General features: G+C 44.4%; 2 protein-coding genes across 6 annotated transcripts; one reads left to right on the forward strand and one right to left on the reverse strand.

The window, feature by feature from the left end:
- Window positions 1-34,128: 34,128 nt before the first annotated feature.
- Window positions 34,129-109,192, forward strand: LOC147607254 (sphinganine C4-monooxygenase 1-like). Of its 5 annotated transcripts, none has more exons than XM_086790872.1 (4): window positions 34,158-34,278; window positions 34,444-34,917; window positions 108,205-108,556; window positions 108,646-109,192. In XM_086790872.1, exons 2-4 carry the CDS (start codon window positions 34,678-34,680, stop codon window positions 108,723-108,725), a joined length of 672 nt encoding a protein of 223 aa, XP_086646998.1. In that variant the 5' UTR covers window positions 34,158-34,278; window positions 34,444-34,677; the 3' UTR covers window positions 108,726-109,192. The 5 variants fall into 5 exon arrangements, with proteins under 5 accessions (XP_086646995.1, XP_086646996.1, XP_086646998.1 ...); XM_086790871.1 differs by having other exon boundaries at window positions 108,205-108,448; window positions 108,557-109,192; XM_086790873.1 differs by having other exon boundaries at window positions 108,205-108,448; window positions 108,582-109,192.
- Window positions 109,193-112,240: 3,048 nt separating this feature from the next.
- On the reverse strand, window positions 112,241-116,146 carry LOC147607255 (mitogen-activated protein kinase homolog NTF3-like). Its single transcript, XM_086790868.1, has 2 exons — window positions 115,390-116,146; window positions 112,241-113,337 (listed from the first exon to the last, which is right to left on the reverse strand). Exons 1-2 carry the CDS (start codon window positions 115,810-115,812, stop codon window positions 112,492-112,494), a joined length of 1,269 nt encoding a protein of 422 aa, XP_086646994.1. The 5' UTR covers window positions 115,813-116,146; the 3' UTR covers window positions 112,241-112,491.
- Between the last annotated feature and the right edge of the window lie 28,033 nt (window positions 116,147-144,179).

Here is a 144,179-nt window from a genome sequence, read left to right on the forward strand (position 1 = left end):
TAAAAGCCGAAATGTGGTACAAGACATTGACATGTGGCACATAAAAGGATTGGACATGTGAACATACAAAGGTTAAAGAACATGCAAGCAAGAGGCATTGTTTAGTGGGCTGCCTAGATTCAAGTATGATGGGAATATGCATTGTTAGTGGGCTGCTTAGATTCAAGTATGATGGGAATATGCATGCTTGTGATGCCTGTCAGTTTGGAAAGCAGGCGAGGTTGCCGTTTCCTAAAGAAGGCAACATGAGTAGCAGGCCACTTGAAATAGTTCATAGCGATGTATGGGGTCCTGCACAAAACCCATCCATTAAAAGCAGCTTATATTATGTGACATTCATTGATGATTTCAGCAGAATGACTTGGATTTACTTTCTCAGAGAGAAAAGTGAAGTGTTGGGAAAGTTTATGGACTTCAAAGCTTTTGCAGAGAAGTAATATGGCTCTTGGATAAAATGTTTGAGGACAGATTGAGGTGGTGAATACACCTCACATGCTTTTGAGCATTTCTTGAGAAAGCATGGCATAAGAAGGCAGTTAACTTGCAGGTATACACCTCAGCAAAATGGTGTTGCTTGCTGAGAGGAAGAATAGAGTCATTTGTGATGTGGCCAGGGCGATGCTCAATGAAAAGAGCATGCCAGATTATTATTGGGCAGAAGCGTGTGCCACCGCGGTGTATATACTTAATAAGACACCCACAGCAGCCATACATGGAAGTACGCCAGAGATGCGGCTTACAGGTTTTAGGCCATACATTGGACACCTCAAAGTGTTTGGTTGCATAGCTTATGTACATGTGCCTGACGAGAGGAGGAGGAAGTTGGATCCTAAGGCAGAAAAGTGTGTGTTTGTTGGTTATGCACAGGATCGCAAGGCATATAAATGTTACAATCCACAAACTAGGCAAGTGCTTATCTCACGAGATGTGGTGTTTGATGAACTTGCTAGTTGGTACAAAGCAAAGGATGAGGGTGTCATTGATTCCCTTGATGCTGATGTGCATGTGAACTTGCTAGTTGGTACAAAGCAAAGGATGAGGGTGTCATTGATTCCCTTGATGCTGATGTGCATGTGAACTTGCCACAAGCAAGTTCTATCTTTATGTCTGGGGGCCAGCAGAGTCTGAGAGTAGCACTATACGTCCATGGTTATGATGCTTGAGACATGAGAGTGTGAGTAGTAGTAGTGTTGTGGATAAAGGGAAAAAGAAGGTTGAAGGAATTGGCATTACAGGTTATGAGTCGTCAAGTTCAGAGAGTTTGGATGAGGAACTTGGCATACCAGTTTTACGCACACCTGGTGTAAGGCAGGATAGATATGTGCCTCCACATGCTAGAGTGACAGGTGTTCAGAGTGATCCGCATGCATTGCGGAGATCCCAAAGGGTCAGATATCCAGTTGTTGACAGGTTGACATATCGTGATTTTGCTATGCATTATGCATATACGACCTCTTTGGTGAAGCATGTGGAACCTACATGCTATACAGAAGCTATTGGGAAGCATGTATGGGAGAAGGCAATGGATGTTGAGATGGACGCATTGGTTCATAATGAAACATGGGATTTGGTTGCCTTACCACAAGGCAAAAATGTCATTGGTTGCAAATGGGTTTACAAAGTGAAATGCAAGTCAGATGGTTCCATTGAATGCCATAAAGCGAGATTGGTAGCTAAGAGTTATGCACAAACCCAAGGCTTGGACTATGATGAAACATTTAGTCCAATCAAAGATGGGAACAATGAGAGCAGTCACTGCTATGGCTGCAGCAAATGGTTGGGAAATGCATCAAATGGATGTGAAAAATGCATTTCTAAATGGTGATCTACAAGAGGAAGTTTATATGGCACAACCAGAAGGATATATACACCCGAGGTATCCCACTCATGTTGTATGCATATTAAAGAAAGCATTATATGGTTTGAAGTAAGCACCTCGTGCTTGGAGTGATAAGATGAGCCGATATCTTATCTCCCTTGGATTTTAGGTTTCTATAGCAGATTCTTCACTCTATACGAAGAAAAGAGATCATGGGATTGTCTTACTTGGTTGTCATCTATGTGGATGACTTGATTGTCACAGAAGATCATGTTACAGATGTTATGCATGTCACAGAAGATCATGCTACAGAAGGTATTGAGTGGGAAGTTTGACATGAAAGACTTGGGTGAATTGAGATATTTTATTGGGATTGAAGTGATCAAAGACCATGCAGGTACATGGTTAGTGCAACGCCAATATGTATTGGATATGTTGGCAAAATATGGGATAACAGGGTGTAAGCCAATGAGTACACCTTTGAGCAGAATGTGAAGTTGCGGGCTGATTTTGGTGAAGAGTTGGATGATCCATCTATGTATAGAAAGATGGTTGGAAGCCTTATTTACATGACTATCACACGCCCGAATCTCAGTTATGTTGTGGGGCTAGTAAGTCAATTTATGCAGAGCCCCAGAAAACCTCATTTGGATGCAGTGAGACGCATTATGCGATATGTAAAGACCACTACACATTATGGTCTTCTTTATGAGCATGGTAAAGGCTTGGATATACATGGCTACACAGATGCAAATTGGGCAGGTAGCTCGTATGACAGGAGGTCTGCTAGTGGTTATGCCTTTACATTTGGAAGTGCAGTGGTGAGTTGGAGTAGCAAGAAGTAACCTACTATTGCTTTATCTAGTAGAGAGGCTGAATACAGGGGTGCAGTCATTGCTACATGTGAAGGAGTATGGTTAAAGAGTCTCTTGGCTGATTTGGGTGAGCCTATTGTGATGGCAAGGTTGTCATTCATTGTGACAACATGAGCAGCATACAGTTGGCCAAGAATCTAGTTTTTCATGCGCGGACCAAACACATAGAGGTCCACTATCATTTTGTCAGAGAGAAAGTGTTGGATGGTAGAGTGGATCTGTAATATGTGAAGACTGAACAGCAAGTGGCCGACATCTTTACAAAGCCACTTAGCAGGAAGAAGTTTGAGTACTTCCGTACTATGTTGGGAGTACGTGGGATGAGCTTGAGGGGGAGTGTTGAGAGCTTTGATAGCCCAAGCTCATCTACATCTTCATCTATGGCAGTACATCATGAGCTTGAGAGGGACTGTTGAGATTCAAGCTCGATGTCAGCATGTGCCAGCTGTGCTATGTGCTGGCATGTTAGGTAGCAGCATGTGTGAGACATAAATGACCGCGTCCAGCTGGTCATAGTGTGTGTGGACATTAGCTAGGGTTAGCTGAGTGTGGACACTACACATAGTGTGTGTTGTGTATTATGTATTATGGCTTTATGCATTGTGTGAGAAGGTAGATGGCTTCCCTCTATGGTTAGGGTTTGCAATACACATTAGGGTTTGCTCCTGTGTGTGTGTCTCCTGTCCCTCTACCTGTTTTTCATCATTGTAGAGGCTACTACAACCATGGTTGCTATAGTTATGACCAAGGGCATGAAACTTATGGGCAATGTTGTGTGGTTCTTCACACAAGTGGTGCCATTACCAAATACATAGATTCTTGGAGTCATGTGCAACCTTGAGGAGCAAAAGCAGCAATTGGGGCTTGGTCCATCGTGCAACTAGGCATCACCACATAAGGGCTTACTGATGGTGTCTCCATCTCACTCAAGGTAGGGCCTCGCGCATTGCTTGTCCCAACCTATGCCACAAAAAGTTGCATGGGCATGGTGATTCCCTATCTAAGCCTCTCTTGCTCTATAATAGTCTGAATACATTCCATGTCCAAACAAAGTCACTCTTCCTTGTCTGTGGAGGTAGAGATGGCCTACTCAATTTCCTCTCAGCTAATATCATAAATAAGGCGCGTAGCCAAGTGTGTCAAGGTTTCCTATTATTGCAATCACTAATTTGGGTTCATGTCAACCTCCCATAACATTAATCATGGTACATATAAGCTTGATTATGTTCTCTCTTATCTTTCCCGAATCATGTGCTTGATGATGAAATCTTAACTTCTTCAACCCAAGGGCAGATGGAACTCCAACCTGAAGAAATCCTTGATGTTCAAGAAAAGGTTCTCAGGAATAGAATTCTGAGAGAATTATTGGTTAAATGGAAGTTCTATCCTTTTGAAGATGCCACCTGGGAGAAAGAAGCCGAACTTGCGAGATTACCCCCAGAGAATTATTGGTTGAATGGAAGTTCTATCCTTTTGAAGATGCCACCTAGGAGAAAGAAGCCGAACTATTGCGAGATTACCCCCAGTTTGCGAGATGAGGACATCTCGCATTTTTCAAGTGGGGGAGAATGTAAGATTCTTCCCCAGCCCCTCAAGATATCAAGTATCTTCCCTTGTAATCAATTCCCTCTTCAGAATAATAAAAGATCTTATTTCTACCTATGTTGGCTTAAAGAGAGAAAATGTTCTAGAGAGAGGTTATTTAGATTTTAGATATTTTTGGATGGAAAAATATATCTTCTTATTAAAATAAATTCCCCTGAAATAGAAGTTCAAAAAGATTTTCAGAAGGTGCATTAGAAATAAATTATAATCTGTTCAAAAGGCCTTACCCTAAGGATCCAAATTTTTTAAAAATTTTAAATTAAGGTTTTGAGGGGCCAATCAGATTCATCCAAATGTATGGAGGAGATAAATTGAAGAAATAAAGAAAATCCCCCCAAAAATGAGTAAATACTCACATAAGATGAAGAGTGGATCCACTAAGGACCAAAGGAAATACAAAAAAAATAAATTTTTGACACCTCAGAGTGGGGATTCCCCCTCATGAAGGAGGCGCCTATTTCACATTTGTGGTGGAGTTTTAAATTCTCAAATATTGAGATATTTCATCTCTCCTCTCTCCTAATCAAGTCTAGTTCCAAAAAGTAAGCTAAACTGACCCAAAAATGGTCAAGAATTGACCAAACTGATTTGGAAAATTCTAGAATCAGTTTGCTTGGTTAGAAGCTCACTTTTTCCTATAAATATAAGCCTCCCCCTTTGTAGAAGCTTAATAGTGTTTTATGCACTGTTACTCTCTACTCTACCCAAGAGCCAAAAATAATGAATTTATTGATAATTCATTAGTTTTTGACCTTTCCCTCTTCAAAAGAATTGGTGGCCACTCTTGTTGCAAACAAGAGTAGATCCCTCAAACCATCAAGCCAAAGGAAAGCTCATAGAAATTCAAGTAAGCTAGAAATCCTACTTTTTCGTTATTCCTTTTAATGGTTTTCTAATTCTTGTTTTCTTTAAAATGAAAAAAATGATGTTATGCCTTGTTGGAAAGGCTTTCCCCCTCTCTTCATTCTTAAATTCAGCCTTTCTTTATCCTAGATAAGTAATCAAATTGTTAGAATTAAACTTTTCATATTGTTTCTCTTTTAAAAGTGGAATTTGATTAGTTTAGAATGCTTTAAATCATATGGAATAATTTTTAACTAACTTGAGGATAGAAAATTTTGAAAAATGGTTAGCCATACAAAGGAGGTTATGGCAAAATTTTCTTAAATTTTGTGAAATAAGTTTTATCTTTTATTATTCAAAAAGAGTAATCCCCACCATTTGTGTATCCTAAAAGTGTTATTTTCATTCTAGGCATAGAAAAATGCATAGTAGAAATATTTTTATTATAAAAGTGTTATTTTCATTAAAATTTAAATTCTATGCATAGAAGAGTGATTTTCATTAGATTTAAATTCTATGCATAGAAAGATGCATATTGGTTTTTTTTAATTATAAAAGAGTGATTTCCATTAAAATTTAAATTCTATGCATAGAAAGATGCATATTGGTTATTTTTTCTAATTATAAAAGAGTGATTTTTATTAGATTTAAATTCTATGCATAGAAAGATGCATATTGGTTATTTTTATTATCATAAAAGAGTGATTTTCATTAAAATTTAAATTCTATGCATAAAAAGATGCATATTGGTTATTTTTTTATTATAAAAGAGTGATTTTCATTAGATTTAAATTCTATGCATAGAAAGATGCATATTGGTTATTTTTTTATTATAAAAGAGTGATTTTCATTAAAATTTAAATTCTATGCTTAGAAAGATAAATATTGGTTTTTTTTAGAGTGATTTTCATTAGATTTAAATTCTATGCTTAGAAAGATTCATATTAGAAATAAAATTTTATTATAAAAGTGTTACTTTCATCAATATTGATTTTTATGCATAAAAGAAATTTTTTATTTTATAAAAGTGTTACTTTCACCAATATTGATTTTATGCATAAAATGATGCATAAAAGAAATTTTTTTAATTATAAAAGTGTTACTTTCATCAAAATTGATTTTTTTACATAAGTAGATGCATAAAAGGATTTTCTTTTATATAAAAGTGTTATTTCCATAGAAGTTGGATTTTATGCATAAATAGATGCATACAGAATTTTTATATCAAAATAAGAGTTCTCTTTAATCCTATGTTTAAATCCCATGAATAAGTAAATACTCTATGAGAGAAAATTCTACCGTTTCATATTCTTTAGGATGGTAGTAGTGAGAAAATTCAAAAAAACTATCGAAGTCGGAATTTTAGATAAATGATTAATTTATTCCTCATAGGAATTCATGATTAGTTTTAAATTCAGTTAAGCAAAATACTCAATGATTGAAATTCAGTAAAGTAGTAATTGAAATATTACCCTTCGAGAGAAAGTTAGTTCAGGGAGAACCTTTCCAGACTCAAACCCTGAATCAGACTATGACCAAGACTTAATCTCCTTCCTCGTCAGTTTCAAGAAAAGACGATGTGACCAGTTCAGGAAAATTTCACTCAAATCACCCACCGAATCTGAAATCAAGTTAAGACCCTTGATTCTGATTAGAGGATCAAGGTTACAAAATTCAAAAAATTCTGTTGGAATTTTAGACCTGTGATCTAGAAGTATTGGGATACGGATTTAAGATATGCCCATTGTATTCAAAAGAAAATCAAAACTGAAAACTTACATAGAAACCTTGTTTTCTTAAAGGAATGTCTTACGCCAGAATGTTGGAGAGAGCATTTGGTATATGTGTTTTTCTAAGCGAAGTTCGGTTACAACAACAACTGGCGGGGAGTGTTCAAAGGGAAGTTCGGTTACAACAACTGGCGGGGAGTGTTCAAAGGACGGCTCACATGGCAAAAACCTTTTTGACCAACTTGGGTATGGTGAAAAATGGTGTGCTTCTGGTACGATGGGCGAGGGCCAACGAAGCGGTCCCTGAGTGAAGTGCCAAGACACCTAAGGAGGATCTTGGAGGGTTCTGACCAGGCAATGCACGGGCTCGCGATGCTTAGGACACCCATGCATATGTCGTGGAAGATATATATATGTATGATGACGAGAAAATTATCGTTGCTGACCTGCTGGTCTCAACGGAGAGTCCAGAGTGATACAGTTTTGTGAGAACCAAAGATTGAATGGAAATTTTGAGTTATGACATCGGTAACCAATAATTGTTTGTCAATGGATTGTTTTAAAAGTTAAAGTTTAAAGAGGAGTGTGTGCGTATCTGTATTCTAAAGCAAAAGTTAAGAAAGGCATTCAATTACAGGTGGGTGAGTACTTGTCTGGTTCTACCAATTCCAGTGGTTGGGCGGTGGCTAACCCATGGGCCGTTAGGTTGGAATCAGTAGAGTTTTAATAATAAAATTGATTAATAAGAGTACGTTTAGAACTCGAGTAATTAAATAAAAGCCTGAAGACTTCTCTAATGAATAGATCAATGGTTGTGCCTGATTCAATTAGGAAAAAAGCGTTGATCCCTTCAAGTTAAGTCTTTAATAGTTTCCCTTCTATCTGGTTTATTCAGATGAAGGTTAGTTCAGTATCTTGACCTCGTTAGAAAAATTTGTTAAGAAATTCAAAATGGTGGAATCGTCCTCGTTTTTCGAGCATGGGAAATTTTCCCGGTTTCGGTTTTCAAAATAACCACCAGCTTAGTCTTGTGCCCAGACATTCGAGGGCGAGGCCCCGAGTGGGAAACCCTGCCCCGCGCATGAGGGAGCTGATTCCGCTGCCAGCTATACTAGGAATCCGGTGTGCGGAGGGGGCAGTGGGATCCTACACATGAGCATACCTTTTGCCATCGCTCTCATGCACAACACTTGCAATTCTCACAGGGCTCTGTCCTATGTGCACACACCGCGCAAAGCTTCATCATCGATAGCCATCTAGGTACATCTTTGGATGGGGGGACCATGGTAGCCGCAAGCCTGGTCAATGGTATAACCCATCACCTGGATCTTCTTAATCACCCCCACTTCACCCAAATAAATGTGCTTCATGCCTAATCCATCATACCTATAACTTCTTCTTATGCTCAACATCAAAAGCCATCAACTTGCCAATTCTCCCCACACAAAGGTCTTCAATGTGATCACGAGGACGCAATCTGCATCAGGAAGGAGGAAATGTTAGCCCATTATTAGGGTTAACAAGAGCTACTACCATTATCTTATATTAAGGAGTCAAGGTGGATACACCAAAAGGTCATACATACAAGATATGAAGCAATGGTGTCCAAATCTACAACTTGGACGGATGCCCGTAATGGTCCTATGTAATACTTATGGCTATTCCCACTTCAAGAGCATGTGGTAGTAAGTTAGGATGAAGTCTCAAGTGATGTACTTCATGGATATATTATGAGAGTAGTCATTGTAATAGCATTAGGCCTCTTATGAGCCTAAAGTACCCGGTTAGCCATAGTTTAAGTGAGGGTGAACACTTATGGCCATGTATATAAGTGAATATCTCTCATAATACAAAGGACTCTCCCATTGTACAATAGAGTCTTTCTCTTGCTAATCTATCTCTCTAATGCATGCTAGTAAGTGTGTGTGAGTGATATGAGGTGAGAGGAGGGACGAGTACACGTAGTGTAACGTGGCGATGTGACAATGCTCGCGGGAGACTGTTAATCCCGTTTTGGATTAACAAACATGATCCTCTAATTGAGGACATTAATAAGTGTCATGAAACGTTGTACATTATGAGATATTGGTCACAAGAAGTAAGTTTTGGGCACCCAAGTGTAAATAAGGGCCAAATGTATATAAGGCATTTTCTCATAATGAAAAGACACGATCCCCTTTCTGCTGTAGAGAGCTCTTCCTTGTGTCTTGAGAGAGATTGAGAGAGAGAGAGAGAGAGAGCATTCTAGCATTGTTCCTCTTCTATGCTTGTGTGATTCATGCTTATATGTGGAAGAGTGAGAGAGAGAGTGATTGCCTTATGCGACGGTGCGAGCGACTCTATAGTGACAGCATGGAGGTGGAGCTTGGAGGTTGGAGCTTAACAATCGAGCTTGGAGGCCTCAAGGGACTCAAGTTTGAAGTATTGGTAAGTGCCCTACGACAGTTGTGATGTATTGCTCGTCCTTTAGGTGAATGTGTTGAGTTCCCTCTTGGAGGTGTGGTAGCCCATAACATTTTTGGCGCCGCTATATCGGGGAAACACCTTTGTTTCTTCCATCCTCTTGGAGTTTTAGCTCCCATTGCATAAGATTCAAGATTTCCCTTGCATTCTGGTAGTGATTTGTGTAGAAAATGAATGGATAAGATTTGTGTGATAGAAAGAAATCGTGAGAAATTGGTTTGTGATGTTGTGTATGTGTGTGGTGGAGTGCTCTTAGGACAGAGCTTCACTGTTTTTTCTTATTAATTTTGATATTTGCATCATTGGAAGCACCAACATGAATGAACAGGTTGGTGTTCTGTTTTTTTTCTTTTTCAAAAATTCACAAAAATAAAAAACATAAGGAGCCATTGACTGTGCCAAGAACTTGCTTTCCATTCCTTAGGCATGGCACAATCAATTTGGGAGCCATTGACTGTGCCAAGAACTTGCATTCCATTCCTTAGGCGTGGCATAATCAATTTGGGATCCATTGGATAAGTATTTTGCACCCAAAAACATAACTTTCAACACGGGAAGTTCCATGTGAAACTGCCAAAAAACCTTCACGCCATGAACTTTTTCTACAACTTCATGCTACGAAACACTCCCGACATCAGGGTTGCAATTAACGTCGCAAATCACGGGATTGCCTTGCCAAAAATAGGCAACCTTATCCTGACACCTCTTACACCACAAAGTTTGACAAAATTTTTGATCACGTGAAACTTCAAAAAAATCATCACGGCGGCATGAACCAATTAGAAAATCTTCACGGCGTGAACCCTTTAGAAAATCTTCACAACGTGAACCCTACTGTGTTCACGATGTGAACTTTTTCTGCAAACTCACGGTTTAGTCTAATCCAACGAATAGTCAGGCCAAGGCCACGAAATGTTTGATCACGTGAAAGTGCAAAAGAACGTTCACACCACCATGAACCTTTTTCTAACACTTCATGCCGTGAACTATTCTCTACAGTTTCACGGATTTAGAAATAGAGCAATAGAATTGGAGCAAAATCAAATTGGGTCGTTAAAGTAGCTTATCAAATTATACATACATGCACTTAAGATCTAGAAAACTTATCAGAGATGATCTTACACCTGACGATAGTGCATCGAATCACCCAGGATCTTTCTATCAAAGAAGTGTGGGATTAGGACATTATGCAAGCACACACCTAAGTGTCTTAAGGAACCTAACCACCATTGAAACTAGTAGCGAAGAATCCGTGGAAGATGGACTAAGATACGTTGGGTTTGGGGAAGAGGAGAAACCACCCTCCCCAACCAGGTCTAGTGGTATCATTGATATCACCCGGGGATTTTTTGGTCTCCAAACCAATCATGAGACAAAGAAGTGCAATCTGCGGGCATGGGTCCATCAACCAGCGCTGGACTTGGTCCACGATAAGAAGTGCCCATCCAAACATCGAATTCTAGGCTGTCAAATACCGGCACCCCCCGAATGAGATGGGACATGGAAAGTGCGGCTAGGATGAGTCAAATATTCTTCTCCACCTTCGAGGAAGTAGAGTTAGATCTTAGAAGGAGCGAGGTGGAATGACAGCTCTATGAGAATTGAGCTTAAGGAAATAAGAGCTCGATACTCGAAGGGCGAGAGCTGAGAAAAAGGAAATAGGAAGTTTAAACCCACTCCAATCACGAGGTAAGGAACCATAATTGGTTATGGAAAGAAGTGGGAGAAATTCCAAACTTAGAACCCATAAATAAGGAATCCATAACTAAGGAAGGTTTTACAACCATAGAAGAAGAGGATAACCTAGCAAGAGGGGCGGGCAAAGTAGAGGACCGTCTATACACCAAAAAGGATATTGAGCAGATGATCAATCACCCTACGTTCCTACAAGACATGGAACTTCTGATTCTGCAAAGATGTATGGAGGCGACTAATGATGATGAGCCACTCCAAGGTATAGCGGTAGGACCATCCCATGGACCAGAAATACCTAGAAGATCCAACACAGGAAGGAGGGGATGAGGACTAGGAAGGGGGGGGAGAGCAATTCCTCAAAGGCCAAGGATGGATCCAACCATGGACCTTAATGCAACCACAAGGACAAACCTTCTAAATATGGCAGCGGAGATGGGTCGAGGAATGGTCAGAGAACTAGGCACTGCTCTAAAATCCTGACCCTCTAGATGAAACCACATATCATTTCCAACCTCGTCCAAAAATTCTCTGGGGACAGAGATCCTATCTAACATATAGAGATTTTTAAATCCACATGTGAAACCTGCGGGCCTGTGAGTGATGTGACAATGATTCATGCCTTCTCAGAAGGAAAAGCTCATCAGTGGTTCCGAACCCTCAAGCCCGAGGATAAGGTTAACTTCACAAGACTCAAGAACGTTTTTGTGCCTAGTTTTGCCCAAAGTGGTGATAGATGAGCCCTGTGGCATAGTTACATAATATCAAACAAAAGGAAGTTGAGTTGATGAGAGACTATGTGTCTCATCTTAATCACTTAAATTCAAGGTGCAAACTATGGGAGAAGTTAACTGATGATCAATTATTGCCTTGTTTCTGGAGAGGGGTTAGAGACCACAAAATGCATGATTACCTGGTACTAGCCCGACCCGCTACTCTTGATGCATGTTGCAAACTGGCAATTGAATATAAAGATAATATGCTGGAATTGCCGCAACCGAAACGAAAGATGTTAAAACATCTTCAGCAACTACGACTTTGCGTGTCTTGAGTCACCAAGAAATTGAAACTCGAAGCAAGCAAGTCGAAAACATGACAGTGGATGAGCTCAGTAATGCCATATTAGAGAAATTTAACATAAAGGAGGAAAGAGAAACATCTGGGTATGGGCATAATCATCTTTACCCACGCAGGGAATTGGTGTGGTGCTCTATGTGCAAATTGAATCACACTACCATCGAGTGTAAGGTCATTACTCTATTGTGCCCACTATGTAAAATTAGGAAATCATGACACTTCAATGTGTAGATATCCAAGATTTCAAAATGTTGCACAACTACCAGCACTTAGAGCCCCATTGGCTTTACCTGTGCCACCTGTACAAATCACCGTTTTACTGCTCGACAACCCAATGCTTTACTTATCTAGGGAGATGTTCCGGGTACAAGACGCTTCACCTCTACCACCACCAATTCTACCACCACAACCACCGCCGCCGCCGCAGGCTAAAATCAATCAAGTATTGATTGAAGAGCCATTAGAAGATGTTGATATGGTGTGTGAAGTAGAACTTAGTGGAGAGTACTACGAGGAAATGATAGAGGTCAGGCCTGAATATTATGTCATATAGAATAACACGCCAATACTTGTGTTTCAAACTATGATACAATGGAAGGGCAAGGACATGAACTCGAACCTGAGAAGAGGACACTACAATGTTTTCTGGAGGGCCGTATCGAGTCGTCGAGTGCCCAAACAAAAATATGGCTCATACGCATTAACCCCAACAAGTGGACATGCCATTACTCACCTATACTAAATGTGGGATTGATCATTTGATCAAGGATTGTCCATACCGCACAAGTGGTTCGACTTCTACTACCAATCAGGCCACCATCTGAACCATTAGTGTACAACCTGGAAATATCACACCACTCAACGTTCTAACAAGAGCTCAAGCTCAATTAGGAGACAAGGGAAAGAACCGAGCGGATGCAACTGTTTCTAGAACTGGCCGCCGTAGGAGAGGAGTGAAAAAAGTGGGTAAGTGTGACACAAGGGTCACAATCCAAGATGGATCCGAAGAAGATACAATCGACATCGGATCCACCTAATCGAGGTAAGAGGGGGATCAAAGGATCAATCACAAGGGGTCGGACCAAGAAGAGAAAAGGGAGCAACCAACAACTCCTAAAGGGGTTAGTGAATACCCCAATGCCGATGAGGAGATAAGAAAGCTTGAAGACGCGAGAGCCTTAGTCGAAGAGTGCCAACAACTTCATGAAGCCAAGCTAAGGGCTAACCGGACAGGGATACAGTTTATCCATGAAATGAGCCAACCAAGGAGAGGAATTGGACGTCCCTACCCCAATTCGAGAAGAAACAAAAGAGGGGTCCCAAGCAAACACACTGTCCGAAATGTTTGAGGAAAATGTGTTGGGGGAGTCCATCCATTCCTTCCTTCTGGAGGAATACGAGGTCTATCTCCAAAGAACCTAGAGACATAGGAAGTCTCGTGGCTGTGCTATCCACATGTGTACAAATGCCATTAGGGTAACTGTTACGCAATTCACCAACCCTATGGACACACATAAAAGAATGGGTAGAAGGCAGACTAAAGCCATTCGGTCGATACTATAGATGAGGATCTGCCACCTCTGGCAGAAAGAACCTTGAGACACATAAGGAAAACCCAAGTCATTAAGATACCAGTTAATAAACTAGGATGTTACTATGAAAGCGACGACACAAATGCTAAAATCTCGATTCATTCATAATGGGTACCAGGCACACTGGCTATCCTGGATGGTGGGGCGGGGGTTAGCATCATCACAAAACGTTACTGGGAAAACTGGGGAAAACTTGATTTAAAAAAAGAAGATCTAATCGTTAAAATGGCTGACAAAACATCTTCGAGCCCATTGGACTCCTGGAGAATGTGAAATTCAAACCCTTTACATTTCACCTACCATCACACATTTGTGGTCATGGACTTCCTGCACCAACCTGATTCATATGACATAATATTGGGAAGACCCTTCATGAGGGAATCTAAATTGGTGCATGATTGGGCCTTAGATCACATGTATGTACATAGGGATTTGCTAATTTTAAAGATTTATCTAAGAACATGGAAAGCACACCCCATGGAAGGGAAATTGTTTGGTAATGATTTGGTCACAACAGAGCAGACCACCTCTATACAAATATGCCAGCCCTCATTGGGAGATCCCAAGGAAGAAGAGGAAATGGAAATGTATGCGTCACTTCCTCCTTCGGACTTTAGTGAAAACTGGATGCATATGTTGGCCACCATAGATGTGATACAACCCAAGGGGACCCAGTATGTGGAATTTGGAACCGTCCCCACCATGACTTCTATCTGTATGGTTAATTAGCTGACCATTGATGAAGCATCAGAAGAGGAGACATCGAGTACTAAAGGGACCATGGCACAAGGCCATACCAATGCTCAACGCCTCAGACGGTGGCGAAAACAAAAACGATATATAGCCCGACGAAATGCCCTATTATGAAGAAAACCCACGGATGCCCAGTGGCTAAGATACCTTGAGGCCACTAAGGTACACGATGAGTTCTCCAAGGATTGGGGTGAGGAGTTGAGTAAGATATCGCCGGAGGGAAGATACAAGGAGAAAGTCACCCTTTAAGAGCTAGAAACACCCAAGCTTACAAAGTCTGGGCGCCAAAAACGTAATAAAGCCTTGGCAGAAGCAAAACGTGAGGCTAGAAAGATCATGGCTAAAACCAAGAGTGAAAATGAGGACAAACCAGACTTGCTCTCAGTACTCGACAACTTTAAAACCTATACTGTCGTCAGCGGCGAACGAAAAGTGGTCCGACTAACGTGCAAGAAGGGTTGAGGATGGGTTGTCCACATCATACGATGGCCTGGCAGAAGTCAAGGAAGTGGATATTGCAGGACCAGGGGAGGAAGCTCGACCTGTATACATTGCTAAGGACTTGACTTCTATTGAAGAAGGTGAACTTGTCGCTCTCCTTAAGGAATTTAAGGACTATTTTGCCTGGAATTACAAAGAGATGAAGGGGGGTACCATACCTGAGGTAGTACAGCATACGATTCCAATCATGGAAGGGTCGAGACCAACCAGGCAGAAACCATACCAAATGAATCCTAAGTATGCGGCAATTGTAAAGGAGAAAATAGACAAGCTCATTTTACTGCTGGGGATTTCATCTATGAAATCGAACATACAGATTGGTTATCACCAATCGTGATAGTGCCAAAAAAGAATGGAAAACTTAGGGTATGTGTTGATCTTAAAAAGGTCAATGCAACCACTAGGAAAGACCATTATCCACTGCCCTATACGGAACATGTTTTGGAAAGAGTGGCTAGGGAAGAAGCTTACAGCTTCTTGGATGGATTCTCTGGTTACAATCAGGTGTCCATAGCACCAAAGGACTAGCACAAGACAGCTTTATATACAATGTGGGGAGGACATTTGCATACAAGATTATGCCCTTCGGCCTCACTAATGCCCTAGCAACCTTTCAACGGTTGATATGCACAGCCTTCAAGGACTACTTGCAAAAGTGGTTGGAGGTACACAACATGGTTTACATTCATGGTAAGAACAGGAACACAGCATGTGTTAGCCGATCATACGTCAAGAATTCCAAATGGGAAACTAGCAAATTGGTGTTGATGATGATCTCCCTGATGCTTGTTTGTTCAAGTTGGACATGGTACTTGAATAGAGTGAGGAAATGTCAGATTATCTAGCTTATGGTTTTTCTTAGGAAATACCTTTGAACAAAGATAAAATACGGCATCTTATCAAGCTTGCTGCACCTTATCAATTAATGCGGGAGAACTATATAAGCTAGGAAAAGATAATGTGCTAAGAATATGCATTAGAGAAGATGAGTTCATCACCATATTGGATGAAGCTCATTCAAGGATAGCAAGTGGGCATTTTGCTAGAGAGATCACAGCTCGAAAAGCACTTCAAGCAGGACTATGGTGGCCTACGTTATTCAGAGACACCATAGAATTTGTCAAAAGATGCAAAGAATGTCAACGTTTTGATATCCCACAACAAAAGGACAAGATGCCGCTCACCCCTATTAGTGTAAGACAACCATTCAAGAAATGGGGAGTAGATTTTGTTAGACCTATTAATCCAGCGACACATCCATCCCAAGCTCGATATATGTAATCGTGGCCACGGACTATTTCACAAAATGGGCATAAGCCAGAGCCTCAAAGAGAGCCGATGCATGAACAATAGGAAAAAATTTATACAAGCAATTTATCTCGAGATTCGACATTAGAATTAGTTAGTGATCGCAGCTCATATTTTACTAATGAGGTGATTGATCATTTACTTGCGGGATTCTTAGTGGTCCATCCAAAATCATCACCTTATTATCCACAGGCCAATGGTCAAGCAGAGAGTATAAACAAAATTTTATGTACTATCTTGACAAAAACCTTGGAAGCAAGTCAAACAGACTCGGAACATAAGTTGACAGCTGCCCTATGGGCATATCGAACATCATATAAGGTAGCGACGGGGTACACTCCCTTCCGTCTAGCTTATGGTGTTAAAGCAGTTATGCCCATGGAATACCTAGTCCCAAGCTTAAGGATTGCCGTACAAGAACGTCTAACGGAGAATGCATTAGCTGAAAGACTAATTGACTTAGAGAAGCTTGATGAGACCAGGCTGATAGCATCACATGGACTCATGGTCAAAAAACTATGCAGGAAACATTAGTTCGACAAAAATCTAAGGCAAAAAGAATTGGAAATAGGGAACCTTGTCCTCATGTATGGTGTCAGAAGCACCAGGAAAAAGAAACTCAAATACCGATGCTTGGGACCATTTCGAGTATCAGAGATCGCACCTCAGGGGTCTGTTCGAATTGAGATAATTGACGGCATACAGATGCAGGGTTACGTCAATGGAAGTAAATTTTAAAAAAATATTAGACCATTGACCTAAGAGATGCTCTTGCAAGAACATATCTTAAAACAATAGAAATAGCTTGCAAAGGGAAAAATCCAACAAGCTCAAGAAGAAGCTAAGGCTAGGGAGGCCAAAGCCAAACAATTACTACAGAATAGACTGATACATGTCAACATGGCTTCTGTCTCTTGGTGGACGAAGAGGAACTAAACATTGAGCCAGCACGACTCAAGGTAGGATTTACTACAGCTAAGGCCATGCAACAAGCATTGGATTAATAGATACGAGGTCAAATCATAACTTGATCTCGTATGAAACCTTAGTAGTAGCATTAGATAGACCACACCTCGAACCCACTGATGCGCAAGTACAGAGTGTTCACTTGATAACTACGAGAGCCGAGGGATTTTTAAATGTTAACATCTCCATCAGAAATAATTCCTTGGTCAGGAAGGTGTTTGTCATGCCTACAGGTTCCATGTAAGAGGAAATGATTCTAGGACGATCCTGGATCTGTGCAAGTAAATGCAATATCCAATGGGAAGAAAGGACGCGTTGTTAAGCACAGAAGACAAGGTCATGTCCATACCCTTATGGAGCTTGACACACAGAGGGAAACACATCATAACTTATGAACAAACAACACCGAGTGCAGTGGCAACACCTCATAAAACAGAACAAGCATTAGTCCCACGAGGCTTGCATACACAATACCCAACATTTAAGGGTACACAGAAGTGGGTGGTGCCCAAGATTCAACTTAAAAATCAACCCAACAAAAAGGACACCATGAATAATATGGGGACCATAAGAAGAATCTACAAAAAATTCAAAAGTCAAACCTTACTGACACAAACAGATTGGCAGGACTCCAAGCATCCCAATAAACCTCAAAGGTTCCATAAGAAATGGGTCCAAGAGGACTTACTGCGAGCATAAGGATACTACTAAGGCAATATGGCAATATGGGTATCCAAACCCCACTGAGTGGCCAACACCACAAGCAGTTCAAGTTATAAAAAAGAGAGTAGTAAGAGCATACAGCATCAAACTCCCAACTCAAGCAAGAACCTCGCTAACCCTTGTGTGAAGAAGGAAAAAGACAACTCAGCCAAATGGGTTGGGAATTGCCAAAGCAATGAAAGTACCCACTCCGATTACAGAATTGAAGAGGGAACCTAAAGGTAGAAACAAAGAAGTTCAACAAAGAGTCACAGATAGAAGCCCTCCACCACAAGGCACAGTGACAACATTGTTCAGTTGGGTGGAAGGAACAATTAAAAACTCCCACATAGAGCTAAAATGATTGCATCAACAAATGCCCAAAAGTGCCCAGGTGACCCCTTGGTTCTCGTGGGGCAATAAGACAGAAGGGTGTCCAATGGTTGCACATGGGTGTACGAGGTAAGCAAGGTATCATTCACTCATTATGTGCATGTTTGACTGCTTGAGCATGAAGGAAAAAATGAGAAGGTATCGATCTTATGTATTCAAAATTCACAAAGGTTCACGCCGTGAACAAATTCGAAAAGGTTCGCGCCATGAACAAATTCACAAAGTTTCATGCCGTGAACAAATTCACAAAGGTTCACGCCGTGAAAAATTTCAAAAACGTTCACATCGTGAAACGGTAATTTCTCACGGGCCAATCAAGCAGCGCCATGTGGTTTTCTTCATTAAGGCAATTGCCCCGTCCGACGGCTGCGTTATAAAATCAAATTTTTTTCTCTTTCATCATTTTGCAACGTGTGACCTACACTATCGATTCTCATCGCTTCCGCTCTTCATCGCTCTGCATCTCCCATCCCACCATCCCGGATATTGACTATCTCCTTTCGAGGTGGGAGCTTAATCCTTTTTCTTTTCGTTTTCTTTTTCTTCTTGTATTTTTGTTGATATTCATGATTGATCAAAATCTTGTCAACACTACTTTGTGTACATACGTCATAATTATTCTAAAATAATTTCTTCATGGTATCCTCGCATTCATCTCTACAATAAAAGCAAAAATGAAAACCCTCATAAACAAATAAACGATTCATGATATTAACATCCTATGGTTTCACAGGAACTCAGGTTCGTGAACCTACAGTTTCACGGAAACTAACTTTTTCACGGAACCTCAAAGGTTCGTGGAACCTAACTTTTTCATGGAACCTCACCTTTTCACACCTAACCTTTTCACGAAAAAACATTTTTTCATGGAACCTCACCTTTTCACATGTAACCTCAAAACCTAGGACAAGGGCACCAAAAGGGGAACCATCACCAAAGCTGACGGCACTTTCGAGCAACTCCTCATCACATAAGATCTCATAGGGATGCTCTGCAGTTTTCGCCCACAATCAAGGTCCACGCACACGCCATCGACAAATGCCTCTGGATGCAATGCTCAAGAAAAGTCCTTACAACTCAAATGGAGCCGAGTACGAAAACATCCAGGATGAGGCTATGAAAAAAGCTTGCAGTGCCATGTCCTTGATGATGCAGGTGAAGCCCATGGACAGATAAAAGAGGGTCATCTTGAACAGGATTGCAAAAGCACATGAGGAGAAAGAAGAAGACTGGGCCTACTATGTCCATAAAGAGATGGAGAACTACTTAAAGGCCCACCAATCCAAAATCTGTAACCCATACCTACTCACACAAGTTCTAAATCATATAGCAAAATGCCTCTTAAAGAGCCCAAACCAGAGGAGCACATGCAGTTGGCACTGCTACCAGAACAACCTAAATTAATAGCTGAAGATATGCAAGAGGGGTAGGCTATCTTGATGGAGACCCAAGAAATCATGAAGGAGATCAAGAAGGGGCGAAGGAAGAAGATAGATAAGAAGATGAGTGGAGTAATTCCAGATATAGTTGCTGAGTCACAAAGATTAGAGGCAAAAGTGGCACAGGAAATCCGAACATACCAAGAGGCATTGCAAGAGACCAAGCCACACAGGAGCCCCTGCAACAAGTTACTCCTCCGACAAGCCCGGCTCAACTAATATTTAAAGATCTATCTCCCCTCAAAGAATCAACTCTGGCAGACACGCCAATAGAGACAATGCCCGAACAAGAAGCACCAATACAGGCTGAGGAAAGATAAGGCGTTGAGGCAGCCATAGCTCAAGTACAAGAAACAGAGGCCCCAATTGACACAAGCAAAAGACAATGAAGTCTAGAGCCATCTAGTCCAAGCAAGAGAAGGAGGTTGGAAGATGAAGTAAGAATACCCCAGCTTGCCTCCCTGTAGAACATAGACTATCAACAACAATTCTTGCAAGAGACCATAGCAGGACTAGATGAGCTGCTCAACCAACCACAGACTAGGCTGGAAGAAGAAGCAAGCACAAGTGCAATTTGGGAGCAAGAACAAAAGGTCTAGCGGTGCCACCTACTCACAACGCACATGCTCCACGACCGTAATGTCGCCCTCTGGAAACAGGCTAACGATGCATGCACACAAGTGCAAAAATTAAAAGACAACTTGGCAGCATCTAAAGCTACCCATAAGGATGTCATCATGAAGAGCTTGAAGGCCTCGGCGGAGCAAGAGAAGAAGTATAAAGCCCTCGAAAGCAATAACATGGTCCTCAGCCAAACAATCATGCAAAGAATTAAGGAAAATGTGGACCTCAATGCAAAATTAGAACAAACTAAGGAGCAGCTTTAGAAAGAGGTCACCCACACAAATGAGCTCACTACACTTCATGCACACCAAATACAAGAGCTCCAAACCAGAATATTTGCATGTTTACAAAATCAAAGTTGATCATTATCAACTCTCTCATCTTCAAAAAGATCATTATCCCCAAAAAGATCTATTTCAAGGAAAATCCCTCCATCTTCAAATCGTGTGGGAATAGACAATGCATCCATGTCGGCCTCTAAATCTTCTAGCTCTAGCTCTGGTTCCTCATTTATTATTGGCTCTTTGTCAAGATCACCATCTACTATGTCTGAAACATCTCCTGTGTCTGATTATTCAATCTCTATACCTTCGTCTAGCCCTTGCTCTTGCTGTACTTTGACATGTAGTAGAACTTGATCTTGTTGGCCCACACCAATCTCTGCTTCATCTCCATCTATTACCATGTCTTCATATATTTGTTTACTACGTGGTGCCACTTGGATTACAAACCACCATCTTATATCTCTCCTTGGGTCCTTCTTAAAGATTATTTGCTCACAATGCTCTGGTAGTAAAAATGTGTTTTTTTGGTCTGTCCATATCTTTGTGGAGTCCACTTGAACTAGTTTGGATTTGTTTCTTCGTATGGTTGCATGTGCTCCTGTTGTGACTACCTTGAACCAGTTAACATCAAAGATAAACATATGAAACTTTCTAAAGCCAACCTTGATGATATCTTGGATGGTTCCAAAGTAATCGAGCATGTTCACATCTGTATTTGAATCACTTGCACTAGTCCTCCTTTCCTGCATGAAATTTGCTTTAACGCCAAAATCTAATGTTGTTCTCTTATCCGCTCCACTCGAAAATGGCGTCCATGTGACCACAGTGCTGCAAATTTTTGATACTAAAATAAAATAACACATTGTTAGATTATGGAGAAGTTGTGAACAATATTTGGAAAACATGTGAACATATCGAGGCTTAGAATGAATGAAATCACCTACACGGTAGTCACAACCGTATGCAAGCTCCTCTTCCTCATCCGTAATAACTTCATCACAAAGTTTTAGTTCTTTATAAGGTTTTTTGGAGCCATCTACTTGATGGAAAGTCTGGAAGTATAGCAAGCGATGAAGGGTATGGTTGGCAAGCCATAGTTCGACTCCTTCGAAAAGCTTGATGAGCTCGATTCCTTTCGTTCTTGGCCTCTCCATACCGCTCGATCCACTTTTGCATACTCTTTGAGTTTAAGATGCAAAATTTATAGATCTTATCTCGTAAGGCCACATCCATGCTTCTATAAATCCCTTGTCCTTGTTGTGGCTATTCTCCAACTACCCTATCATCCTCTTCCGTTGACCACAATTTAGGCATTTCAGGGTCTATGGTACTAAGAAACTCTGTGATGTACACGAGGGATTCTTGCATAAGCCATCCCATTTCCATACTTCCCTCTGGGCGAGCTCTTTGACGAACAAACCCTTTTAGACATCTTCATGAACCTCTCCAAAAAGAAAATCCAACGTGAATGAACGACCCCTGCCCCACAGCCACCTCATCCACATCATGAACTAGGAGATGCATTTGTATGGTTAAGACGTTGGTTTTGGGAGAAACTTCTCCACCAATGCAATTGCTTCTATGGCATTTAAGTGGGCTACTTCCAAAGTGTCTTTTCTTATCTCCTTCAATGAAATCCAATGGACCTCAGTGCCAATCTTGTATATTGTATCCCTTATGTTGTCGGTGAGGCAACCTTTTATGGCCACAGGCAAGACAAATTGCAAGAGCTTGTGCCAATCATGTGATTTTAAGCCAGAGAGCTCATTATCCTTTGTAAATGCCCCCTTTAGGTAGTGGATACATCTAGTCGGAGTATGAAACTCCGAAATGCATTTCTTAACTTGAGCTTTATCTTCTTTTGTCAATACCCAAGGAGCTTTAGGTAATAGCAACTTACCCCATCACCTCTGGTTTGTGGCCATAAGTGTCGCATACGATCACTTATTTGTAAATCCTCCCTTTGGCCCTTGCTCTCTGTGACCCCATTAATAGTCTTCCAAAGCACTACGACTATATTTTTAAAAATATGCATAGGGTCAAGCAAATGGTTAATTAGAAGACCTTCCCAATATGGAAGTCGGTAAAATATGGACAACTGCTTCATTCCAGGGGGTGGAGACCCTTTGTTGTGCTCCCATGCTCTCTTCCAATCGCTTGCCTTTAGTGTAGGAAGAGGCCGACCCAAATAGCCCTCACGTAGCTCATGGTCCTTTGGTAGATACTTCTTGTGACCCTCATACGCCATCTTTCTCAAGCCTCTTGAATGACGAGAATCTAGTCTAGGTCCACACAAAGGACATGCATTGTATCCAGAGATTGATAGTCTTGTATTAAAACAAATAATATTACACAACCATCCACATATATATCAATAGTTATTACATAATAACAAAATAGCTTACCACCACTGCATTCTCCATAGCCTGGCTAATCATGCATAGTCCACATTAGTATTCCTCGTAATGAGAACTCCCTTTGTCTAAACCTCTTTGACATGTCATGAACATCAATTCCTTCCCACAAACTTTATAGATCCTCTATTAACAGGGCTAAGTACACATCCATGTTGGATACCTTGTACTTCCGAGAGACTATTAATGAGAGAAAAAGATGTCCCTTCTTTATTGCTAACCACGATGGAAGATTGTAGTTCAAAAGACAAACTGGCTCCATGTTGAACTTTTAAGACCAAACGGGTTCACACCATCCATAGCTAGCCCGAGGCGAATATTACGAGGTTCCTCATTAAAGTCTGGCCACTTCTCTTCAATGTGTCTCCATGTAGGGCAATCAGCGGGCAATCAGCAGGCACACGCATAACATCGTCCGTGGATCTAGAGGTTCGATGCCAAGACATCATAGACACCATTTACACTTGAACATGGTTTGAATCCGTGGAATGATAGGGAAATGCCTGAGTACTTTTGCAAGAACCCTTTCTCCCTGGATATCTTTCCTATATTTGGATGCAATGCCTGCATGCTCGTGTGCCGATAAAGAACAAAATCATTTGGACAAACGTGGTAGGAATTGTAGTCCATACCAATGGATTGTAATATGGATTTTGCATGCATACGGTCCGCAGGCATCTCATTGCCTTCTGGCAATATTTGATCTCTCAAATGATCTGTTATATTGACAACGATGATTAAAAAAAGGTAAAAGAAAGAGGGTAAAAATGGAAAGGGTGATAAGTACTTACACAAAAAGTTTTGATACGCTAGTATTGGGACCATCCAATTATTAATTGCAAGTTTAGCATTGCGAGGCATGTACACAAAATAGATATACGTCACCATGATACAGAGGCGTACGAGCCAACCTATGCAACTTGAGGCCTTCATGATTTCTTACAAATTCAATGTTTTAATCTCTTTTTTTGGAGTTTTTTTTGCAGGTTGCATATCTTCAACCCCCCTTCCCCCTTGGTGACCTTTTGGTTGTCCTCTCTCTCTCTCTCTCTCTCTCTCTCTCTCTCTCTCTCTCTCTCTCTCTCTCTCTCTCTCTCTCCTGCATCTCTACACTCTCACCACTATCTTTCTTGCTTTCATGTTTTCTTACACCTACATATCTTTTTTTTTTTTTTTGTAGGTTGTATATCTCTATTATCTATCCCTAATCTCTCAGAGGTAAGCCCCTTTTTTCTCTCCCTAATCTCTCCATATTATTTTTATTTTGTGCTTTTAAAATGTAGTTGATTAGTGTGGGTTTTATGTTTTTGTGATGCAGGAACTCTGACAACTAATCTCAGAGGTAAGTCCTCTGGTCTTATTCTTTTAAAAATATATATATATTTGTTACATGTCACATATACTCCTCCACGAGAGTGTCCACCCATACAGAGTGTGGCCGACACCTCCATCTCATCGTGTCGATCTAGTCGACGTTTTGGTAGTAGCCCTCTCCTTAATGCAGATCAACATCTTTACACGGTGCGGGAAGGGAAGGTCGTTCTTGATGATGTTGGTCAGGAGATGAGGAGTCGTGTGAGGGAGCTATGTAAAATAGTATTTGCCCATGAAACTTTAACCAAATTCCTCTACCTTCCATCGGAGAAGAAAACAAGAATTTGTAATTAACTTGAGCGAGTTCAAGCCTGCCCCAAGTAGCGAGGAAGTACCTAACAAGTGGATCTATGATCTCATGAGAGATTGTATGAAACACAGGAGGTCCCGATGTCCAAGCGGTGAAAACGGGGGGAGAAAAGCCTTGGTTCATTGACCAAGAGAGATGGGATGAGGAGGTGAGGAAGCACGTTGAAAATCCTCGACGATACTCGCAGCAAGAGGGAGCAACGGCAAAGTGACTAGAGAGGGTGGGGAGCTCACACCTCGGGAGCAGTGGATGGGACTCATTTTATGAGTATTTTGTAAGTATCCATGCTTTCTGTAGCCTCTCGTTTGTATGTCAACTAGTGTATAGTTGTATGTTTTGTTTTCATGTATGCAGGAGAGGGTGGTTGGACGTTAGGTTGCCGAGTTGGAGGAGCATTATGCATTCAAGCATGGCACTTATGCCCTACTTGAGCGCATTGAGCACGACGGCAAAAATATAGATTGGACAACTATGGTTTCAGTAAGTAAGTCATACCATATGCCAATTTGAGGTTTTTGGTAAGTTTGTATATACTAATTCGTGGGTATTGCATTGTTTTTGCAGAGAGCAGTACATGAGCCTCCTCGTTGAGGCTAGCTCGCAGATTGGACACATACTTTAGCTGGAGTAGTTTTGGAATTGTACAAATCTTTATTGCATCCCTTTTGGGCATGTATAGGTTGCTCTTTGCATACGCGGTGACTTTTTTGTATAAACATTTATCGTATAAGTAATCATATCATACAATTTGGATCAATGTCTCATTGTGGTTTGACATCAAGCAATGAAACTTGATTTTGTACATCAATGTATCTTTGTTTGTGGTGATTCTTTAAATGTGTAAAATTTCACTTGAATGCAAGCAACAAAATCTTCAACTCGACGCGAGTATAGACGCTCGTTGATTTTACAATGCAATTGTTTTACGTCTGAAAAAACATCGGTATTTTATTGTCCTGTAAAAATAGTGATATGCTGAGGATTTCACACATGAGGGCATGTTGCTTATTTTGGATCGTGCTTATATACATATTGATGTAGTGGATCGTGCCTCAGATGATTCGAGCTATGCTATAGTGGATGGCGACATTGGTTCACATGAGTTCCTGCACGATGCCAACTTTGAGATGTGTTTCTTTGGCTTCCATATTGTCTACATGACCCTAGCTTCTTTGAAGCCGAGACATTCATCTTCGAGTGTATCATATGCCACTTGGGATGTATGATAGATGATTACATGGCATACCATTCAGATGCACTTGTGACATCTATTGGTCTTGATTTACATGGACCATTTGACATATCAGTTAGTTTTGCTTCCATTTGGTGGATACCCTAGATGTCACTTCCATGCTATGGTCGCGATCGATGGATAGGCTTATGAGCTATCCCTCAGACTTGAGCTTTCCTTTTGACCTGGGAGCTATTGTTATATGGGTCTGTGATACATACTACATTTATCCATTTGACCTAGGAGGACTCATACCTAGCCTCATCATTGACATTGGCTTCTTGCATTTCCATTCGACCCTAGGGGATATTTGGCTACTTTTATCATGGACAGTGGTCTCTTACACTTTCCCTTTGATCCAAGTGGGAGATTTCTTAGTTTCATCATCAACAGGAGCGCCTCATCCTTTCCATTTGACCCTGGGGGTCATATTACTCATGTTATGGTATTTTGGTCTTCCATGAAAGTGGCTTATGTCATGATTTTTGACTTCCATACATAGCCTTTTGTATATGATTGATTTTTGCTCGACCACCCTTTGATTTCAAGGATGAGACCATTGAAGGAAGGGATTGTTTGTAATAAAGCAATAACTTTAGATTAGGTCTAGGACCATGGTCATGGGCTCGAACATAAAAGGGGACTCATGGGCCACTATTGTATCTTTTGGACATCTTTTGATATTTGGTCACTTTGACTCTTGGAGTCTCTTGGCTTTCATACCTTGGCTTATGGAAGGCTATTTCCATCCTCTTAAAGTAAAAGGTTAACTCACTTAGGCATCATGGTTCTTTATATGATATTATCTCTTTAATCTTATATTAATCCATGATGATTATCCCATATCTCAACTTTATGATCACTCCATTTCAAGAAACATGTTATTCTCATTAAGAAGAGTTTACTTGATTTAGGCTCAAGAGAAGTCTACACTCTAGCTCTCATATGGAAGCAAACACCATAGCCAAGAAAGCTTGATTTAATTAGTAAAATTGATTATCCTCTTAGTTAGTGCCCATAGTTGGTATTTATATCTCCTACCTTTACATATTACTACGACTTATTATTGTCCCCCCATACTTGGGCGACCCCCCAAGCCCATGGCCTTGGCTCCATTATTACACCACTTTCTTACACCATCTTTGGGTGACACATTCCCTTGCAATAGTGGCACTGGAATCCTCTCGGCCTTCCTTGTCCTTGCAACAAAAGTGGTTATGTCCTAGTTTCGAACTCCCACACTGGTTAACCGAGACTGGAAGACTGCGACGCCGCCTTGCTGCACGAAACCTTGGAGTTATAATAAACATTTGTAGAATGTTTAGTTGTGCCACAGATAACACCAAACTTGGTGGGCTTGCAGTCCTCCCGAGCCTTAAAGGGCGATGATGCAGCACGTCGTCTCGTTTTATGATACCTAGCGCAAGACACGAAAAGCTGCACTGCTGCTAGAGCTCCGAAATGCGCTGCTGTTGAGCTTTAAACAGTGATGATATAGCACGTCGTCGTTCTCTGATAGCTAGCGTAAGACATGAAAAGCTGCGATGCTGCTAGAGCTCCAATATGCGCTGCTAGAGCTTCACACTCGTTGCTTCTTGCTATGCGAGTACGTGTGATGCGGCTGCCAGCCTAGGCTGCTGGAAATGTAAAATAAAAGAAACCAATGCTCTGCGCTACGCTGCAAAATTAATCTCAGAGGTCATTTAAAAATCTCTCTATGTGCTGCAGTAGATCTGCTGGAGCTGCCTATGCTCCTTCACTCTACGTCTCGCAAGCTAGCCGAATGAACGCCTCTGCTGCTGGGAGAATGCTTGCTTTGTCGGAGCTGTGGTGCTGAGCAATGCTGCAGTGCATGAGAGTAATTCTTGCTTTATTGTCGTCAGGAAAGCTGCTCTTGGTCCTACGGCCAGCTGGCCAGCCAAAGCAAGGACGTGGGGAAGCTAGAAATGCCTGTGTAGTCGCATCATGGATTGGCTCAAAGCCTACTTCAGCAGTGTAACCCACGCCAACTGTTAAAAGGTGATGATGCTGAGCCGAAATGAAGCTCTACGCTTGCTGCTCTTGTATGGTCGATGATGCTACAGTCCATGACTGGAAGCTTGCTTTACAATGAAAAGAGGCAAGGTAAGCTCTGCAGAGTCACTGAAACTCATCACTTCTTGGTTTCGTTACATCCTCAAGTTGATGGTTCAATATCTCGTTGGACTGAATGCTAGCACCATATATTTATATCATGTGTTTGTAGGTTAGGTAACCCTGTGGTGTATGGTGCACACTCGCTCACTCGCTCACTTCTCGATTCTCAGCAGGGCCATACTTATAAACACAGTTGTTAGCAAACTAACTTTTTGAATTTGTGCACTTGAAATTGTTAAGCTTGCACACTTTTGCATTAATTATTCATCAACATGCTCTCTGCATAAAACTGATGCCTAGATAATAGAACATCATACTATACATTTTCTTGATGAAAAATGTACTAAGATACTATAATCCACAATGTGTGCAAGTGTAAACAATGTTTTCTCAACACTTTTCTTGCTATCTTTACTTGGAGTACATCAAGATTTACACTAATTTGTGTAGATTTGTACTAATCCAATAGATTTATAATCTTTGTCCAACTTCTTTACAAGAAAGTGACAAGATTAGAAAGATTTTGATCAAGAATCACTTACTATTGTTGTTCTGCATCAAGATTTGATTTCAACATAATAAATTTTGCATAATTTGTAAACTGCTCTATTTTGCACTATAGATCTGCAAAATAGAACAATACTTTGCACTATAATCTTCAATTTTGCACTGATCTTTAAATAGATTTTCACTCTTCAACTTTGCACTTGAAATTGCACAGCAAACTGTATTTTGCACACTTTCTTAAAACTGTACCAAGATTCTGCACATCAATCTTCTTCTTTGCAATATTCCTTAAAGAACTCAAAGATTTGGCAATCTAGGGTTTCAATCTTGAAGAAATCAGGGCTCTAAGTGTTAATCTTTGAAAAAGTATGCTCCCTAAGCAAGATAATGCAAGGAATCACTCAAAACTGGTTGACTGAAATTTCTGTAAACCCTAATTTTGAAATTTTTTTCTTCAAGAAATCAAGATCCAGAAGATCAAGATATTCAAGAAATCAAGCAATAAAGTGGATTAGGGTTTCTAAAAAAAGTGATTAATACAAATTCACAAATAATTAACATAAATTTTATTGCTAATCTTCTCATATCAAGAAATTAGCATAAATTTTGAAAATGATTAACACTAATCATGAGATCAAGAAAATGCATTTTGAAAAAATTGGATTAACAGTAATCCAAAAATGATTATCACTAATCACGATCAAAAAAATTCATTCTAAAAATTAAATTAAGAATAATTAAAAAATAATTAATCTTTTAATCACTCTCTAAACAAGGATCTAAGCCAAGAGCTCCGATATCAATTGAAATGGAGTAATCATATAGCTGAAATATGGGATAATCATCATGGAATAATATAAGATTAAGGACATAATCTTATATAAAGAACCATGATGCCTAAGTGAGTTAACCTCCCACCAAGACAATGGAAATAGCCCTCCATAAGCCAAGGTATGAAAGCCAAGAGGCTCCAAGAGTCAAAGTGACCAAATATCAAAAGAAGTCTAAAAGATACAATAGTGGCCCATGAGCTCCCTTTTATACTTGAGCCCATGACCATGGTCCTAGACCTAATCTAAAGTTGTTGCTTCATTACACTTCTTTTCATTGGATTTGCTTCCTTTAATTGGTATCAAAGCTTTCTCTTTGGTCTTGGTCTAGATTTAGGGTTTGTGTGAATAGGTTCTTGATCTTGGCTAGGGTTAGGGTTAGCTGTTTTCTTCTGAGAGAGAATAGCTGCAATAGTTCTAACAATCACAACGATCTGTGATCCAAGATCGTTGACGATCTCAGGATCATAGGTGACTTCTTTCATTCTAATGCTCTGATCGCTTAGATTAGCTTTCATTCCAACACTCAAAACGCTTAGATTGGCTTTCATTCCAATCCTCAAATCGGTTGTACCTTCTTATTTCTCATTCCAATGCTTTGTGAATGCTCAAATCGGTTGTACCTTCTTGTTTCTCTTAGATTGAAAAAGCAGGAGTTGTACTACTCTAACAATCTGTCCAAGTTTTCAAATCACAGAAGCTGGTGCTGTACTACTCCAACAATCTGTCTAGGGTTTCAAATCATAGAAGCAGGTATTGTACCTTCTCATTTCTCTGATATCGTAGAAGCAAGTGATATACCTTCCCATTTTTCATAGATTATAGAAGCAAAAACAGGTGTTATACCTTCCCATTTCTGTCAAATCATAGAAGCAAGTGCTATACCTTTCCATTTCTCTCAAATTGTAGAAGCAAGTGCTCTACCTTTCGTTTCTCAGATCATAGAAGCAAGTGCTATACATTCCCGTTTCTCTCAGATTGCAGAAGCAAAACTAGGTGCTATACCTTTCCATTTTTCTCAGATCATAGTGATGATCTAGAGAAGTAGACAATTGTAAACAATCTAGAGAAGCAGACGATCACAGACAATCTAAAGAAGCAGATGATTTGATTCGGTCCTTTGATCATAGACAATCTAGCATCATGAGGATTTGACTCAGCTCTTTGATCGTAGATGATCCTACATTAGGACGCTTCGACTTCACTCTTCAATGATAGGCGATCTAGCGGAAGGCTTCAATGAGGGCTCTACCCTCGTGGGTAGATTGTCCACTTTATGAGCCACTCAAACTTTGGCTAATTTTGCATGCTAATCTTGGTGTCTTTAAGTGCTTTTAATTGTTTGAGAATCTCAATCTTCTCATGTTTTGTATGTCAAGTGACATGATTGCCTTGATGTGAAAGTTTGGAGATATGATTCCACTTTACCACATTGGCACATCTTCAACTACCAGATGATCTGAAAATTCTTCCTCCTCTCCATCCATATGCCATCCTTTAGGTGGACCAACACAAATTTAAAAGGCCTTCCATTGTCTTAGTTGCTTTTCCTTGACCATAGTTGTGGATTTTGATTTAAGGTGCTCTCACAAAATCTTCATGGATTCCCATCTTCATGTTACTTACCCTCTCTTGTAGTTCTTCCTTCATCTCTTCCTTTACTTTGGTGATGAATTCTTATTGTGTTTTGATTTTTGGTTGTTCTCCATGGTTGCGAGACTTTACTTTGGTGATGATTTCTTGTTGTGTTCCAATTTTTGGTTTTGAATTGTTCTCCGTGGTTACAAGACGATCCTCAAGTTCACACTCTCAGATCCTAAGTTCACACACCCATCCCTCAAGCTCGTAATGGCTTGTTAGTTGGACAATATTAGAGAGAGTCGAGCTGGCTGAGAGAGCCCTAGCTGGTAGCACTAGTGGGCTAAGCGTTCCCAATGCTATGTCCTAACACCCACCCCCCCAAAAGGATGGGCAGTGGGGCTATGCCTAGGGGAGGGAGGGTTGAGCTAGAATAGGGGAGAGTCAGGGGCTATGCCCAAGGGTAGACTTAGGGGAGGAGGGTTGAGCTAGAATAGGGGATGCACAAAAGGCCCGAGAGAGAGCTAGAAAGGGGCTATTTCTCCTTCTCTATTGCCAAAACACAACTTCCTCACCTCCATCATCACACCAAATAGACCATGTGAGATAGGATAAGTTTAATCCTCGAGCGTGAAATAGACAAATAAGCATAACTAGCTATCTCACCACCTAACCATAGGTTTGTTTATGGCAATTGAAGCTTGACTCTAGTACATGTATCACCACATGACAAATGCCTAAAATTTTGATAATTATCTAAGAGTATTTGTTTGAATTTCCAACTAGTTTTACTTTTTTTTTTTGTAAGGATAGAATTAAAATTAAAGGAAAAGAGAAATGAACAAGAAAATTGGTACAAAATGGCTTAGGCATGAGAGCCCCAATGTCCAGTCAAACTAACCACTTACATAAATGTCCTCACTACAAAAAGACACTCCAAAAGATTTGAGAAAGATTTATAGTGAGTAGGTTATCTTCATATCTTGAAAAAGCCCTGCATCCATCTACAAGTGCCACCAAAAGATTAGTTAGCTTCAAGAGCTAAGTGAGACACCTCTCCGATGCTTCCTCATTTGATACAAATAGCTTAACAATATTTAAGAAGTGATTACACCTTAATTCCATGGTTTTCCATGTAAAAGATTTCAACTTTGTTGAGTTAATAAACAAGATCAGGGCACTAAGAGCTTTAGCTTTGACACGGTCCAGCCTGCCACACATTGATCATTTTCCTTTGAAAGATTGATTCATTTCTTTTAGTCCAGATCTCACATAAAATATTTGACAAAGTTTGTAATGATTTCTTGCTCCTGTAGAGACGAATTAAATACCCCAAAAATCAAATGATTTTTTAATACTCTCCAAGCACAAGCCTATTTTAAAAGTCTTTCAGAACCTGTTAGTAAGAGGACATTCAATCTTGAGATGTTTAACTGATTATGTTTGCTGCTAGGCACCTCTTGCATAGGGGAGATGCCATGTTCTTGTCAACAAGTTTTCCACCACAAGGAAGAGCCCCCTATAACACTTTCCATAAAAAAAACTTTAAAGTTAGCAGGGCTCTATTGTTTCCATAAGCTTTGAAAAATTGTAACCCATTTGGATTCTGGCCAGCTTTTCCCCCATATTTTATTCAATGATCTCTATTGATTCTGCACACAAAGAGAGAGATACATGTTTGGTACTGGGAAAATGAAAATTTTTACTGGAAGGCCAAATCCAATCCATCTAGCAAAAATTAGTAGCAGCCCTCACCTGAGGAGTCCACCTAACATAAACCTGTAAGGCTTCTTCTAAGAGCTCTAATGAGTCATGTTTCAGAGCAAACATTACCTTTAATTGTTCCAGGTCTCTATAACCACAGAGAGGGCCATTCCATAAATGATCTAGTTTCATGATATCTTTATGAAATGGCCCTCTCTCCAACCAGAGAGAGGGCCATTCCATAAATGATCCAATTTCATGATACCTTTGTTTTCTCAAGATATCTAGCCATTTTAATCATCTTTAGGGCCAAACGAGAGGACCAAGGAGCCCACCAGATCGACTACTGAAGCAAGCTGTCCCCCATGTACTTGTGGGATCCTTTCCACTCAAGTGTTCCCAGTACAAACCTACATCTCGATAGCCACCCCTTGTAAAGGGGAAATGTGTATAAAGGTGATGACTCCAACTAGTTTAACTTATGTGCCATGTTCCTAATGTTAGCTCTTGCCTAACCCATTCACATGGTCACTAGACTCTATTACGACAAAGGCAAAAAAAAAAGCTCCTTTAGAGTGAGAGTGGATAAATATTGGAAGAGAAACAAAACAGAGTGTATTAAAAAATGGAAAAAGGAAAATTATAATAAATGAAATTCTTGCCATTCTTCAGAGTGTCCACCAATTTGGCATTTCAAAAATCATTATGTGAAAACTCAATTGTCCTTTCTCTTTATGAGAGTTATGTTGGATATAGTTCACCCCAATTCATATATTCTACCAGCATTTGTTAGTGCTATTTTTTGAACTTGGGAGAACTTATTTCTTTGCCAAATGTTAGTATGTACCCTTTGGCTTTGTTTTGATCTTTTCTTTCATCTCTTTATGAGAGTTATATTGGAATAGTTCACCCTCATTCATATATTTTAGAACATTTGTGAGTGCTATTTTTTGAAAGTGGGAGAACTTTCCAAGTTTTAGCATGTACAATTTTGCTTTGTTTTTCTCTTTTCACTCACCTATCTTTTTCTTCCCTACTCTTTCGATTATCTTTGTTACTCTTGCAACATAGCCCTCTTATCAAAGCTTAGGTCATTGTCCCTCTATGAGTGCACGATCCTTTAAAATCACAACAATCATGATGTAAAGACGAAAAAAGAAGGGGTCTCATAAAATAGTTATGGTTTATATTGGACCTTTCACCTCGCACATTTATAAGAAGAGATAGTGGAACTAGACACACATAGAGACAGAGGCACAAGACATTCAAACATTTTTGGTTTGCCTTTATAAAATGGACGTTTTTCTTTGTTGCTTGTAGCCCCAATTTAAAAAATACAAAGAAATGTTATTTTATGAGGCGCTTCCAGAGAACAATCGTAAAGTTATTAGTATTTAAATTAGTATAATAAATCATTTGAAAAATAGTATCACGAACCTTAGGCCTTTCTCTGTGAAACTAAGGGCACCATTGTTGCAGATCCACCTTCGAAGCTTTGGAAATTCACGAGCGGGGCGCGTTTCTACAGGTAACACTCGTTTGTCGTGTCTTCTTCTTTGCACCAGCTGTGCCCTAGAACAGGGATCGTGTTACGACCAACACATGCATCTGTACTATAATGTGCATGTATGATCATGTGAGAAGGCTCATGTGTGCTTCTTCTAGGGTTTCAACCGTGAAATTTTCTGCGCAGATATTCTGTCAAATGTTAAGAGAAGCAGGGTGATTGTGTTCACCTTTTGAACTTTTAAGATGGTGCAGATCAACGCCAACATGATTTGTAGATGTGAAGCTGCATCCCTTCTCCAATTCTACCTCATCAATTTTTGCTCCAATGGTCGACACTTGATCAATTGATGTAGCAGATCGGAAGGCGGTTTTACAAGGATTTTACCAGACTCATTTCTCCACACATTCCATACATTACATGCCTGCAGTAATGACGCTGTGGGACAGTTATGTTAGTGATGAAGTGATGGGAACACTGGCCCCCATTGTCGTGTACTGGTTATATGCTGGATTCTATCACTTGCTGCCTCCCCTGGACCGTTACAGGCTCCATGCACGTAAAGAGGAGATGAAGAACGTAGTCTCTCTCTCTACTGTTGTGAAGGGCGTTCTTTTACAACAGACTTTGCAAGCTGTGGTTGCTCTTTCCATGTTTCAGGTGCCATATTTGCTGGATTTTTTTTTTTGTCGAATAATAATTCATTGTAGTTTAGGCAACTTTTTTAATCTCTTTTGCCATGCATTACAATTCTCACTCGCAGGCACATTGTAGGTGAATATGAAAGAAACATGCTTCCTCTGGCAGCAACTAGCCCTTTTGCATCAGACATATACCTATTAATATAGTGTGTGTGATATATATAGGTATATCACACGTGTATATATATATATGTGTGTATGTATTAATCACTTGACCAAGTTCTGCATGTGTGCATGTGAATATATAGGTATATCGCACGTGTATATATATATATATTACTTGACCAAGTTCTGCAAATTGTAGTGTTGTTTCTAAGAACCTGGCTGAGCACTGTCCCTAGCTTGGTGCTCATAATAACACTAAGAATGAAACCTTCACTATTTAGCTGGCAAGACAATGCCATATGTAAACATGAGTTGCTGTTGTTGAATGATTAAAACAGTTCGAGGCATTAAGTATGCTTCTAAGGAGTTGTGAACACATATTTGACGTGCACTAATTCAATAAGGTGCTTTTGAATCTATGTACCTACAACAATTGTGTTGGCTAATGCATTCAAAAAACAAGGTGTTTCAGATCGAATCAATGGAGGGCATAACTGAATTGTTGACTGAGAACGTGTCCAAGCCTGCTATTAATTGTCATAGGGTTGAGTCCAGCTTCTTGATGCTGCCTTCGATTCGAACAAAGTTGAAACCTTGTGCCTTTAGGAAGATACCGAAGTGAAACTGCTGAAGTCTGCTATGTAGATGCCTTTTGCAACTACTAACTTGTTGAAATACAGAATCATCAGTGACATGCTCTACTAAAACTTGTAAACCTTGAATACTGCCGGAAAGAGGAAAGAGTGATGTGAGGCCAACGGATGCTAAGTGTCACAAGCATCAGCTACACTCTGATGCATGTATTGTGCCTAGGCTATTAGCTAGGATTAGGTTTTAGTAGAGAAATCAACCCATGTGAGCCCTAACACAGAAGGAGTGAGGCATGGCTTTTAGAACGTGTAGCAGTAAGCTGCCTACCAACTAACACAAGTGTGAATGCAACTCTTGCAACGAACACACATTACCTCAACTAACATAAACTAGTAGGTATACTTTATTTTGAGTTATAGAAGTAGAAGCTCTACACATTTACAACAAATTATAGAGTAGGCAGCCAACGGAAAGAAGAGCAACAGAAATAGCCCAAAAGAGTAATACAGATTTAGCTCTTAAAAGCAGCCCAGACAGCAGTGGTTAACATCATCAGTCCAATGCTTCTTACTGCAGCAGATTTCAATAGTTGGGAGAGGACTATAGAAGGTTCTTTTGCTTTGTTCACAGCCGTGCATATTTTAGAGCTCAAGAGATTAGCAAGCAATTGTTTTTGAGCTTCATGCAATTCAGCAATATAAATTAGATTAGTACAATGCGTTAGCAATTAATATCTCTTCCTCATCTTTGTCTGTTCACAGTTTTGTGCTCTCAATTTTGTCTCAATGGTATGTAACAACTTAGGTTACATGACTCATATGCATGGTTGTCACGGTACGAAAATATGATACCGTACGATACGATACCATACGGGAATTTTTGGTACGATATGAAATTTTCGGATACCGTACGATAAAATACGGTTTTTATTTTTTACACTTACAACCTATGGAGCTTCAAGCTTGAATGTAAGGGAAGGTTGGGAGGGGAGGAGTCTACAGTGCTTGAGGAACCAGAACATGGATATGTGTCTCTCCCTGTCGGATCTCCCGATTGTCTCCAAAAAAGAACCTGGATGGGTAATGCAATACCAAAGGTCTCCCAGTGTAGCGTTTATGACTAAGGGACCGTCCTTGCACAAATACGAGGAGTGCATCTAGGGTGATAATGTTAGGGACTCCTCTCTAGATCAAAATGGCCATGTCCAAATCTTCTCCCTCGTACATAACTTGAGAATCTAATTGTCTAGCCTACCTATACCAGGGATCCCCAAGTGATGTAAAATATGCAACCAAATCATGTCACGTGCATTGTGCACTTGGATGCCATGGACATGACTACAAGAAAAGTGCAAGCCTTGTGGTTGGACACCAGGTCCCTTCTCAGCCCCCGTCTGGGGACATTTCAGCCAGTGTGCCATCAGAGGAGAGTCAGGGTCATGTGTGCACGTCCCGTACTTGTCCACCGATGGAAACCTCTTGAATGATGTATGAGCAATTATTAGGCTTGTAGCTGGGTGTACGGGTATCGATGAAAGTCTAGATTTAGGTAGAGGATCTTGTATATGAGTGAACTCATCATTAGCATGGTAGCTAGCAGTATACATTATTATTTATGGTGGCTATTTGGGGCAATGGGCTGTGGACAGCCCATTGGCCAGGCTATTGGGCGGGTAGAAGGGCCAAGGCCATAGAGGGTGCCCACAGTGTTACACATGGCATAGCAGAAGTCTTCTTAATCGTGGCTAGGAGTACATTCGATGGGGTCCCAACCACCACGAACCTTTGGCATTCATCGCAGCGTTTGACAAACTCAAATGCGCCTACAAAGAGAGTTGGCCACCATAGTCCGGCTCGGAGAACCTTGCGGGCAGTCGTGTCGTCGGCAAAGTGTCCTCCACCTATGCCATAATGGGCTTGCTCAAGAATGGTGATAAAGTCATTTTTATAAATGCATTTCCTCATGATGCCATCATGACCCTTCTTGTAAAGCATTTCTACTATCAATTGATAGGGGACCGCCTTCCTAATGACTTTTTGATGGGACGGTCAATTGGAAATTCATTGGCCAAGAAATGGGTGATGTCTTCACTCCATTTCGGTACATGGGCAATGTGGACCAATGGAGCATCAGGAAGATCATCTTCCACTCCCAGAAGGGGTTCTCCATTTGGAATTCTTGAAAGGTGATCGGCGTGGACATACACTCATTCCTTTCGCACGGTGATGGAGCAACCATCCGGTGATGCATCCCGTGGTGCAAGGCTTATTCACTAAATAAAGCAGTGCTTGATGGGCGACAAAGGAAAAAAAACTAGTAGTCATAACATATACCATGGCTAACCCCTCTTTCTCAGTGGTGGTGTAGTTGTGTTAAACGTCATTGAGTTGACAGCTAGCAAAGATCAAAGGGAAGTCTATGAAGTGCTCTCTTGGCTGGGCTAACGCGCATCCAACTTCAAATGCTGAAGCATCGATATGCACATGGAAAATTAGATCCCAATTGGGGGATCTCAAGATGGGTGTACTTGCTAATGCCTTCTTCAGTTTTTCGTAGGCCCATACAAGAAGATGAATTTTCTATAATACGCTATGTGCCCCATGAATCTCTGTCTCCCCTTGTAGTTGATAGCTCTAAGATCACACGGACCCTGTTCTCATCTGTGGAGATGCCGTTCTTGGAGACGATGTGTCCAAGGATAACACTGTATTTAACCCTGAATTGAGATTTGAGTGGGTTTTCATCTGTGGAGGTGCCGTTCTTGAAGATGATGTGTTCAAGGATGACACCATGTTTAACCCTAAATTGACATTTAAGTAGTTTCAATGAGATGTGGTAGAGTCATTTCTCAAAGGCTAGCCAAAGATGAGCAAGATGCTCCTTCCACTTCGAGTGCACGGATAAGTCATTAATGAATATCTCGAGGATCTTTCAAAGGAGATGCTTGAAGACTGTACACATCAAGCATTGGAAGGTGGTGGGGGCATTGGTCAAGCCGAATGGCATGACACGATATGTGGAGGTTCTCCTTTTCATAGCAAATGCTATCTTGTAAGGATCGGCTTGGTCAATTGTCACTTGGTTGTAGCCTGAGAAGCCATCCAAGGAGCTGTAAGCTTCTGCTCGGATGGCTCTTTCCAACATGTGGTCGGTGTAAGGTAAGGGGGTAGTGATTGTGAACTATGGTGGTATTAACCTTTTTGAGGTTCACACACTCTAAGCTTTTTGTTATTTCTGGGAACGATTACTATCGAGACAATACCCACTCGGTGTGCTTGATTTCGTACACATATCCTACATCGATAAACTTGTCTAGCTCTTCTTTGACCACTTGTTTGTACCTGGGATTCATGTGATAGGCGCTCTATTTAGATGGTTTTGTGTCTTCATGGAGAGGAATGGTGTGTTTCTCTTCATGTTAGTGTTTTTCAACATCTTGAAATTCCTTCTTACTTAGGGGTGAGGACTGTAGCAATAAACATCGGCTTAGGTTTTCACTTGGGTCAATGAGATTTACTTCTTTGACGTCGGCGGGGCTATCATAGAAGCATGTGGCTCTCCGTGGGCTTCTTTGAGCCTTCTTGCTAAGTACTACTCTATCTCCGTTACTTGCCTTAGATCTTCCTCTTGAGGCTGGATGAGCTCTTTGAGTTTAGCTTATTTCTCCGCCTCAGCCTTGACCTTATTGAGCTTGCGTCTGGCGATTCGTTGGTAGAGCTTGGCTTGCTCAGACCCCTCGGTCTCCTAGTCACCTTTATAGACCACTGTCTTGGCGTGAATGGTGATCTTGTTTAGGTTAGCTTGCCTTTGTCGGGTGTAGGTCTCATGTGAATCCATGACCTCAACATAGTGAAAGCTAGTGAAGATCTGTCTCCATGGGGAGAAGATACTTCTTAGACTTTCTATGCGGTTTTCTCCTTCTTGGTTGGGTGTGATTGTGGGCAATGCAGAAGTTGATCTTTTTTTTGCGGAGTCGTCCTTGATATATGAATCACCAGCTACCCTTGGTTATGTGTCAATGTTGGCTCCCAAAAGGGATGTTGCACTAAGCATGAATAGGGAGGTTATTTTTGTCCCGTTGAGTTATGCAAATCTTGTTCCAAGCCTTTGTGGAAGAGTGTCCATGGTTGCCAAGACATAGACCCAATCCTCAAAGTCGTTAGGCTCTAGGAGAGGCTTGTAGTCCTAGTTCTCATCTTCACTATCGAGTGACTTATTGCAACATTTATACATGTTGACGGAAGTAGTTCAAACAATCATGTCAGACTCACTGGCGAGAATGCCTCGACCCATCTTCCTTGTCTTAAGGTTTATCTTCAAGGATTGGTTTTTGCGTTTATAAATGTGGTTGGTTTCCTAATCATGTACCAATGTTGCTTCTTTCATGTAAGGCCTTCTGAGGATCATCGTTGCTGTGTTAGCTTAGGAAATAACCCTTAGGGGTAGCTTAGGAATAGGATTCCAATAGCCACAAGTGTGTTCTAACTGTCAAGGCTGATAACTATATACCTGCTTACAAGCACTCATTGTAATCGTATATGGATTGATAATCAAGAAGAAGAAGAGCTTTGAGTCTACTTTTTGTTTTCCTGCTACGATTGATTCCCTGTCCATGCTGTGGTTTCATCATCTAATCATTATGTCTGTGCTGCATGGAGTTGGCATGGGTGGATTCTCTACCCTTGTCGGGTAAGTGGCGGCGGATCGTTCGCTATTTGTTAAGTCCTCCTTCTATTTGCCTTGTTCTCATTTAAAGTAGGATGGCGTTCGTTGCTCGTTCTGCATGTTGATGTGTTTTCTCTATGTGGAGAGGTTTCCTCTAGCCTGTACACCGTTGTTTTGCTCACCTATCTGTGGTGTCTGGTTGTGCATGGTCATGCATCATGGCTTGAGACTTCAATGACATACTATATTGCGGGTAGTAAAGCTATATAGCACAAGGTATATATATCACGAGTAGTGTGAGCTATATAGCATTCTTCAATGAGTAATCCATGACCTCTACACCATGATATGCAAGACATGAATAACAAACTACACTCTTATCCATAGTGGAGGTATGTACCTGAGATTCATCCAACAATTGTACTGGATGTTCGATTGATTGCTTGTAGCTAGTTCGAAGCTAACAAACATCTTTCTTATTTGGAGACACCCTTGTATGCTCCATCCAAAATTTCATTTACTGTTTCCTTAACCTCTTCAGTCAGCCTAGAATGGGACCTCTTTCTTTTACATGCTTCCAATGGCAATGGAGAAGCATGAGCATCACTACTAGCTTTACTTACCATAGCATAAAGGTCCGACTCTGCAGAATTCGGAATTTGGATGCATAATTTTCCTTGGCAAGCTCTTCTGTTTTAGACAGCGCAATTTCTCCAAGACCTATAAAGAGGTCTTATCCTTCCGGAACCGATGCAACAAGGCATCCTGCAAGGCCGCATAAGTTGGAAATGCATTGGGACCGTACTGCGCATCCTAATTTGTCGCTCATCCATCAAATGTGCCGCTGAATGTGTTGCGCTTTTGGACCGCAGTAACAATAAGTGGCATGCCATTGGCCAACCACGTGTTTTCAAAATTTGCCACGCGATGCAAAGTTGCATCCATACGTACGTACCTTATGATAAGGTACAATTTAGTGTACGGTATGGATCCGTACATGGCAAGTCCCCTCCCCCCCCCCTTCTCCTCGTGGCGCGACTGGCCTTTGGCCCAAGATCCTCCCGTAGTCACCAATTTCTCATTGCTCGTAGGCGCCCTCCTATAGCTGCTTATTGATCCACCCATAGGCGATGCAATGAAGTGGATTTGATCATTGAGCGCTCTGCAATGTGCAGTGATAGTGACACTAGTGATTAGAACTATTATTTTTTGGCTTCTCTAGATAGTAAATTGTCTTTTAACTTTTAAATTTTGATTGATTGCTTATAGTATGTAACCCATGGCATTTGAGTCATGGGTATTGAACATACTGCTCCCGGGCTTGAAGCAGATCTCCTCCCCAAACTGAGTCACTCCAACCGTGGAGTCGGACTCCATCAATCAATCCCCCTCTTGTGTAAAAGAGTCCATGATCCTTCGCATGCTGCTGCAGAAACCACAGGATACGCAATCCTGCCTCCCAAAGAGTCATCTGCAACCATGAGCTCAACTGCCTCATCAGGAAGCTCACGTCCAATGTGGTGTCTATCAACCAAATCAATGAACCATTCTGCTTCTGAGTCAAAGAAACATCACATTGCTCACAAGGATCAACACTTGTTACGGTGCAAAGCCTAGTCCTGGAAACCTGCTGAAGACCACGCAAGGCCTTCTGAAACCTGTCAACCACCCTCTCTGAGTCTGGAATCAACTGCCACCTGCCTGGCTTTCCGAGAGGTCCTTGTGGAAAGAACATCCTCATCTACAGGAGTTTCTCTGTCCCGAGTACTACGAGACATCAGAGCGTAAGTGACTTGTTCAGTTTCCTCTAATTGACGAACACAAGAACCACCACCATAAGTACTGGAGAGTTCCTGCCAATTGCTGCCATCAACTGGCAAGCTATCCACCATCTGGTCCTGGAAAGCCTGCACTTGCAGCGTATCCACACTTAAGTGGCCATTACCAGACTGCCACTCATCACAAACCTGAGGACCTAGGAGAGAGAGTGTTGAAAGCTTGTAAACTCCATTCTCCAATCCGCCTTCCCAAACCACCTGGCCTGTTGCTTTGTCTCGGAGAGCAACAAAATGCTCATCAAACTCCACCCGTACGCCAGTCTTGCAAACCTGATGCAGTGACAACAGATGAAAACCAAGTGACGGAACATACAACACCTGGGAGGAATGCTTGCCCCCTCTGCCATCGGGAACTATCTCCAACCTGCCCTCACTGTGAACTGGGATAGTGGATGTATCCCCAGTAAATGTGACCAGAATACCTGCAGAGATCTTGTAAATGTGAACGGGAAGGAGTCATGTGCCTGGAAGCACCACTGTCTAGAATCCACTCCCGAGTATCCGTTGCGGAGAATCATCCAACCTCTCCCTGCCTGAAGAAAATGAAACATCGGTGTCCATCACCTCCTGGTGGACAAAAACTAGAGTCTTCATGATTGCTGCTGAGGAATCTTCACCCTTCTCGGTCTTCCGCTTGGGACACTGCCTCCAATAGTGGCCTTTCTCGCCACAATCATTACAGGTCCTCTTTGCCTTTAGTTTCTCGCGATCAGCGTCGGACTTCTTTTCAGAAGACTTCTCTGATGAAGCCTTCCCTTTGCCCGAGTTACGGCCTTTCGACCGTTGGCCAGTTAAGGCCTCCGAACCTCCACCCTGAGGAGGGTTCGTGAATCGTTCATCCTGGTCCAAGACCATGGGCACAAGCTCCTCCCACGTGATGGTGCTGAGCCTGCCACTGGTAATATAATCAAAGACGAGTAAAATGCTGAGTACTGAGAGGGCAAATGCGACAACAACGTTATGGCCATGTCCTCTGACCCAACTTGAAGAACTTCTTGCTAAAGAGCCTGTAGCTTGTTAATATGCTCCCACATCGTCAACGACTTTGCAGGGCTCATAACCCGCATCTGTACTTCCAAGGAAATCCTCTTCATGGGCGATACCCTGTTGTAAAGAGAACCCAAAATGTGCCATATACCTCTGGCTAGCGTCATATGCTTTACATGATTGATTAACTGCGGTGTGCAGTTGAGGAAGATAAATGAACGGACCCTGGCGTTTGTTGGGGTAAAGGCACTATGCCCACCCTTATAGTGTGTACAAGCCCATGGGCCATAAGTTATAGTACATAGTACACTTAGTACTTTTAATGTACTAAGTGCACACTGTGTACTAGTGCAATATACATGTGTGATAGGGGAGTCACACACTCACTTGGTGAGTTGACTTATCCCCACAACTCTCTCTCTCTCTCCCTTGTTCTTCTCTGTGTGTGTCTCCCACAAGTGAAACCCTAACTGTTTCTCCCCATCAACTGGTATCAGAGCGTTGGTCACGAGGTTCTCCTCCCTCTTCTGCTCTGCTGGCCGCCCCCCCTGTTGATTCCTGGTCGCCCTGCTGATTCCTGGTCGCCCTGCTCCTTGCAGCACAAAAGGGGCTGGCCAACCAGCTGCCCACGTAGCCAGCCCACGTGGCTGCCCAGGCTGCTACTCGGTGAAGAGGCCAATCGCAATGCAGAAAAAACAGCACAAGAGAGGGAGAGAGATAGAGGCGTGTAACTCTGCTCTATATACACACAGAAGATCCCGAAGTGATACACAATGGCATGGGGGCTATGGGGCCATTTTATATGGCCGCAAGCATGCAGACGGCCTATAGAAAGGCAGCCGAGAGGACACCACAGGAGCCCACGACCTGCACACAGCAGTCGGCCTGCATAAAAAGGTCCACGACCTGTCTAGACCAGTCGTCGAGCTTCACAATGTGAACACAAGCATACTGATGCAGTCGGCTAGCAACTGGGTCCTCCTGCCATCACAGGGCAGCCTCTGATGCCAAGAAAAAATGGGGGAAAAATACGGGGAGTGAGGAAAAATGAGAACAACACCTACAAGGACGGGCACACCCACAACAAAGGCCCTGGTGTCTACAGAAAGACAGGAGATGACGTCTAACACAGCTGGACCATGTCCTTTCTGCATCTAGCCTCACGATGTCCATCCTGATCACCCTATTATGCTCAGAGCGACTAAGGTCCAAGAAGGGGCAGTCCAGGCTGTAATCAAATGGAGGGAGTGCATCAATCGTCATGCCATGTAATCTCAGCCAGGTACACATCTGGGTCTACCAACATCGTGTATCGCCGTGTGCTGCTAACTACCTGGAAGAGATAAGTGCTAGGTGTGGGTATCTCTGTCTGGGGAGTTCCCATATCCTTTGCAAAAATGTCACTGACTAGAACAGGGCTTCGGTAACCACTGGTGTGGCTCCTATCTCTGCTCTGACAACCTGATGAGGTACCGATGGTTTGCTCTAAATCATGCGTGCGATCATAGTCACCAGTGGTTTCTCTAGTACTTGCCATCCATCATAGAAATCTCTTTGTGGTCCGACGTGGTCTACAAGAGAGAGAGAGAGAGAGAGAGAGAGAGAGAGAGAGAGAGAGAGAGAGACTAGACCACACAATATTGGGTCCCAAATACCCACTTAAGGGCCCCCCTGCAAGCAGGAGTGTTTGCTTATATTATTTTTTTGGAGAACTGCTATACAATGCTTTAGAACAAGATCTAAGACTGCCCAACGCAAGGACGAGGAAGACCGTATGTTGGTTGAGAATCCACCAATCCAAGGGCACTGTAGAAGACTCTTCTGGGCCACTTATGCAAGTCCAGGATAGTTGTGGGACTGCACATATGCTGGCTGAATGCTGAAGAGGAGCTTCAGGGTTTTGCCTTGAGAGGTAGGATGCTGAATGCTGTCTTGATGACTGAAATCTGCTTGATGACCTGATTTATGCTTGAATGAATGATGCTGAATACAAGCGCTTGCTTATATATGCATACTGCTGCTGGTCGGCCGGTTCATGCTGTCGGCCAGTTCCTATTGGACAAAAAGAAGCGAAAATAAGCATTTTATGCTGTGCTTACTTCTGTTGCCCCAATGATGCTGTCGACTAGTCCTTTATGCCCACTAGGGGCTGCCGACCATAGTTGCAAACATTCTCGTTTGCATAGACTAGCAAACGTTTGCTACATTCTCACGTTTGCAACACGTTGCAAACTTGACTTTTTTTGCAACTTAAAAATTTGGGCGGCCGGATGTTTTAGGTTTTTCTTCGGTAGCGTGTAAATACTAAACATTGGGTGGCATGGCTCATCAAAGCATACTGAATTAAAACGTTGCCGAATGTTGGGAATCGCACTCAAGTAAACTGCAATGCAGGGAGTACAATCGCCATTCACCTTTCAACATTGTGAAGAAGCTTGAACATGTGTGATGTACCCCACAACCGTAGCCCACTATAGCCTAAAGCCTACAACCTTCAAGTAGAGTGTCTATTGGTGTTTTTGAAATTTGAAACTCTCCCAGAAAAGCCCCGAATTTGACATGTTAGTCTACCGAGATGGTTTTCTTTTGGAAATTGGCCATCTAGTAAATGTCACGAATGCATCTACGCCAAGGTTTGAAGCATTCTTTAGCAAACTTGGCAAACTCGAATGCGAATGCACGAATGCAACGAATGCTTGCAACTCTGCTGCTGACTGTGCCTTACAGCCATGGATAGGCTGTTGCATGGGCTGCCCAAGAGTGGAAGGCTGCAAGTACTCCTTGTACTCATACCCATAACTGCCTACATGCAAATGATGTTTCTAATGCAAACCTAATGCTAAGGCTGACTGCTACATGCACTTATCTGATGGGGTTCTCCGAGCGGGTTAATGTTGGATATCACTGCTCCACCCTCAGGTAACTACGCAGGCACCGGCTAACTCTACTTTGTGAGCCGCCCCCTATATGAGGAGAAGGCATTTATGAGTAGCACGGGTCGCCTAGTAGGTCCCGGTTTAAACATCGGATGGTGGCCGATTGTGGCCAGATAGCATGAGACGATTCTGGAGAAGGTTGGTGTCAGGCAAAAATCTGAAAGGTGTTTTGGGCTTGTGTACATATGGGATGCATGGTATGTAATAAGACTTGGCTTTGAATGCCTTGGCAGATGTACAGGGTGGATGGTTTTGCTGTAGGCTTGTATAGGTTTGTTCGGAGTGTGGTCCGCTGGAGATGCACTCGATAGCTCTGAATGTGTGCGTGTCCCCAAAGAAACTGGGCACTCGTAAGCTGTATTCGAAGGTGTGGAAGCATGGGGGCAACTAAATATTGAGGGGGCCAATGTTGCCTTGAATATGGTGTGAAATGTCAAGTTTGGGTGGCTACGTGTATGCATGGCAGGAAGGTGATGGTGCAAAAGCATTGGATGGAGGGAATATGCTGAATTGGATGGTGGCCATCTTTTAGGCCTTTTTAAAAAAATAATCACGTGGCCAGCAAAGAAAAAGCCCACATGGCCGCTTGTTCGACTGCCAGCACCTTCGCCAGCACAACACCTAGAAGGTTGGCGAAGAGAGAAAAGTGTGAAGGTTGCCGCCTTGTAAAGGAGGATGCTTCTCTTGTTAGGTGTGCAGGGGCTGACGAGCGGGAAGAGCTGCAGAGGACAGGGTTGGCGTTGGTGCAGCTCCAGGCGACGGGCTGGGGAAGTCGCCTAGGAGCAGCTGCTGCAGTAGCCGTCATAGTGGAGGACGGAGTGAAGGAAAGGTTGCCCTGGTTTTGATGGGCTAGCAGTGGCTAGCGATGTGGATGTGGCTGTGGTGCAGGTGATAACTGGAAGATGCCGACATGACTGGTGGACGGCGTGGCTGACAGCGCAAGAGTTGAGGGTTGCTGGTGGGGCGCCCTCTGAAGAGAGAGAGGCTGGCTGTGACGGCCTCTGGGTGTGCAAGCGAGGCGTGAAGGTGGCCTTGGTTTGCTTTACAGGCGAGAGAAGCTGGAAGCGCCGACGGGTGCTGAAGTCAAGTGGGTGACGTCGACAACAGAGGCGACGCACTGCAGAGGAAGTTGAGGGTTGCTGGTGGGGCGCCCTCTGAAGAGAGAGAAGTGGCCGGTTTTTGTGTGTGGTTGGCGCAGTTGCTGGCAAGGATACAGGTGGCTAGCGACTGGTGGAAGCCGCCTCTGGCAGTTCAGTGTGGAGGTGTAGCTGTGGTTTTGCTTAGCGAGCAGGTTTGTGGTTTTTTTTGGTGTCGCCGGTGGTTAGCGACCAGAGAGAGTGCCTTGGGTGTTGTGTGTTGGCTGCACTAGAGGTGCCGACTTGGGTTTTTGAAGACAGGGAGGTGGTCGCCTACGACACCTGGCTGAGCAGAGCTGGCGAGAGCAGAACAGGTTAAAGTGTTGATGTGTTCGTGGTTGAAGAGGCTTGGTTGTCAGACGCAAGGTTGTAATTCTAGAGGCAGTGAGGCCGTGGTCGAATTCCCTTGGCAGTAAATCCAAGCCTGAGTGTTTGTAAGGTGGTGTGAGTAAAAGCTTCTGTGTCGGAAGAAGCTTGTATGAAGTGCTGACTGGGAATTTAATTGCTGGGTGTTTACTTTGATTATGGTGCCCCTGTTTTGTGCTGTCTTTCTGGTGTGGGTGGTGTGGTGAACCGTGAGAGAAGTGTTCCAGCCGGTGGCTGGTGGTGCCCCCGTTGGTGTTAGTGTTTCCAAGGCTGTTGGAGTGGACAGCTATAGAGGCAGGTGATTCCGTGTCTGGAATTTCCGACAGTTGGCACACTGCCAATATGCGGTGAGTTATTATACACCTATTGCATATGGGCTATAAATTTTGGGTCCGTTGCGGCGCGCAGTTTCACACCAGTCTACTTGGGGGAAGGTGCGGAGGGGGGCGTGAGCCCCTCTCTGCAAGGGGTCCGGGGGGGAGATGACTCCCCCCCCCCCCGGCCCGAAGGGCTGTTTACGCTAAACTCCATGCGGACTTTGCGGGCCAACTGGAATATAGATTCGGTGGTCATTTATGATTGCATGATGAAAAATCATGCACGCAAAGCTCTATTTAGCGAGACGGTCTTTTCCACTAAAATCACTCTTCACCCACACTTTTTGCATACAGCCTTCGCTCTCACTTCTTCCAGTCAACTATCAAAGCTTCTTCACCGAAGCACACGGCTAGGAAGCGGTAGCTATCTATTGTAATTGCATACAGTAATTAGAAATTTTTTCTCCATATCTCTGTGTTTTCTCTTGTCTACAAAGATCTTGGCGTCTGTTGTTTCGTAATTTCTTACATGGTTTCAGAGCATAGGCTCTAGACAAGAAGCTTTTGTCTAAGGAGATTAGGAGAGATGGCTCAACCCGCAGCAAACGCACCTTCACGTGTGTGGCTCCCAGCATGGGGTACTGAAGGAAAGTTAGATGGATCTAACTATACTCTATGGAGGTTCAAGATGAAGGCGATTCTCAATGCTTATGAGCTTTGGGATACTGCTACTGGAGCAGATCAGAAGCCTGTTCCTATGCAAGATCCTACTGACCCCAGTCAAACCATTCAACCTGATCCGGCTGAAGTCCAGGCCTGGAGTCGAAGGGATGCAGACACCCTATGCTCAATTGTCACAAGCGTCAAAGATAATGTTTTGACGTTAATTCAGCATGTGGATACTACTGCAGAAGCGTGGACAATTCTCAAGAACTAGTATGAGACAACCAATGAAACAAGAAAGCAGAATCTTGAAAATCAACTGGCGAATGAGAAATTGTCCGAGACAGAGTCTATGGAGCAGTTCATCACAAGGGTGAAGAACTTGAGAGATCAGATGGCAGCAATTGGTGTTGCTATCAAGAGTGAAGATCTTGCTAGACGGTGTATTCGCATTCTTCCTCCAAAGTATGACAGTTTGGCAACTTCTCTGAATACTCAGGTGAGAGTTCCTCCACTCAGTTTTGAGGATTTTTGTGCCATGCTACAAGAGGAAGAGTTGCGAAAGAAGAGGTTGCAAGGAGAGGATTCCGCCTTCTCTGCAGGTTCAAAGAAAGGAAAAGGTAAAGACTCTAGTAACCCCTCTTCTTCTGCAAAGGATAAAAAGAAGAAGAAGATAAAGTGCTTCTACTGCAAGAAGTGTAATATGCGGAAGCTTCGGTGAAGGATCGGTACTTCAAAACTCAGAAAACAGCACTCTTTTCGCGACGGAATTAACGCACAAACTGAAAGACGATGTGCAGAAAAATAGAGAGAGAAGGGGGAGATGGAGAAGGACACAGTATTGGGTCCCAATTACCCTCTGTAGGGCCCCCACCACGGATGGTGTATTTGCTTTATTAGAATGATGTAAATCTGAAACAAATACAAAGTACTTGACCTTTTCTTGGCTGGAAAACCTGCCCTTGACCTTCAGTCCTTCACCCCTTAGCTTTAGCAATGTTCATGAGACGGATTCAATGGGATCTTGACTGGGCTTTTATACCCCTCCCTTCATGCAGTCGGCTGGCTTCAGGAAGCTCCACGACTGAGTATTTTAATAAAATACTTTCACACTTTAATAACTGCTGCTTTCACACTTATGCAATAATCTGGCCATTCTGCGCATGCTTCTGGGCAGCACCCTGGCTGCTGCTGGGCATGCTACGCATGGGTGTGGGGACTGCCCCTACATCTGGCCGCCTGCTGTTTAGGGCTTTGGACCCAGACGGCTGCCTGTCCAGCAGTAGTACAGCTGGCCGACAGCCCCTCCAACCCATGCCTTGGCTGGTGGGCAAATCTTGGGCCCTCCTGGCCCCTTGGGGGTGGTTCTACACCTCCCCCATGCCCAGACTAAGTATGCAAACTGCAAATCCTTGCACTGGGGTAGCCCTATGGGCTGGCCCCATCTCTACATGCAAACCTACATGCCTACAGATGTCTGGCATCCAGTTGCAAACCAGATACACAGCACATCTGACATCATTCCAGAGGGAGACTCACAGCGCTGACTGGCACTGCTTCATGTGCAGGACAATGCACACCTGACCTTGGACTCATGTGTAGGACAATGCACACCTGACCTCGGACGACTGAGATGGATCCCTGGCTGACTCGTCCCGGACTGGGCTCACATGGGACCAGTTCACCATCCCAGGTCCTGCACCTTCTGTACAGAAATGTCTACGTGGCATCCAAGTGCGGGATGCACGTGACATCCCCTTCTGCTTAACTTGACGGAAGCTGCATAGCCTCGAAATAATCCGTCAATAATGCCGGATAGTCTTCGAAAAATTCTTTGTCGAGCCATACCGCTTCATGAGTTCCTCGGTCTTGAAACTTCGTGAGGAACTGTCGTAGTCTTCGGCCTGAGCCATGCTTGAAACGGTGCAGAAGGATCTGTTCTGGAACCATTACTTCCGCTTCATCAATGATGTCTGGTTCCGCTTCGTCTTTGACCTCTGAAGGGGGTGGACCTGCATATGGCTTCAACCAACTGACATGAAATACATCGTGCATAGTCCAACTCGGAGGTAGCTTTAACTGCATAGACACCTCATTAATCTTTTTCCGGATGGGGAATGGTCCGAAGCTCCTGAAAGACAACTTTGGGCATCGCTTGCCCACGTGCTTCAATCTTTGCTTCATAATCCGAAGATATACCCAATCTCCTTCCGAAAACTTCATGTCCCTTCGGTCTTTATGGGCCTGTCGAGTGTAGGCCTCTTGCACTTTAGCCAATCTGTCTTTAACAGACTCTAGGATCTCCTCGTAAGACTCCGTCACTCTGTTCGCCTCCGGTACTGAAGACGAAGTCCTGGTTAACAACGACTGGAAAGGTCTTCCAAACGCTGCCTCATATGGAGTCCTGCCAATAGCTGAAGAAAAAGAGTCATTTAAAACAGCTTGAACTAAAGGCAAAAACGATTCCCACTTACCTTGCTGATCGTGGACATAACACTTCAGCACATCAAAGGCCAACTGGTTGTATATCTCTGTCTGGCCATCTGTCTGTGGGTGGAATGCGCTGGAAAAATTCAACTTAGTACCAAAATTATCAAACAATGCCCTCCAAAAATGACTTGTAAACTTGGCATCTCGGTCTGACACTATGGTCCCAGGAATCCCACCAATCGGGTACCAATGCCGAATGAATAGCTGGGCAACATCTTCGGCGGTCACATTGGCCCTGCAAGGAATAAGCATCACAAATTTGCTGAACCTGTCAACAATAGTCAAACACTGTGTATTACGCTTACTCGGACTGGGATGCAGATTTGTGACAAAGTCCATCGAAATGTCTTGGAAAGGACCCTCAGGAATTGGCAAAGGCTGTAACAACCCTATCTTCTTTCCACGAGGAGCTTTCACCTTTTGACAAATGTCACAGCGTTGTACATATGTAGACACATCACGCCTCATCTTTGGCCAATAGTATTGCCGTTCTAATTTCTCCAGAGTCGAATTCATGCCCCTATGACCACCTGTAATGGCGTCATGGGCATCATGGAGAAGAGCTGCCCGGAATGATTTCATGACACACAATCGGCCTTTGTAGAAAAGCCAACCATCGCGTATCAGAAAATGGCATGGTCCTGTGGCATCCAATGCCTGTTCCCACTGTGTACCGAATTCCTCGGAATCCGCGTACGTGTGCTTCATGTCTTCTAGTCCAGTACCAACAAGGTCTAGTCTAGTGGTCTGAATCGTAGATACTTGTCCCTTCCTGCTCAAAGCATCGGCCACTGGATTGGCCTTTCTTGGAAGGTACTCAATCATGCCACCGAACTGCTGGAATATCTGACTCCAGCGGTGTTGTCGATCACTCCACTGTGCACTTGGCATCGTCTGAATCCAGCGCAATGCCTGATGGTCAGTGCGGACCTCGAAATCACGGCCATACAGGAAATGTTTCCAATGTTTCAAGGCCTGTATGACTGCTAGGAGTTCACGATCATAGACTGAGTAGTTCTTTTCGGCGGGCAGTAACTTACGAGACATGTAAGCTACTGGATGACCATTCTGTTGCAATACACCTCCAATTGCGATGTTACTCGCATCGGTGATCACCTGAAATGGTTCGTCCCACGAGGCAAGGGCTAAGCAAGGCGCTTCTGACAAAGCCACCTTGAGGTTCTGGAATGCCTCCAACGCTCGTGGAGTCATTCGAATCTTTTGCCTCCTTGTTTTCACTCCCTTTAGCAGATCGGTGAGGTCTGCCGAGAGATCAGAAAACTTGTCAATGTGGGTGGAATATGCCTGGCATATACCCACAAATGATCTAATGTCATAAGCAGTCTGAGGTACTTCCCAGTTAACAATCTCGGCTACTTTAGCCGGATCAAGTCGAATGCCTTCGGCACTGATTATATATCCCAAGTAATGTACCTGGAACAGATAAAATTCTGACTTCTTTTCATTGACATAGAGCTCGTTGCTTTCCAGCAACTTAAGGACTTTCTCCACATCAATGTCATGCTGCTCAACTGTAGCTGAAAATATGAGTATGTCGTCCAGAAATATGAACACACACACTCCAATCAACTCCCGGAAAATACGCATCATCATGCGGTTAAATGTAGCTGGGGCGTTCGTCAAACCAAATGGCATGACCACAAATTCATAGTGGGCCCGTTCTGTACGGAAAGCTGTCTTGGGGATGTCCCCCTCAACAATCCGAACCTGGTGGTACCCACTCTTTAAATCCAGTTTGGAGAACACCTTAGCTCCATTCAGCCTCTCGAGAATATAGTCAATTCGAGGCATCGGGAATCTGCTCTTGATAGTCAGCTTGTTGAGTGTACGATAATCGACACACAACCGAGAAGACCCATCTTTCTTCTTGACGAATAAGATCGGTGCTGCAAATGGCGACACGCTGGGGCGGATGAAGCCAGCTTGCAACAATTCTTGGAGTTGGCGGTCCAACTCCGATTCCATTGCCTTAGAAAGGTGATACGGAAACTTGCTCGGGGGTTCCGAGCCTGGGAGGAGGTCAATCTTGTGATCCTCCGGTCTGGACGGGGGAAGTTGGGGAGGGAGACTGTCCCGAAGAAAAATCTTCTGGAACTTTTCATGGAGAACCGAGTACTTCTCGGAAGCACTGGCCACCGTATGGGCTGTCTGGATGTAAATCATCGCACACTGTGCGCCTTTCCTGACTGCTCGCTTAGCCTGCAAGTGGCTTATGAGCGGAAAGTTTGGAATACCTGGCTCACATTTAATGGTCACCGGGGTGTTTGACACATTCCGATCAATCTGGAACGTGTGCTTGTCCCACTTGACATCAGGAAGAAACTTGTGAAACCACTGGATACCCAAAATTATGTCTGCTCCTACAAGAGGGGCAACCATAAAGTCACGCACAAACTCTATGCCCTGGATTACTAACTTAGCACCTAGAGCTTCATACTTGACGCTCGTTGTCATACCTGTGCTAAAACCCTCAACCTGCTTGTCCACCGGAGTCAGCTCGAAACGGGCACGCCTAGCGGCCTCTTCCGTGATCACATCCTCCGTGCTGCCGCTGTCAAACAAGACAACGACTCTCTGGCCACCTATGTAGCCAAAGGACTTGAGCAATTCGTTGCGCTCATACTCCTGGTCATGGGCGCCCTTCTGCTTATCTTCGAGCTCCCGGCTAATAATTGCTCCGACTGAAGCATCGGGGGTTGAAGAACTAGGGGTAGCCACTGGGGTCGGTGTGGGAGCTGTGCTCACCACGGAAGCTGTGGAGGTGGCGGCGGCCTTTGGAGGCTTCTTCGGACAATCCCGAGAAGTATGTCCTTTTGTGTGACAAAAGTAACATCTACCCTCCTTCCTGTACTGAGAAAGCTCCTCAGCACTCAACTTGCCACCTGTCTTGCCTGCCTCCGCTTTCTGGTCTGGAGTAAGCTTAGACGCATTGTTCGAGTTCTTGGAGCCAGAGGCTCCCGGGCTCTGTGCTGGGGAAGACCCCGTCTGGTTCTGGCTTTTGCCCCCCGAGGTGTTAGCCTTAGGAGAAGCCGGCTGGGAAGTCTTGGGCTTGCCACCATTGTGTTTCATTTCTGCACTCTGCGCAAGCGAGAGTGCGTCCTCAAAAGTGGCTGGTCTAAACATACGCACCTCCCATTGGATGTGCGTGTCCAGGCCATACAAAAACTGCCCTTTCTTGTCCGCATCAGATAAGCCTAATTGTAGACACAAGGTCGAAATTCTATTGGCAAACTGAAGGACTGGTTGCGCATTCTGACGCGCACCCCTGAACTCGTCTTCGAGTCGCTCAAGGTAGTGGGGCGGTAAAAACCGTTGCTTAAGGTCACGGACGAACTCGTCCCACCCATAAGCTGCCATACCTGATCTGGTGTGGGCATGAGCCCACTGAGTCCACCAAGGAATGGCCTCACCTTCCAAGTACCAACTGGCTAAGATCACTTTGTCAATATCTGATTTCCTAACTGCGGCAAAGTAAGCTTCAAATTGATGTAACCATGAATACAGAGTAGTGGGATCGAGTTTACCATTATACTTACTGAAATTCATTTTCTCGGGAAAATGATTCGAGGGCGCCGCCGGTGTCAATCTGGCGTCCAAAGCTCGGAGGTAACGCTCGTGTTCCACTCGTCGCATGGCTTCGTCTTCTCGTTGTCGAATCTCCAATGCACGCATCTGCATCTCAAGCAAGGAGCTTGGCTGCGGCTGTGACCCTGCGAGAGGGTCCCTGTGACGAGGATCTGGTATTTGGTATACGGAAGGAGAGGGAGGAGGAGATGGAAAACGCGACGCTGGAGAGCGAGAACGCTCCTCCAGAGCCAAAATCCGCGCCTTCTGTTCATCCAACTTGGTTGTCTGGTCTGCGATTGCTCGCATCATCTGCTGGAACATGTCTTGTACACTCAAGCCGGGTGCCCTAGCTGGGCTGCCTGGTGCACTCTGGTCCCATGGTTCTGGTTCTCTCTCGTCGCCAAAGTTCGCCATAGCGGGAAAATGCAGTTCCTTTCCGGAACGCAATCTGACCATCCACTATCTGTGTGGGAGACTTCTGGAGGCTTCCGGAGGCTAAAAACCAACCGTCCTTCGAGGGACAGGAGTCACTCCGAAAGGGGTAGTCCACCGGCGTCTAAAAACCAACCACACGAGCGAAAAAATTTTCTGGTTTTCTTTGCTGAATCTTTGTCCTTGAAGTGAGCTCTGATACCACTGTAATATGCGGAAGCTTCGGAGAAGGATCGGTACTTCAAAACTCAGAAAACAGCACTCTTTTCGCGACGGAATTAACGCACAAACTGAAAGACGATGTGCAGAAAAATAGAGAGAGAAGGGGGAGATGGAGAAGGACACAGTATTGGGTCCCAATTACCCTCTGTAGGGCCCCCACCACGGATGGTGTATTTGCTTTATTAGAATGATGTAAATCTGAAACAAATACAAAGTACTTGACCTTTTCTTGGCTGGAAAACCTGCCCTTGACCTTCAGTCCTTCACCCCTTAGCTTTAGCAATGTTCTTGGCTGTCCTGGCCCTTGGTTGCTTGGAGCTCTTGGTGAATTATGAGATGGATTCAATGGGATCTTGACTGGGCTTTTATACCCCTCCCTTCATGCAGTCGGCTGGCTTCAGGAAGCTCCACGACTGAGATGGATTCAATGGGATCTTGACTGGGCTTTTATACCCCTCCCTTCATGCAGTCGGCTGGCTTCAGGAAGCTCCACGACTGAGTATTTTAATAAAATACTTTCACACTTTAATAACTGCTGCTTTCACACTTATGCAATAATCTGGCCATTCTGCGCATGCTTCTGGGCAGCACCCTGGCTGCTGGGCATGCTACGCATGGGTGTGGGGACTGCCCCTACATCTGGCCGCCTGCTGTTTAGGGCTTTGGACCCAGACGGCTGCCTGTCCAGCAGTAGTACAGCTGGCCGACAGCCCCTCCAACCCATGCCTTGGCTGGTGGGCAAATCTTGGGCCCTCCTGGTCCCTTGGGGGTGGTTCTACACCTCCCCCATGCCCAGACTAAGTATGCAAACTGCAAATCCTTGCACTGGGGTAGCCCTATGGGCTGGCCCCATCTCTACATGCAAACCTACATGCCTACAGATGTCTGGCATCCAGTTGCAAACCAGATACACAGCACATCTGACATCATTCCAGAGGGAGACTCACAGCGCGGACTGGCACTGCTTCATGTGCAGGACAATGCACACCTGACCTTGGACTCATGTGCAGGACAATGCACACCTGACCTCGGACGACTGAGATGGATCCCTGGCTGACTTGTCCCGGACTGGGCTCACATGGGACCAGTTCACCATCCCAGGTCCTGCACCTTCTGTACAGAAATGTCTACGTGGCATCCAAGTGCGGGATGCACGTGACAAGAAGCTTGGTCACATTCAAACAGAATGTCGAAAGAAGGCTGCAGATGAGAAGAATGGAACGTTGAAGGAGTCAAGCAACAATGCTCAAGCTGAGGTGGAGTTATGGGTTGCTATTGAAGAAATCTGTGCAACTCATACAGCTAGAACTGATGATCATTGGATCATCGACAGTGGTGCGACCCGACACATGACCAGTCATAAAGATTGGTATTCCCCTCTACAACCAGTGGGAGATGACATCACGGTAGCAGTTGGGAATGATGCCAAATGCCCAGCAAAAGGTTCAGGTACTATTTCTTTTTTGTCAAATGATGGTGTTACTAAAAAGCTGTCAAATGTGCTTTATGTGCTAGATATCAAAAGGAATCTGTTATCAGTTGCGGCCATGACGGATCGTGATCTGAAGGTTCACTTTGACAAGACTGGTGCAAAAATTCTGAATTCTGATGGTACAGTTGTCGGCAAGGCAACTAGAAGCAACAACCTGTATCAGCTTACAGCTTTCACAGCAATAGTTGGTAATGTGAATACAAGTAAGCTATGGCATGAAAGATTTGGTCACCTTAGTCTTGTTCTCTTGAAAGAGGTGTACAAATCTGGGATGGTGGCAGATCTACCATTTTTAAGTGATTTGCCAGATGCATGTGAAGCTTGTATGATGGGCAAGTAGCATCGGCAACCCTTTCCGCAAGAAGCAAGCAGAGCACAAGCTCCTCTTCAACTCGTCCACACAGATCTTTGCGGAAAGATGAACACGACAGCACTGGGTGGTTCCTCTTACTTCATGACGTTGATCGACGATTACAGTAGGAGGATATGGGTATATTTCCTGAAGAGTAAAGACCAAGCTTTTGTGAAGTTTAAAGAATGGCATGCCTTGGTGGAGAATGAAGTTGGCAAGAAGCTGAAGACACTCAGATCAGACAGAGGAGGAGAATTCACATCAGGTGAATTTGCAGAGTATTACAAGAGCCATGGGATTAAGCGACAGCTTACTACATCCCATACACCTCAACAAAATGGAGTTGCTGAACGCAAAAACAGGGTGATTGTTGAGATGGCAAGAAGTATGATCAAGGCTAAAGGTCTTCTAGATACTTTTTGGGCCGAAGCAGTAAACACTGCTGTGTACATCTTGAATCGAAGCTACACCAAAGCAGTGAAAGGGATGACCCCTCTACAAGCCTTTTCTGGTAAGAAGCCTTCAGTTGCACATTTCAGAATTTTTGGATGTGATTGTTTTGTGCATGTGCCAGATGCTTCAAGAACCAAGTGGGACTCCAAAAGCCAGAAATGTATCTTTGTGGGATACAGTGAAGAGTCGAAGGGTTACCGACTCTATGATCGTGTTCATAAGAAGACCATTGTGAGTCGAGATGTGATATTTGTGGAGCAACCGCATCAAATGGAGGAGGAGGGTCCTTCCTTAGATAACCAGGAAACCCCTGCCCATCAACCACGACCACCAATAGTAGGTCAACCGGTCCCTGCAGCGATGAGGATACCACAAGAAGTTCAACATGGTGATGAAAAAGATGAGGATGAGCTTGAAGAACCCAACAGGAAGAAGCCATTGCCTAAATGGGTGACACAACTTTTGGACGGGAAGGAGCCTCCAGCCATTGATGAGGGGCCTTCTGAAATTCACCGTTCCAAGAGAATAGAGGAGCAAAGGATGTTAATTATGCTCTTATGGCAGAGTTGCAGAAAGTTCAGGAGCCCACCAGCTTGAAAGAAGCTGAAATAGATGCAAAGTGGATGGAAGCCATGCAAACAGAGTTTGATTCCATCATGCGTAACCACAGTTGGGATCTTGTGGATCGTCCAAAGAAACGCAAGGTAATTGGATCCAAGTGGGTGTATAAAGCTAAGTACAAATCTGATGGTTCATTGGATAAGTACAAGGCTCGACTTGTAGCTAAAGGGTTTGCACAGGTAGAAGGTTTTGATTACAAGGACACTTTTGCTCCCACAGCCAGATTGACTACTATCCGCACCATCCTAGCATTAGCAGCACAGAGAGGATGGTTAGTCATGCAAATCGATGTGAAATCCGCTTTTCTGAATGGTTACCTCAAGGAAGAGGTGTATGTGGAACAACCAGAAGGCTTTGAGGTCCCAGGCTTAGAAGATAAAGTTTGCAGACTCAGGAAAGCATTGTACGGGCTGAAGCAAGCCCCATGTGCATGGAATCAGCGGATTGACAGGTACTTGAAGTCTTTCTGATGCAAGTTTGTACATTTTTTAAGAGAATGGCAGGTACATGTTGATTGCTATTTATGTGGATGATCTTACTCTTACTGGAGATCATGAAGAGAAGATTGCTCAAACAAAGTCAGCATTATGTATGGAGTTTGAGATGACAGATCTCGGACTTATGCACTTTTGTTTGGGAATTGAAGTTTGGCAGGAGTCAGATAGAATCTTTATCTCACAGAAGAAGTATGCCATTGAATTACTAAAAGCATTTGGTATGTCTGAGTGTAAGTCAGTAAGTACTCCTTTTGAAGTTAACTTGACGCTTTCAAAGGAAGATGCATCCGCATTGGTAGACAATGAATTGTACAGGAGACTTGTGGGAGGTCTTATCTACTTGTGTAACACTCGCCCTAACATTTGTGAAGCTACAGGTGTTCTAAGCAGGTTTTCCAATAAGCCTCGGGAAAGCCATTGGAAAGAAGGTAAGCGTGTTCTAAAGTACATCAGTGGTACTTTGGATTATGGAATCACTTACAAGAGAGGCGGAGAAGCCACCTTGACAGGATATTGTGATTCAGATTGGGCAGGAGACATAGATAGCAGAAGATGAGTGACAGGCTATTGTTTTTCACTTGGATCTGGAGTTATCTCATGGATTAGTAAGAAGCAACCTACTATTGCTCTTTCTTCTACCGAGGCTGAATACAAAGCAGCATGTTTTGCCTCATGTGAGGCATTATGGTTGAGGAGGCTTTTGGCAGACATGGGAGCAGTCCAGGAGCAACCTACAGAGTTACTATGTGACAACCAGAGTTGCACGGCGATTGCACGAAATCCTGTGTTTCATGCTCGTACAAAACATATTGAAGTTCAGTATCACTTTGTGCGAGAGCTTATCATGAATGAAGTGGTGGATTTGGTTTATTGTCCAACAGAGGACAATTGTGCAGACATCTTCACTAAGGCTCTTGGGAGAAAGACCCTGGAGCGACATCTTCAACAACTCGGCATTGGGCCGAAATGGTAGTTCACTTTCGGGTGGACATTGAGGGGGGATGTTGGATATCACTGCCCCACCCTGAGGTAACTATGCAGGCACCGGCTAACTCTACTTTGTGAGCCCCCCCTATATGAGGAGAAGGCATTTATGAGTAGCACGGGTCGCCTGGTAGGTCCCGGTTTAAACACCGGATGGTGGCCGATTGTGGCCAGATAGCATGAGACGATTCTGGAGAAGGTTGGCACACTGCCAACCAGGCTACATGCATATGCGGTGAATTATTATACACCTACTGCATATGGGCTGTAAATTTTGGGTCCGTTGCGGCGCGTAGTTTCACACCAGCCTACTTGGGGGAAGGTGCGGAGGGGGGCGTGAACCCCTCTCTGCAAGGGGTCCGGGGGGGAGATGACTCCCCCTGCCTCTGTCGTCAACAAGGCAAAAGATGACTGCCTCTTACTGCTCCGTAAAACTGCTCCTGGGCTTGAAGTAGATCTCCTTGTGTCCGTATCTCCTCCCCAAACTGAGTCACTCCAACCGCGGAGTCGAACTCCATCAATCAATCCCCCTCTTGTGTAAAAGAGTCCATGATCCTTCGCACGCTGCAGAAACCACAGGATACTCAATCCTGCCTCCCAAAGAGTCATCTGCAACCATGAGCTCAACTGCATCATCAGGAAGCTCCCGTCCAATCTGGTGTCCATCAACTAGATCAATGAACCATTCTGCTTCCGAGTCAAAGAGGGATCATATTGCTCACAAGGATCAACACCTGTTACGGTGCAAAGCCTAGTCCTGGAAACCTGCTGAAGACCACGCAAGGCCTTCTGAAACCTATCAACCACCCCCTCTGAGTCCGGAACCACAAAGCCCGGAGAAACCACCTCCTTCTGCAAGTAATCAACTACCACCTGCCTGGCTTTTCGAGAGGTCCCCGTGGAAAGAACATCCTCATCTACTACAGGAGTTTCTTTGTCCCGAATACTACGAGACATCAGAGCATAAGTTACCTGTTCAGTTTCCTCCGATTGACGAACACAGGAACCACCAACATCAGTACTGGAAAGTTCTTGCCAACTGCTGCCATCAACTGGCAAGCTATCCACCATCTGGTCTCGGAAAGCCTGCACCTGCAGCATATCCACACTTAAGTGGCCATCACCAGACTGCCACTCATCACAAACCTGAGAACCTGGGAGAGAGAGTGCTGAAAGCTTGTAAACTCCATTCTCCACTCCGCCTTTCCAAACCACCTGGCCTGTTGCTTTGTCCCGGAGAGCAACAAAATGCTCATCAAACTCCACCCGTACGCCAGTCTTGAAAACCTGATGCACTGACAATCAACAGATGAAAACCAAGTGACAGAACATACAACACTTGGGAGGAATGCTTCTGAAAAGATGCAGGGGAGAAGAGAGCTTGAGCTCTTGCAAGGCAAGCACACACACACTCACAAAACCCTAAAAGAGAACACACAAGGTGAGAGGCTGAAAATCTTCTTCTTCTTCACACAACACTCAACACACCATATACAAAGATAAGAGTACACACAATATGAAAGGTACTCAACCAAATACATACTAGGGTTCTCTATAGTGTGAACCCAACTAAATGAGCTGGCGCTATAACTATGCCAGTCTCTAGAATGACTGTCACACAGCCTGTCATCCCACTGGCCGTATATCACCTATGATCTCACCAACCATGCCAGTGGTGTAAGTGTGGGGCCTATCCCCCAGGCGGGTCATCAGTGTCCACCGCCTCACTAGATGAGCTCGATATCTCAACACTCCCCCTCGAGCTCAACTCCATCTCATGTACACCAAGCGAAGCCCTGAATGTGCGGAGCTTCTCTGTACCCAATGCTTTGGTGAAGATGTCAGCGACCTGATCCTGTGTGCTGACATAAACAAGGTCAACGTCTCCTGCCAAAACCTTCTCTGTGACAAAATGGTAGTGGACCTCTATATGCTTCGTGCGAGCATGAAAAACTGGATTTCTAGCCAACTGTTTACTGCTAATGTTGTCACAGAAAATGACAACTTGTCTATCCACTGATAGATCCAAATTTGCAAGTAGCTTTCTCAACCAAGCTACCTCACATGCTGCCATAGTAGCACCTCTATACTCGGCCTCTGTACTGGATAGAGCAACCGTAGGCTGCTTCTTGCTGCTCCAAGTCACAGCAGCACTCCCCAAAAAAAACATGAAGCCACTAGTAGATCTTCTATCTGAGATACTACCAGCCCAATCAGCATCTGTGTATCCATGTACACATATCTCTGTCCCAGTTTCATAAAATAGTCCACAATGCAAAGTAGACCTCACATATCTCAGTATGCGTCTCAATGCATCCAAATGCGGCTTCTGAGGAACCTGCATAAACTGACTCACCAACCCAACAACATAGCTCAAATCTGGCCTGGTGATCGTCATGTAGATCAAGCTTCCTACTATGCGCCTATACATAGTAGGATCCTCCAAAATCTCTCCTGAATCTGCACTCAACTTGCCATTTTGATCCAACGGCACTGAGATAGGCTTACAGCCTATCATACCATACTTGGACAACATGTCTAAGCCATATTGTCTCTGCAGTAATCCAATACCATGTGGTGACCTAATCACCTCAATGCCCAAGAAATATGTGAGCTCCCCCATATCCTTCATCTCAAACTTCTGTCTAAGCAAGATCTTTACATCAAAGATCTCTTCATCATGGTCCCCCATAATAATCAGGTCATCTACATAGATGACAACAAGCACAACCCCTCTATCACGCTGTCTCACATACAGCGAGAAATGTGCATTGGCTACATGAAAGCCAATAGTGACAAGATATTCAGAAATCTTGTCACACCATGCTCTTGGTGCTTGTTTTAAGCCATACAAGGCTTTCTTCAACCTGCAAACATGCTCGGGGTGACTCACATCCTCATAACCAGGTGGCTGCAACATATACACTTCTTCCTGCAAATCCCCATGCAAGAATGCATTCTTTACATCCATCTGATGTAAAGACCATTGCTTTGACGTAGCCACTGCTATCACAACTCTCACTGTTGCCATCTTGGCAATTGGGCTGAAAGTTTTCTCATAATCAATGCCATATGTTTGCGCATATCCTTTGGCTACCAATCTAGCCTTGTACCTGCTTATGCTTCCATCACTGTTATGTTTTACTTTGTACACCTACTTGCAGCCAATGGCTTTCTTGCCTTCAGGCAATTGCACTAAATCCCAAGTCTCATTTCCATATAGTGCATCCATCTCCTCATCCATAGCTTTCTCCCAACAGTCTCATCAATGCATGTGGGCTCTACAACCTGCACAACTTTTGCCATGTATGCATAGTGATGTACCACAACCATCATAGGTAAACCTCTGCACAAGATTCTTCACTCGGCCAGATCTTCGCAGCTTTGCATTCATGGCTTCCATAGCCTTCTTTACACCAGGTGTTCTCATAGCTGGTATCCCTCATCAAGGCTCATCTCTGAGCCACTAGACTCTCCATCAACATGAGAATGCCTTGCAGAAATGTCCGGCATACTAAGGGGCTCAACCACTTTCTCTTTGCCTTTATGTGATGTACTAATCACATTTGCATTCTGTGCAACCACATTTCCACTCACATAAGCCCCAACAGCTTCTTTTTTAGCAGCATACTAGCTGCTCATCTCATCAAAAACAACATCCCTACTTACCCTCAACTCACGTGTAGCAGGGTTATAACACCTGTATCTCTTTTGCTCAAGGGAATATCCAATAAACACACATTTTTCAGCTTTTGGATCCAGCTTAGTTCTCAGCTCATCTGGCACATGCACATATGCAATGCATCCAAAGACTTTCAAATGAGACAAATCAGGTTTTCTGCCAGTAAACCTCTCCTCTGGAGTTACATCATGTATGGCTGCAGTTGGAGTCCTGTTCATGATGTAAACTGCTGTAGAAACAGCCTCAACCCAATAGTTATGCGGCATATTCTTCTCTCCCATCAATGCTTGCGCAATCTCAGCAATGTGCCTGTTTTTCCGCTCAGCAACTCCATTTTGCTGCGGAGTGTATCTGCATATAAACTGTCTCCGAATACCATTCTTCTTCAAAAAATCAGAGAACTCATTGGAGAAGTACTCTCCCCCTCCATCTGACCTTAGGCACTTTACATATTTTCATGTTTGCTTTTTAACCATAACTCTGAAATTCTGAAAATGAGTGAACACCTCACTCTTCTCCTTCATGAAGTATACCCACACTTTCCTTGTGTGGTCATCAATAAATGTCACATAATACCTGCAGTCTCCCATAGACATGGTCTTCGTAGGACCCCATACATCGGAATGCACAACATCTAGTGCATTTCTGCTCACATTTTTGTCACATGGAAATACATGCTTTGTTTGCTTTCCAAATTGGCATGCTTCACATATTTTCTGCATACCTTCAACTTTAAACTTTGGCAGTCCTCACAATTCCTTTAGTCTGCATAGACTTCATTCTCTGCACATTCACATGTCCAATTCTTTATGCCAAATGTTTGTGTCTGCAACAATTCCTGAACCATTTGCAAACATCGTAGCACTCACTTCAAGCATGTTTACATTCAATGTAAACATTCTGCCCACTCTGCTGCCTTTTGCAACCAACCTGCACTTGTCTTTAAAGTCTTCAACATAACAACTATCTGGGTTAAACTGAACCTACAAACCGTGCTCAATCAGCTGGCCAACTGAAACTAGATTCTTTGTTATGTTCGAAACATGAAGTACATCTGCAAGGTACTTCACTTTGCCATCCTGCATAGACAATGGCACATCTCCAACATGGGCAATTAGATGAGCAGTGTCATCCCCTGTTTCAACAAAACCTAGTCTTTCAAGGCTTTTCATCTCCTTGAACCACTCCCCATGACTTGTCATGTGGTTCGAAGCACATGAATCAACGTACCATACATCATCTTTATGTGCTACTTCAACATTTTCAGACATGGCATTAACGACATGCTGCATAACAAACAACCTTTCATTATCCTCATTGTTTCTGCTCGAGGATGCATAGTTGTTTTGCTGCAATTTCCCATTTTGCATGTCACCTGCTTCTTATAACAATCTGCCTGCACACCTGCCTTTGAATTGGCCTCTTCCATCCGCGTGTTGTTGTTGTTGTGAATTCTGAGACTGTTGTTGTTGCTGTTGTTGGCCATAATTCTGATTACCTATTCAGCCACCTCCTTGGCTGCGTCCACGGCCTCCTCTACCTCGTCCTCTTCCTGAACTTGTGTAGAAGGCATGTTGTTCTGAGCTATTTTTGTTTTGTGAAGACTGTTGGTCTTCACCCAAGCTCTTCTCTTCTATAATCAACATAGACACCAAATCTGTGAAATTGGGAATGTTTTTCCGAGTCTAAATAGACGTCTTGAACGCCTTGTATTGTGGCCCGAGACCACGTAGACAGACTTCCACCTTATCGTCATCGTCTATTGAAACGCCAATAGATGCAAGGGATTCCACAATACCCTTGATCTTCAATGCATAGTCATTCACAGACATACTCTTTTTCTCCACAGTATGAAGTTCATTCTTCGACTGTATCTTTCGTGCCTTGGTATTCGTTTCATAGAGTTTTACCAAGGTGTCCCATGCCTCCTTGGTGGACTTGGCATCCTGTATGTGCCCAATCATGGTGTCCTGTATACTGATAGAGAGCCAATACATATCGGATTGATCTCCGGTATCTTCGGTGCCTCTTCATGCTCACCTTCTTTGTAGTCCCAATAACCCTTTCCCATCAGGAAATTTGTCAACCTGAACCTCCTAGCATGGAAGTTGTTCTTATCAAGCTTCTCAGCAACAATCTAGTTTATGCCATTATTTGACATCTTGCCAGACACACAAATTTACCAGAAACAGCACTCTGGTTTGTCCTGCACAAACTGTTGTATTTTCTGCAGCTGTACTGTACTACACTCAAATGTCACAACCAGTGACCTCAATGTGCATACATACACCCAATGACAACTGTTGACCTCCTTGCAGCACACACAATGTCTGCACAACCAATCTGTCTTCCTGCAGTTCTTAAACAGAGTTCTGTAGAGAATCGATGACTTACCCACAGTGCTCCAAATCGCCTGCTTTCTGAAAAACGGAGATCCTAACGCGCCCGAAACGCCAATAGGACAATATAGTTGCCCTATAGCTTTACTCCCGCAAAGAAAGCTCCTCAATCAGAGATCGTTTGCCGGTGCCCCTCGTAGAGCTTCCGACAAGGGTGTAGTCGCCAACACAAATAGGGAAGAGTAGATGAAGCTATTACCCTCGCACCGCTTCCTGTGCTTCTCTTGCTCTCAACCCTTAGCATGAACCAGGCTCCGATTGTCACATGCACTCTGCACTAAGTGCATGGTGACAAGATGGCTCATCATCAGAAGTGCAGCATTTGTACAGTTTTAGAACCCAGTAGGATTGCTCATTCAGTCTTCATTGTGCTAAGAGCTCTCCTCTCTCTTGCTTTCAGCCCAAGACTAATCCAACCCTAGTGCCCATAAGCTTTCTTCTCCAGCCCTTGAGAACCATAGCTTCAGTCCAGCCCTAGGTGTTTGTCCTCAGCCTCTAATCAGCCTGAATTCAGCATCAGTTCATGCCCATAGTTCAGCCCGAGACTCAGCTCAGTTCCACGCCTGAAAACCAGCAGCATTCAGCCTACATACCTGCGTTTTCTGGTCCAGCACAGCAGCAGTGCTGCGTTTGCTCCAGCCGTACAGTTTCCAGCCCTGAAATCATCTGTTGCTGCTGCGTTTCAGTCCACAGTCCTCTCCAGCCCTCAGCGTTTCTGTCCACAGCAGAATCCAGCTTTGAAGCAACAGTTTACAACAGTTTCCAGCCCTGAAACAGTTGTTTGCATCAGTGTCCAGCATTCTCTGCATCATCAACACATTCAGCAGTCATCTGGTGAAGGTAACTCAGCATTCATATGTGTTTTCAGCATTCTAACAGTGTGTAGAACAGTCCACCTTCTTCTTCTTTGAGCCTCAAGTGTGCAGCCCTTCCTCATGCCCTTGGGAGGAGTGCATGGGCTCAAGATCAAGTCATTGAGGTGTTTCTACAGCAGTGTACAGATCAGCCGCTCTCCGATCCTCCGAGATCTTGCGTTTGGCTTATCTACAGTCCAAAGTCATTCTCTCTAAAGTATTAAAGCAAATACTATCTCGTTATCGGGATAGGGGGCCCTTCAGTGGGTAATTCGGGACCCAATCTGGTGTACAGTGTTCATATCTCTCTCTCATCTCTTTAAAGTTTGAAGTAAATGAAATGGATTGCTAAACTCACGAAACTCAGGATACAGAAGACGGTGTGAGCATATTGTGTGACAGGATCAACCAATACAAAGACTTCCGCTGCATATTACATTGGTATCAGATTCAGATAGTCCACACACACCGTATCCTAGCGTGGGGGCATCCTCGGATGGTTAGATTGCGTTCCAGCACGACCACCGACTTCAGCATCATGTCTACAGGAGAGAGTACTCATCAGCCGGAAGACGTCTCCCCCGAAGGAGACCTTGCTCTTCCGCCTACAGCAGACACCATAGCTCTTCTAAGAGCTCAGAACCAGCTACTCATGGAGCGTCTCCAACTCTTGGAGGCAGCAGCAGCACGTCCTTCTACACCTCCAGCAGCACCCGATTACATCTCCCTCTTCTTTCAGATGGAACAACAAAGGAGAGAGGACGAGGCCTGAAGGAGAAGAGAAAAAGAAGAAAGACGGGACTATGGGGAAGCCCAACGCAGGATCGAAGAAGACCGGCGTCAGGCTGAACTCGCCGCTCAGGAACACCAATGTGAGCTTGATCGAGAACGTATGCTACTCGAACACCAACGGGAAAAGGAGGCCATACACTTGAGGTATCAGTAGCTCTCCTCAGTCTCCCCAGTCATAGGTGTCACCAGCCAGCATCCCGCAGCAGCTTCAACCACCATCATTCGCAGTCAACCGAATTTCAGCAAGTATGATGGTAAGTGTGATCATTCTTCAGTTAATCAATTTGTTCATCAATTTAATGCTCATTTTCCATTAGCTAGGATCACAGACCCACAAGACAAAGTCCACTTAGCGGCTCCCCATCTCACTGGTGAGGCAGTCACTTGGTGGCAGCATTGGTCTAGTATTCATACTGACCAGGCCACAGGTGTCACAGCCTTTGACTGGGACATCTTTGTCCATGACCTGAAGACCAGATTTCTCCCGCCCCAGTACATGACCGGTCTGAAAGACGAGTTCTATGGACTCAGACAGAACGGTTCCCCAGTGCTTCAGTTTTCCGGTAAGGTTATTACTTTAGCACAGCAGTTAGGGTTATCTGAGCGGGCCAAGATGGAGCAATTCATTCGTGGATTGGACTCCAACATTAGGTTCACAGTTCGTAACTTTGAACCAAGTACATATGACCGGGCTCTGACTCTCGCTCAGAACGAAGAAATGAAGCTCAACGGGGGCAAGCCCAAGCAGACATCTCAGTCCAGTACCAAACCCCAGCAGCAGCAATCAGCTGCACAGTCAGGGAAAGGTAACGCATCTTCTAAAGATGCTAAGAAGGACAACAGTAATAGCTCCAGTTCAGGGGGTAAGAAGGATAAAGAACCTAAGAAAACCCCTGATGAAAAGGCTTAAGCAGGCATTACTGGAGGTTATCTTCCTCCAGAGGAGCAAAAGAAGTACCAGTCAGAAAATAGATGTTTTTTCTGTCATATTATAGGGCATGGTAAGAAGGATTGCCACAAATGGCAAGCGGCACAAGCTGCCAAAGCTCCTTCTGCCACAGTTGCCACAGCTTCCCCAGCTCCTCCAGCCCCGCCTACTACCTCAAATGCAGTTCAACTTTTACCTTCCATGCATCCTATACCATCCGTGGTATTTGATGCTAAGCAGGAGGGTGAGAGCGATGCTGCTCAGAAGAGCCTTATCCGAGCTTATGGCTCTGCCCAGGGCCGACAGTTTGTAGTCCTTTTCGATATGGGTAGTTCTGAAGACGCCATCTCTCCCCAGTTGGCTAATAAATTGAACTGCACTTTAGTCCCATATCATCTGGATGTGGACGGGTTTACACCTGGTCTTCGCACCCACATTTCCCAGAAGGCACAGCAGTTTGCCTTTGAAGTTCAGAAGGCCTCATTTCAACGAGATTTCATCGTCTCCCCTCTGTTAGGGTGTGACATGATTTTAGGAATTCAGTGGTTCCGTCAGTATGAGCCTATTCCCGATTGGGGGTAGGACACTTTTACTATTTGTAAAGGTTTTCCTGAGCCTGTCATGATTCGTGGGGATAGAAGCATTCTTGGCATCCCATTGATTTCACATCTCCAGGCCAGACGAGCTATCCGCAAGGGAGCAGAAGGAGCACTCCTTTATGTTCGTGCTCAAACAACCCCTCCCTCATTAGTAGCATCCATTACATCTTCAGTCCCTCAGTTAGCAGACCTCCTATCCAGACACCAGGACATTATGCTTAGGGACGATCTCCCACCCAGTCTCCCACCCTCTCGCCTTGAGGACCATCACATTGATTTGGTCCCTGGATCAGACCCTCCTAGCAGGTTTCCCTATCGTCTTTCCAAGACTTTAGAGGGCGAGTTGGAAAAGCAGTTATCTGAGCTTCTCCGAGCCGGATTCATTCGGCCTTCTTCCTCCCCATTTGCTGCACCTATCCTATTTGTCCAAAAGAAGGACAAGTCTGCACGCCTTTGTGTAGACTACAGGGCATTAAACAAACTCACTATCAAGAATAAGTTTCCTATGCCCAGGATAGAGTACATTTTGGAGCGTTTAGACGGTGCTAAATTTTTCACTAAGATCGATCTCAAGAGTGGTTACCATCAGGTCCGCATTTTTGAAGCTGACATTCCAAAAACAGCTTTCAGGACAGAGCGTGGTCACTATGAGTTCGTAGTCATGCCTTTTGGGCTTACAAATGCACCCGCAACGTTCAATAAGATGATGTCTAGGATTTTCGCAGTCCACATTGGGAAGTGTGTTTTCATATTCCTTGATGACATACTAGTCTTCTCAGCCACTGCGGAGCAGCATGAGAAAGATGTGGAGAAAGTCTTGCAACTTTTGCGAGATAATCAGCTCTACATAAACGCCAAAAAGTCTATCTTTGGTGTTAAGGAAGTTCAGTATTTGGGCTACATCATCGGTTCCGATGGGATTAGACTGGACCCCTCAAAGGTTCAAGAGATCTTAGATTGGGATATTCCTAAGACCGCCCAAGAAATCCGTTCATTCGTAGGTCTTTGTCAGGCCTATAGTACCCATGTGCATCAGTTTTCCAAACTGGCAGCACCTCTTACCGACTTGCTCAAGGGGGTGAAGACTCGCAAGCAGAAAGTCTCAGTTACAGGTAAGGCACTTGATGCATTCCGTGCACTCCAGAAAGCTGCCTCAGAAGCACCTGTATTAAAGTTAGCATCATGGGACGAACCTTTCGAGGTCATCACCGATGCCAACAATGTAGCCATAGGTGCAGTCCTCCAGCAGGACAATAGACCCGTGCCATATTACAGCAGAAAGTTGGATGTCGCTGAAAAGAATTATTCAGTATATGACAAAGAGCTTTTGGGTGTGATCACAGCGCTCAAACTTTTGAAGCCTTTTCTTTATGGACAGGCTTTCACAGTGAAAACAGACCACCAAGCACTTAAGTGGCTTCAGACTATGCCAAGTGCCCAGTGGAGTGATCGACAGGCCAGGTGGAGTCAAATCTTCCAACAGTTTGGAGGTATGATTGAATACATCCCTGGTAAGCATAACCCAGTAGCAGATGCTCTCAGTCGAAAGTCCAGCATCCAGGCAGTTCAAGAAGCTACCATTCTCGAAATCACGGGGAAGGACTTGGATAGTATGAAAGACCAATATGTCGACTCCCCTGAGTTTGGTACTCAGTATAGTTTGGCCCTCACTTTTGAGCCTGGCCACTATTCAGTCCAGAACGGTTGGTTGTTCTACAAGAACCGTCTCTGTGTTACTCGAGAAAAGCGTTCCGCTCTTCTCCACGATGCCCATGGCTCCTTAGTTGGAGGACATAGGGGTATCAACAGTACCCTCGAGAAATTAGAACGGTCCTCTTATTGGCCAAAGATGAGGCGTGATGTCTATGCACATGTACAAGCCTGTAAGATTTGTCAAAAAGTCAAGGTTCCCCATACAAAGAAGGCAGGTTTACTTCAACCTTTGCCCATCCTCGACGGACCTTTCATCGACATATCTATGGACTTTGTAGGGCCTCTACCAGCATCCACTAGATCCCGTAACACTCAGTGTTTTACCATTGTGGATCGCTTTAGTAAGTTCTGCATGCTCATCCCATGCAAGCATACGGCCACAGCCGAGGACGTAGCCCGTCTGTTTCTCAAGCATTGGTATCCAATTTGTGGTTTGCCTAGCACCATAACATCAGACAAAGATTCCAAGTTTACCTCGCATTTCTGGAGGGCGTTATTTGAAAACTTTGGAACTAAGTTGCAGTTGTCTAGTGCATTCCATCCCCAGACAGATGGCCAGACAGAAATTTATAATCAGTTGGCCTTTGATGTCCTCAAGTCATATTGTCATGACCAGCAGTCCAAATGGGAGCACTATCTTCCGTTGGTCCAAGCTATCTTAAACGACACGCATTCATCCAGTGTCGGACGGACTCCATATGAAGCACCCTTTGGTCGCCGTTTTTCTTCTCTTTTGACGAGAATGGTGTCTCCATCTTTAGAGGCTAATAAAACCACGGAAGCATTTTCCGAGATTATTGAGTCAGTCAAAGACCGCTTGACCAAAGCTCAGGAAGCATATAGCAGACAGGCAAATAAATCTAGACGAGATGTCCACTTCAAGGAAGGGGATTGGGTCTATTTGCGTATCATGAAGCAGAGATTGAAACAAGTGGACAAACGTTGTCCCAAGCTTTCATTTCGTAGTTTTGGCCCTTTTCCAATAGTTAAGAAGATAAGTGATGTCTCAATGAAGTTAAAGTTGCCTGCCAGTTGGACAATGCATGATGTTTTCCATGTTTCTTGGCTAAAACCATATGTTGGTCCAGAAGTGTTTGATGTTTCAGATGAACAGCAGCCAGACGTGGTAGACGAGGCAGAAGTTATTGAGCCTGAGCAGATCCTTCTTCATCGATGGAAGCATGGTTCCGGTCGACGGATTCGTCAGTTCTATACGAAGTTCCGAGATCGAGGCACCCACGAAGCCGTATGGCTCGACGAGGAGTTCTTCCAGGAGTACCCCTAGTTATTGGCGGACTACTTGGAAGCCATGAACCTGCCGCCAAGCTAATCAGGAGGGAATGTCACATGCACTCTGCACTAAGTGAATGTCACATGCACTCGGTGACAAGATGGCTCATCATCAGAAGTGCAGCATTTGTACAGTTTTAGAACCCAGTAGGATGATAATTGTCGTACGCCGTGACCCCATTGTACATCCTCAGTCCAGGATAAGTCAGGCACGAGCTACGTAGGTCATTCCTCAGCCTTAGTGGGTCAGTCAGTCAGTCAAGTCCCTTAACCCACTTGGAGAGAATCATTCATGCATGTAGAGTCAGTAGAAGCCTTAGGGTTTGCATCAGAAAGCACTCTGCATCTTGCATAACATGCATACATATGCCTGTGCATCATTTAGAACATCCCCAAAGCCTTAGGGAATTTACTGGGATTTATCTGGTATTTTTCCCATATTTATTAGTATTTATTTATCATTATTTGCATTATTGGGCATTTATAAATATTAACTTTATTAAATGACCAACCTCCAGTTAGTATAAATAGGCTTGCCTAGAGCCTCTTTTGCTCATTCAGTCTTCATTGTGCTAAGAGCTCTCCTCTCTCTTGCTTTCAGCCCAAGACTAATCCAACCCTAGTGCCCATAAGCTTTCTTCTCCAGCCCTTGAGAACCATAGCTTCAGTCCAGCCCTAGGTGTTTGTCCTCAGCCTCTAATCAGCCTGAATTCAGCATCAGTTCATGCCCATAGTTCAGCCCGAGACTCAGCTCAGTTCCACGCCTGAAAACCAGCAGCATTCAGCCTACATACCTGCGTTTTCTGGTCCAGCACAGCAGCAGTGCTGCGTTTGCTCCAGCCGTACAGTTTCCAGCCCTGAAATCATCTGTTGCTGCTGCGTTTCAGTCCACAGTCCTCTCCAGCCCTCAGCGTTTCTGTCCACAGCAGAATCCAGCTTTGAAGCAACAGTTTACAACAGTTTCCAGCCCTGAAACAGTTGTTTGCATCAGTGTCCAGCATTCTCTGCATCATCAACACATTCAGCAGTCATCTGGTGAAGGTAACTCAGCATTCATATGTGTTTTCAGCATTCTAACAGTGTGTAGAACAGTCCACCTTCTTCTTCTTTGAGCCTCAGGTGTGCAGCCCTTCCTCATGCCCTTGGGAGGAGTGCATAGGCTCAAGATCAAGTCATTGAGGTGTTTCTACAGCAGTGTACAGATCAGCCGCTCTCCGATCCTCCGAGATCTTGCGTTTGGCTTATCTACAGTCCAAAGTCATTCTCTCTAAAGTAATAAAGCAAATACTATCTCGTTATCGGGATAGGGGGCCCTTCAGTGGGTAATTCGGGACCCAATCTGGTGTACAGTGTTCATATCTCTCTCTCATCTCTTTAAAGTTTGAAGTAAATGAAATGGATTGCTAAACTCACGAAACTCAGGATACAGAAGACGGTGTGAGCATATTGTGTGACAGGATCAACCAATACAAAGACTTCCGCTGCATATTACACTGATACCATGAAAAGATGCAGGGAAGAAGAGAGCTTGAGCTCTTGCAAGCACACACACACACTCACAAAACCCTAAAAGAGAATACACAAGGTGAGAGGCTGAAAATCTTCTTCTTCACACAACACTCAATACACCATATACAAAGATAAGAGTACACACAATATGAAAGGTACTCAACCAAATACATACTAGGGTTCTCTATAGGTGAACCCAACTAAATGAGCTGGCGCTATAACTATGCCAGTCTCTAGACTAGAATGACTGTCACACAGTCTGTCATCCCACTGGCTGCATATCACCCATGATCTCACCAACCATGCCAGTGGTGTAAGTGTGGGGCCTATCCCCCAGGCAGGTCATTAGTGTCCACAGCCTCACTAGATGAGCTCGATATCTCAACAGCTTCCCCCCTCTGCCATCGGGAAGTATCTCCATCTTGCCCTCACTTTGAACTGGGATAGTGGATGTATCCCCAGAAAGAATGTGACCAGAATACCTGTAGAGATTCTGTAAATCTGAACGGAAAGGAGTCATGTGCCTGGAAGCACCACTGCCTAGAATCCACTCCCGAGTATCCGTAGCGGAGAATCTTCCAACCTTCTCCTTGCCTGAAGAAAATGAAACATCGGTGTCCATCACCTCCAGGTGGACAAAAGCCGAAGTCTTCATGATTGCTTGCTGAGGAATCGTCACCCTTCTCGGTCTTCCGCTTGGGACACTGTCTCCAATAGTGGCCTTTCTCCCCACAATCATTATTGGTTCTCTCTGACTTTAGTTTCTCGCGGTCAGTAACGGACGTCTTCTCCGAAGACTTCTCTGATGAAGCCCTCCCTTTGCCCGGTTTCGGCCTTTTGACCGTTGGCCAGTTAAGGCCTCCGAACCTCCACCCTGAAGAGGGTTCGTGAATCGTTCCTCCTAATGGCACAAGCTACTCCCACGTGATGGTGTTGAGCCTGCCACTGGTAATCAAAGACGAGTAAAATGCTAGTACTGAGATAGCAAATGCGATAGCAACGTTATGGCCATGTCCTCCGACGATATCTCCTTCCCAGTCTGAAGAACTTCCTGCTGAAAAGCCTGCAGCTTGTTAATATGCTCCCGCATCGTCAACGACTTTGCAGGGCTCATAACCCGCATCTGTACTTCGAAGAAAATCCTCTTCATGGGCGATACCCTATTGTAAAGAGAAGCCAAATGCTGCCATATACTTTTGGCCAGCGTCATATGCTTTATATGATTGATTACCTACGGTGTGCAGTTGAGGAAGATTGAATGGGAGAGTTAATTAGGGTTAGGTTTCATGTGGGAGACATACACAGAGAGAAGAAGAGAGAGAGAGAGAGAGAGAGAGTTGTGGGGATAAGTCAACTCATGAGATGAGTGTGTGACTCCCCTATTGTCAGATCCCCACGGATCCCCTCGTGGATCGATCTTGGTTCGAAACTCGAATCCTGCAAACAAACAAACAAACAAACAAGCAAGGGGGTGCAGGCCTGACTCACCTCCCAGCCATGACAGCCGTGGGCAAGCCCACAGTCTTGGCTGTTCCCACCGAGCCACGAGCTGAGCTAACTAGGATGACGTACCGACCAATCTCCTCCTTGCGACGTCCCATACCGCCACGAAGCTGCCCTCGCGGGCCTCGAGATTGCTGCCGGCCTCGGCTGCATAAAGCAGGTGCACGTCTGCACTAGATCCAGGCTCCAAGACCATAGAGCTCTCACGAACTCGCGAGACTCTCTATATTCCAATAACTAACCTTGGCCACCCTTTTATAGGCTCTTGGCTGGTCATCGGGCGTCCACACTTGGCCGCCCGCCCGTCCATACTTGGGTGCTCGGCCATTAGTATATCCCTAACTCAGCTCGTCAATCAGCCTGCCTAGTTCCAAGCTTTCCCAAGCCTCGAAACTAGTCTTGCATGCGTATAGCACACGGTAGATACGCACTGTGCACATGACATACTCCCCTTCCTCTAAGAGCTCACTCCTGAGCTCACTAAAAAGCCAGGGTAATCTCTCTGAAGAGAAGTCAATGTCTCCCATGTAGCGTCCTCCTCAACACGATCCTTCCACTTGATTGACCAAGACTCGGTGACTGAGCAGTCTACCATTCAGGCTGCAGGAGGCCAGTGGATGATTCGGAATGGTTTACTGTTCCGTAATGACAAAATTTGTGTACCACAGATCCCGGACATTAGGTCCAAGATTCTGAGGGAGTGTCACGACACGCCTTCTGCTGGACACCCTGGGGTACACATGACATGATCATTAGTGAAACACACTTTTTATTGGCCAAAGATGAAAGGGTATGTAGAAGATTATGTTCTCAAGTGTCAGATTTGTCAGGCAAATAAAGCTGAACGCTTTAGACAGGCTGGGTTGTTGCATCCTTTGCAAATCCCAGGTAATAAATGGGAAAGTATTTCCATGGATTTTATTACCGGATTGCCAAGAACACATCAAGGCCACGATTCTATTTGGGTTGTGGTAGATCGCTTGACAAAAATGGCTAGATTTTTACCGACCCGGAAGACTATTACAGCTACGCAATTAGCTCGGCAGTTTATCGAGCAATTGTTTAGACTGTACGGGTTACCGCGGGACATAGTCAGTGTGATAGGGACTCTAAGTTTACGAGTGAATTTTGGAAACTTGTTTTTGAGAAGTTGGAAACAACTTTGAATTTGAGTTCCTCAGATCATCCTCAATCTGATGGCCAGAGTGAAAGAGTGAATCAGATTTTGGAGGATATGCTTCGAGCATATGTATCCAAAAGACAGAGTTCATGGGAGGATTATCTTCCTATGTTAGAATTTGCATATAACAGTACTAAGCAGACGAGTACAGGGTTTAGTCCTTTCATGCTTATGTACGGTTTTCAACCAAGATCACCTGTTACAGTAGGATTCTCAGAACTTCAGCATGATGCAGCACGTAATTTTTTGCAAGATATGCAGGAAATGTTACAAGTTGCACAGGAATCTATTAGAAGTGCTCAAGACCGATACAGGTTTTATTCTAATAGACATCGTTCACCCAGAGAGATCTCTGAAGGAACGATGGTGTATTTGCGAGTTCCGAAAGATTCCGAGACTTTACGGACAGGTAGATCTCTGAAATTATCCCCTAGATACTGTGGACCAGTTCGTGTTACACGACAGATTGGTTCAGTTGCATATGAATTGGATTTGCCTTCTCATGTGAAAGTTCATCCTGTATTTCATGTCAGTAGACTGAAGGAAGTACTGGGTGGAGCAAATCAGTTAGTTACTCCTCAAGAAATTATAGATGTCGAGGACATGACATTTGTTCCGCACGAACCTGAAAAGATTCTTGGATTTCGTGAACGAAGATTGCGTCATACGCTTATCACGGAATATAACATCAAGTGGAAGGATCGTGTTGAGGAGGACGCTACATGGGAGACATTGACTTCTCCCAGAGAGATTACCCTGGCTTTTTAGTGAGCTCAGGAGTGAGCTCTTAGAGGAAGGGGAGTATGTCATGTGCACAGTGGGTATCTACCGTGTGCTATATGCATGCAAGACTAGTTTCGAGGCTTGGGGAAGCTTGGAACTAGGCAGGCTGATTGACGAGCTGAGTTAGGGAAATACTAACGGGCGGGCACCCAAGTATGGACGGGCGGGCGGCCAAGTGTGGACGCCCGATGACCGGCCAAGAGCCTATAAAAGGGTGGCCAAGGTTAGTTATTGTATTATAGAGAGTCTCGTGAGTTTGTGAGAGCTCTATGGTCTTGGAGCCTGGATCTAGTGCAGACGTGCACCTGCTTTATGCAGCCGAGGCCGGCAGCAATCTCGAGGCCCGCGAGGGCAGCTTCGTGGCGGTATGGGACGTCACGATCCTGCAAACAAACGAACAAACAAACAAGCAAGGGGGTGCAGGCCTGACTCACCTCCCAACCATGACAGCCGTGGGCGAGCCCACAGTCTTGGCTGTTCCCACCGAGCCACGAGCTGAGCTAACTAGAATGACGTACCAACCAATCTCCTCCTCGCGACGTCCCATACCGCCACGAAGCTGCCCTCGCGGGCCTCGAGATTGCTGCCGGCCTCGGCTGCATAAAGCAGGTGCACGTCTGCACTAGATCCAGGCTCCAAGACCATAGAGCTCTCACAAACTCGCGAGACTCTCTATATTCCAATAACTAACCTTGGCCACCCTTTTATAGGCTCTTGGCCAGTCATCGGGCGTCCACACTTGGCCGCCCGCCCGTTAGTATATCCCTAACTCAGCTCGTCAATCAGCCTGCCTAGTTCCAAGCTTCCCGAAGCCTCGAAACTAGTCTTGCATGCGTATAGCACACGGTAGATACGCACTGTGCACATGACACCTATCACACATGTATATTGCACTAGTACACATAGTGCACTTAGTACATTAAAAGTACTAAGTGTACTATGTACTATAACTTATGGGCTTGTACACACTATAAGGGTGGGCATAATGCCTTTACTCCAACAACTTCCCTATCACACATGTATATTGCACTAGTACACATAGTGCACTTAGTACATTAAAAGTACTAAGTGTACTATGTACTATAACTTATGGGCTTGTACACACTACAAGGGTGGGCATAATGCCTTTACCCCAACAACCTCCCACTTAAAGGCAAAGTGTCCTTAAATGAAGGAAAAGAAAAATCAGCATGTACATGATAATATACAAGGCCATATCAAGGCTGAAACTGGCCTCATCCAATGCCCATCAAGTGTCTGCAATGAGCAAACCGCTCCGGAGGCAAACACTTTGTCAACAGATCAGCCGGGTTGATGGCTCCTGTTCCATGCCATAAGGCTGAGAAATCTGTTGGGGTAAAGGCATTATGCCCACCCTTATAGTGTGTACTAGCCCATGTGTTTATAGTACATAGTACACTTAGTACTTTTAATGTACTAAGTGCACTATGTGTACTGGTGCAATATACATGTGTGATAGGGGAGTCACACACTCATTCCTTGATGAGTTGACTTATCCCCACAACTCTCTCTCTCTCTCTCTCTCTCCCTTCTTCTCTCTGTGTGTATGTCTCCCACATTAAACCCTAATTAACTCTCCTATTCAACTGGTATCAGAGCACTGTGTATGGTCTTGAGACAGCATGGTCTGGCGCAGGCAAGTAGCTTGCAGGTGTGTGTCCAAGCAAGCATGGCTGAAGGCCGATAGCCTGTGCGTGTGAGCATTGGTATGCGCAGCGCTGGACTTGGGCGTGAGAAAATCACAGGGCAGATGTGCGCATGCAGGCAGAGCCGATAGCCTGGAGTAGAAGTGCAAGGAGTAGGCGTGTGCTGTCTGTGTGAGCGTTGAACGCTAGACGCCTGGCCACAATGCGTAAAGCCACTAAGCGGAGGCCTTCTTTAGGTGGACTCCGTGGGGAAGCGTGTAGCGCTACTAGGCGAAGGCGAGCGGCCCTCAGCAGCGAGCGAACACAGACGAACACGCCTACGAGCGAGCCGTCGAAGCCTCTATAGCCGCCAGCTTCGGTGAAGAGCAGGGTCCCCGCGCGTGGTGGTGGTGCGCGTGAGTAGGCGAGGTGGAGAAAGACAACATCTTCAACTGCCCGTCGCCTGTCATTTGCCTGTTATTCGCCAACAACACGTGTCCCTGGCGCCGTCTACTGTGTTGCACACAACAAGGGCTGCCCAGCCAGCAGCGTAGGCTGCTCAGCTGCTGCCCAGCAGCAGCCACGTTGCCCAACCAGGCAGCGCAAAGGGCTGCCCAGCCATCCGTACCTGCACAGCAGCAGGCGTATCCGTACAACTGCATCAACATCAGCAGCAGCATCCGATTCAGCAGCATCAGACGTGGCCCCCCCCCCTCTCCTGCAACAACAAAATTCAGTCTGCAAATCTCAGAGAAATTCAAAAATTAAGAGGCATTTGCTTCAATTCTTTGGGAATTTCTTATCAATTCAATCAATTGAGCAGGTACAGGTGCCGAATTGCTCAATTTTTGAGCAAAATTGGCAAAATTGGGTGACATTGGTCACAATCAGAGTCAATTTGCAGGAAATTGGATGTTGAAATTTGGGGCTTTTGATGTAATTGTGCAATTAAGCATTCATACATGCTGTATGATGTGAGAAATCGCACTTTCGGGCAAAATTGCAGCAAATTGCAGTGCAGATCAAAGGGCTTTTGTGCCGATTGGATTGATTTGCATGCAGGCAATCGCATTTGATGCTTTGGGCAATGTGTTGATGCGTGACAAGCACTCAATGTGCCTGTAAATCAAGGGGCTTTTATGTACTGGATGTATATGTGGCCAGGGGAAAGCATCGTGAAGACTCTGGATGCCTTCATGTGCGTTAATGTACCATGTATGATCAGAAATTGATCTTAAATCAAGGGGCTTTTCAAGATTTTATGCTTGTTGAGCTTGGCAAAGCAGCAGGCAAGACTTTTATGCCTTGAATCCTCAGAAATCAGCTTGCAGTCAAGGGGCTTTTGCCCAATTTCTGTTTGGGACTGTTGTATGCAGTGATCGGGACTGTAAAAGTCTGATTTTCACTCATTTGGACAGCTAGGAGAGCATTTATTGCTACTGTACCTGCTGGTACAGATTTGGTACAGCTTTGTACAAGTTTTGGCATGGCTGCACATTGATTTGAGTGAGCAAAAATCTCAATTTCAGCTGCTGTACTTGCCGGTACAGGTTTGGTACATCATTGGTAAGCACTTGGTACTGTTGTACAGTACTTAGGAAGGGCAACAGAGCACATTTAAGGTGCTGTCCTAAATCTGCAGCAACCAGATTTTGGTGATTTCATCACATACAGTGGGAGTAGAGTTGCATTTGTGCTTCCGCAGTGGGAGATAAACTTTGGGAGAACAACTGTGAGCACTTTGTCTGCTTTTGGTGCAGTGTTGCACATTTTGCAGGGAGTCAGGCATTGACAGGTTGCATATTGCTATGGCAACCACAGGTGACAGCTCTTCATTGCTTCACATCAAGAAGCTTGAAGGCTCACATAACTATGATATTTGGCAAACCCAGTGCTATAATGTGTTGCTCCAGAAGAAGCAGCACAAGCCTATCAAAGAAAGGGGTGTAATGCCCGCTTCTCTTACTGCTGAAGAGTGGGAAGATATGGATGAGCTGGCAAGATCTACCATCATGTTGTCTGTGTTAGACTCTTTACTTTTCAGCATTCGTGAAGAGAAGACAGCTTGGGGAATGTGGCAAAGATTGCAGGACTTGTATGCCCAGCAAAGTGCCTCAAGCAAAGTGTATTGGTTGAAGAAACTCATAGGTCTTCAGATGAAGGAAGGGGCGTCTATGACAGCCCATCTAAATGAGTTTAATGGTATTGTCAGCCAAATTATAAATCAAAAGTTGGCAATGGACGATGAGTTCAAAGCCACTTTTCTCTTATGCACTTTGCCAGAGAGTTGGGACGAATTCAGGACAGCCACTAGCAATTCGAATGCTATGCTGTCATATGCAGATGTTGAGGGTGCTCTTCTTCAAGAGGAGATGAACAGGAAGAACAATTCTGTTGGAAAGTCCAATGCAATGAATGCACGTGGGAGATCCCAGCAAAGGGGTAAAAGCCAAGAACGGGGAAGGAGCAAGTCCCGCTCCAAAAAGGACTTGGAATGCCATTATTGTGGCAAGAAGGGACACATCAAAAAGCAATGCTACAAATGGAAAAATGATCAAAAGGAAAAGGGAAAAGGCAAAGACAAAGACAAAGATGAAGCCAAAGATGTAAAGCCAAAGGGCAAAAGTGGAGTCAAGATTGAAGAAATCAATGTGTCACATGCCGGTGACAGTGAGGATGAGGTCCTATTCACGTCTTCACTTGATGCCCATTCACTTCTTACAGGAGATGGTCATGGTATGCACTCATGGATCATTGATTCAGGTGCCTCCTTTCATGTCACAGGTTGCAGAGACTTGTTTGTCAGGTATACTGGTGGCAATGAAGGAGTAGTTTATTTGGGTGATAACCATGCATGCAAGATTCTTGGCAGAGGTGATGTGAGGCTTGTGTTTTCAGATGGCTCACAGCTTATGCTCCATGATGTCAGGCATGTGCCTGAGATCAAGAAGAACCTGCTTTCTACTGGACAGCTTGATGATGTTGATTATGTTACCACATTTGGTCGTGGAAAGTGGAAGATTAGTAAGGGCTCACTGGTTGTTGCCAGAGGCTCTAAGGTGGACACTCTTTACTTCATGCATGCAGGTGTTTGTCACCATGCTAATGTAAATGCAACCGAGCTGCAGGAAATCTCTATGTGGCATAGCCGGTTGGGACACATGAGTGTCAAAGGAATGGAGCAATTGTCTCGTTTTGGTTACTTGCCTTCTCTAAAGTTTTCAAGTTTTCAGTTTTGTGAGCATTGTATATATGGCAGGCAACTCCAGTGCCCCCACAAGAAAGCTCTTGGACAGATGCTCAGTTAGAGCTTGTGCATCCAGATGTATGTGAGATGCCTCAACTTTCTTTGGGAGAGGCAAAATATTTTGTGTCTTTTATTGATGATGCCACACGCAAGGTGTGGGTTTATCATTTTTGATGAAACATGCATGTATAAGGGGCCTGCAAGGCAACAAGAGCCTGGCAGAGTCATCTTTGATGATGATGGACATCATGGACAACAACAAAGGGTTGTAAATCAGCCATTACAACAGCAAAACCAGCCCTTAAATGGTGCTGAAAATGGTCCAAATGGACAGCCAGAGATGGCAGAAGATATCCCTATGGATATCCCACAGTTAGAGGAGATACCGGGCATGATTTTTCAGCCTTAGGCATGGAACAGGAGCCACCAATAGGTGATATGCAGGCTGGACAGCAACGTGCAAATGATGGTCATTGGGTACGGAGGTCCACAAGACCCTCCAGAGCCCCTGACAGGTTTGTTCCAGGGGTTGACTACTTGATGCTCAGTGACTGTGGGGAGCCCTCATGTTATAAGGAGGCTTTACAGAGGGCAGACAAGGCTCTTTGGGAGCGTGCTATATGAAGTCAGAGATGGATTCTCTGCACAAAAATGGAACATGGAAGTTGGTGTATTTGCCTACAGGCAAGAAGGTTTTGCCTTGCAAGTGGGTTTACGGGCTCAAAGTTGCACCAAATGCAAAGCCAAGATACAAAGCCAGGTTAGTGGCTAAGGGCTTCAAGTAGGAATATGGTGTGGACTTTGATGGGCATTGGATGAGGCCAGTTTCAGCCTTGATATGGCCTTATATATTATCATGTACATGCTGATTTTTCTTTTCCTTCATTTAAGGGCACTTTGCCTTTAAGTGGGAGGTTGTTGGGGTAAAGGCATTATGCCTACCCTTACAGTGTGTACTAGCCCATGTGTTTATAGTACATAGTACACTTAGTACTTTTAATATACTAAGTGCACTATGTGTACTAGTGCAATATACATGTGTGATAGGGGAGTCACACACTCATTCCTTGATGAGTTGACTTATCCCCACAACTTTCTCTCTCTCTCTCTCCCTTCTTCTCTCTGTGTGTGTATCTCCCACATTAAACCCTAATTAACTCTCCCATTCAAAATCATGCCTGGTATCTTCTCTAACTGTGGGATATCCATAGGGATATCTTCTGCCATCTCTGGCTGTCCATTTGGACCATTTTCAACACCATTTAAGGGCTGGTTTTGCTGTTGTAATGGCTGATTTACAACCCTTTGTTGTTGTCCATGATGTCCATCATCATCAAAGATGACTCTGCCAGGCTCTTGTTGCCTTGCAGGCCCCTTATACATGCATGTTTCATCAAAAATGACATCATTGCTGGGTATAATCTTTCTATTCACGGGATCCCAAAGTCTATACCCCATTTCACCTCTGTCACCATATCCTAGGAATATGCATTTGTGAGACTTCGGATCAAGTTTGGTGCGCATTTCCCTGCGTATATGCACGTACGCAACGCAACCAAACACTCTCAAGTGCTTGTAGGACGGAGGCTTCCCTGTCCATACTTCCTCTGGCACTTTCCCACCAAGCCTCGTGTAAGGTGACCTGTTTATAAGATGAACAGCTGTCATAACAGCTTCAGCCCAAAAACCATGAGGTAATGCAGCATGTGACAACATAGAACGGACCTTCTCCTGAATGGTCCTGTTCATCCTCTCTGCTGTCCCGTTTTGTGGAGGATCATAAGGAGTAGAGAGCTCCCTCTTGATGCCTTTAGCATCACACAAGTCCTGAAACTGTTTGGACATATACTCTCCACCATTGTCGGAACGCAAAGCCTTCAGTGTTTTGCCAGTTTGATTCTCAACATGAGCAACAAACTTCTGAAACACTGAGAATGTATCACTCTTCAAACGAAGAGGATAAACCCACACCTTGCGTGTGGCATCATCAATAAAAGACACAAAATATTTTGCCTCTCCCAAAGAAAGTTGAGGCATCTCACATACATCTGGATGCACAAGCTCTAACTGAGCATCTTTCTGTCCAAGAGCTTTCTTGTGGGGGCACTGGAGTTGCCTGCCATATATACAATGCTCACAAAACTGAAAACTTGAAAACTTTAGAGAAGGCAAGTAACCAAAACGAGACAATTGCTCCATTCCTTTGACACTCATGTGTCCCAACCGGCTATGCCACATAGAGATTTCCTGCAGCTCGGTTGCATTTACATTAGCATGGTGAAAAACACCTGCATGCATGAAGTAAAGAGTGTCCACCTTAGAGCCTCTGGCAACAACCAGTGAGCCCTTACTAATCTTCCACTTTCCACGACCAAATGTGGTAACATAATCAACATCATCAAGCTGTCCAGTAGAAAGCAGGTTCTTCTTGATCTCAGGCACATGCCTGACATCATGGAGCATAAGCTGTGAGCCATCTGAAAACACAAGCCTCACATCACCTCTGCCAAGAATCTTGCATGCATGGTTATCACCCAAATAAACTACTCCTTCATTGCCACCAGTATACCTGACAAACAAGTCTCTGCAACCTGTGACATGAAAGGAGGCACCTGAATCAATGATCCATGAGTGCATACCATGACCATCTCCTGTAAGAAGTGAATGGGCATCAAGTGAAGACGTGAATAGAACCTCATCCTCACTGTCACCGGCATGTGACACATTGATTTCTTCAATCTTGACTCCACTTTTGCCCTTTGGCTTTACATCTTTGGCTTCATCTTTGTCTTTGTCTTTGCCTTTTCCCTTTTCCTTTTGATCATTTTTCCATTTGTAGCATTGCTTTTTGATGTGTCCCTTCTTGCCACAATAATGGCATTCCAAGTCCTTTTTGGAGCGGGACTTGCTCCTTCCCCGTTCTTGGCTTTTACCCCTTTGCTGGGATCTCCCACGTGCATTCATTGCATTGGACTTTCCAACAAAATTGTTCTTCCTCTTCATCTCTTCTTGAAGAAGAGCACCCTCAACATCTGTATATGACAGTATAGCATTCGAATTGCTAGTGGCTGTCCTGAATGTGTCCCAACTCTTTGGCAAAGTGCATAAGAGAAAAGTGGCTTTGAACTCATCGTCCATCGGCAACTTTTGATTTATAACTTGGCTTACAATACCATTAAACTCATTTAGATGGGCTGCCATAGACGTCCCTTCCTTCATCTGAAGACCTATGAGTTTCTTCAACCAATACACTTTGCTTGAGGCACTTTGCTGGGCATACAAGTCCTGCAATCTTTGCCACATTCCCCAAGCTGTCTTCTCTTCACGAATGTTGAAAAGTAAAGAGTCTGACACAGACAACATGATGGTAGATCTTGCCAGCTCATCCATATCTTCCCATTCTTCAGCAGTAAGAGAAGCGGGCATTACACCCCTTTCTTTGATAGGCTTGTGCTGCTTCTTCTGGAGCAACACATTATAGCACTGGGTTTGCCAAATGTCATAATTATGTGAGCCTTCAAGCTTCTTGATGTGAAGCAATGAAGAGCTGTCACCTGTGGTTGCCATAGCAATATGCAACCTGTCATGACTCCCTGTAAGATGTGCAAACACTGCACCAAAAAAGCACACAAAGTGCTCACAGTTGTTCTCCCAAGCTTTATCTCCCACTGCGGAAGCACAAATGCAACTCTACTCCCACTGTATGTGATAAAATCACCAAAATCTGGTTGCTGCAGATTTAGGACAGCACCTTAAATGTGCCTTGTTAACCTTCCAAAGTACTGTACAACAGTACCAAGTGCTCACCAATGATGTACCAAACCTGTACCGGCAAGTACAGCAGCTGAAATTGAGATTTTTGCTCACTCAAATCAATGTGCAGCCATGCCAAAACTTGTACAAAGCTGTACCAAATTTGTACCAGCAGGTACAGTAGCAATAAATGCTCTCCTGGCTGTCCAAATGAGTGAAATCCAGACTTTTACAGTCCCGATCACTGTATACAACAGTCCCGAACAGAAATTGGGCAAAAGCCCCTTGACTGCAAGCTGATTTCTGAGGATTCAAGGCATAAAAGTCTTGCTTGCTGCTTTGCCAAGCTCAACAAGCATAAAATCTTGAAAAGCCCCTTGATTTAAGATCAATTTCTGATCATACATGGTACATTAACGCACATGAAGGCATCCAGAGTCTTCGCAATGCTTCCCCCTGGCCACATATACATTCAATACATAAAATCCCCTTGATTTACAGGCACATTGAGTGCTTGACAGGCATCAACACATTGCCCAAAGCATCAAATGCGAGTGCCTGCACGCAAATCAATCCAATCGGCACAAAAGCCCTTTGATTTGCACATCAATTTCTTGCAATTTTGGCCTGAATGTGAGATTGCTCACATCATACAGCATGTATGAATGCCCAATTGCACAAATACATCAAAAGCCCCAAATTTTGACATCCAATTTCCTGCAAATTGATCCTGATTGTGACCAATGTCACCCAATTTTGCCAATTTTGCTCAAAATTGAGCAATTCGGCATCAGTACCTGCTCAATTGATTGAATTGATAAGAAATTCCCAAAGAATTGAAGCAAATACCTCTTAATTTTTGAATTTCTCTGAGATTTGTAGACTGAATTTTGTTGTTGCAGGAGAAGGGGGGGGCACGTCTGATGCTGATGCTGATGCTGATGCTGATGCTGATGCTGATGCTGATGCTGTTGTTGCAGCAGCCTCACTTTCCTCACCTGCGATAACCAGTTCACAGGCTTTGGACGTCGTTGTCATCAACGACACTGGAGGTGTGAAGCAGGCTTCTCACCTTCTGAAGTATGACTCCATGCTTGGCACCTTCGACGCCGATGTGAAGGTGGCGAGTGATAACAAGATCTACTATCACAGTGCGACCAGCACCCAATCAGTCTATTTACACTGGAAAGCATGCAGGTTAGGCGAATGACAGGCGACGGGTGATGCGTGGTCAAATTGACAGGCGTGGAGTCAAACTGACAGGCGACGGGCTCCACCTCCTTCACCACTTCGCACAGGCCTCCTCTACGCTGCTGCTGCGTTGCTGTAGATAAAGCGCCTTCTCTTTCCGCCCACCTGCCTGCGACTGCTGCGAGCGCTACTGTCTTGTGGTTTGATGCTGATGCGTAGGCTTGTGTTTTGCTACGCGTAGCTCTGCCCGTCAACACCTAGTCGACCTGCTAACAAGCCCTTTTTTGTATCGATCTCTTTTATTGCTATGCTGCGCCCTCCTGTGCATCTCATCTCAGCAGCGTTCATCAGCCATAGACATCACTCTCTACCATAGGAATCTCCTGTAGCCAATGCTCTGATACCAGTTGAATGGGAGAGTTAATAAGGGTTAGGTTTCATGTGGGAGACATACACAAAGAGAAGAAGAGAGAGAGAGAGAGAGAGAGAGAGAGTTGTGGGGATAAGTCAACTCATGAGATGAGTGTGTGACTCCCCTATCACACATGTATATTGCACTAGTACACATAGTGCACTTAGTACATTAAAAGTACTAAGTGTACTATGTACTATAACTTATGGGCTTGTACACACTATAAGGGTGGGCATAATGCCTTTACCCCAACAAAGATAAACGAACGGACCCTGGCGTTGACACGATTCCACATCTGTGCCTGTGCCTCCCGGTCCTTTCGGATCGACGGTAACTCCCCTTCCTCTACTTCCGGCCGTGGAACCCCAACAACGACGAAATCAGCGAGATCTTAAGACTCCAGAACAGATTCCATCATAACCTTCCATATGCTGTAGTTGTTCCCGTCCAACTGACGGTCCACCGAGAACGTGGGGAGTGTAGGGATCTTCACATGCCTCTCGGCCATCTCTAACAGATCTGCCATTGTGGGGATGTACTCTGAAAAAGGGTGGATGGTTGGGAACAAGGAAGAACTTACACCTGCAAGTGGCTGTCTAGCTAATCAGCCCGCCGTCCTCTTGCTTCTCCTCTTCCCGAACAGTCCTGAACAGTCCACCAATCAGCAACACAACAGTCCCTCTCTTGCTCACACAAATCCCAAGAACTATCTAGAGCCTAGGCTCTGATACCATGTGAGAATGCGTAGCGGAGATGATGACCAGATATGGGAACACGAGCAAAATGCAATGCAGAAAATAACAACACAAGAGAGAGAGAGATAGAGGTGTGTAACTCTGCTCTATATACACAAAGAAGATCCCGGAAATGATACAATATGTGGCAAGGGACTGGGGGCCATTTTATATGGCCCCCCTACAGCAGTTGGCGTGCTGTAGGGCAGCCGACAGGCCCACCATCTCCACGACCAGCCACATGTACCAGTCGGCCAGCTGTCCAAAGTCGGCCAGCAACCATCTGTGGTCAGGTACATGCAGGTACAGTCGGCCAGAAGCTAGAGCCTCCTGCCAGCTCAGGACTGCCATCCAAGCCACATAAAAAAGGGAAACAATATGGGGAAAAATACGGGGAGTGAGGAAAAATGAGAAAACACCTACAAGGGCAAGCACACCCACAACAAAGGCCCTGGTGTCAACATAAAGACAAGAGATGACTTCTAACAAAGGGGTCCAGAGAAGCCCAAGGTGGATCCATGAGATCCACTCTATGGGTTTGCTCCTCCTTCTGGGTCCAGAAGAAGTTGGTGATGATTGGCTGGCGAGAGAGGGCTCGGAGTGGTTGGTGCCAAAGCTCTCTGAAGAAAGTGTCTCTATGTCTGCGGAGCTCGAGGAGAGAGAGCCGTAGGCAATGCTTGTCCGGAAAGTCAATGACCCAGTTGATTTTGCAGCAATGTGATGAGCTATGGTGGATCAAATGCAAAGATCAACATGATTAGCGTATTAGAAGATGATTAAGATGAGATTAGTGCACAATTAATCTAATAGCTTAATGTAGGCATGGATACTCAAAAACCACCAATTTCTCATTTGGCCAATGCCTCAATTTATAGATTTTACATCCACAAGATGCCAAGCATCTAATCCCACTAATTTCTTCTTGATTTGTGTCACCTCCCCTACATCTGGGAGCACCTTTTCCTAGAATCTTTCCACACTCCTATATTCATTCATACTACCCTTGATTCTCTCATTCAATAGATTCTTCTCAGCTTTTCAGTGCTACCCACACATTTACTGACTCCCTTTTACGATCTCTAGCTAAGGGCTTGTTTCCGCACACACCCATTTACTTGCATATTTCAACACCTCCTCTCAAGTGAATAATTCTAGCACACCTGGATCCTATACCAAGTTTCCCTCTTACTTGGTAGCCCGCGACCAATGCCTCAAGTCCCTAACTCATAGTCCTTGACACTCCCTCTATATGTGTCCAAGGCTACTACAAGTGTCCGTGACCTTGACTAAAGTGCCCACACTAAAACTCGCGGCCGGTGCCCGGGGGACTAGGGCCTTTGACACACTTGTTGATACCATCAATGCATATTAAAACATTTAAACATGGCCACAGCTTTAACGCATATCCATCATCACTTTGCATAAAACATAAAGCTGGACAAAACATCCACAAATGTTGAAAATGGAGCTTGCACGTGTGACACCGCATAGAGGCCGGAATGGGCCGCCCCCCCCCCCCCCCCCCCCCCCCCCCCACACTTGGAGTATTTTATTACCCAAGGAGAATAATATCATGTACAAGCTTTGAGGGCCTTACTCTCCCCACGGGAGATGCCGGATTATCCATATACAAATGCCATAACACAGCCCAACACGAGGCAACCAAGCCAGAAGATAGGCTGTAGAAATACCGAGCCAATAATATAATCCATATACCTCCGTGTGGGTATTGATTCTTCCCCAAAAACCACAGGTCTTCATGCAATAGAGTTAGTACAGCAAGTACAACTCTCCATTCAGTCGGTATAGCAGGTACAATGGTTGGTACAGTCGGTACGGTGACTGGTACAGTCGGTACAGCAAGTACAAATGCTGGTACAATATGTACAGAAGCTAGTACAGTCGATACAATGGGTGGTATAGCAAGTACAATAAGTACAAGGATTGGTACAGCCAATACAATGGTTGGTACAACAAGTACAAAGGCTGGTACAACAAGTACAATGGCTAGAATAAATGATTAAATACCCTTGCCTTCAATATTTCTTCACGATGGAAGCCTCCAAAACAATCTACAACAGCCGGTATTCTTTATGGGCAGCCTTCAAGAGAGAGTAGCCATCATTAGGGCAGCCTGTAACAGTGGCAAAGGCTAGTGTACACTGTTGGATAAATGTAATCCCAACTCCTTAGTCCAATTTAAATGTGTGGTTGTTAGGCTAGTGGTCAGTGGTTGGTGTGTAAAGCCTACAAATGGTTGGTGCATGTTGTTCATGCAACTCATGCAACTAAAAATAGGGTAGAGGAGTCTCTAAATAAGGTACAAGTCATGATCAAGTGATTATGTAAGTTTGGTTCATGTCTAATCATAATTAGTGTCTTCTTGTGTTAATCTCAAAGCAATTTTCTGCATATACCAGTTTTTGTCTCTCATATTCATGATGTCTTGTACAAGCTTTGATCCACCTTGAGTATGTTTTGATCAATCTTCATAGATAAATTATCATATCCAACATTTGGTATCAGAGCAAGAGAGCCTCCATTAATGAAGAGAGAGGGCTCCAATTTATAGATTTGGGCCTCCCATGAGCTAAAATGGCAAGAGAAGGCTACAATGACAAGTGGAGAGCCACACAATAGCTGAAATGACAAGTGTGAGGCCACTTGTCTCACTTTGATCCACTTTCTAATAAGTGTCAGGCCACTTGTCTCACTTTGGTCCACCTTCTTGCCACATGTCCCAATCTAAGAGATGGGTCCTTCCATAATCTTTACCTCTAAAAATATCCCAACTAGTAGACATTTTGTCATAGGCACTTTGCCAACTCTTGGTATCTGCTCAATTCCAGATGTAATGACGCGAACAGAATTTCCATTGGAGTCGGGCCAAAAATAGTAACTCTCCTAAATTTTAGGAGTGTGGTCCTTTGTATTCTAGGATAATCCCCTATTCCCAAAGCTTGTACTTTCCAAATATTTAGACATCCTGGAGTCCACAAGGCCCCTTTTATATTGGGAAATGTCCAGGCTAGTGACATCCTCCCCAGTTTCTTAAAAGTTGTCCGCAACTTTAAGCTTCAAGCCATATATTCAAGATATAATCATGTCCCATCGAGTGGGCGAGACGGGAAGTCTCAAAAATCCAATATAACTGAAGAATCCATGTCCCCTATGTATCATTGCTTCAGGGTATTTGAATGAGGCAAAGGATAAGTCTTAATGCATATAAAAGCCATTATAGTTGATGAAATCAGTGAGGATGAATATGCACATAAAAATATTTCACCAAATTCAAGAGACATCTCAACATTACCTTCATCGCGTTATTCATATCATGAGAACTCTCCTCCTCTTAATCAACATTTTCTTTTCCAACATCATCACGCACTTCTTTTTCCTACCCTCTCTTTCCACATCCCAAACCTAAAAGAGATCCAATGTAAACACAAGGAACACCACATGGATTTTCCAAAATGAAAATGGTGAAGCATTCGAAGCTTTACCAATGGCCGGATCTGCACTCTTCCTACCTAGCTTAGACGAAAGATGCTCATGTGTCTCCTTCTCATGCTCCAAAACATGGCCCTTCCCACCATGGATAGTTTTACATCTCCCATTGTGAGACTAAATAAGTCTCCATAAGTCCAGATATCATAATCCATGTTCCAAGTAAATGGGCGAGACAAAGTAAGTCTCCTACCAACAAGGCATCGGTCCACATGACCCTTGGCATAGACATAAGTCCCGTGCCAAGCAGGTGTCATGTCCACTTTACCACTTGCACTCCGTGTTGGTACTCTGACCACACACCTTGGATAAGAGGTGGCCTCAAGTAACAAGATAAAATAATCACTCACAGGCATAAATAACCTGGTGTTCCATAAGCATTTCTGCTACACATAGTTTATAGGCATTTCGGCCACCAACTCACACTACCCTCTCAAGTGCCCATGTTCCCTTCCATCTGCTCTCTATTGTTCCACCCAGATATGGTAGAAACAATCTTCAAGAGAGCACGTAGGACAAGAGAACACTACACACGGTATGTTGTGCTCGACACTACCCTCTGAAGTGCCCATGTTCCCTTCCATCTGCTCTCTATTGTTCCATCCACACATGGTAGAAACAATCTTCAAGAGAGCACGTAGGACAAGAGAACACTACACAAGGTATGTGAACCATGAGTTCCATAAGTCCAATGCATCCCAAATAAAGGGAGCCATAAAGAATAATCCATAAACCTAAGGATAGATTCAAAGAAGTCCAAGAATCCATAGACCTGTATACCATAATCCTTGTATACCATAACTCTTGCCACATACGCCGTGCTAACCACACACCTTGGAGTAGAGGTGGACTTTTATCCATAAAATCATTATATCCATGAGATACCCAAATATTTCTTCTCTATAAACTGGGATAGATTCGTCCATAATCTTGTCCAAGAAAGAAATCTCCATAGATATAATCCATCCCAATAAAGGGAGCCGTGCGAGGCCTCCTCGGGTGTAGAATGCTTTCTCCTCTCCAGTTGTTGGTTCCAATCCTTTCTTCTCTTTAACCTTGTTCTCTTGCTCTAGTAGAGCTCCTTCTATCTCATGTAGCTTCAAATCTGATACATTCTGAGGTTTCCACAATGTTCTCATACTCTCTCTTGTCCACACTCTTTAGAAGCACTGCTAGTGCCTCGTCATCTTCTACTTTCTTTCCAATGGCTGCAAGTTGTTGCTTAAAACTTTTGTATTTGTTCAAGTGTGTGGTTAGAGGTTCACTTTCCTTCTCATGTCAAGTTTATAGAATTGCATTAGCAGATTTATCTTTGAATTCTTTGCTTGAGTGCCAAATAATTTGTTAAGTTCATCCCATGCATCTTTAGCTTGTTGTATCTCATGTCAAGTTTGTAGAATTGCATTAGCAGATTTATCTTTGAATTCTTTGCTTGAGTGCCAAATAATTTGTTAAGTTCATCCCATGCATCTTTAGCTTGTTGTATCCCTACAATGTGGTGAATGATTTCATCATTTAAGCTAAGTGCAATGAGTCTTAATGCTTTCTTATTTCTGTTCTTCCACTCATGCTCCCCACTCTCCACTGGACATTCATCTCTTCCCTCAATTAGTCCCCATAGATTCTTCCTCATGAGCAAATACATGGTCTTTGTTTGCCATGTATGGAATTGCTCCCCGTTGAACTTAGCTATTTCTTGTGTACTGCTCATGATGATGTGAAGAGGGTTTTATCTCTTGATCCAATTCAAGATTCAAGGGTAGTGTCTACCCTTTTACAACTCCATTTTGGTGTTAAATGATGATTACAACAGATTTACAAGCATGAATACACCAAAAATTGTATAAAGCTAAGAATAATTGATTTGTAGTGGATAGTTGGGATATCAAACGAACTTCAAATTGCAATCTAAAGTGATATAGATCTGTATCAGATACCCAATGGTAAATTTGAACCATCAATTGCACCAAAATGTAGTGATTATTGCTAATTAATCATTGATTAGTAAAATTAATTTTTTGTTTTGTGTGCAGAAAATAGAGTGTACAGGAAGGCCAGATCTGGTGCCTTAGAGTTCAAATGACCTCAAATCCTTTCAAAGGTATCAATTGCAGATTTGATGCACAGCCTGATGCCACTTCTCCTTGAAGAATTTCTGAAATCTGAGATCACCAGCATGTTCAGCACACCCAAAAACCTCTTGGACTAGCTCCAGTAGCTCCAATTCCAAGTAGTGATGATGAATTCGAAGTTTTTCTCAGAAAATAAGGCGTCGGCGATCTCGCAAATTCTGGTTGCTCTTGGCGGTGGTTTGACGATTTGAAGAGATGGGCTGATGCGTGGGGAGTCTAGCTAGGTGTGGCTAAAAGCTTTTGATCCAATTTTATGGCTGGAGGGAGATCAAGCCCCTCCACCAGCTGGGGGTGCAGAGGTTTAGTTAAAAAGAACTAAAAAAGAGGGCCGATTAACTCTTAATCATGATTAGTAAGATAATTATGCTTAAAAATTAGATGAATCCTAGGCTATGGCTTTTATACCAAGTTGATTTTGCAGCAATGTGATGAGCTATGATGGATCAAATGCAAAGATCAACATGATTAGCAAGTAATTAGAAGATGATTAAGATAAGATTAGTGCACAAAAAATCTGCTCTTGCGCCTACCCTCCCCCTGCTGCCCCTCGCCGTCGCGCGTCCTCCCTGCCCCCCGCCTCTCCTCCGCCTCTCCCCTCCGCCGCCGTCCACGCTTCCTCCCCCCCCTCCTTCTCTCCCCCCGCCTTCTTCTCTCCTCGCTTCCTCCCCCGCCATCTCTCCCCCCCCCGCCTCCTTCCTCGCTTCCTCCCCCCCGCCATCTCTCCCCCACCTTTTTTCCCCCGCCTTCTCTCCCCCGCCATTTCCTCCCCCGCCATTCTCTTCCCCGCCAGTTCCTCCCCCGCCATCTCTCCCCCGCCATTTCTCCCCCCCCCCCCCCCCCCCCCGCCTTCTCCTCCGTTTCGAGGCTCTTCCCTCCGCCTTCTCCCTCTCCCCACCCTCCGTCTCCGTTTCGCCCTTCCTCCCACCGCCAGCTCTCCCCCCCCTCCCCCCTCCCCCCGCTCCGCCCCCGCTATCCTCTCACCGTCCGCCTCTCCGTTTCCTCCCAAGGCTATGTCCCTCCCGTTTGGTGACCCCGGTCTCTGGCTTTTTCCCTCTAGAGGACTCCATGGAAGCCGCTCCGACTACCCCTGCCGATTCCGGTCTCCGTCTGGAGTTCACAGCTGCAGATCAGCAGTTGTTTGTTTCTACAGTATCCGCTCTTGAGGCCTCCTCCTTGGTCTGCAAGATAGTGGGTAGCCGTCCGATGCGAAGAGAGCTTCGCGACCTTCTGCAAGGCAGCCTCGTTGGCGTGCCTGCCAAGATCGTTAGCATCGATTTTTTGGGACGTGGCTACTACCAGGTGGATTTCGAGCCCCCCCAGGCCGCTCAGACGGTGCTGGCTCGGAGCCCCATTGCCCTCCGCTCATCTCGGGCGTTCCTGGCGCAATGGACTCACGGTTTCGACCCCGCTTCTGACCCGCTAGCAGGCGCGACAGGTTTCCCCATCACTATCTGCTTTCCTGGACTCCGCAGGGAGTACTTGCCCCTCTTGTCATCCATTGGCAAGGCGTTCGGGCAGGTGGTGGAGACGCCTCAGACAGCGGCCTCAGTGATAGCTCGGGCAGCAGGACTTCTGGCCATTCGTGTTGTGGTTCCTTCACCGGAGTCCCTCGCGAAGATGATCCTCCTCCCTTGTCTTTCTGGAGGACATTTGATACAGCGCGTGGAGTATTCGGGCCTCCCCGGCCAGTGCTACAACTGTCGGGAGATGGGCCACCTCGCACGCGCTTGTCCCCGCAAGGGGGTTCATCCTTCACGCTCTGCCGCCTCTGGACCCCCTTCACGAGGCCCGAGGGGTGGCCATCCACCTCAGAGACCGGACATCCCTGGCTCGTCTCAGCAGGCGCCATCATCTGACGAGCAGGCTCCGGCGGAGGATGCCGCGCAGTCCCAGGAGGCTCGTGGATGGCAGGAGGTTCGCCGGCGGAAACGCCCGGCCCGCAGGGACCGTCGCAGACGCCAGCAGGCAGCATAGGCTGGCGGACAGGCGACCCCGGCTGGCGTCCATGCACCTACCCGCACTTATGCTCCAGTCAGGGATAGGCGGCCAGCAGGTCCCACCCCGATGGACGAGGATTCAGTCTCAGTGCCCGTTGAGGCCGCCGGTGGAGCCCCCCACGTGGAGACCCCGCTCCCGCCTCCCCCCGCGGGGGGCCCCGCCCCCTCCATGGATCAGATTCCTAAGGATCCCAGGCCGCACTCTGCGACCCCCGGCCCCTCTTCCCTTCACTCGGAGAGCACTCCTTCCTCCCCCCCCTCTCCCCCCCAGCCCCCCCCTCCCGCCTCCCCCGGCGGCCTCCCCTGACTCCTCTCCTCTGGCAAATGCCTCTCCACCCTCTCCTCGCTCTCCCCCCTCCTCTCCGCGAGCCACCATCCCTCCCTCGGCCTCTCCAGGATACTCCTCCAGACCACCCACTGCCCCGGGGCAGCGCAGCTGGGTAGGCCAGAGTTCTGTTCAGCAGCTGTTCCACCGCCACTCCGGGCCGGTGGAGATGGCGATCATAGCTTCGCCCGGCCCGCAGGGACCGTCGCAGACGCCAGCAGGCAGCATAGGTTGGCGGACAGGCGACCCCGGCTGGCGTCCATGCACCTACCCGCACTTATGCTCCAGTCAGGGATAGGCGGCCAACAGGTCCCACCCCGATGGACGAGGATTCAGTCTCAGTGCCCGTTGAGGCCGCCGGTGGAGCCCCCCACGTGGAGACCCCGCTCCCGCCTCCCCCCGCGGGGGGCCCCGCCCCCTCCATGGATCAGATTCCTAAGGATCCCAGGCCGCACTCTGCGACCCCCGGCCCCTCTTCCCTTCACTCGGAGAGCACTCCTTCCTCCCCCCCCTCTCCCCCCCCAGCCCCCCCCTCCCGCCTCCCCCGGCGGCCTCCCCTGACTCCTCTCCTCTGGCAAATGCCTCTCCACCCTCTCCTCGCTCTCCCCCCTCCTCTCCGCGAGCCACCATCCCTCCCTCGGCCTCTCCAGGATACTCCTCCAGACCACCCACTGCCCCGGGGCAGCGCAGCTGGGTAGGCCAGAGTTCTGTTCAGCAGCTGTTCCACCGCCGCTCCGGGCCGGTGGAGATGGCGATCATAGCTTCGCCCGCCACACAGTTCTCTCCAGCTTCCCCTGGGGGGGCCCCGCGAGTGATGGGGCTCCCAGTGGATTATGGTTTTTTCAGGTGTCTCCAGCTGGATGCTGGCCCGTTTGAGACACTGGTCGCGCCCTTGCGAGTTTGCGTGGTGTGCCATCCCTCTCGTTCTCCTTCAGTGGTGGTGAGCAGCATGGTAGCCTTCTCCTTTCCTCTCAGTGTTGCCCCAGACACAGCATGGGATTGCAACTCTGTAGAGGAAGTTCTGTGTGATCAGATACTGGAGTTTTCTCACCACTTCAGTGACCTGGGGCTCACGGACCTATTGCAGACCCGATTACACTCAGCCCGCATGAGCTTGTTTGGCATAGGAGATTGGCGGGTGGATCCGGTCCACACCTCCGTTGAGGCGGTGCTACTGATTCTCCTCCACGCCGCCCCGAGGGTGCAGCCTACCTTTAGATACATATATGCAGAGGATTGGTCTCACGCCTATGCCTTGGACAGGGCGAAGGCGGAGTGGGGCTGGACACAAAGACAGGTCACCCTTTTTTTGGAGAGACTCTGCACCCGGACTGACAGTGACTATTCTCCCTCCAAGCCGGCGCCCAAGACTCACAAAGTGGAGGGCAGCTCATCCGGGCCGGCTGAGAGGGGTGAGCCAGTGGTGGCTGCTTCACTTGCCATAGCTCATCCATGAGGATCCTCTCATGGAACATCCAGGGTCTTGGTGAACCCCGCTGCTACATTGGTAGGGGTAGACTTCGCCAGGAGATCCAGAGGGCTCTCGTTGGAGGACCCATAGATATCCTTTTCATCCAGGAGCACCACCTTTCTGCCGGGCGCACCCGCACCTACGGGAAGATCTTGCCAGGCAGGAGTCACACTTTTTGGTCACTGGCATATGGTTCCCAGGGGAACCAGGGTGGAGTATGCATTTCAGTCAGCGAGCAGCTTCTATCCGAGGTTGTGGATTCTGGCACTCTGGTCCAGGGTCGAGCGCAGTGGATCATCCTTCGGGTTGGGGAAGACCGCATTGGCTTCCTCAACTTCTACGCCCCTAATGGGGCGACCGGGAGAGCTGAGTTTTGGAGCACCATTAGGCAGTCCCTCCCCATGGCAGACCATTGGTGCCTAGGGGGGGATTGCAACATGCTGGAGGATGCAGAGGACAGGATGGGGGGCAGCCAGGAGACCATTCATGGGCCGGAGCTCGCTGCCTGGGAGGAACTAGTGCTGCAGGTGAGAGGCCAGGATCCGTGGACTCTCTCGGAGTTTGGCAGGTTGCAGGGGAGTTTATCTTTCTCGCGCTCGGATAGACGGGCCACAGGAGTTAACCTTTCCCGCATCGACAGGTTTTACATTGATGAGTGGGCTTGCGATAGAGGTGGCACTGTGGGTATACTTGCAGGCTCCTCGTTTTCAGACCACTTTCCAGTGCTTCTCCAGATCGATGACCCCACGAGAGGAGAGCGAGGCCAGAGCGTCCGGATTCCAGATTGTCTCATAGAGGAGCCCGAGATTGCGACCAGAGTTGAGCAGGTCTGGCAGGAGCTTCAGTTTAGGAGAGGATCGGCAGCCAGCGATCTTGACAGGGGTTTGCAGGAGATCAGCAGGATGCTCAGACAGGCTGCCCTGGACCGTCTGGAGGCTTTCAAAGAGCAGGAGAGGAGCCTGCGGAGGAGTCTAGCTTCCCTCCAGAGACTTTAGGAGAGGGAGCCTACGAGCCCTTGGATTTCAGAGCAGATGGAGTCAGCTCGCACAGAGATCAGATCCATCGAGGAGAGGAGGGTGGAATTCCGATTCCATGCTCGGGCTTCTTTTTGGACACAGGCTGGAGACAGAGTGACTCGAGACTTCTTTGAGGCGACAGGACCCCGCTTCAGACGAGAGGGTCTCAGGCGTCTTCGGCAGGCTGATGGCCAGGTGGTGGTGGATCCCCCCAGGGTTCGGGCGATCGCCACAGATTTTTATAGGGATCTGCTCTCTGCTGAGCCAGCAGATGACAGGGTGTGAGAGGCTCGGGAGGCAGTCTGGAGCTTCACGAGACCGGTTGTGCCGGCCCATTTGCAGCACTCCCTTCTCTCCCCCTTCTCGGATACGGAACTGGAGGAGGCTCTTCAGGCACTTCCTCGGGGCAAATGCCCTGGTGAGGACGGTCTCTCAGTGGCTTTCTTCGAGAGGTACTGGGGTCTCTTGCATAGGGGCTTCAGATTGGCATTCCAGGAGATCATGGAGTCGGGAGACATGCCGGACAGCATGGCAGAGGGGTTGATTCACCTGATCCCCAAAGAGGGAGGAGACAGACTGGAGATTAGACAGTGGAGACCGATCACCTTGCTAGGCACGGCCTACAAGGTCCTAGCTAAGGTGATCAGCAGGTGGATTCAGCCTCACCTTCCGGACATCATCCACTCCACGCAGACAGGCTTCATCCAGGATAGGAGCATCCTGGATAACATCTTCTCTTTCTGGGAGGCTACGGCTTTGGCTAGATTTCGGCAGGAGGATCTGGCAGTGCTCCTTCTCGACTTCGAGAAGGCATATGATCGGGTGGACTGGGCCTTCTTGGAGGGCACTATGGAGAGGATGGGCTTCCCCCCTCAGTGGATCCGAGGGGTCTTTGCACTCTACACATCGGCCCATAGCCAGGTGCTGATACAGGGCGTGCGCGGAGAGAGGTTCCAGCTCTCGCGCTCGGTGCGGCAGGGGTGCCCCTTGGCGCCCTTTCTTTTTCTTTTTGTGGCGGAGGCCATGAGCACTTTCTTGACGGCACAGGATACAGGTTTGCAGGGCCTCCAGCTCCCCATCCGCACCTCGGAGGAGCTCCTAGACTTGGAGTTTGCGGATGACACTGCTGTCTATCTTCAGGGAGGGGAGGAGAACCTCCGCCGCTTCGCCTCAGCCATGGACAGGTTTTGCAGAGCTTCGGGCGCTTTGATCAACTGGCACAAGTCGTGTGGGTTGTGGGTCAGTTCCGTCCCCCCCCCCCCCCCCCCCCCCCCCCCCGACTTGGAGGCCAGTTGATGGGTTTCAGTGGCTGCCCCCCGGCACTACAGTGCGCTATTTGGGATGCTATGTGGGCATTGACATATCTCCGGAGCAGCAGATAGCCCCCCTTCTTCTGAGCATTCGGAAGAAGCTTCTGTATTGGAGTACCGCTCGGTTATCTCTGGCTGGCCGAGTGGTTGTGGCCAACCAGGTCCTGCTTGCTACCATGTGGTACATCACTTCTTGCTGGGCCTTCTCGCGGGCGTGTATTGGCCAGGTGCAGAGACTCATATCTTTCAGAGGGTGCGGGTGGTCGGCTTTCATCAAAGACAGTGGCATGTAGACCGGCCTCGATAGGGGAGGACTATTCTTGGAGATTATGGGCATGGGACAGCAGGCCTCTTATTCGCCTTCAGTGGGATCCAGGCGAGTGGCTTTGGCGAGATCCCTACTCGGCCCCTACCAGCCCAGGCACCCCCTTTTTTCAGTACACAGCGAGGCTGGGGCGGCGGATCCAGAGGCACAGGACAGCGGGAACCCCGGCGGCGGCCGAGCATTGGCGGCGACAGGGACTCTCCCATGCCTTCCTTAGGGACTTCTGGCAGCACCTTTGGGCCAGCTTCCGGTCCCGGAAGGTGACGCTTTTTCTCTGGCTTACAGCGCATAGAGGACTGGCTGTGGGGGCTTGGCTAGCTTTTGGCAGACACCCAGTGTCCTGCCCTCGGTGCGGCCATGCACAGGAGTCGCAACGGCACTGCTTATGGGATTGCCCACAGGCACAGCAGGTCTGGCAGCGCGCTCTCAGGATGGTTTTTGCAGGCTCGCCAGGTGAGATGATAGCGACGTGGGGTGCGGTGGCTTGGGCCACACGGACAGCGGCCCGGCCCTTGGATACGAGGACGTCCCTGGCAGTGTGACCATCCAGGTCTCTGACAAGGCGATGGCGGTGGTCCCGACGCCAAACTTCTCTTCTGCAGTCTCCCAGGAGGGGGACGGGCATAGATGGGAGGTGATCAGCAGCATGACGGCTTGGCACATATGGAGAGCCCGATGCAGGGAGGCCATAGACCGCCAGGCGACTCCACCGGCGGAGGTCGTACAGGCCCTCTGGGTGGACATCATTCACACCTTGAGAGGACACTGGGGGAAACTTCAGGGCGACTCGGATCGCATGAGAGGTCGCCGCAAGGCGTTCCTCCGCACTTGGCAGCCTGGCCCTTCCTCATCGCGAGGGGCGAGGATGTGACTTGGCACTACAGGCCTCCAGTTTGGCTCTTCTCACCTCCAACATGTACTACTAGGTAGCCCCCCCCCAGAGAGCGGCCAGCCACGGGGGTGGAGCTCCAGTGTTCACTGTATTTATTATCCCTCCTTGTGAGGTGAGCTTTGTAGCCTTATGGCGTTTTCTCATTAACTAATAGAAGGATCGTTTTTCCGGAAGGAAAAAAAAAAGATTAGTGCACAATTAAGCTAATAGCTTAATGTAGGTATGGATACTCAAAAACTAGTAATTTCTCATTAGACCAATGCCTCAATTTATAGATTTTACATCCACAAGATGCCAAGCATCTAATCCCATTGATTTCTTCTTGATTTGTGCCACCTCCCCTACATATGGGGGCACCTTTTCCTAGAATCTTTCCACACCCCTATATTCACTCATGCTACCCTTGATTCTCTCATTCAGTAGATTCTTCTCACCTTTTCATTGCTATCCACACATTTACTCACTCCCTTTTACGATCACTAGCTAAGAGCTTGTTCCCACACACACCCATTCACTTGCATATTTCAACACTAGAGTGTGTATCAAACCCCTAATGGAATAGATTCTTTCTATTTGCTACTTCCCTTAGTGCTAGGCTTCATTATGGCTGAGTTTGCCCTTCATCCGTGGAGGTTTGACAGAAACTCAGTATAAAGGGCTTTGTGTGAATATATGCTCTTATGTGTGTGTGTGTGTAGACTGCGTGTGTGAGAGTGTATCTTGATACAAAGTTCTACACCCACTATTGGGCACTGATGACGTCAGTAGGGATGTCGTAGTATCTAGTCTTGGAGTTGATAGTTATATAGGCTTGTGGTGGGTTGACTACCATGAGTATATAACATGCACGTTCCTAAAAGGTGAATTTGGGCATGTTCCTAGATTCATCTAGGTGTATATATATATTGAAACCTCTTGCGGATCTTATAGTATATTGGGCAACGACATAGATAATGCTCCTCTGTGTCAACCTTTGTGTGGCATAATCAGTAGATTCTCTTCTCCCCGGGTCTCCGTATGAGCTCTTCCTCTCTTCACTTTGATGCCAGCGAAAGTATTCGTAATTAAGGATCCTGTCACACGAGTCTCACACCGTCTTCTGTATCCTGAGTTTCGCGAGTTTAGCAATCCACTTTTATGACTTCAAACTTTAAGAGATTTAGAGATAAAGAGATAGAAACTGTACACTAGATTGGGTCCCGAATTACCCACTGAAGGGCTCCCTATCCCGTTACCGGAATAGTATTTGCTTTATTACTTTGAAGAGAAATGACTTGAGACTTTGACGATAAGCCAAACACAAGATCTCGGAGGACCAAGAGTCGGGCTGAACTGTACACAGCTGTAGAAGCATCAATGATGACCAATCTCAAGCCTATGCACTTTTCCCAATGGATGTAGGAAGGTTGCAAATATGAGGCTGAGAGAAGGGGCTGATTGGGACTGTTCTAGGCTGTGTGTATATGCTAAAAATGAATGAAAGAATGCGTTTTACCTTCACCGATAGGGCTGCTGTAGCAAAACGATGATATGTGTGTATGTTGAAAACGCAAGGTACTGAAGTGCTTCTATGGGCTGAATGCTGTAGATGCTGCGGTTCGATGATGGATGACTGAATGCTTCATGCGTTGATGCTCCTTGTGCTGTGGACTGAAAACGATGAGGGCTGATGTGATCTAGGGCTGGATGATCAATCACTTATGCTCCTTGTGCTAAAGGCTCCAACGTTTGATGGCTGATTTATGAGATGAATGAATGATGCAAATGCTGAGCTATTTATATGGGCTTTTGATGCTAGTCGGCTGGCTACAAAGCTGGCTGATTGCATCATGAATTCTACACAACTAGAATAATGTGATAATTGCTGTAGCATGGTAATTAAATACTAATAAATATGGAAAAAATATTGAAATAATGCTGAATAATATTCTGATGCTTCTGCCATGGTCTTATGTGCCTATGGGATGGATGATATGCAAAATGCAACCATGAACTGATGCAAACCCTAAGGTTTCTATGACTTCTATATGCATGAATGATTCTCTCCAAGTGGGTTAAGGGACTTCGACTGACTGTCTAAGGCTGAGGAATGACCTATGTAGCTCGTGCCTAACATATCCTGGACTGCAGATTAGAATGGGGTTACGGCGTACTACAATTATCATCCTAAAGGGTACTAATACTGTACAATGTTGCACTGATGATGATGAGCCATCTTGTCACCATGCACTACAGTGCAAAGTGCATGTGACAGGACATGTGAACACTCAGGTAGCCCGGTTGTTGGACGATACCATCCTCAATGAGCGCGAGGAAGTGAGCTCTGTAGACGTGGATCTTTAGTGGAAGCTCCGAAGGTGCGATCCATGTGCAGTGGGTGTAGAGGCTGAGAAGATCCAACCAGATAACCCAGCTAGTGTCCTCATGAGAGAGCTAGAGAAAAGGGGAGTCCAAACTGTACTGAAGGGATGGGAGGCGGTCCATGCGGAGCCCATACCATGAGAACCAAGGCGAAACTCAAGCATACCATACTCCAGGGTGGCCCTCGAGTGCTAGTTGTCTTGAGGACTCCAAGGCACGCCTCTAGTACCTGGGGATCCATGTGACTGATGTGATAGAGGTATGTGACTGTCTGGAAGAGTGCATCCACCACCATCAGCACTGTAGCAAACTTTGTTTGGATAATCTAGTGTGGGACAGATGGTTTGCTGCGGATCATACGGGAGAACATCAGTACATGGGGTGTCTCAACTCGTTGTTGCCAATCCTCATCGGATAAATCTGGTCCCCATAAGTTTTCTCTATACATCAAGGCTAGTGTGACGAGGGTGTCAAAAAGCCAACCCTTCGTCTTGGGCTCCTGGAAAATGTGCCTAGAAGCATTGCCGCTCAAGTAAGCTCAAGGCGGCATATCCCTTTGTCACTCTGGTGTGTGTTGCACCAAGGTAGACATAGGATGAGACAATCTTCGCAGTATCCCCTCTGTCTTTGAAGCTCAATCTGGATGTGAAGGGGCGGGAGGTATTGAAGACTGTTACCTTGGTTTTACCAAGGTTAACAATGAGGTCCCGTTGAGTGCAAAAAACCTGTAAGGCATCCAAATGTCTTTGAAGTCCCTTGGCTGAATTTGAGAGAGAGAGAGAGAGAGAGAGAGAGAAGCTTTTAAGGTAGTAGGAACAACCCCAAGAGACCGAAACGATCTATCCAGTGGAATGTGAGATTCAAACACAAGCCGTGTTGAATATCAACTCCATGAACTAATCACTTCTGCCACATTTGGGAGAGAGAGAGAGAGAGAGAGAGAGAGAGAGAGACTATTGTATGACTTAATGATGATTAGATTGATTGATAGATGTATGTGATATTCGCCAAGTACAATGCTTTTGTAGGCTTGCAGCCTTATCTTTTGATCCATACAAATATCACACTCTAATAAGTGGATGCCACATGGCACACTTACATTATCCAAAATTTGATGGATTTCACCTTATTTCTGAACTGCCTAATTTTGCTGATGTGGCAGCCTGTGGGTACAACTGGCATGGCGATGTCGTACTGATGATGTCAGTGTGTGATGGGCTGACGATGTGGATGAGCAGGTACAACTAGCAGGTGCTGAGCGATGACCAGCAGTGAGATCAATAGGAGGCGGTGCTGGACAATGAGAGTTGCCCAGGTGGTGGCTGCTGTTTAGATCAGAGGTGGCAACAACTGGCAAAGCTGAGGGGCAGCGCACTGGCAGTAGATCTGCACACAATTGATGATGCTGGTGATGGGCTGTCACAGGAATGGAAGCAGGCACAGCTGAGACAGGTCGTTGGCTGACTTGGCTCCAAATTAATCGACGTACAGGTAGGGACATGCCAGCGCAGGCGGGCACAAAGCTGCGGATGGCTGAGCGGCAACTGGTGGGCAAGTGCTGGGCGGCGACGAGCAGCCAGTAGAGGTCAAGGGCAGCTGTTGGAATCTGTTGCAGATGGACAGAGTGGACAGACAGTAGGTGCTGCTGGTGGCGATGCAGGTTGTAGGCGTCTGTCAACAGGAGGAGAAACTTGGCAATGATGGCGCTCATAGACTGCACAGGCTGAAACCCTAAAAACAGAAAAACCCTAACACATAAGAAACCCTAAAATGGCTAACCCTAGCTCTGCTACCAAATGTAGATTTAGGGTTACGTAGGTACAAGCCTAAGCTATGGTGGATCAAAGAGATCCATGGTGTGAGTGTGTGTGTGTGTGTGTGTGAGAGAGAGAGAGAGATTAATGTTTGCAAAAGACTGCAAGGGTCTATAAGACGAAAAGTCACAGTGAATCCATGAGTAACTGAATCATGGACTAACAAAATGAAACAAGACCTAAACTAAAATTGAGCTATCACGATCAAAATTGTCAAAGAAAGCCCTATAGGCTCAACTGTAAAAGTGCAATACATCCTCATAATATAGATACAATCTACAGGGGCAATAAGTGTATGGCAAGGTCAGGTGTCGGGGGTGGTCACTGATGGGGCAATAGGCTCCACATATGTAACTGTGTACTGGCTGTCTATGTCCACAGTTTGGGGTGGTGCACTCTAATATTGTTGAAGGATCTCCCGAAGCTGGAGTTGACAAGGGGACGGTCCTCTCGGTCGTAGCTGTCTCAATCTCTGGAATTTGAGTAGCTCTCTCGAGGGAAACACCGGGGAACCTTAGGGCTTGTATACACTGCCTAGTCTCTCTCTCTGGCTGGTCATCCTCAGATGCCTCTCTCTAGCACCTGGTGGAGGTGGGAAAGAGAGCTAAAGAGAGACAATGCTCAAAGAGAGTGTTGCACGACTCAATGATGATTAGATTGATTGGTAGATACCAAGTACAATGCTTTTGTAGGCTTGCAACGGCCTTATCTTTTGACTCATACATATATCACACTCTAATAAGTGGATGCCACATGGCACACTTATCTTATCCACTTATAAGAGTGTGTTCAGACTCAAAACAATAACAACTCTTTTAGGGGCTGTTCACACACACACACACACACACACACATGGATTCACACACATGAGTTGACAACTTGACACACACGAGGCTCCGAATCCCAACATGATGGGGATCCAGCGGGGCTTGAGTTCAAAGATAAGTGAGAGTGACCTAAAGCACACAAGTCACTTGAGACACAGTCCCAAAAGTGAGATACAGTGTGTTCTTGTGCACGAGGAAAAAACCTCCTAATGAGGGGAGAAGTGGCCCCGCTAGTCCTAGAGTGTCCACACACCACTGCCCATGACATAGATGTCTACAATTCACAATGTTGTGGTGATCTTTAGATGCTTGTGTTTGGGAGTTGAGGGCTGCCTTCTAGCAAGTGGTATCAACATTTGTGTGCGCGAAAATGAGATGCCTAAAATGAACTTCCAACTGCTCTTTTATAGGGTTTAATGCTGCTGGTTGGATTAAGGTTGTTCATCCCTTTTATGACCCCAATAAGTCATCCAAATGGCCTTTCACTGTGTTCATATTGTGCCGAACTTGTGTCCCAACTATGGGTCTGTGTCTATTGCACCTCAGGGCATCTATTGGACTGCCACCAAACAAGCTATTCTCTACCACACACTTTGCCTAGAAGACGGCTGCAAGTAGGAAGCATGTCCACGTGGTTCTCAGATGGGTGATGCATGTGACATCCCCTCCTGCTAAACTTGGAGCACTAGGGCAAATCAGCACCTCTGCTCCACTTTTGTTCTAGTCCATCTACAGGCTCAGCTCCATATCCAACGTCTCCATCTCCAAGCTCTTTGGCTTGGCTATTGGATCGTCTACAAGAGATGCAGCCTCATCCTCCTTCGTATCGGACGCAGAAAGACTCCTCGGAAGCTCCACGGAGACCGATAGCCTAAGTGTCGCACTTCTTCCTCCTCTCACCAAGGAGCCCTTGTCCAAGTGCAAGTAAAAATGGGTGATGGTCACCACCACAAGGTGACCTACCAGACTAAAGAGTATTTTGATGTTCTCTAGGCTCCAAATGTCACCCTATACCTAGACCAAGTTTCATCTACCTACTTCCATACGGCCACAAGTTATTGTTGTTGTTTGTACTTGGCTTCGATCTGTTCAATTCTCAGCTGAAGTTGTCGTTTGTGCTTGGTTTCAATCTCTTCAACTATGTTGAAGTCGTTTGTGCTTGGCTTCAATCTCTTCAGCTCTTTGCCGATGGGCATATATCTCTTCGCATTCTCGTCTAAGGCTTCGTTCTCCTTTGTCGGGGTGAGGTTCTTGTCGAGGGAGTATCCGAAAGAAGCCTTTTCCTACCTAGGTTAGACTTTTGCTTGTCCTAGTCTACACGCAACCTATGCCACATGCAAAAATGGGCTGAAAACGTGTAAACGCAAACCCTAATATGTTTTTTAAATTTGCACATGAAAGCTAGGGAGAAAATACTGTTGCAAGGGCTGATCTGGTGCAAAACAAGGAAATCCTAATTTTGGCTGCAAACCCTAATTCAGCACGCTCACTTTACCGAGGATGAACCTAATCTCTGATACCAATGTCACATGTGGGATGCAGAAAGACTTAAAACATGTGATTAACGCTAAGCACTTGAGAGATTAACACTAATCAAACTTAGCAAGACACAATAGAGAAGGAGAGATAGACCTTATGTACTGGCAACTATATATTGCAAAAACATGCTATACTAAAATGATGGACTTGGATCTTGACTTAGATCCTTGTTATGGATACCTATTTACTGATGCATACAAAGTTGACTTGCTGATTCACAGCTTCTGTTGTGATCTCTAGATGCTTGTGTTTGGCACTATATGATTGGAGAAAACAGTGCAATGAGATGTCTATTACAGGATTAGTGCGGTGACTGCCCATAGGTAGCCTGGTCAGGTGCGCAATGCCTGCCCTGGGCTGTCCCATGTGAAAGGTGTCTTGAAGAGCTTTTTCACTCTATCTGATTCAGTGCACAAAAATCTTGCTTAAAATGTTTTTTACTCTGGTGAAAGTACCTGATAGCACTGAAAAGGTGTTGTATGCACTGATATTTTAATATATTTTTTGATCTTGCCCTTGGCTTAACTTCCATGCAACTTAAGTAGTTGAAGTACGTATTGAAATTCCAAGTGTGGACTATTTCCGGTTTTCAGAAACACACTATGCTTTAGCATTGATATGAATTTAATGCAGTGTGGTTGTATTTTGAGTATGATCTATCATCTGACACACTTCTGTGTGTTTTGTGTGGTATTCTGTTAAGGAGATTAAAAAATAAATAATTCTTTATGCTTCTCTTACAAAAAGCAGCTGATACATTTATAAGTTGATTACATTCAGGTAACGTCAAAGAAGGGAGTGGCTGAGAAGCCTGTCCAGCCGAGTCTTTGGATCCAAGTTTTGCAAGTAGTTATGGCAATGTTGGTAATGGACACGTGGCAGTACTTTGTACACCGTTACATGCACGTGAACAGGTTCTTGTATCGTCATGTGCATTCTCAACATCATAGGCTGGTGGTTCCTTACGCAATTGGAGCTCTGTACAACCATCCCCTGGAAGGCTTGTTGCTTGACACCGTAGGAGGTGCCTTTTCTTTCCTACTTTCCGGAATGACACCACGTACATCTGTCTTCTTCTTTTCTTTTGCAGTGATCAAAACTGTAGATGATCACTGTGGGCTACGATTGCCAGGTAACCCATTCCACTTGCTTTTTAGGAATAATACGGCATACCATGATGTTCATCACCAACTTCATGGCACTAAGTATAACTTCTCTCAGCCCTTTTTTATGATGTGGGACAAATTCCTTGGCACGTACATGCCATACACTCTGGTCAAACGATCAGATGGTGGTTTTGAAGCCAGACCGGTGAAAGGTGAAACTGCCTAAGCGTGTCTTATGCAGTATCTGGGATTTTGTTGCTGCAACAGCATGCGAAGATCATACATAGTTGAGTTAAGCTGTGTCGACGCCTTCACATGCTCATGACTTTGCAGTCACTTCATGTATTTTAAAGATATGATCATGTAGCAAAATGGCATCCAATAAACTTATTCTTTTTGTGAAGTCACAGGATTGACGTATGAATGCATGTATATATGGGCTACATTTTTATTTGCTCTCAAGTCATATCGTCATGCTGAGTATGTCAGCTGTATGACACTGAGACGGATGTTTGTATGGAGGGCTGCTTGCCCATGTTATAGCTTCAAAGAAGGTTCTAGCGCATAGTTATGACACCACAACTCATTTTTAGAAAAAGTTGAGTATTGGCTCTTGCACCTGCCTTCTGATCTGTTAAATAAACCATGTGCCTTCTGATTGAGTAGTCAAAGGCACTGGCAATATGTGAAACTGGTGTGCTAATGGTGTGAGGGTGGAGATTGTTTTTTTGGAGGGTCCTTGAAGTCTTTCCATCTTGTGTTCTTTCTTTTTTTTGAGTGGGGGGTTGCAATTACTGTCTCCATTTCCTTTGTTAGCATTGTTGGGTTTGCTAATAAATTTGCTTACATGACTGTATGATGGCTGCTTTATGATATGCATCTCTCTTCTGCTCAATAAGAGGTATGTTGTGGTTTCAATTTACCTTTGTGCTTTTGTATGCTTCATAAGGTGGTTGTTTGCTGTGTTCGGTTGTTCAGTTTAGTTTGGCATCAGATATACCTCCACATGATATCATTTTGAATTTTCCATCAGAAGCGTAATGCTTTTTGAATGATGGAATTTGAGTAACTCTTGTTGGCCAAAGTTAGTTTGAGTTGAGGCTTCTCTAAACTAGTCCCTTGTGTTGTTGGCCTCTTGTTTTGGCCTGCAGCTTCTTTAGCAATTAACTGGAGAGATTTTTCATGTCGAGGAACAACTTTTTCTTACTCTCTTGTTTTGCTTAGAACTAGCTTAAGTTTGGCTTCTCCGCTTGGAATTGCAATTACTCCTTAGCCAATCATTTGTAGCCTCGAGACAGTTTGGTGGTTAAAGAAGAGATTAAAGATGCATTGGGATGTGATTCTGGTTTAGAATAGGTTCATCTTTTGGAAAACTGTGATAGGTTGCAGTTATTTCAATTTGCTCAATACACATTGTGAGCTTTAGTTTTTTGTCATGTGTGTTTACTACATTAGCTTAAGTCAGCAATTTTATGAGGTTGAAATCGAAACATTGCTATGATTCTAAGTGACTTTCAACACAAGCAAAACTCATGATGTACAACATTCTCATCTGGTCTTCACAGAAGAATTTTAATTGATGTACATTATTGAAAGGGTGAACTTCAAAGGATTGAGCAAAAGTTTGCAATGCTGCTTATTGTGGATCTACGCTTACCTTTTTTGGGCCTGCTAAGGGTAGACCAAGACTCCTTAGTGTAGGTTTCTCTTTGAATGGGCAACAATAATTTTGACCACCAAAAACACTTAAAAAGAATATCTTATTTGTTAGATAAAGGTGGTGCTATGAACTATAATTGAAACCCCAAATGTAGTTGTAGAGAATCTAGACTTTTGAGGCTCGGCATGTCTTTACAATTTTGTGCCTAAAAATTTTCAGCATGTTGGAACTTTCGTTTTGTTTTTTGATATGCAACCCTAGAAAACCTAATGCCAAGCCTTTTGTCCCTACACTTATTGTAAGTATATAAGTTCATGCCCCCATTTCTTCCCGAGAGCAATTTTGAAGGGATTCTTGTATGTGTGTTTGTGCCCCAATTTCTTCCTCTCACAACAATTGTGAAGGGCTATGTATTTTAAAAAAAAAAAAGAATTCTCGAGCTTTGTCCCTACGCTTCTTGTAAGTATGTGAGTTCATGCTTCTATTTCCTCCCCTGAATGCAATTTTGAAGGATAACTGCACAAACTCTCGAGCTGTAATTTACTCCATGCCATCTTTGCATGTAAAGGTTTCTTAGGTGTCACCTTTTAAATCTTTGTATCTAACACAAATTCTATGGTATTGGTTGGTTGTCAGTTCTTTTCATTGTGATTGTTATTATTGTGCCTTCTAATGAACTGATGCGAGGAGCACAAGCCTCGTTAATCAATCTTCTTGATGGCTTAGGCCTTATTTTTCGAAGATGATCATTTAGATTTTGGTTTACTTTAGCTCTTGCTCGATTTGTTTGAAGCTTGTGTAAACACAAGCAGTCATGGTAGGTATGTCTATGATTCTGGTCCATTTGCAGGCCTCTTTCCAAACAATTCTAGACTGTATGAAGTGAAATGCTGGTTGTCTGAGGAGAATGACATTGTGATATGTTGATTGTGTCTCATCATAAAAGTAGGTCTTCTCGTTTGCATGAGTTTGTCTTTACTCTATTTACAAACTTATATGAAGCTTTAAAGATAGTTATGGTCGATTATGCCAACAAGCAAATCTCTTGCCTTGTTTGATAGCTTCATAACTAGAATGTGGTTCTAAATTGCAATGCTTGGACCTAGGTTATATTGATAAGAAATGCGAATGGTAAATAGCTCGTCTCACTACCTCTATTGTATATTGAAAGGTGGGGAGTGTGTGTCATTGTAACGTTGAAACTTTCTTGATGTAATGACAGGAATTCGATCTATACTTCTCAAACGGTAGCCATTCATGATTTGTCACACATGGTTGAGATCAAGGATGATTTTGGACCGGCTAGGTCATCTTTCAAAATGACTGGTTTAGTAGAATTAGTGCTCGTTTTTTCACACTTTTGATGGCCACTGAAAAGTGGCTGTTTTTTTGGGGAAAAAACAGAACGAGCATGTCGTCCATTAAAAAAAAGTAAACCTAGTCCAGATAAAGCTCTGTTATAAATTGGGGAGTAGTTTTGCAATTGTGTTAGATTACCATGATTGTTAAAAACAATATACAAATCTTGTGCGCATGACTATTTTGTAAGATCGTCTATTTATAAATGGTTAGTATATAGTGAGAAATGCGAGTGTGCGTATGAGAGAAAGAGAGAGAGATTTGAGAAAAATATATACAAAACTTGTACTCTGCAGAACATTTTCACCATATATCTCAAAACTTGTGATTTCAAAGTTTCACGATTTTGTGTTGGGTAGAGTTTTGAACTGGATCATAATCGTATATTGCACTTTCTAATCATAATAAAATGCGTAAATTGCATTTTTTTTTTAAATTTTAAGAATGATTACATGTAAAAATTTGAAATAAGATTCTTGTAGGTCGCTGTGAACAAATAATTCAGTCTAGCAACAATTATCTTTTCCAATCGGCAAGCTATTTATTATAAACATTGTTGATCTTTTAATTTGTGGGTCGAAATTCCCGTGGGCAAAATATGCAAAGCCCAGGATACTTCACAAAAATTAGAAATTGAAGGCACGTATGTGTGTGTGAGAGTTATTCTCCTTATCTACAAGAAACAACACGAGAATGGTAATAGCCTTGCTGTGACCTTCCTCAATTTCAATAACATGAAAGAAAAAAAAGATTAAAAAACCAACCTTTCCCCAATTTACAAACATATCTACACTTGAACGGTTGTGAATGCCTCTATATTGGCGCTCTCTCTCTCTCTCTCTCTCTTTCTCTCTCTCTCACAAATGGGACAGGCCGTTTCTTGCTGATCCACAGCCTAGCAAACCGTATAGTGTAGGTAACATAAATTGGGGGAAACAGAGCTCAGCTGGGTTGTGCGACTCCTAACGGTGGTGTTGATGCCCTGGGTGGTGGTGGTGATGGCGCTGCTGGAGGAGTTGGTGCTCGCTGGGGCCGAGGAGGCGGCGCGTCCTGCTGGTGGTGTTCATAGGCAGCAGCTTCAGGGTGGTAGTGGAGCATCTCTTCCCAGACCTTCTCACGGAGGGCGTCCTCCTTGAGGTCTTCCTCGTGGTCATCGAGAAGATCGAGGTGGTCGAGGGGGGAGGGGGCGGTGGGCTCGAGGGAGGGGTCGTGGAGGAGGGAGAGGTAGGGGTGCTGGAGGGCCTCGTCTACAGTGATGCGCTGAGAAGGGTCGAACACCAGCATTCTGTCGATGAGGTTGAGGGCGAGGGGATTTGCGCGGGGGTAGAGCTGCGCCAGGCAGGCGCGGGGCGCGCGCGGCTGCGAACGGATGAAGGCGCGCGCCTTGTGGCTGTTTATGAAGCGCAGGTCTTTGTCCGGGTCCGGAGAGCCGATGGTGCCCAGGATGAGCTTGAGCTGGTGCAGGTAGTCTTTGCCCGGAAAGATTGGCTTCCGCCCCAGCAGCTCTGCGAAAATGCAGCCCACAGACCAGACGTCAATGGCGCTCGTGTAGTCCTCGCACGACAGGAGCAACTCCGGCGCCCGGTACCAGCGCGTCACGACGTACTCCGTCATAAGTTGCGCCGCCTGCTGCTGCCTCTGCTGCTGCGCCTGAGCGCCGCCCACCACTCTTGCCAGCCCGAAATCGCAGATTTTGAGGTCGCAGTTGGCATTGAGCAGCAGGTTGCTCGGCTTCAGGTCCCTGTGCAGCACGTTGGCCGAGTGCACGTACTTCAAGCCCCGCAGCAGCTGCAAGAACATGTCGAAAATCAAAAAGGTTACGCAGCAAAAACAACAGTTCTCCCAGAATAAATTGCGGTGCCTCCTCTTCCGATTCCGGCGGGTTTAGTGTTTTTTTTTTTCCCGTGTGCATCAGTGCTTGCAAGCTAGATATGTCAACTCCAGAAATGCGAATTATTAATAAGAATGTTGGTTAATGACATGGTAAGATATTCTGATGCATGAATAAGGGGAACCAGTTGGGGTTTTAATTATCAAGGTTTTTTTGTTGCGAGGGTGGATCTAGTCCATCAGCTCAACAAGCATACCATTCGCAGTTTAATCATCATAGAGACACAAGTTTCTCTCTGACCCCGGCTCGAAAAACAAAACAAAAATTTAATCATCTTCTAATCTTCGTTGGAAGGGTGGATGTTTAATCATCATCTAATCTTCGTTGGAAGGGTGGATCTAGTCCATCAGCTCAACAAGCGTACCATTCGTCATCTAAGCTTTTACTGTCAACGTTCTCACAAAGTCACAAGCAGGCTAGCTTTTTTTGAAGTCTGTTATGGATTGTTTTTAATGCCCAAAAAAAAATCAAACCCATCAAAAATTATGGATTGTTTTTTAGGCCCAAAAAACATCAAAAATTATGATGAGAATTGAAAAAATCGGCACTGGGGGATTACTTGCACTCTTGTCATGTTAAATTTGCACCTCAAAAAGCAAGCCCGTTAGCAAGAATTGATGCACATTATCAACATTCAATGCGCAAGATCTTCCCCCATCTGCCTGTGGGAACTTAATTGACGCTGGTGAGTGACGATCTAGTGGAAAAACCCGAGGTTTAATGTTATATAAATAGCAAATTTGAAGATTTGATTGAAAAGTAAAGCGGGGTTTTATGAATAACAAAATTGACATGTAAAAAGTTCTTTATAATCTACCTATAATCTTTGATTTTTTTTTAAATTAAGGTGAGTACAGGGGTGGGTGAGGGGGTTCTGAGTTCAATCACCTAGTGGTCCACCACTAAAATTTACTTATAATCTTGGAATTTTTTAAAAAAATTAAGGTCCGAGCCTTAAGTACAGGGGTGGGTGAGGGCCCAGGGGGTTCTGAGTTGGCCATTGGTCAATCACCTAGTAGCCCACCTACCACCTAGTTGCTGGCATATAAGTGAGAATTTTGAGAATTTACTATGGTCTGAAATGAATATTAAGAATTTCTTTTTTTCCTCTCGCACTTGTTAAAGTTTTTCTAGTACATTTGCAACCCAATGTCTAAATTTGCACGTTAAATGGGTTTTTGAAGGTATAGTTCTGTTTTACTGATGTCAAAAAACTGAAAATCTTGCATATAGAAGATTTTTATGTTTATTTCTTCGTGAGCACTTAGGGTAATAAGCAAGTTCACAAGTTCACTGCTACCTCTTTGAGAATGCGAAAGGATTGGGATGGATGTAAAATATACTCCCACAATAGCCAAATCCAAGGTTAAACTGTTTATGGGCAAGGTACATCCTTTTTTTTCCCGACTAGCCTTAGATAGTCACAGGCGCTTTTTTCTGCAAGTAGGTGATGTCGTCGAGGGAGCACCTAGTGAGGGTTTGAAATCAGGACCTCCCGATCCCAAGACAAACACTTCACCAATTGACCTACCACCTCATTGCACCCATATGCGCTTTTTTCTGCGAGTAGGTAATGCCGTCGAGGAAACACCTAGGGGGGGTTTGAAATCAGGACCTCTTGGTCCCAAGACAAACACTTCACGGATTGGCCTACCACCTCATTGGCAAGCAAAGGCAAAGGCAAAGGCAAGGGCAAGGTCCATCTTCAACATAATTAGTGTATTTTTTTTGACGGCCCAAAAGAAATTTCTGGGCGTATTTGTTGATGTCTTAGATGTCCAAAAGCGAGCAAAAATCAAGGGCCAAAACAGCCAAAAGCGGTTCAATAAAAAGCCACCAAATTTTTTTTCCCAATAATGGGAAGGGCTCTAACATAATAATGCATTTTTAATTTTGGGTACCCTTTAATCAGATGTGCCGAATGGGGAAGAAGAAGAAGGTATATCTACCTGGTAGATGAAGTACTGGCAGTGGTCGTCGGTGAGGGGCTGGGAGGAGCGGATGATCTGGTGGAGATCGGTGTCCATGAGGTCGTAGACGATGTACACGTCATTAAAGGTGGCGCGGTGGGCGGGGCGCATGATGTCGCGCACGCCGATCACATTGTCGTGCCGGAGGTGGCGCAGCAGCCGGATCTCGCGCAGCGTCCGCCGGGCGTCCGTGCTGTTCTCGAACGCGTTCCCGATCTTCTTGATGGCCACCTTCTGTCCGGTGTCGCCGTCCGCCGCTGAGCACACCACGCCGTAGGCACCCTTTCCGATGGGCTTGATGGGCACGTATCGCGTGTCGATCTCGAACCGGCTGCGCCAGACCGTGTAGTGGTGCTTGCCGGGCGGGCAAGCGGCGTTGGGCGGCTCCACCTTGGTGGCCATTACTCTAACGGCAGGGTCACATGAAGAACGCGGGGCAGCACCACCGCGGAAAGAAACCCTAAAAGCAAGAGGAATCCCACAGATCTCTACAGAAGCAGAGGCGAACTGCACAGAACGGAGAAGCAGATTGATCTGAAAGAGGGTTGTGGGCGGAATGGAGCGGAGGGCTGGGGCGTAATCCAATGCAGTGGGACGAGAGCAACAAGACAAACCACAACCCAAAAACGGCTACCGGCGTGCTTCTGCCACACGGTGTGCTTGCAAGAAAAGGGGAAAATAGACGCTTGCAAGAGCGGGCCGAGATGGGCGCTGGTGCTGGCAGCAGAAGCGACACTGGAAACGCATCCAACGGCCGATATGAGAGAGACTGCAAAGAAATTTATTTTTATTTTTATTTTTACTTATTTTTTTGGATAAAGCCGGCCTTCTCTCACTTGGCTTGTTGTTGCAAGGCTGGTAACCTTATTTTTGCCTTGCAATGCAAGCGTTGGAATTCCACCCCCTTCCTGCCTTCCTCCGCAAAGGACAAAATTACCGTGACCTTGGAGAGCTGCAAAAGACCAGCAAGCCCACATACAAAAACTAAAAAGCCAATATCATGTGGCCGTAGGTAGCTCAGTTGTTAAGCTGTTTGATTGATATCAATTATGACCTCGATAAATTGAATCTAGGTTAGCTACAGCCACCGCACAACTCTCACAGTTGCATCTTTGCAATTGGGAAAAATGTCTCCTCATAATCAATCCCATGTATCTACGCATATCCTTTGGCTACCAATCTAGTCTTGTACCTGCTTATGCTACCATCACTGTTATGTTTCACCTTATACACCCACTTACAACCAATAGCTTTCTTGCCTTCAAGCAATGGCACCAAATCCTAAGTCTCATTTCCATACAATGCATCCATCTTCTCATCCATAGCTTTCTCCCAACACACATTTCCAATAGCCTCATCAAAACATGTGGGTTCTACAACCTGCACAACTTTTGCCATATATGCATAGTGATGTGCCACATAACCATCATAAGTCCACCTCTGCATAGGATTTTTGACTCTTCCAGATCTTTGTAACTTTGCATTCATGGCTTCCATAGCCTTCTTCACACGAGGTGTCCTCATTTCCTGGAATCCCAAGCTCCTCACATCAAGGCTCATCTCCGAGCCACTAGAATCTCCACCAACAAGAGAATGCCCTACAGAAATGTCAGGCATACCAAGGGACTCAACCACTTTCTCTTTGCCTTTATGTGATCTACCAACTACATTTTCAGGACTCGTATTATGACACAGCCTATCAACAGAACTGCTGGATGAGAACTCTCCTGGTCCACTCAATGACTGTGATTGCTGACTTGCATTCTGTGCAACCACATTTCCACTTACATCAGCCCTAACAACATCCTTTTCAGTAGCATACCAGCTACTCATCTCATCAAATACAATATCCTTGCTTACCCTCAATTCACGTGTAGCAAGATTATAACATCTATATCCCTTTTGCTCAACCACTCCTTATCTTACATAAAGAATGAATGCTTCGCACCATGGGAAAGTTAATCCAAGGTTATGATACTATGCCGGACCCAGATATGGTCACCACCGTCTGTTTTTTTAGCCTCATCATTGTCCTTTTGATGGAATTTTTTGACTGGCACACATTGAAGGATAACATGGCATGGCATTCAACATCAACAAGGGTCTCACGCTTCACCAAATACTCAAGCCTGGGCATGTGTAGGCAGATTACTATAAGAAGCAGAGTGACATGCAAAATGGAAAAGTGCAGCAAAACAACTATGCATCCTCTAGCAGAAATAATGAGGATAATGAGAGGTTGTTTGTTATGCAACATGTGGTTAATGTTGTGTATGGAAATGAGGTAGCACCATGTAAGGATGATGTATGGTATGTTGATTCAGGTGTGCTTCGAACCACACGACAAGTCATGGTGGTGAGTGGTTCAAGGAAATGAAGAGTCTTGAAAGACAAGGTTTTGTTGAAACAGGGGATGACACTACTCATCCGATTGATTGCCCATGTTGGAGATGTGCCATGTCTATGCAGGATAAAGTGAAGTACCTTGAAGATGTACTTCATGTTTTGAACATTACAAAGAATCTGGTTTTTGTTGAGAAGATGATTGAGCAGGGTTTGCAGGTTCAGTTTAACCCTAATGGCTGTTATGTAGAAGACTTCAAAGATAAGTGCAGGTTGGTTGCAAAAGCCAACAGAGTGGGCAGAATGTTTACATTGAATGTGAATATGCCTGAAGTGAATGCTGCAATGTTTACAAATGGTTCAGGAGTTGTTGCAGATACAAACATTTGGCATAAGAGAATTGGGCATGTCAATGTGTAAAGAATGAAGTCTATGCAGACTAAACAAATTGTGACAGGGCTGCCTAAGTTTAAAGTTGAAGGTGTGCAGAAAGTTTCTGAAGCATGTCAATTTGGAAAGCAAACAAAACATGTATTTCCACATGACAGAAATGTGAGCAAGAATGTACTAGATGTTGTGCATTCAGATGTATGGGGTCCTACGAAGACTATGTCTATGGGTGGCTGCAGGTACTACGTAACATTCATTGATGAGACCACACGAGGAAAGTGTGGGTGTAATTCATGAAGGAGAAGAGTGAAGTGTTCACTCATTTTCAGAATTTCAGAGTTATGGCTGAAAAATAGATAGGAAAGCATGTGAAGTACCTAAGGTTAGATGGAGGGGGAGAATACTTCTCTAATGAGTTCTCTAAATTCTTGCGAAAGAATGGCATACAAAGATAATCTACATGTAGATACACTCCGCAGCAAAATGGAGTTGCTAAGCGAAAAAACAGGCACATTGCAGAGATAGCACGAGCATTGATGGCTGAGAAGAATATGCTGTAGACATAGCTATTGGGCTGAGGCTATGTCTACATCAGTTTATATCATGAACATGACTCCTATTGCAGCCATACATGATATAATGCCAAAGGAGAAGTTTACTGGCAAGAAACCTGATTTGTCTCACTTGAAAGTTTTTGGATGTATTGCATATGTGCATGTGCCAGATGAGTTACGTACCAGGCTGCATCCAAAAGCAGAAAAATATGTGTTTATTAGGTATTCCCTTGAAGTGGAGGTATTTAGGGGAAGTTAAACTGTAGCTTTAGGTTCTTCTCAGCTCCTACTCAAAAAGGTCCCAAGCCCATCTATGTTCTATCGAAAAATAAAGGAGACTGATTTTGAGATACCACGGGGCATAGTAGTACTCTTTCTAACACCTAGCCTTTAGAAGATACAGATGTAGCCACATAGGTTTCTCCCCCATGATTGGGATTGTGCTAGCCTATGGTCGTTTATATGCTCCCTTGTCCCTCTTGTTGTGCGATCGTGACCACTGTTAGACTTCTACTCTAGATAAGACTTGATAAGGCTAATGTCAAGGCGATAGTGATCCTATTAGTGTCGAGGGTAAGGTCAGATCTTTTCCCACTAGGCCAATATACTAAGGGCTCTATCAAGAATTACTATCCCATCTCATGAGGATCTAGCACCAAAGTTGAATGGGCGGCTAGGGGTGTGCATCTACCTATTTTCTTTGACAAGGGCCTCTAGGATCTCACCTTCTTCCAAGACTTGTGGTGGGAGAAAGGGGTGGTTGGCTTTCAAGGTTGAGGCCTTGGTGAGGCTATTGAGGACATCACCCAAGAGAGATTAAGGGTGGGGCCGGCTTGGGAGATGAGGGGGGTGATTGGAGTAGGTGGGGATATCCAAGGGGAGGAGTGGCAAGTGGTGAAGGGAAGGTGAGGAGAGGGAGATTGGAGAGGTAGGTGGGGATATCCAAGGAGGGATGCCATTGGTTAATTGAAGGCGAGGAGAGGGGGAGCTGATGTAGATGGTTAGTCTAGGGGAAAGGGTGTCAAGGTTGTTCCTTCTCCTTGCCCTTGGCAAAAGTGCCTTAAGTACATGTAGATGAAGAGAGGCCTCTTGATGGTGAAGGGCCATGGGAAGGTAAGCTGGGACCATCTGCTATTTTTATTGGGGGACCTTATTTGGACAGGTCTTTGTTGCCATACGCATCATCATCATCTTGGTCCTTAGCATTGTCCGTGGTGTCCTCCTCCTCATCTTTGACTTTAAGTGCTAGCCTCATGGACATAAAACTCAAGGGTCTCTTTGGGATTCTTTGTCACAGATGTCCTAGGGGTAAGCCGCATGGACCATGTCAAAGAGGTGGCATTTTTCGGTGCACATCAGCATGTTGATACTACTTCTAGATATGATGGTATAGTACTAAGATTCCAATGGGGGCAAAAGAGATGCTAGCCTCTACCTTGAGATGGTGATACACTTCATCAATGGCATGCCAAGTCATGTATGTGCATCCATTGGATTTATGGCTAATGATGTCGATGGAGGTGGGGTATGGAACTCCATGGGAATGAAGAGGTCGATGAAATCCCCCTCTTCCAAAAGCAGTTTAAGAAAGTGAGGAATCTACACCAAGACTGGAGGGGTTGAGGTAGAGGGCGTGCTGAGGGAATTAGAAAATGGTGGAGAGCTCAGTAAGGGAGAGGGTATTTTGGAAGAAGAGAATGGCGAGGGTGGTGTGGGAGGTATATGGGACTTTGGAGATGGCGGTAGAAAAAGTGGTGGTGGGTATCGTCGAAGAAAGATGATGTGTTGGAGGAGGTTGAGTTGGAGGGTGCGGTGGTGCTGCAACTTGAGGAGGCCTGAGGAATATACAAAAACTCGGAAGCAATGCAATACGTTTAATCGATAAAATACACGTAAAACGAATACTAATAGCTTAATTTTTTTTGGTTGAGGAGGCATGGTGAGGTTTGGGAGGTTGGTGGCATCCATCAAGCAGTCCACCTTCTTCTCGTAGGTGACCTAGTTGGGGAGGGATGGAAAGGTTCAGAAGGTTGGTATCCTCATCCATCAAGCAGTCCACCTTCTTCTCAGTGGTCAAAGTAGCCTGACCCCACCTTCGATGGTTGCAGTGACCTTTGGTTGGGCCAGGGTCCGGCCTTGAGCTCGAATAAATTTTATTGAGTTGAGAAATGGTGACCTCTGGTTCTTGCAACTTGGGCCCCTTTGACCTCCGTGTGTGAAGGACCTCGAGCTCGCACTGCCAAGCGACTGATCTAGGAGTCATCCTCTAGGGCCTGCACCTACAACCTGTCTCATTGAGGGAGATGCTGCATTCTTTTGGGTCACCAGCTAGGCGACACCAGGAGGAGAGCTTGTTGTGCCGCATTAGTCTACTCCTTTTACCGATCCATATAGGCTATCATGTTCCCTGCCAGGTTGGTTGTGGAGTAGTGAGGAAAGAGCAGTAGTAGGGAAATCCAAAAGACGACCCTGTGGGTGGAAAAGGTCTTGTGAAAAACTTTTGGCAATAGCACGGCGGTCAAGGAAAGGTTCCCTTCCTAGATACATCACGATGGGCCTCACTGATGTTCTGCATTTTGTGAGACGTAAAAAAGGAGGTGGTTTCAAAGTGGACCACCCTCCTGGTAATTTTGGGTACGGCCTCAAGGAGAGAGACTGAGTTGTGGGATGGGCCAGTGAACTAGGCTGGCTCTGCATGGTTGTGACTCTCACTTAGGCTTGCAGCATCAGCTGTGTGGGTGTATCCATACTTGAAAACATGGAGAGAGAGAGAGAGAGAGAGAATGTAGCAAAAAGCTTAATCAAATGCTTATGCTAAAACAAGGTTTACAAGATACCTTACTCGTCTCACACAATATGATAGAGAGTTGATCCCTTTATAGCCTTTAGGCTAGGGTTTGGTATACACAGACCTTATCTCAATAAGAGATGGTTTGCTACACACACACACGCACACACATACACACACACACACACTTTATCTCAAATATAAGCATATAATGTCAACACCCCCCCTTAATGCAAACCATGGGACATGGCCACATGGAACATGGGAAGGCCTTGGACATACTCATACACCAAAAAAAAGGGGAAAAGCCTTTATAACATAGGCTTGTACAAGAAGTGGCTTGTGAGTTACAATGTGTGCTTATTACAACACTCCTTTATCATAGAAGTCCTTCATTAGGGTTAGAGGTATTCAATACAAATTTTCATGTCTCTTGTTTAGAAGCATGTTGTGGACACCTTGAAGTAGTGTGCCCTTGCTCTCCACACTTACTACATTTGATCTTATGGGGATACCTTTTAAAACATTGATTAGCCGTATGCCACTTTTTGTTATGCCACTTTTTGTTACAATAAGAGCATTTAAGGTTACGCTTCATGTGAAGAGCCTCATTTGATGTAGGAGAAGTCGATGTAGATCCTCCATTCTTCACATGTAGTTGAAATTCTTCAAGGAGAGCCACGATGCCTTCGAAGGTAGGTTTGGGAGGGTGCTTTAGGGTGGTGATGACTAGGTTGGAGAACTCATCGGGTACTGCTTTAGGGTGGTGACTAGGTTGGAGAACTCATCGGGTACTGCCTTAAGAAGAATCGCCATGGTGTCCTCCCCAGTGTCCTCCTCTTTGATTCTTGCATCAACGCTTGCAAGTTGTTCCATTTTTCTCTTCATGTTGCTTATTATGAATCCTCCAAGGGACTCTCCAATCTCATTTCAAGGCCAAAAAAATTCACCTTGAGAGAGATACGGGAGTGCTTGCCCTTTGCTCCATATAACTTTGCCATCTCATCCCACATTGCCTTAGCAATCTTCATGTTGGTCACATGATGAATCAACTTTTTGTCCATATTTAGAGCTATAGTGGATTGAGCTCATTCATCATCTTCCACAACTTCAGAATCATCAAAATCCACCACCTTCGTGCCTTTCACCAAAGGCCACAAACCCTTGCCCATGAAAGCATATCGTACTTGGACTTGCCAAGTGTGAAACCCTCCTCCATCGAACTTGTCAATGACATATGTATCTTTTGACATGATGATGATGGGGAGGTAGAGGTCTTATTACTTGCCTTATAGAATAGCAAGAGCAGTGTCTAGCTCCTTTACAAACCGGGTGACCCAGCACAAGAGGGGAAAAAACAAGCTTAATGATTTGCAAGGGCAAATGCTTATGGCAAAACACTATAAAGACTTGCATATGAATATGGCCTTCAATTAAGTGGTGTAAAAGAAAATATTTAAGAGTTCAAACCAAAGATTATAACCTCATGCTTTGAAGGCCAAATGATGGTTGACTTGTCTACCTTGAAGACACAAAAGCCCTTGCTTGAGTATGGTGCCTTAGAGTTGCTTGCTACCCTGAAATGTCGAGAAAGTTGTTGGGCCTTGCAAGAGAGGCCAAGACTAACCACGAGATGAAACAAGCAATAAAGCTTAGATAGAACACTCAATTAGTAAAAAAAAACAAGGTAATTAGTGATATTTAATCACTAATTATGATTATACAAGGTTGTGGCTATGGTTGTGAAAAACACAGCTCTGTTGAGAGGCTTGATTCTCCTAGCTGAGGAGGCCATTGGCTAAGCCCTCTTAGAGCAAGTAAGCACATATACGAGCGCACCTACAGCAGTGAGGAATTAGACGATGTAGGGCACAAGACGTCAAATATGTTGTACGACTAGAAAACAAGTATTTTTGGGGGAAACGACAGTGCGGCAACGTCTGGGACCTAATCCAATAAATTAACCCAACAAGATGGAGTTCCTAGAGGTGGGGAAGGTACACAAAAAGTTTTGTGGACAATGAGGCCCTAAGCTAGGAGCATTGAATCCTCCACTAGCTATAGGTATGGTTGGCAGCTTGGAGCTTTGTGGAGAAAAAGTCAAAAAAGACTATAAATGGGATGGCCTACCAACTTGGCTCTGAAACCAACTTGAAAACGTGGAGAGAAAGAGACAATGTAGCAAAAATCTTAATGAAATTCTTATGCTAAAACAAGGTTTATAAGATGCCTTACTCCTCTCACACAATATGAGAGAGAGTTGATCCCTTTATAGCCTCTAGGCTAGGGTTTGGTACACACAAACCTTATCTCAATAAAAGATGGTTTGCTACACACACACACACACACACACACACATGCCTTATCTCAAATATGAGCATATAATGTCAACATCCATGAGGTTGGTTTCCAAAAAATCTGTAAATGTTTCACTGGCAGTGGCCTCTTCGTCTAGCTTATACTTCTTATGGTTCGGGCAGTCAGTTGGGAAGGAGCGATTGGAGTTGGGTACAAAGGGGCCTACTCGAGCGGCAATTCTTTGGTAACTATATGTTTCAGGGAGCTCTTCATAGCCTGCAGCATAGTAGAGGACTTTGGAGAGGATCATGGCGAGCCCCGAACTTGCATGCCAGGTTTGCACAAATAATGTAGAGCTCATGATGGAAATGGTTGGCCTAGTTGTGACTGCCTAACCCGGCTTGAGGTGGGTGAGAAGGGAGAGGTTACATCTTTTGTACCTATCCATCAAGTGGAGATTGGTTAACATGGTGAGGATGCATGTAGGGGTGCATAGGTCCTAACGGGTGATATCCTCCCATTTGACTCTGTCTTTGTTAATCGGGCCCCTCATAATGTCATGGACCATGCCATGTGCGTGTCACTCAACCTCTGGTAAGGTTTGGTAGCCCGGGGTAGGTGCAAGGTCTCATGGATCACGTCGATGGTGAAGGCTAGGATTAGGTTAGTACCTATGGAGTCACAGACTATGCATGTACTAAGGTGGGTATCATAAGAGGACACGAAGTGGAAACATGTGGTGAGGTCGGGGCTCCAAGTGGGAAGAGCAGCCAGTCCACCACAAGTCCCAGTCCATGGAGGCGCTCTAAGATCTCTGGGTGTTTCGTATGATCTGGTATCACTCTAGGTGTGGTAAGTGAGCTTGTGGTCAACCTTCTTATCTAATTAGACGACTGTTGTGGATCATGTGGTTGTACCAACTTCATGAAGTAGCTCCACGCAAAGTGGGGAGAACTCGATGGTACTCCAAGAGCTGGGCGACTTTGGTGGCCTTTCTCTTCTTGGTGGTGAGAGTAAGAAGTACAATATCAAGAGGTCTCAAAGACCCCACCAGCACCAACAGTTACCATGAGGATGGTGGAGAGTACAAAGGGCTAGAAGCTAGGGAGAATGCTAGAAAAACTAGCAAGAGTTTGGCTAACTAGAGAGGGAATAGTGTAAAATGACAGGGGGCCCCTTTGTTTTTATAATATTTTACTTGGGAATGTACATATGAAGTGGGGATACTTATGTTTGCAGACCATTCTTGGAAACGTGCATATGTAGAATGATGTGCATGCATTCAGAACTCCGAATGTGCATGCACAGATGGAAATGTGCATGCACATGTGTGATTATGGGCATGCACATCTTGAACAGTTTTTTTGGGGAAGTGCTTGAGGTGGTGGTATTTTGATCACTAGTAATCAAGGCAATGGGATGTACCATGGGTCAGGTTTTCACCCACCATGCCCCCCCCCATCCTGAGATATATCTAGAAGGCCATTTGATAGTGATGGCATCCTAACGGACTCTCCTTCACAAGTCTCCTTCTCTCTATTTTCTTTGACATCTTTCATGAGTTTTTTTTATGGAAGAAATGGGCTCATCATCTATCATTAGGACAGTTACTTTTTCATCGACAGTTAGTTGTAAGGTAGCAGTTCACAAGTCCCAATCTATTTGGCATCGTGATTGTGCCCCATCCATCCTCGTCCAAGGAGTACTTCACACATGGTACCTATAGGCATAACATAAAACTTTCCTTCCAAGGGATTATTTCCAATGTAAAACATAGCAGTGCACGATCCTATACATGAAGTTTGGAATTAGTTTATTTCTTCAACTCGTGCATTTGTGGGTGTCAACAATGGTTATTGCAGTACACACTAAGTTGCATGGGACATTAGGTTATAGCTAGCACCCCTATCAACAAGTGTGAGCTTGTATCCTAGGCCAATCTTTGTGGTCATGCCCAGCCAAAGTCTGGCAGTGGGCTTCACTTCCTAGTCCTCCTCTATTAGATCAACAACTTGGGCCATGTTCAAAGTCTAGCAGTGGGCTTCACCTCCTAGCCTCCTTATTGAGCCTTAGCTTCTCTCACTGGGCCTCTTGTTTTAGTGTGGCTTCTTTTATTCTCTCTTCTTTTGTTGGGGAATGGCCTTCAAGGCATTTATAATTAATTAAAGGGCCATAGTAGCATCTAAGTTTGCTATCGTTGAACAATCCTTGCATTTTAATACCGCTAAATGTTTCAATTCATGCAGATACTTGTGGGGTGAGTTCGCACACAAGAAAGGATTCCATCCCTTTATACTTTAGCTTTTGCTTTTGGTTTTTTGTGTTGTACATGAGAACCGTGTCCTCAACTTTAATATCTTTGTCCTTGAGCTTTTCATCAAACCATTGCGCCTCAACTTTTCGACTATCATTCCGTAGACAACACGTAGCTTGGCTTCATCCAAGCATTCAAGTTCAAATAATCAGTCAATCAGTACATTCCCTGTTAACCTTTCATTGACTGTAATTCTTAAGCTTGGTACTAAGAATTCCATGGGCATGATAGCATTTGTTCCATATGTCAATTTAAAAGGTATCATGTGGATGGCTACTTTATAGGCCATTCTATAAGCCTAAAGAGTAGCTGGTAACTTCTATTCCCTATCATTACGTGAGGCTTCCACAATCTTGGTCAGGATAGTACATCTAATCTTATTGGTTCTTTCCACCTGACCATTGGCTTGGAGGTAGTAGGGTGAGGATTTGCTATGTATGGCATGAGTCTTCCATAGTCTTGGTCAGGATAGCACATATAATCTTATTTGTGCTTTCCACCTAACCATTGGCTTGGAGGTAGAGGGTGAGGATTTACGATGTATAACCATGAATTCACTCAATAGGAACTTGATTACATCATTGATGAAGTGGGTTACCCTATCACTTACTAGTTCAAGTGGACACCCAAATCTAGTAATTATATTTTTGTAAAGGAATTTGGTTGTTACCCTTGCATCAACCTTTCTAGTCGCATGTGCCTTAACCTATTTGGTATAATAGTCCATGGTAGCAATGATAAATCACGCTTGAGCTCCTCAACTTGGTGGACTAATTAGTCCAACAAAGTCAATGTGCCACTTCTCAAATGGTTTAAGAGACACTATAGGGTGTAGAGGCATTTTATCATGGTTGGGAATACCAATGAATCGTTGACATTCATAGCAGTTTTTTATAAATTCATCTGTATCTCCAGCCACCACAAACCTACGAGTAGAAAATTTTTGGCAATGGTGTTTGCTGAGAAATTTCCTTGAGCTACATCAAAGTAGGCTTGCTCAAGGATATCAACATATTTGAATTCCTAAGGAAATGCCTCATGATCCCATCGGGTGACGTTTTTGATAAGGCATCGTACTCTGTCATGATTAAGGGGTTTCTCCTAGGGAAAACCATTGCCAAATAATGGCAATCTCTTTGGCCCATTTCGAAACAGCAGAGTTTAAAGAGCGTGGCATCAAGTAGTTCATTATCCACCCCGATCGCAGACGGTTCTCAGTTGGGATGAGTGATAAGTGATCAGCATGCACATTCTATGAAACCTTTTTGCACCATCACTGTGAAATCAAAATTTAGTAGGATCAGGAGCCATCAAGTTATCCATCCCATGGCACAAGGCTTATTGACCAAGTAGAGAAGTGTTTGATGGTCTACGAAGAATACGAATTTATTCACCAACAGATAATGGTAGTACTTCTTTACAACATAGACCATTGAGAGTCCTTCTCTTTTTGTGGTGGTGTAGTTTTATTCAGCATCATTCAATTAGCAAAGCTAACAGAGAAATCCATGTTATGTTCTCTTGGTTGTGCCAAAACGCAACTAATTGCAAAAGTTGAGGCATCTATGTACACATGGAAAATAATATCCTAGTCGGGAGATCTACTTACTAGGGCTTTCTTGAGTGTGTCATAGACTTTTTGACACTCATCCGTCCACTGAAAGATGACAAGAAGCCTATACAAGGGTCTCGCTATGTCAACGTATAGGATTATAAATCTTCTATAGTATCCCCAACATGTCCCATGAAACACTCGATACCCTTGTTAGTCGATGGTGGAAGTTAGTCAATGGTGGAAGCTAGAGAATTAGCTTCACATTGATGTCTCGTCAGTGGATTAAGGGATATTTGCTATAGTATGCATTTTTTTAGTACCTTTCTAAGGCACCAAAGATGTGCTTTCCATTTGGGATTGACATAAAGATCATCCATAAAAACCTCAAGGAACTCCCTAAAGGGCATTAGATAGGCCAAATGGCATAACTCTATATGTATAAGTGCCCCTCTTTATAGCAAATGCAGTCTTATGTTGATCATTTGGGTCTATTTCCACTTAGTTATAACCCAAGAACCCATAGGAAGCTATAGGCTCCTTGCCCTACTACTTATTCTAGCATATGCTTAGAAATGGTAACAAGTAAAGGTCCTTTACTGTGGTTGCTTTAACTTTTTTGAGGTTAATTGCAGACCCAAAAATTTTCATTTTTCTTAGGCACTATGATATTGAGGATAGCCATTCCTTGTGCTCTATCTCATAAATGATTCTAGCTTTAATGAGTTTGTCACTTTTGTCTTTGGCCATTCTAGAGAACTTTGGATTCATTTGGTAAGCCGTGTGCCTTTATGGCCGTGCTCCTTTCATAATGGGAATCGTGTGCTTGGCCACTCTCGAGGGTACACCCTTTATGTTGATATATTTCCAAACAAGGAAGTCTTGGAAGTCTGTGAGTTGGTCAATGAGGTCTTTTCTTCTTCTGGAGATAGGTCCTTCCCAATGTATACAGGTTTGGGATCCTTGTCAGGTCCTACTAGGTTGAGCTCTTTAACCTCAGTCAGTCCTTCGTAAGATGTTCCAGGCTTCCCATTAGGGATTCTCTTAGCCTTTTCAAAGTGTACAAAGTGATCACCTGCTGCTCTTTAGTATAGGTGTTATCTTATGGGCATGCTTAGCTTCTGTGCCAAGGCCTTATTCTTTTCCCTTCTTGCAGGAGCAAGAGGGTTGTGTTGGTGACTTGCATTGCATTCCAATTTTTAGGCACAACCTTTTTGGATCTTTTGGGTAGAGAAATCACACTCTAATTCAATCAAAACATCATTTTGTTAACTCGACTATTAAACACGTGAAAGTGTAGGGATGCGTTTCACGACATGAAACACTATCTATCATTAGCGCCAGAAATTTTAGGATCACCTTACTAAAGTTAGGACGTCTTATCCACGTCTGACACAAAGAAATGAAAAATCTTATCCTGTGAAAGAGCAATGAAATAGTTCATGATGTGAAACGTATTCTATTTCACGACATGAAACACAAACTGCTACTTCATGACGTGAATTGTAGTTTGCTATCTCACGGAGACCTACTAGTTCACAGATTAAGGATTGTCAGACTAGAGTTAAGAGAGGGCCATATTTGCACTATAGGAGTCTCCACGACTTGGATTAATGCAATTTTATAAACTAAAATTTTGAAGCGTGAAACACAGTTCACGACGTGAGATACAGACTGCCATTTCACGACGTGAAACGTAGTCTACTATTTCACGGAGATCTGCTATTTTATGACGAGAAGAATCAGTTTAACAGAAAACCAAGCATAATGGTTGGAGTAGTGATTTAGCCTATTTAATCATATTCTCATGCACTTAAGGTCAGGGAAACTCATTGGAGACGACCTTGCTTCTCCTACTACGAAGTTCAGTGAAATTTTTGATATGGCCAGGTGATTTTTTGGTCTCTAGTACGGCACAAAAGATAAAGCGCAATCTGTAGGTGTACAAGCCTGCCAACAAGCGTGAGACATGGTATAAGACCGGACTTACCAACCCAAATAGCCCTAACTTCTAGCCCTAGGAATGCTAACATAGTGAGGACTAGTGGAATGATTCCTAGGGTTAGAAAGGACAAGGAAAATGCTACCAAGATGGGTCAAATCTTCTTCCCCACATTGGAGGAAGTAGACCTTGACATGAAAACTAGCTGAAAATGCTACCAAGATGGGTCAGATCTTCTTCCCCACATCGGAGGAAGTAGACATTGACATGAAAACTATCTGAAAGCTGAGCGCCAATTATGACTACTGGGCTTAAAAAGGCAAGATCTTGATATGCGATGTGAGTGATGGTAGAACAGAGAGAATTTGATAATTTGAATCTGTTTCAACCACGTGGCAAGGAACCAAAAATATCTAGAAATTCCACTGATAACATGTGGATGGGAATGACAGAAGGACGAATACCAGCCTTAGAACCCATAAACGAGGAACCCAAGGCTGAGGAAGTCCTCGAAACGCAAGAAGAAGTGGAAAATCTACCTAGGGCATCTGCAAGAGGAGAGAATCGGCTCTACACATGAAATCGGCTCTACATGAGAGAGGATATACATGAAATGATCAATGGTCCCACATTCTTATAGAGCATGGAACTTCTAATTCAACAAAAGGCAGGCTGAGGCCGCGTATGTGATAAACCAAAGTGATGAGGATGTGCTCAGACCTAGCCATAGACTCGAATTGAATAGAAGAACCTATGCAAGTAGAGGATGAGGTCTAGGTAGGGGGTAACTCCTGGAAGGCCAATTGTGGATCCCAACTTAGATCTAAATGCGGTCAAAAGGACAGATCTATTGAATATGGTCGTAAAAATTGGCAGAGGTATGGTTAGGAAACTAGGCACTGCCCTTGGATATAGACCATCTCAGATGATGCCACACATCATTTTGAAGCTTGTGCAAAAGTTTTCTCAGGAGAGATGGGGACCCGATCCAACACATAGAGATCTTTGAGTCAACCTGTGAAACATGTGGGCCAGTGATGAGCGCGATGTAACCATGATACATGCCTTTTCTCTGACCCTAGAAAGGAAGGCCTAGCGTGAGGATAAAGTCAATTTCACTTGACTTAAGAATGTGTTCATACCGAGCTTTGCTTGAAGTGGAGTCCTGTGGCACAACTCCACAACATCAAGCAAAAGGAAAATGAGTCCATGGGGGATTATGTTTCTCGACTCAAGCACCTAAACTCAAGATGCAAATTGAGGGAAAGGCTAAGTGATGATCAATTTTTATTACCCTACTTAAGGAGAGGAGTCCGAGATCATAAGATGCATGATTATCTGGTGTTAGCTCGATCGACTACTCTAGATACGTGTTGTAAGTTGGCAAATTGAATATGAGGATAACATGCTTGAGTTGCTGCAACCAAAAGACGCTAGGACATCTTCGGTGTGGTAGCAGCATCATGAGTCTCTAGTCATAAGGATGCGAGATGCAAGAATAAGCAACTTGGCAACATAACAGTTGAGGAACTCAGTACTACCATTTTGGAAAAGTTGAAAGTCAGGGATGGGAGAGAAGCATCGGGGAATGCCCATCTCTACCCCCGAGAGAATTGATTTGGTTCTCAATCTGTACATAAAATCATATGAGCACTGAATTCCCTCACTAAGGCCAAGGAAATTACTTTATTGTGCTCACTACTATCAGAGACTAGGGAACCATGACACTGCCGCGTGTGCAGGTATCTGAGAGGATCTAGACTTTAGCACAATTGCTAGCACCTAGAGTGCCTCTAGCCTTACCAGCACCACTGATGCAAACCAATGTGGCTGTAGGGAAGCCGAATATGTCCTACTTATAGCAAGAGGAATGTTCAGAATGTAGGACATGTCACCATTACCGTCGCCACCACCACAAACCACCACAGGCCAAGATCAACTAGGTGTTGATTGAGGAACCCTTGGAAGAGGGAGAAGCCATGCGTGAAGTAGAAGTTAATAACGACTACTATGAGGAACCAACCGAGATCACACTGGAGTATTATGTCTTACAAAATAGCACGCTAATACCAATGTTTCAAACTACGGTACAATGGAAGGAAAAAGACATAAACTCAACTATGAGAAGGGGACCCATAAAGTGTTTTCATTGTAATGGACCTCAGCGAGTAGTAGAGGGTCCTCTGAAAAAATGTGACTAATGCCAGCCAAACTCAGCCGACAGTAGCGCATACCAATGCCATGCCAACTCTTTCATGTGTTAAGTGTGGTGTTGATCATCTGATCATCAAGGACTACCCATATCACGCACCAATGGCTCTGCTTCTACTTCTAACCATGCCACCATGAGGACTATAAGTGTGCAGCCTCAAAATATCATGCCACTGAATGTCCTAACACATGCACAAGCAAAACTAGTGGACAAAGGGAAGAACCCAGGAGGTATTACAACCTCTAAGACTGGGAGAAGGAGAAGAGTGAAAAAGGTGGGCAAGGGTGATACCATGGTTATAATTCACGATGGATCCAAGGAAGATACCATTGACACCAAATCCACCCAATCAAAGGAAGGAGATGACCAAGTGCCAAAACCAAATGAGGAGGCAAAACAGAGACCAACAACCCGCAAGGGTGTTGGAGAATATTCAAATGCTAAAGAGGAAATAAAGGCGCTTGAGGAAGCTAAGGCCCTTATTGAGGAGTGTCAACATAACCATGAAGCCAAATTGAGGGCTAACAAGGCCAAGGATATAATACACCCACGAAATGAGCTGTTAAAAGAAAGCAAGTTGGATGTGTCAACTCCAATTCCAGAAGGACCCGAGGAAAGAACTCAGAGTGACCTGATGGCAAGAATGTTTTAGGAGGCAGATCAAGATTTGTCAATCCATTCATTCCCTAGCATTGAATATGAGACAAACACGTGGAGAGAAAAACATAGGTAGTCTCTCAGTAATACTGTCTACAACTGTCAAAATGCCACTGGGACCATTACTACGCAACACGCCGACATTGTGGGCAGATGTCAAGGATTGGGTAGAAGGAAGAATGAACCCAATGTCCACTACATAGGAGAGCCAGTCACCTCTAGCAGAGAAAAACCTAGTGCCTCAACAGGAAGGGGGAAGGGGAAGGTATTATGAGAGTGATGATACAAACGCTACAATTCCAATTCACCATAACGGGTACCAAGCACTTGTTATCCTAGACGATGGTGTAGGTGTAAGCATTATCACCAAGCGATGCTGGGAGAATTGGGGAAAGCCAGAGTTAGAAAGAGCAGACCTAATCAAAATGGTAGATGGAACATCCTCAAGACCAATGGGATTATTAAAAAACGTTAGGCTTAAGGTCTTTTTGTTCCATTACCATTACGCATTTGTTGTAATGGACTTTCTACGCCAACCAGATTCATATGATATTATCTTGTCAGACCCTTCATGAGGGAAGCCAAGGTGGTGCATGATTGGGTAGCATTAGACCAAGTGTACATGATTCGCAAATTTTAAAAATTGATCTCCATACGTAGAAGGCACACCCCATAGAAGGGCAGTTGTTTGGGAATGATTCGGTCACAACTGAACAAACCACGTCCTTTCAAGTATATTAACCAGTTAAAAAACACTCATGGGAAGAGGAAGAGGCCAAGATATACGCGTCGCTTCCACCTACAGACTTTAGTGAAAAATGGATGCATGTACTTACCACCATAGATGTGTTGCCCCCCCAGAGGAACCAAGTACATTGAATCAGGAATCATTCCCACCACCTCAGTGCACATGGTAGATGTGCAACCCAGAGAAGAGGAAACAGAGGATGAAGCCTCAAGCACATAAGTGCCTGGACCGCATGATCACAACAGCACCTCTAACGCCTCAGAAAGTGCTTGAAACAAAAGAGGTCTATCGCTCGACGTAATGCCCTATTGCGAAGTAAACCCACAGACACCCAGTGGCTAAGATATCTCGAGGTCACTAAGGTGTACGATGAGTTTTCAAAGAACTGGGGTGAGGAATTAAGTAAGATAACCTTGGAAGGAAAACAAGCGGAGAAAACTATGATTCAAGAGCCTGATATGCCTAAACTCACTAAGGCATGACAAAGAAAACAAAACAAGGCTCTGAGCGAGAGGCAAGGAAGGCGATGGCTCAGATAGAGGATGATGAGGACAATAAGCTAGACCTACTCTCAATGCCAGACCATTTTAAAACCTACACCATTTATGAATGAAAGGTGGTCCAAATGATGGCCAAAAGAGTAAAGGAAAATGGCCAATCCACGTCTTATGATGGGCTAGCAGAAGTTAAAGAGGGAGACATTAGAGAACCAGGGGAGGATCCCAAACTTGTCTACATTGCTAATGACTTAACTGCGACTAAAGAAGAAGAACTCATTGTTCTCCTAAAAGAGTTCAAGGATTGTTTTACTTGGAAATATATGAAAATGAAGGGTGTACACACTATCTTGATCATGGAAGGATCAAGACCATCCAGGCAAAAACCGTACCAGATGATGAATCCTAAATATGCAGCTATAGTAAAGGAGGAAATTGATAAGCTCATCATTGTGGATTTCATATATGAAATTGAACAGATATATTGGCTTTTGACAATCGTGATCGCGCCAAATAAGAATGGAAAGTTAAGAGTCTGTGTTGATCTCAAAAAGGTCAATGCAGCTACTAAGGAAGACCACTACCCCCATTACCATATACAAAGCATGTATTAGAACGGGTAGCAGGAGAGGAATTCTATAGCTTCTTAGATGGGTTTTCAGGCTACAATCAGGTGTCCATTGCACTAGAAGACCAACACAAGACGGAGCATGTATTAGAATAGGTAGCAGGTGAGGAAGCCTACAGCTTCTTACACGGGTCTTCAAGCTACAATCAGGTGTCCATTGCACGAGAAGACCAACACAAAACTACCTTCAACACGATGTGGGGGACCTATGCTTATAAGGTTATGCCTTTTGGCCTAACTAATTCCCCATTAACTTTCCAACGATTGATGTCCACGGCCTTCAAGGACTACTTACAAAAGTGACTTGAGGTACTCATTTTGACGATCTGTGTGTACACTCATGATGGACTGAACAGGTACCTGGCTTGCTTAAGAAAGGTGTTTGAGGAGAGATGTCGATTATATCGCATATCCTTAAACCCTTTAAAGTGCCAATTTTGGGTCAAACACGGTGTAATCTTAGGTCACATTATGTCTAAGAATGGTATTTCCACTGATGAGAGCAAAGTGAAGTTGATCTTGGAATTACCCCCACCAACAAACTACAAGGGTGTGCATCGGTTTATGGGACACGTTGGGTATTATGATGACGATTCATCATATTCTATGTTGAAATTGCTAGGCCATTGTATAGACTACTCATCATCTTTGAATGGACTAAAGAATGCCAAGAACCATATGATAAGTTTAAGAAAGCGCTGGCTAGTGCGCACCAATTTTGCAACCACCCAACTCGGACCTCGTATTCCATGTATATAGTGATGCATTGAATTTTTCCATAGGATGTGTATTAGCACAACCTGGGGAATTCAAATTGGATTACCCAGTTCGCTTTGCCAATCGACAACTTAATGATGTAGAAATAAACTACACCACAACTGAGCATGAAGGGTTGGCCATGGTTTATGCTGTTAAGAAATATAGACATTACTTGTTGGCCAACAAGTTTGTATTCTTTGTTGATCACCAGGCCTTATTAGATCTAGTGAATAAGTCATGCACCATGTGGGGAGAATCACACGATGGTTGCCTTTACTCTTGGAATTCAACTTTACGGTCACAATAAGAAAAGAAACACAACATGTTTGGCAGACCATATGTCTAGAATTCCAAACGGAGAACCCACAACTAGCATTGATGAGATGACCTCCCAAATGCATGTATGTTCAAAATTGATATGGTTCCTGAGTGGAGTGAGGAAATATCAGAGTAGGGCTCATGGTTTTCCACAAGATCGGCCCTTGAACAAAGATAAGATGCGTCGACTTATGAAGCTGGCCGCACCATATCAATTGATTGTGGGAGAACTATACAGGCTGGGCAAAGATGATATCCTCAGGAGATGTGTGTGAGAAGATGAGTTCATCACGATATTAGAAGAAGCACACTCGAGAATAGCTGGAGGACATTTTGCTGGAGAAGTTACCGCTTTGCAAATTACTTCAAGCAGGGCTATGATGGCCTAAGTTATTCTCGAGGATGCCATAGAATTTGTGAAAAGATGCGAGGAATGTCAACAATTTGCTATTCCACAACAGAAGGACAGAATGCCACTTACCCTTGTAATTGTGAGACAACCCTTTGAGAAATGGGGTATTGATTTTGTTGGACCCATTAGTCAAGCAGTGCATCCATCCCAAGCTTGTTTTATGTGATCGTGGTGGCCATGGATTATTTCAGCAAGTGGGCAAAGACGAGAGCCTCTAAAAAAACTGATGCTCGAACTACAGCCAAAGTTATTGTATGAACAGATCATTTCCATATTTGGTTGTCCACTAGAATTAGTCAGTGAGACCGAGGTTCCCATTTCATCAATGAGGTGATTGAACGTTTACTCACATGATTCCTTGTGTAATCCATCAAAAATCATCACCTTATTATCCACAAGCAAATGGCCAAGCTGAGAGCACTAACAAGATTTTATGTGCTATCTTGACCAAGACCTTAGAAGCCAGACGAACAGATTGGGAACAGAAGCTCAATGAAGCACTATGGGCTTATCGTACATCGTTATGGTGGAGATGGGATCCACTCCCTTTCGTCTAGCTTATGACATTGATGCGGTAATGCCTATGGAATTATTAGGTCCGAGCCTGCGTATTACGGTACAAGAAAGGCTTACAGAAAATTCGTTAGCGACGCCGAGAGACTGATTGACTTAGAAAAACTCGATGAAACCAGGCTAATTGCTTCCCATGGGCTTATGATCAAAAAAATACAAAGAAAGCATTGGTTTAACCATAAACTAAAACACAAAGAATTGGAAATAGGAGACCTTGTCCTCATGTATGGTGTTGGAAGCACCAAGAAAAAGAAATTTGAATACAAAGGGATCGAACCTTTTAGAGTGTTCGAAATCACCCCTCAAGGGTCAGTCTGAATTGAAACCATCGATGGGGTAGAAATGGAGGGATATATCAACAGAAGTAAGCTCATAAATAATTATGGATCCCTAACCCAAGAAATGCTTGAACAAGAGCATATTCTAAAACAAAAGAAAGAGCTAGTCAAGGAAAAAATCAGACAAGTTTGAGAGGAAGCCAAGGCAAGGGAAGCTAAAGCAAAACAGAGACTCCAAGGGAGAACGCTACATGTAAACATGGCTTCACTCACCTTGCTTCTTGAAGAGGATGACCTGGATATTGAGCCAGCATGCCTCGGTGTAAATGTCTCTACAAAAAGTAGTCACTATCAAGGAAGTGCAGAAGTATGGGTACCAAAAACCAACATAATATCCAATGCGGCATTTACCTCCAAAGGAACAGAGGAGAGACATAGGCACAAGCAAAATCAAGGCCCAGATAGATCAAGTATCAAGGCAGCACCGAAATTGCTATGGAAGAAGAAAACCAATCAAACAAGTAAACAAAGGAGTGCGACACCTCCAATGTCACCCACCAAAGAGATTAAGTTGAGCCAAGTTGTGGACCAAGGAAATGCAGATGTGCACCCACATGCATATGAAACAAAATAGGTTCACCAGGATTTGGTAGATGTACTCCTCCACAGGATTTTCACAATAAAAGGAAGGAGGGTGACAAAGAGTACCTAACTCCAAGAAATAACTCCAAATGGGTGTAAGGTAAAGGGGTATGCATTTCAGGCTGTGAAACATGTTCATACGTTTCACATCTACAATTCTACCCTCTAAGTGCATATTGTGTGGCCTTGGAATGTTTGAGCATATAGGATTCCATAAGATATCAACATTTGTAAGGAAATGCAGTTGTTTCACGTCGTCGTGAACCACTTTGGGATGTTTCACACCATGAACCACTTCAGGCTATTTCACATCGTGAACCGACTCATGACAATTCATGCCATGAAATGGTCAAAAAGCTTTCATAAATCGTCTACGGACATGTGACATGCCCAATAAAGATGGCCATTGGTGCCGATGGCTAGAACATAAATACCACGTCTTTCCTCTTTCGTGCATTTTCTTCATCATTTTTCAAAGGTCTTCTTCTCCGCCCACTGCTCGTTTGTAGTCATCATATGCACTCCATCCTTTGAATATCCATCCAAAATGCTATAAGCCTCCTTGGCTACAGTTCGTTCAGGCACTTGTTCTAAATATGGCAAAAGGAGTAGTGATCTCTACGCATGGCAGCATTCACTTTCTCAAGATCGACAAACACTCCAAGTTTTCCATTCTTCTTGGGCACAACCACAATGGGTAAGACCCATTTGAGTGTCCAATCTCATAGATAAATCCACACTCAATGACTTTATTGATCTCTTCCTTGACATTGCTTGCATATTTGGGATTCATTGGTGGATAGGGTCACTGTCTGACTGATTTAACTTTGGGTACCATGGGGATGGTGTGTTGTACCACCTTTGTAGGAACTCTCTTCATATCATGGTATGTCCACACAAAGAAATCCCTATAATCCTTGAGGAGAGCTACAAGTTCAGCCTCCTTGGCCTTATTTAAGTCCTTGGATATGTAGACATGCTTAGGATCTTCTCCTAATTCAGCCAAGTCTACTTCCTTGACCTCTGCAGGCCCATCATAGACTCCTCCACTCTCACTTGTGGGGTTACGTTTGGCATTATCAAACACTAACTTACGTTTCCCTATGGTGTATGACTTGTAATGCCCAGGTGCTAGGAAAAAAATTAGGCTCATTTTTCTTTCCTTTGTTAGCTACTTTAGCTCTACAGCCTTAGCTTCTCGTTCCTTCTGTGGGAGTTCATGATTTTTTTTCTTTCTAGTTTAACGACTCGATTTTGGTTCATCACAGACTTCCACCTTAGCTATCAATTGGGGATGGTCTACAATACTTGGCCTTTTGTAACTCCTCTCCCCAATCGTCTCTATAAACTTTCGATGTAAGTCAACTACACCCATGTATTGGAGCCATTGGGCAATAGTTGTTCTTTCTTATAGCCTTTTATGATGATTCATTGCATAGCATTTATGTCCGCCACCTTTGGAGATTCTCCTTGGCATCTTGATAAACTTTATCCCTTTCTTTAGATTGGGAATCCATATCAAATTCAGAGCTACTCCCTACAGTTTCTTTGGATATTGTGGGCCCTATTTTTCTTGTGGTGACTTAGGAGTTGGTGTTGCTTTCAGCCTCTATTTCAAACCCCTCATCACTATTGGTGTGCTTGAGCTTGAGTCATCCCATATGGACTCAAGTTCACTATAACCAATCCCCTCAGTATCAGAAGAGGTAGAGAACAAATCATTCATAGGGGCACGACCTTAGGGAGCTCCTCACCATCAAGTGTAACCCATGTAGATCCTCTAGGTCCCCAGGTAGTATCAATTGTAGACATCATATGTATCCAGTTTAGATCATCTTCAGGCTCAATAGCTTGTTTTTTAGAATCTTTGTAGGGTGGGACTTCCCTACACCGGTTTCTTCTTTGCAAGTATAGCAATATCATAGAGGGGTTAAATGGGTCCACCACTACCCATTGGATGTACTTGACTAGTCACCAAGTCTACTCTAAGGATTGAGTCATCAAATTGTAGGTAGACATGGTTTTTGGACCAAACATGGATCATTTTAGCTTCACTCATAAATGGTCTTCCTAAGATCATTTCATAAGAATCGGGTTTCTTGGAAAACTCCATCATAATGAACGTATGTCTCACCTGATGTTTCAACACCTTGATCTTAAGATTACATAACATCCCCAGTGGTTCGGTAATAGTAACATAAGCCATTTTAAGCACAATGTCTAAGACTTCAAGCCTGGGTTTGGCCATTTTTATTGGGTGATTATACTGACTCCAGCACCACCATCAAGGACTCCCATTACTGTGATGCCCTTGGTGGTGACTAGTAGTAATGTGTTGGATTCATCACCCTCAAAGTATTGAACCCAATTTATTCAATGAAATTTTGACCATTGATTCGGTGTACTCATCCTCTACTTGGGTTCTTGGATCTTGTATCACTTGAGTCAGTGAAATTCCATAGTCGAGTTGAGTCTCGTGGGTTTCTACAAATGGTGGTAGTCCTATGTTGAGTTCTCCATTTCAAAGAGATTTCAATGGTGGTAGTCCTATGTTGAGTTTGTCCACTTCAAAGACTTCAATGGTGGTAGTCCTATGTTGAGTTCTCCATTTCAAAGAGATTTCAATGCTCTGAAGAGTTCAGGATCTCCAAACAAGCATGTAGTCATCATGGTCTTTGTTTCAAAAGCCATGAACTCTAACAGCTTAGGGATGTTCAAAGTTGAGAATCCATGCTTGGAATACGTGAGTTGTCACTGACCTCAAGGATGACACTAGGTATATCCAAGGGTTTGTGGGTTACAATCAGCTTTAGGTTATTTGGATTCACAGTGTCAGATATGTTTACATGTTTTGGTCTTGGTTCTAACTCCTCCTAAGTATGTGTGACTATATCCTTGAGCTCATGAAGTTGTTCCAAGTCTTTTACAGGGTCACGATATGAACCAAGTTTATCTTTGTTTGGTTTCTTGGGGCCTTGAATCCCTTCCTTTTTGGTCTCCTTAGTTTTTGTTTGAGTGTCTCTAATTTTCTCAGAACCAGCATGTGTGTCCACACTGAATCGGAATCCTCATCAATATCATTCATGTAGACTGGTTTGTCAAGTGTTCCCAGGTGCACTCATTCCATTTGTTTTCCCCCCTTTTATAGATTTCTTTCTTTTATGGCACCTCTTCTTTTTGGATCCTACCTCCTGAAGTAGCTTCTTTTTCTACTTTCTTTTCCAGAACCGGGTGTGTTTTGAGCCATGAGTCTCTTTATTGCATTCACGGAAGGGTTAGGACTTCTCAAAATTGATCTCTAATTTTTTCCATCCGCTCCAATCATGTTGAGATGTGTGATGGTAGGAGCACTGTTGATTTATTGCCACCACTTTAATTGGGCAATCTTTGATCCAATGATCTATGCCACAACAATTTACAGGTTGTAGGTGGCATGCTGGAAGATGCAACTTAGGTAATTGGATGGTTTCTAATGGGACATTCAGAGATTCGATGTGGTCCTCGACACAATGATAGCATTGAAGATTCATTCTCTTGAGAGTAGAGTTGATGTCTTGACCTCTTCCTACTATGGCTAGCTAGTATATTGGTTTGACTCCGCCTCTTGCATCTACTTGCAACTTGGGGTTGATATTTTTGTGGTACTTTATTTGTAGTCTTCTCTCCACCTCTTCCTCTATTTTTTTCTCTTCTTCCCCTAGTACCTGTACTGCCACAAATGGATCTTAGGGTGGAAAAGGTATGTGTTCCTCTTCTTGTTTTATTATCTAGGCTTTGACATCTCCTCTTGTATTTGCATGGGAGTGTCTTGGACAAATGCTGCTGAAAATGGTTTTTCTCTTGCATACTCTATGAAAGTCCAATAGATTATATGATATGTTTTCAGTGAATGAGACAAAAAAAATTCCTATGCTAAATTCTGGTTCAAGTACCATGATTAGACATGGAGGCATGTGGTTCATCCCCTATCTCCTCTTGGATAGACATGGTTTCTCTCATGAGCTTGGCTTAATTGGGGTCTTGTTTATCCTGGACCCTTCTTCTTTTCTTTCCTACCAAAACTTCCTTGGTAATAGCACTGAGCTTGGCTTAATTGGGGTCTTTTTATCTTAGACCCTTCTTCTTTTCTTTCCTGCAAAAACTTCTTTGGTAATAGCAATGAGTAAGTCTATGTCCTCTAGATTTTCTAGGAAGGCCTCCATGGGGGATGGTGCACATATATTATGGCTTAATATCTTTGTGAGGAGGTATGGATTGACCACTTTGTTTTGATGTTGATTCAACACTAGTCTTATAATTGAGCCACTAAAGTGGCTCAGGGTCTCATTTAGGTTATTATCAAAAGTAGGAATATGTAACCATACTAAAACTTCGCAAGTAGCACATAGTTGAGCTCCCCTAACAAAGTGCATCATTTAGGAATTTTATTTTACCCAAAAAAAAGTAAAATTGTAAAACTAAGACTTTACTAAAAAAAATAGTAAAAAGCCAAAAAAAATGGCTAAAATATTCAGTAGCATGCTCTAATTAGAGAGCCAAAAATGTTATCAGCTTTGATTCTATTATCCTTTTTAAGTGAATACATACATTGTGCTCATGTTGATACATTTTTCATGGGATTTTTGGCATGTGTAAAAATTATTTGATTGGGTTTTAATAAGATATACAAACATTTAGCGCTACTCGGCAGGTTCCACCTAGTTTATGCCTATTGAAAAATAGTATTTTTGATTAATTCTTTGCGGCTCTATTTTTTTCAACTCTGTATATGTGTTAAGAAGAGTTTCCTAAGAGGATTTTGTTTCAAACTCAATAACTTAAGAGATTTGAATTTAAAAAAAAAAACCTTCAAAAAGACACAAAAGTGAAAGGAATTTCAACTATTAGGACACCTGGTGAAGGAAGGCTAAGGTAGCTATAAGGACACCAAGAAGGAATCCAAGACCATGCAGATCCAAAAGGGTCAAAAACCATATTCAGAGATTGATGTATAATGGTTATGTAGCTCACCATTATGAATACATGGCAAAGGTTGTGAAGGAGGTTGAACACACGTGCTTTGAGGATGTTGTTAGGCATGTACATTGGGAGAAATCCATGGATAAATAAATGGCTATATTGGATGCAAATAAGACATAGGAGTTGATGCCTTTGCCTAAGGATAAAAGGGCTATTAGATTTAAGTGGTTCTACAAAGTGAAGCACAACTTAGATGGAAGTAGTAGGTACAAGGCGAGATTGGTTGCAAAAGGTTATGCTTAGACCTATGACATTGATTATGAGGAGACATTCAGCCCCATTGCCAAGATGACAACTATGAGAGCTATTATTTGTAGTGGCTATATCAAAATTTTGGGTTTTACATCAGATAGATGTAAAGAATGTATTCCTAGATGCTAAATTAGAAGAAGAAGTATATTTGGAATAGCCACTTGGTTATGAGGATTTGAGTCACCCCGATTATGTGTGCAGGCTATGTTAAGTCTTGTATGGCTTAAAAGCAAGCACCGAGAGTATGGCATAATAAGATTACACAATATCTTATCACCATTGGCTTTCATGTAGTAGGTGTTGATCATTCACTCTATGTGCAAGACTGATAAGGGTATTGTGATCATCACCATCTATGTGGATGACTTGATTGTTGGGGGTGACAATGAAGAGAAAGTTGAGAATGTAAAGGGTCTCCTCAAGAAGAAGTTTGACATGAAGGATTTGGGTGAGCTGAGATACTTTCTTGAGGTGATTAGGATGCCTGAATGGCATATGGCTATTCATAGTGACAATATGCATTGGACATGTTGTCCAAATATGGTATGGCTAGTTGTAAGCCCATTTCTATACTATTGGATCAAAAATGGAATGTTGAGTGTAAATCTAGGTGAGATTTTGGAGAATGCCACTATGTACAGGAAGATAGTGGGCAGCTTGATCTACATGATCATCACCAGACTAGACTTGAACTACACAGTTGGGTTGGAGAGCCAGCTTATGCATGTTCCTCAAAAGCCACATTTGGATAGTGTAAGTCACACACTACACTACGTGAGGTCCATGGTGGATTATGGTCTCTTATGAGGCCAGTATATAGCTACTACAGATGTATGGATACACTGATATAGATTGGGTTGGCAGCATCTTGGACATAAGATCTAATAGGGAGTTTATGTTCTCCTTTAGGAGTGGTGCTATTACATGGAGCGGAAAGAAGCAGCCCCAACGATTTCCTTGTTGAGTACAAAGAGTACAAGGGTGATGTGATGCGAGCATGTAAGGTAGCTTGGTTACATAGGCTACTTGGAGATTGGGGGCTGCATGTGAACATGTGAATAAGATCTAATAGGAGTGGTGCTATTACATGGAGCAGAAAGAAGCAGCCCCAACGATTTCCTTGTTGAGTACAAAGAGTACAAGGGTGATGTGATACGAGCATGTAAGGTAGCTTGGTTACATAGGCTACTTGGAGATTGGGGACTGCATGTGAACAAGTCGGTTATCTATTGTGATAACCTTAGTAGCATACAGTTGTTAGGAACCTAGTGTTTCATACACCGACTGAGGTCCATTATCACTTGACCAGAGAGAAGTTCTTAGCAGGTGATGTTGATCTCGTGTACGTCAGCACACAGAGGAGCCAGCTAGCTAACATTTTCACCAAGGCCTTGGGAGTAGAGAAGCTTCACAGATTCGAGACTATGCTTGGATTCTCATAGATGGAGTTAAGTTTGTTGAGATATTAAGCTCAACACGAGCTAACATTCATGATGTGCCTGGGTGACCATTTCACATTTACACCATTGGGATGTTTAGTAGTAGCTGACACGATAGATTTTTGCTAGTGATTCTATAGCTAGACTACACCTA

Source organism: Cibotium barometz, chromosome 55 (assembly GCF_041138505.1).
Source record: "Cibotium barometz isolate CiBa-2024 chromosome 55, ASM4113850v1, whole genome shotgun sequence".
Taxonomy (NCBI): domain Eukaryota; kingdom Viridiplantae; phylum Streptophyta; class Polypodiopsida; order Cyatheales; family Cibotiaceae; genus Cibotium; species Cibotium barometz.

What these genes read in the sequence shown, in the direction of transcription:
- LOC147607254 (XM_086790869.1), top strand. Translation starts at nt 34,678, where the DNA reads ATGCCTGCAGTAATGACGCTGTGGGACAGTTATGTTAGTGATGAAGTG. An exon ending in TTGCTCTTTCCATGTTTCAG is followed by an intron (nt 34,918 to 108,204) that starts GTGCCATATTTG and finishes GATTACATTCAG; the next exon opens with GTAACGTCAAAGAAGGGAGT.
- LOC147607255 (XM_086790868.1), bottom strand. Translation starts at nt 115,812, where the DNA reads ATGGCCACCAAGGTGGAGCCGCCCAACGCCGCTTGCCCGCCCGGCAAG. An exon ending in GCCAGTACTTCATCTACCAG is followed by an intron (nt 113,338 to 115,389) that starts GTAGATATACCT and finishes ATGTTCTTGCAG; the next exon opens with CTGCTGCGGGGCTTGAAGTA.